Below are 121,680 nucleotides of genomic sequence, written 5' to 3'. Positions count from 1 at the left end.
TCTTCCTGAATCTCTGTTGTGACGGTTGTTGTTGACTGCTCCCTGCATGTTGCTTCTGCCTCTTGGCAAGAAGAATGGACTTCTTCTTGCCTGAGAGATACTTCCTACGATGCTTATCGATTTTCGCAGGTTATTGTTGTTACTTCTTGGACAATTTCTTTTTTTCTTTTCTCCCACTCCGATGACAAAGTTATGGTAGCCTTTATCGCATTAGCGAAAGTCATGGGCATGTTGGCTATGACCCAGTACCTAAGACCATCCTTCAATCCTCTAACGAACTTAGTCGCCCTAGCCTCATCATTCGTAAAAATAAAGTGTGAGGCAGTACCTCTCCAAACTCCTGGATTTGGTAGTATAATCTACCAAACTCATGCTTCCCTGCTTGAGCTCCAAAAATTCTTCCTGATTCTTGATCCTAGCATGCTAAGGGAAATAGGTCTCTAAGAACGCTCATCAAAAAGTCTCCCATGGAATGTCAGTCATCTCTACAAAACTCACAATGTGAGTAGTGTCCTACTACTTTCTAGCATCGCCCTTTAAGTGGTAGGTACCAAAATCCACCTATTTGTCATCAGGGACAAGTAGAACTCAAAACGCTCACTCGATCTCCTTGAGCCAATTCTTCGCAGCTTTGGGATCGGCTTTTCTGACAAATATAGGTGGTTTCAACTTAAGAAACTTCTTATAGGTCACCATTCTTGGGTTCAGATTTTGATGAACTACCTGCATAAGAAGAACATGACGGTATTGATTCTGCATTAGTGTTGAATGGCTTGACCGGTATTCTAAAGGGTGTCCATGATGAAGCCCCTCTGTGTCTGTCACACATCACTGGAGTTGGTCACATTGAAAACATTTCCACTGGAAGAGTTCCCATGATGAGCCATCTATAATAAATTAACTACAACTTAGCTACAGTGCAAAACATTGAATTTAAACATTATTCATTTTTATATTATTTTCATAATATCCTTAAATGCAACTATTTTCTTATGCAAACACATAGTCTTAATGAAATATACTTACAATGAGATGCAGGATTGTTAAGCGGTTGTGAACCAATGATTTTTGATCCCAAGCTCTGATACCAATTGTAACAGCCTGATAGATTTTAACCCAAAAATACCAAAAAAATTTTTATTATTATCTTGTTGATTCTCTTTTTTTCCAAAATGTAATAATGCAACAAACTCATTCTAACGATACCAAGTACTAGATGACCCACCTAAACGCAAATACGAGCATGTCTTAGCCTTCTAGTACCAGATCTAGTATGGAACCACCATCAACAAATCTGATTGAACCATTACATAGAAAAAAATATTAATCTAAATCTTTCATTATTGATATTACTTTAACCGAAATAAGCTCTAAGGAGTAAGTCTGTGCATGCACCAACATTTAATAGCTTCTTATAACAAAGTTCGAGAATAAAACGTTCAAATGACAAAATCCTTAACTTATTACTTATGTGAGCAAACATAACAGAAATTATTGATTTTGGAAATCAATTTAATAAACTGAATTTTTGGTTTAATCTCTTGGACACATTACATTTTAGAAATATTATCAACACATGTCACTAAGCGAAACTAATTGAACATGAAATAGCCCCATTTAAATATCAACCCACTAAAGCAATTGTTCAAATATAAACAATTAAATAGTTAATGATTATGGAATTTAAAAGGAATAAAGTAGCCCTTGGGATCATCAGCCCTCACAACCCTCTCCAACATCCTGCTCTCGCTCCACATATCATATATTACCTAAAAAATATTTTATTTTGAAAGTATGAGACTTTTACAAGTCTCAGTAAAATTCACACAGCTAATGTAAAATACAATACATAAAGCTTGCATAATATGCATCCATAACTAAAGAACTGCATCAACCATCTAATAGGCAAAATAAATGACTTCACAAGATATTCATGCATTCATGATTCAGGAAAAACATATACAAGTATGATATAACAATTTTAAGCATCTATAACTTTATTCTAAATAAAATCAAGACATTCATTATTATGCATGAATCCACATAATCACATGAACATAAACAAAAGTGTAGTAAAGTAACGTGATCAAGTATTTTATGAACACTCATGCAATTATTTACATGCAACAATATATTAATTTCACGTGTGCTCATGCATAAGAGAACAACCTTATACCAACACTTTAACTCAGCTTGGAATATCAAATTTAAGCATGTTAACATTTATGCGAATATGCATATACAAAATAATCAAAATTCAGGATTTGCACATGCCCACAAGATGCACATGTAGGTAGGTAACATTGTATTTGAATATTGATCATGCATAGTTATTCAATCATAAGCATGCAAAATCAAATCCTAACATGCACATAGCCGAAGCATTCATAACGGGTGAAATCTGGAAATTTCATGCACTAGGCTGAACTTTCATCAACTTATGACACCATATATAATGTATACAAATCTTAATATCAAATCCACATAATCCGATACACTATTCTGTGGGCAATTTATATGCCCCGAATTATATTTAATGCCGAGATGAGTGTATTATTCGTTTGCATGTATGGTTCAACCATTCAATAAAAGATTATGTCTTCTAACTAACAACCATCGTGCCATCTAAGGGACAACATAGTGCTATGATATGCTTGTTGGGTTTCTTCTATTGTATATTGAATCTATATGTTGCCCTTCAAAATTTCTTTTTTTATTTGTAGCAATGAGGCAATCAGTTACTGGATACATGTTTTGATTGTCAGTCTTACAGGGTTCCAACTATTTGTCTTGTAAGTTCATTTGTTGTATTAAGTGCATGTTTTTTCTTAATTGGACATGTCACCATGTTATTTTGTCCAAACCGAGCCCAAGCGACAAGGTTGGCTGAGATCCGACCCTAGCCCAGCCAGGCCCAGTCGGCTGATCTCAGACTCTACCCATCCAACCAGCTGGCTGAGCTCGATCAGAGCCAACTGCCCAGCCGACAGTGAGTCGGCTGGGAGCCCAAGTGGTTTAGAATTTTTTTATTTTATTTTGTTAGGTATCTCTTTTTAAAAAAAAAAGAACCAACTATACCCAGTCGACTGAGGTTCGGTTCAGGCTCAACTGAACCCTATCAGCTAGGTCTGATCTAGACAGACTTGGCATGGCCTGATAGGGAGTTGGTCCAGCCGCAGGCTGGATTGGGCCCAACACGGCCTGGCATGCCCAGCCGAGTCTGGTTCAGCCCGACCAAACCCCCAACCATGCCTGGCAGGGCCTGGCATGTCAGGCCAGGCTTGTCTGGCCTAACACCCAACCCACTTGGAATCCAAAAGTAACTATATATACTTTTTTGAAAACATAGGAATCCTTTTTTTTAAAAGTGTAGCAACATAATACCAAAGCGTTGATACGAGTGAAAACTTGGATGTGCAAGAAATAACCTAACTATGCATACACAACAGACTCATGTGGCCAAAATCATGCACTTAGGGTTTTATGCTCAACAATGCTCAAGAAATGCCAAAACCTCAAATCAGGTATTAGCAGACCCATAAGCAAGAACATGCTTATTCAAATTTTGCATTCAAGATTGCACATGATCACAAGAAGTAACCTAAACGTGTATCTTAATGCACTATTTTTATAAATCCAAAAACATGATTTCTAATTTAATCATGGAACTAAACTTGATCATAAATCATTTTAAAGTGCTAACGCACTAGATCAGTAGCTCGCTATATATATATATATATATATATATATATATATATATATGTGTGTGTGTGTGTGTGTGTGTGTGTGTGTGTGTGTGTGTGTGTGTGTGTGTAAATATACATATACATGTATCCTAAAAAAATACTAGTTTAACCATGGAGCTTAGAGTAAATATTCAAGTTTACTCTTTCTCATAGACTTTTATCAAAAATATTGCATGGAATGCAAATTCATGCTCTTTTTCTCATTTAAAACAAGAAAAAACCTCGTACTCTTACCACAGATCGAAAAAGAAACAAGATCAATAGTGAAAAATGATGGATGATCGAAGAAGGTGACCTTTTTCTTCTTCCTCTTCTGTTCTTTTCCTCTCATTTTCTTTCTTTTTCTCTCTTTCTCTCTTTTTTCTTCTCTTTCTCTTTCTTTCCTTTTTTTTGATCTATTTATAGAGCTCTAGATGAGCTGGAGAAGAGAGTGCAGCCCCAGCTGGAACTCTCTTCTCTCTTAGAGTTTCAAAAATTTGAAACTCTCCAAGTGTTGACTTTTTCAAAGTTTCATTTTAATAGGCTTTCTAAAACCTTCTTAGATGCTTCTAGGCGTGTTTAAGGGCTCTACTAAGAGTCCTAAACACTCTAAAAAAATAAATCTTGGAATTAATTATAATTAATTAATTAATTAATATTTATAAATAAATAAATACCTAGAAGCTTCCAAAAATATATTATTGAACGAAAACACTTCTAAAGTGATTTTATATGGGTTTAAGGGTTCTACTTAGAGTCTTAAACAATAGTCAAATTAAAATTTTGAAATTACATTAAATTAATTATTTAATTATTTAATATTAAATAATAAATAAATTTCCAGAAGCTTCCAAAAAGTACCAAATTACCTTGGAAGGATTCTTACATTAATTAACTTTGATTTAAAGGTTTTTAATGAATTTAAAGTTGAAAAAACCTTTAGGTATGGATTTGGACCTGGATATGGATCTAAGATCCAAATCCATCTCAAAAATCCAAATGGGTCTTGAGTTGGATCCAATCTAGATTAATATAGGTCTTGGATAGAGTCCAAATACATATTAATTTGGATCAAATCCATCAGATCCGGTCTAATCCAAATCCAAATCTGAACCGACAAGCTATTCAATTTTTGAAAAAATGTGATTTTCAGGCCAAACGTATCCCAAATCCAAAAAAGTAAAATATCGTTACGCTCAGAATTTCAAGACGTATCCAACGATATATTACTTGAATTTTGTTTTTAAAATTTGTTTGAAAATAACTCAAATTTTGCTTGAATTTAAAAGTAAAAAATAAAACTTTTTCTGACGTATTGAGTGTCTTGTTTAGGCCTTGACAATGAGACATGGGCCCTAAAATCAAGAATCTACCATTTTTTATTCTATACTTAGCCAAATTTTTGAAAATCTCAAATTTAACTAAGTGTGAAAACATGCAATATTATACCTATTGATCATGGATCTTGGCTAGCAAGTCCAAGATCCAAATTGCATCAACTCTTGTAATACATATATTATATATTATATTAATCTAAACAACTAAAAATATAATTATTTAATAAAAACTATATTTATTAAATTAAAAATAGGTTCAAATTTGTGAGTTATTACATCTCTATACCCTTAAAAGAATTTCATCCACGAAATTATAACGAATCAAATAAATATGGATAATGCTCATGCATATTGATCTCAGGCTCTGAGGTGCACTCGTCCAATCCATGATGTTGCCACTGTACTTTCACCAATAGAAACGTCTTGCTCTGAAGCACCCTCTCTTGGTGATCCTCAATCTGCATCGGTCTCTCTTTTGTTGTCAAGTCTGGTTGTACTTTGACTGCCTCATACTAAATAATATGTGAATGGTCATGTATGTACTTTCTCAACATCGATACATGAAAGACATTGTGAATCTAAAAAAACTGAGGCAGAAGTGTCCCTCGATACGCTGACTCACCAATCTGCTCAAGGATCTCAAAAGGTCCCATGTACCAAGGACTAAGCTTTCCTTCTTTTTTTTTTAACCTAAAATGCTCTTTGTCGATGATATTCGAACAAGAACATGCACACCCTCTGCAAAATTGAGCTTCTGACGCTGTTGATCGGCGTAACTCTTCTGTTGACTCTGTGCAGTAATCAATCGTTGGCGAATAAATCGCACCTGATTAGAATAGTGGTGTATCGCCTCTAGAGATTCAATTTCTCTAACACCAACCTCATCCCAACACACTAGTAATCTGCAAGGTCTACCATACAAAGCTTTATATGGGGTCATATTGATACTAGCGTGAAAGCTATTGTTGTATGAAAATTCTATAAGTTTTACATGTTTATCCCAATCTCCTGCCCAATCCAATGTGCATGTTCTCAGCATGTCCTCGAGAGTCTGAATCGTATACTTGCTCTGTCCATTAGTCTGCAGATGAAAAGTTGTGTTGAACTTCAATCTGGTACCCAAAGCCTTCTACAACTGGCACTAGAAATGTGACGTAAAATGAGGATCTCGATCTAACATAATCGAAAGTGGTACCCCATATAACCTGATGATCTCATCGATATACAAGTCTGTCAAGCTCTCCAAGGTCTGGCTCACCTTAATTGGCAAAAAGTGTGCGTTCTTCGTCAATCAATCTACTATCATCCAGATAGCATCATGCGGATGACGGCCCCTCGGTAATCCCACTATGAAATCCATCAATATTGTAAAACCTAAGATTTTTTCTTAATAATTAAAATGAATAAATGATGAATTAGTAGTGCATTCATGACTATAATCGTGAACTCTTGATATTCTTGATTTTCTTGATAGAGGATCACCATGGAAGAACAATTATTACAATGTTTGGTTTCTTTTACCATTCTTAATCAAATGAAGATTTTTTACACAATAACAGTTATGCAAATCAACATAAATCAACATTTTTTGGTATTTTTATGTCATTTTTAACAGTGTAATTAATTCTAAAACAATATAAAATAGTTTTACAATACATTTAAAACTTATTATTTTATGAGCAACATATGCACCTGGCTTCCAAAGGCACATCAGTGGTTCATACATAACCACTACATAATTTAATAAAATTTAAATAGCATTACAAATTTCGGTGAACATTAATCACACACACACACATATGCCAACTAGTGTTTACATTACACAACATCGATGCATATTCATGGCCAATGAAATTGTAACAAGCAAATCAGTTTTACCATGCCAATTGAAAATTCAAACTTTTATAATCAATCTAATTCAACATCTATTAGATTCCGGCCAAATATTCAAGACAGATCAAATTTACTAATTTCTAAAGAAAAATCAAACTTTATCTGGTTAAATAAAAATTCAAAATATAGGATTTTCAAGAAAAAAACAGATTTTTCAAATTGATTTCCAATCAGTTTTTTAATACACTATTTAATTAACATGTCAGGTTTGTTGAATGGGTATGAAATCCAATTTATACTAATAGGGTTAGGTTCGCCTGAACTGATTCAGACTTATCATAATGACACACAATCATATTTATCAAAATTCCTAAAAGGATCAGATTTGCTTAACTAAGAAAACTCAGGTTCCTAAACTTTTGGTTTTGAAAACACTATTTTACTTAACCAAAACACAGCTTTACAAGCCTTAATCAAGTTCCACTTTGAATGCCCTTAAATCCGATATTTACTAAGGTAAGTCTCGAAGTCCCATATTAAAATTTAACTATGCTATTCCAACTATTTAAGATGCACTAGCATCCAACAATCAAACAAGGAACTAAATCACCCGAACCCAACATTACTATATATATATATATATATAAAACTGATATGCTGACAAGCCTGAGTGAGCGTCAACCCTCATGTGGTTTCTAGTACCAGAAACTGATTCTATTTAGTACAGAAATTAATACAAAGATAAATATTTATCAAAATTTCAGTCAGTCACGCTAGGTATTTTCAGGACTAAGAAGCCACGTAGATTTCCCCTTTCACACTGGAAAATCGCGGCATCAATCTTAGACAGTTAACAAGTTCAGTTTGTATAAATTCCAAACTTTAATGCAAACATCGATGGGTTACCAAGTCGAGAATAAAAAAACTGTGCACTATCGTAACCATAACAAATGACAAACTTATATGAATTAATCTGAACATGTGGATCAACGCTAATAGAAATTTAATCAACTAGAAACAACTGTTAATTCAAACTTTCTCGATCGTGAACCCAATTCAAAGAGGAAACGCAAATCAGAATTTATAAGCCCCACGTGAAACCAATCTTAGAAACACGCTGATCCATTATTATTAAGCCAATAAATCTAATTAAGATGGAGTTTAAAAATCTCAACAAGAATTTCTAACAGGATTTAGATTTGTTTTTACGTTCACAAAAATCCAAATAAGAAACTAATACCTGAATCAGTAAAAATAGGCAAGATTTAGAAAAAAGTAAATTTGTATATGGCTTCCCAAATTCAGCCCTTCTCTTAAACCCATGCTGATTCAATCAAAACTAAATCCCTTATTATCGAATTCTAAGAGGAAAAGTGTTGTAACTTGATGATTCATAAAGAAAAGAAAGGAGTCATTGAAGAAGAGGGAGGTCAGCCTCCTCGCTCCCACTTATTGCTCTCTCTCTCTCTCTCTCTCTCTCTCTCTCTCTCTCTCTCTCTCTCTCTTCACTTATTCTGGTCCTGCCCTATTTTTGTGGATCTCTTTAATAGGATCTGGAGGCATCCGAAAGTGTTGGTTAAGGAGGAATCCTTTGCCCTTGATCTGATCTTGGGACCGGTTTGTATTAGACTCAGCAAGAGGTGGAGGTGATCTGGCGAACTTGGTTGCTTACCTCTTGGTGGTTTGTTTGGATGACGCACAACGATGCTATTTTCCGTCAAATTCTGGTTCTCATTCAGAATCTGGCGCATAATATCTTGGTAGATGTATATGTGATTCTTCGTATGCATCTTAGTGCTCTTCCGTTCTTTCGGGCTGACACTCTCCCTTTTTTGGCGCCCTCCAAGCCAACGACTCCTGCATGAGCCTGCTATTTTGTCTGTTTTTGTGTTTTTTCTCTTTTGCCTTCCTCTTTTTGTTTTGTCTTTCGCTCTTGTTCTGAGTCATGGGTTCAACATTTTGTTGATCTTCATGAGTGGTAATGTTGATTTTTCCTTTGGCTCTCACGATTCAGCCCTCTCTCTCTCTCTCTCTCTCTCTCTCTCTCTCTCTCTCTCAAAGTCGATCTTGAGAGAGAGGGTGTTCACGCCCTTTTATAAATCTAATTGGACTCCTTATGGAGGACCTCCTTTATGAAAATAGAAGGTATTCTATTCCCTTAAGGAAAAAGAATCCCCTTCTAACCAAACTCTAAATATAAATATCCAATATATATATACATATATATATATATATATATTATTTTACTATTATTAAAATTTATTTATCCAAACACCTATGGACCATGGATCTCGGCCAGTAAGTCCAAGATCCATATCGGGATCCAAATTGCATAAACTCTTGTAATACATATATTATATATTATATTAATCTAAACAACGAAAATTATAATTATTTAATAAAAAATATATTTATTAAATTGAAATTAGGCTCAAATTTGCGAGATATTACAATATTAGTTCTCTTCCTCAAAAGTTTGCATTTCATTTTATCATATCAACCTCAAAGAAGTGGTTCTAGGCTTAGATCGATGAGGACTTCATCCTTATTGCTCATCTTTTGGTGCATTCATCTGCATCTGTTCTGGTATCATCAGGCCAAGATCAACAGCTAACATCAGCAACTTGAATATTATAAAAATAAAAATTCCTTAAAATCTCATAAATGAGTTGCATTTCATCCCAGATCATTTTTTACTTGACACATTTGTTTTCCCAAGTCTGACCACTTCTAGGAATGATTTCCTTTTTGGAATTTTTGCCTTTTGGTTGTTTTGGGACTCTTTGCGTGTTTTCCTGTAGGGTTTAACAGCATGTGCTCTGTTTTAATGTTATCTCAAGACTGAGCTTGTTCTATCAAGGCCGGGTTTTCTTCTCCTGCCCTTATATTATTTTTCATTCAGGGTGCTGCTTTTTCAACTTATTTCTTCTTTAGTTTTGCATCATATGCCTGTTATTAAAGTCTCATGTCCAACCTGCATTTTTGGTGTTAGATTTTTTTTTTGTCTCATCTAATGTAGTATCACCATTCACTAAAGCAATTATGATGTTGCTTGTGTTTACTGTATCAGCACCTGTATGCTATTGCTTTCCTTTCTGTTATCGTTTGTACTGTGCACTCTGTTTATGAGGTTCTACACTAAATATTTCAAGTTTGTAGATGAATACAGTAGATTGAGTTTCAGATAATAATGTAATTTGGGTTTTTTTGCTATTTTTTTATGATTTTAGATTTCATTGAAGGATCTGTCTTGACTGGCTATGTGGTGAATCCTATCTTTGAGCATGACGGTGCTTATGTGTGGATTTGTCTAGCTGTTTTCAATCACATGGCCTGATCTCCCGTATCCATAGTTGACATGATACCTGAATTTGCTGGACCTACTACTATATTGATACTGCCACTATGATTGCGTGGCCTCTTCCTACTAAACTTGTGTGGAATCTGTTTTTTTTTATTGAATTGTATGGGATCTTTTCATCTCAAAGTTTTTGAAATTTTCATGGAAGAAATCAAATTATTTTTATTTTGAATCATCACATGCCTAAATTAGCCTTCGACTTGCTTTTTGTTTCTCAAGTTACTAAGATGAGTTGCGTCATTTAATCATCTAGAGGCTGTTGTGCATAGGATCACACTCAGGTAGATTTGAATTTTGAACTATATTGATAAGCTGAAGCTTATTGTATCTCTATCTTTGCCTCTGATTTCTGTTCTCCTGTCCACGGAATTGGTTAAAATTGAAAATTGCAAATATAACAAGGCATCACTCTGCCTCTCTTCATTTCTTTCATATTTTCTTGTTAGGTATTTACTTTTGTCACAGCCAGGGATGCCTTCCAATTTTGTCAATCCAAATGTCTTGTTAAATTGAATATAATTGTGTCTGGAAAAGAAGAACCACTGACTCTATGTTCAAGAAAACCATGTCCACATGCCCTTTCTGCATGGGAGTAATCAGTTTATTTTATTCTGAGTGAGTGAGCAACTAGTAGGAGTATGGGAGTCATTTGCAATACTTTGTCTTTCAAAGTATTGAGCTTATAGTCATCAAAAGCTCAGGCATTTGGCTACTGGATCAAACAGTCCTGGTTTGCAGTAATTCATTCACCTGTTTGAACCTTTACTGTTGTCTTTCCTTTCACATTGACATGTTTTGGTGCACTTAGGAAAACTATGCTTGGTTTCTTCTCTCACTTGACCGATGTGGTCATCACTTGTTAAAACCAAAGTACATCAGAAAAAACTGATCTAACCCAAGTCAATACTTGGTTTGATTAAAAGGTGCTTGTTTTTTGGAAATCATTTGCTTGTCCTAGATTTCGGAGCTTCCTGGTTTTTCCCATTTTTAGAATGCTTATTGTATGAGACTGTCCGTATCAAGTCATTCAAATTTTCTTTCATTATTGTTTTTGTTACGCGCCGTGGTTAACTTTTTTGGACCTGTGCCTTAAATGTTTGCTCATTAAATTCTGAAATCGTTTGTGTTGCCATGACAGGTTGCACATGCCCACTCAGACCAGGCGAGCAATATGAGGCAAAGGCTTTGCAATGGCACCTCAGCAGGACAACCAACGGGAGCAGTTGATGCAGAGGCTAGCCCCTCTCTAAATATGCCTGCTTTACATCAGAATGGTCGACCAGCTTCAACGGAGGTTAAGTTGCCAATGAAAGAAACCAAGAAGACGACAGCAGAGGTAGCGGCCGAGGTGGCAGCTAAGCTTGATGCCTCTACCTCATCTGCCCAAATGCTGACTTCAGTCCTTTCTTCGCTTGCTGCTGAGGAAGCAATGAATGCAGGTCTAAAAAACAGTAGCAGCCAACTTGGGGGTACCTTCCCAAATCTCTCACCTGCTAAACGAATGAAACTTCAAGAGCCTATGGTAAATTCTGATGGTGCTACTGCATTCCTCCCTTCACCACAACTAGTTATGCCAAATCTTCAGCAACACCCTATGACTATTCAGCAACCATCAACCTCTAATATTCAAGGGCAGGTATTGGCTCAGCAACCTGCATACACATTGCTTCCACATCAGCAGTATTTTCAAGCTCACGGTACCAGGATGATGAGCCTGCCATATATCTACCCAAGCAGCACACAAACACCACCACCACCATTGCGTCACCACACAGTCTTGGCAAGACCTGCACCATTGGCACATCAGCCTAGTCCCCCAAGTTTCCAGCCTTTGCAGCCCCCTGCTATGGGTTTCTACAGCCAATCCAACCAACCAACAGGTAACTTAGGCCCTCGTTAGAGAATTTCCAGGTTGATACAATTTCAGAGCTGAGGGAGAACCCTTGTAACATATCTTCGGAGAAAAATCCATACTTTTTTAATTTATAACATGTAACGTGCATGCGACACAGTTCATCGTAGAATTGTAGAGAACAGTTTGAAATGGCATCATTTCATCTTCAATCAGAGTCTGAATCGTTTGTTGATGATCTAACTGATCTGCCTTTAGAGTTCTGTTCATCGTCTTCATCATCATTGTCTTTCTTTTCAATTATTCCTGAAAACAGGTTCGTTTAGTATGCACTACCTCTACATGCGCCTTAATCAAATAAAAATTATCTGTACCTTTCTTCAGAAGAAGACGCTCAAGCATTGAAGTTATAAAATCGTCCTTTCCACCGAGATCTTGAAACCCAACGATTCTGTCCACGGCAATTCCATTTCTACAATATAAAAATTATAATATTTATTTCCATTTTCTCTATGATATTGTAAAATCTGTCACAAAGATACAGATACTGCCCAACCCCTGAGTTCCAATTTTTTTTTGAACAATAGGATACAAGGTGATGGGCTTTTAATTTTTAATCAATAAAAATAACTTTTTGATATTTTTAATATATAAAACTATTTGTATAGAAATATTATTAAAAGCTATTAATATTTATTAAAATAATGCCCTTGTGTGTCAAAGTCGTGTTAACATGTCATAGCATGTCTGACTCATGTCATGGGTGACACTAAATGGTTAGTCACTATGACATACGGCTGGACAACGGGCAGGCTGGACTGGACCAACCCAGTTAGTGGATGAGATTGACTGGGTTTTTCATGGGTCAGGCTTGGTCAAGCCAGATCCATTGACCAACCGGGTCGGGCCTAATACAAAGCCCATGGACCTAATTTGGGTTGGGACGGGCTGGGTTACAAGTTATTCACATATTTGTGTGTGTGGGGGTATATATATATATATATATATATATATATATATATATATATATATATATATATATATACAAGAAGCCTGCAGGCTGGGCTGGCCCGACCCGCCATCTTGTCGGGTCAGGTTTAAGACTGGTTCGGGTTGGGCTTTCTTTCAAAAACTAGGCCCAATCCCAACCCGTGTTGTCCAGCCCTACTATGACAAGTGCAAAACCAAGAACAAATCTTTGAACCAATTACTCGAGCAACCCAAATCAATCCTTTCTGAATTGTGATCAGCTAAAACAGATCTAAGCAAGCATGTCCAGCTCTCACCTGAACAATATGATGCAAGGCAATGTCTTCACTGTAAGTTTGGCTACAAAGAAGGGCGCATTCTGCAAATAAGCATGTTCATAATGTAAAGTTTCTCTCAGAAGTGATAGAAGTCATTGTTTGCTAACCTCAGCATCAAGCTTAATGAACTTTGTATCAAAATGTCTCGGTGCAAGACATTTCAAATGCTTATCAACTATCCTGCAACGCATCAGACGAAGCTCTAAGTTTGAACAACTCGTCAACTTTAAAAAATGGCTACTTGAACCTGGAAACTTACTTGCAGCGATAAAACTCTCTGTGGTAAAAGTGACATATTACTCTTTCAGTTTTAGTGACCTCACCCAAAAACTCCCCTTCAGATATCTCCCTGTATTCCCCATGGCCCTGTCTTTGCAAAACTTGTCGTCTCTCAGCTTCACTCTGGGGGAAATGTACCAGATGTAAAATGTTCAGAAATGAATTATATTATACGAACAAATAATGCATCCGGTGTTTCTTGTTGGAAAAGAAAGCTTTACCTTGAGAGCTGCAATCCTGTCTGCATGTAATTTTTCTAGCTCAGGATCCTGTGATTACAAATCAAGTCATTGATGATTCTTGGTTCATCAAAGATGGTACTAATGAAGGTTCTCTTTACTTACATCCATTAACTCATCCAAATCAACTTCTTGATCAGCTGCAGCAGCAGCCGGTGCCTTCTCTTGAGCTAGCAATTCCTGTCAGAAGAGCACAATTCAAATAAAATGCAGCATTAAGGTCTTGAAATTTAGTAAAAGATCATACAATTGTAGATGCAGTAAATAGTGAATTCTTGGTCCTTTTATTTATTCCCTTATGATAGTCAAAATCAGGTATAACCTTTGATAAGGTGTTGATCCTGTGGCCCTTAGGATGGTGTGACACCCTTAGTTAGGGCAGGGAAACGTAACAATCCAGCCATCACATTCAAGTCAAAGGCCATAAAAACAATATAGCATAAACGTCTACGAATATGCTGAATTTTATCTTTGTTGGATGATATCATCCCAAATGAGGCATGCCATGAAGGAAAAGCTGAAAGTAATCAAACGTGTTGTGTCAGAATACAACCAAATACGTCATCTGTTTTCAATGGTAACAGTTATATGTATCCTTGCCTATGATAGTTATTCTTGATTTTACAATTAGCTTAACAATGCATGTCACCCCCGTTCAACTCCACCATTTGAACTTGAAATTGTCATGTTGAACACTGAGTCGTATAATTCAACATTTAAATCCAGCACTGACAAAAGAAACCTTGTCATCAATAGGTGCAGATGAAGGTGCCAGCAGCTTGATCATTAGAGATTATGTTTTGTGTTGATCATAACATTGTCATCAAGATTTGTAATGATTAAACCAATTTCTTGAAGAGTACACCATGTGAAAAAAAAAACTTTTATGTTGATCCCCATTTCATAGCCTGCATGTTATATCTATAGTTAATCATCTGTTTTTAATCCTCTTCCAAACAGACAATCTGGTTTGGTTAATCCCTTCTAATGTCCTTTATCTGATTCAAAATTTGACTTCTAACAGAATACTTCCTCCTACCAACTGCAGCCCATCATGCATTTTGATTAGTTGCCACCACTGAGCCACCTTGAGCTTAACAGTTTGATAACTATGGCCACCAACACTTGTATTTGAATTCTTCTTTCACCAACCTGTGCACACACCCCATTCCACGGCAATGAGGCCATGATCTAAAATTTCCTGGCCTCAGTAACCCCAACCAAACCCTAGAACCTCTGAAAGAATCATGTGACACCAAGAAACACTTTACTTCTTTAAAACAAGGTATGCTCCTTTCATTAGACTGGGTATATCATTCCCCATCTGATGGGATGTTAACTAAATTCTCGTTTATTTACAAATTCTCCGTACTTCCCCATGCTGGAATGGAACCCCTTTTCAAGCATTCTGCTTCCGTCCTCAACACATAGCATGACATCAGTCACCCCTCAACACATAAGACCAGGGTAATGGGTATGAAACTCCAAACCGAGCACTTTCGAAACATTTTCTGCAAACTCAACTCTAGTCCATAGACTAGCCGTCATTGAAATTGGCTATCTCCAAATCCATAAGTGAAAGAAACCATAACCAAATGGTCCCTGATATGCATGCAACATGCCTTTGATGATTGATGCCATAAAATCAAGACAACTCTAGAGAGCCCCCTGGCATGTTTATCACAAAATCCCAGCATTTATCAATCAATCCCACTTTAGTCTCAACTACTTCAAATATGTTGAGTTTGCCTTCATGCAATAGGTTCACAGAAAAGAGTCATCAATGTTCATCATTGAGGCTGCAGATGTTCCACAAGCCAACTCCCATGAGGAACTAACAGTGTGATTCCCCTAAACCTACTTCTATGCTCTAGCCAATCCTTGAAAGAAAATCCCCAATTACCTCCTGTGTTCCTACATTTGATGCACCCCTATTAATGTTAGCCACCATCTCTATCAACTTTAGTTCCAAGTTTTTAATAAACTCAAAGTAAATTCCCACCCCGAGAAGATGAAGAAAATGATAAATGGGCATATCACAACCCTTCCTCCCTCCCCTAGGCATCCAAGACTGTTGGTGCATCCTCAAGAGAGTACAATTTCTTCATACAAAACATGCTTTTCCTAAACACAAGCACTTTTCAATTATCCAAGGCTTCCCATTTTCATCAACCCTCTTAATGAAAACTTCGACAAAACAGTACACTTCTATGGACATATGCCATACTCCAAAACCATCCACTTGATATGCTGAATTTTTGGAGTTTGTTCTGCCATCCCATGTTCCTCTCTCATGAGTACCATTATAGAGGTTAATGTCCAATCTCCATAATGAAATGAAGTGGTTAATGAGATCAATGAATATCTATAGGAGGATGACAAAGAAGCCTTCAACTTAAAACATGCCTCTCCAAAAAGTATATTGCGTCTTGGGCCCATCATCACATTAGTTCTTGATATCAATTTAATAATCAGGTCAGATGTTGTTCCAGATCTGGAACTAGTCTCTAGTCCTAATCTAGATCCAGACTCAACATCCACCGTATTGGGCCAATTCAGTTTTTAAGTCCAAACATTGTTTTGTTCCCTAAAAAAAGGTCAAAAACACATGTTTAGCAAAAAAAGAAAAAGATCAAAGAACCTTCCTTTTTTGACATGCCCATTCTTCAAAATAATCTAAGTGTGATCTATAGTGTCTCCTCTCTGCAATCTTGGAAGGGACTATAGAAACCATTAGACAAACAAAGCCCAACCATCAAGCATAGATCCATTCACTATTGAGAAAACATCAGCTGGGGTCTGCGCCACCAACCAAGCTCCTTGTATCAACCTAAGTCACAGGGATTCGGCCAACCAAGTGCCGCACCCGCATCGATGCGGGTGCGTGTACGGGTGCAGCACCCGGTGCGATCAACCCAACCCTGGGTGCGGTCAACGCACCCAGGGTCATTTCTGTCCAATTTTTGGACCTTAAAAAAAATACGCCTGATAAAATGGCTGCGGAGAGGAGGATTAGCTGAAGCCGAAGCCGGCGACGACTGAAAAGAAGTGTGTATTCACGACTGGGTTTGGATCTTATCCAAACCTAATTTGAGTTCATCCAATTAGCACTCTAATTAGCACATGTTCATTAAAGGCACTAATGGCATATTGTAATTTACATTTTTTGTATGATGAGTATTTTCGTACCCTAGTAATTGTAACAGCATGTATTTAATGGGAAGCCCAATACAACAGTCGATCATTGGGAAAAATTCTGCAGCTTTCTTTTCTCTCTCTCCCATTCGGTGGTGTCTACTCTTGTGTATGAAACAGGGAACCACAATTTCTATCATGGTATCAGAGCAACAGATCCAAGCTTAAGGATCTTCTTCCTTCATCCGGTAAAGCCTCTTCCCACTCTCTTGCCTTCAAATCATCTCTCCTGCCTTCAAAACGAATCAATCAAATCCTTCAAAATAAAGTATTCTTCCTTTTCTAGTTAGCCTACCTGTTTCTCTACATATTTATGTTTCACTGTTTGCTGAACAACCTACTTATTTCTCTACATATTTTTGTTTCACTGTTTCCTTTCTATTTTCTTCATGTTTCCCTTTTGACTTGTCGTTGCACGTGATCTTATATGTTAACAGCACAAATACTCATGCAAGATCAGATTCACATCATTTGATCTTTGTGTGATTCCAAGGCTTGAATAGGGTCACGTCAAATATTTTTTACAAGTTGACTGCATATCAGATTCAGATCTTGGAGTGATCCCAGGTCTGTCCTGATTAACTAATATTACACTAGTTGATCTTTCTCTATCTTCTTCTTTGTTTCACACTGTCTGTTTATATCCCAGAGTCATAAATCCATATTCCCTCATATTCTGAAATTACACACGTTAATTTTAAAGTAACGTGTCTCTTTGATCAAATTCTAATTCAGAACAGGTTCTTGGTGCATAGTTTTGGTTTTCTACCTCAGTTTTATCATTCAAATAGTAAAAGAAAAAAAGAAAAAGGAAGGCTTGCAGCAGAATTTCTGATATTAAGTTTATGTTCTTATTTTCATTGGATTTCAACTGCAATTAGGTCTTTGTCGTAAAGTCATTTTCTTAATTCTTATCTCTTCTTATATTTTTGGTTTCGATAGAATATGGACTCATTTCCCCACTCTCAGTCTAGTCTTTCCTCAAACTTTCTTAGTCAACTCGTGTATGAGAAACTGAACAATTCCAATTTTCTAACTTGGAAGCGACAAATCATTCCATTCATAAGAAGTCAGGACCTTTCTGGACATCTGGATGGCTCTGTTCCTGTTCCTCCAGAGTTCATATCACAAGAAGCAAAGAATGGTGAGGGAGATCTTTTTATTACCTATTTCAGAAATCCAGAATATGTATCCTAGATAAAGCGAGATCAGGCGTTGGTTGCCTATATCACTTCTACATTATCACAAGAAGTGCTTGTGGTAATTCCAGATGACTGCTCTGCAATGCAATTATGGCATCGATTGGTTCAAACATATTCTCAAGTTTCTCACGCCAGAATATTATTTTTGAAGAAAGAGTTTCAAATGTTAAGAAAGGACTCCATGACCATCATGGAGTACTTGAAAAAAATGAAGACCATTACAGATCAGCCGGCCATCGTGGGATGGGAAGTTAGTGACAAAGATATGGTGCAGCCTATGTCACATGGGTGCGGGTGCGGGTGCGACACGGGTGCGGCGCGATTTTAAAATTTTTGGACACGGGGACTCGGCTATATATGTAAAGCCCGTTAAAAAAAAATTTGTGTCGGACACGTGTCAGACACGTGCCCTGCACGCGTCGAACACGTGTCAAGGTCGGTCCTGTAATGAAAAGAGGCGGAAGCACCAATAGAGCAAATGTCACTCTTAAAGAGTGACCACTAAAGCCAAGAACACAAACACCAAATGTGCACACACAAAAACTCTCAAATATGGAAATGACTTAAAGTCATAAGTTGGATATTATTGAAGAAGAGAAGAGAGAGGGGTATAAACCCATACATTTAAGAGGGGAAGACCTCCTCTATTTATAGAGGAGGGAAGCACTAAAGGAACCACAAGGCGGGGGGTCCCTTGTAGTCGTTGGGAGCCCCAACGGTCAGAAATCTGACCGTTGGAGCCCCAACGACTACAAGTGTGGGGCCCCCTTGTGGTCTTTACAAAAAAGGAAAAATAAAGAAAAAAAAGAAAAGGAAAAAGGGAAAAAGAGAAAAAATAAAAAGGAGAAAAATACATAAGTGGTTTTACAAGAATACCCCTATCGGGTATTTATCTAAATGAGAAATAATATATATATACATATATGTATATACATATACTTATATATATACGGATGTATATATATATAAGTATATATCTATATATATATATATATTTTAACACGCCCCCTCAAACTTTACGGGGAGAAGACCGAAAGTTTGCTAAGGAGGAACATAAATCGTGGAGTTGGAAGCGCTTTGGTGAAGAAGTCAGCCAGCTGATATTCTGAAGTAACATATGGTAACGAAATAGTCCCTCTGAGAAATTCGTCTCGAACATAATGGCAATCCATCTCGATATGCTTTGTCCGTTCATGAAAGGTGTGATTGCTGGCAATGTATATCGCACTTTTGTTATCACAGCAGAGCTTGGTAGGAGTGGAAATGAGAACACCCATGTCGGCAAGGAGACTTCTGAGCCATACGATTTCCATAGTTGTCATCGCCATAGCCCGATACTCAGCTTCAGTAGATGATAAGGAGACTTTCTGCTGCTTCTTACATCTCCACGAGATGAGAGATTCTCCTAAAAAGATACAAAGACCCGTAATTGAGATACGATCATTGGGATTGCCTCCCCAGTCAGCATCAGTAAAAGCAGTCAATTCAAGAGATGAGGAAGAGGATAAGAAGAGTCCCTTTGAGATGGTATTTTTGATATATCGCACAATTCTCATTACGGCCGCCATATGAACTGTGGTAGGTGCGTGCTGGAACTGGCTTGCTGCATGAACCGCATGAGCTATGTCAGGACGGGTGATGGATAGATAAGTGAGGGATCCAATTAATTGACGGTAGGGAGTTGGATCTTCAAGAAGAACACCATCTTCAAGTCTAAGTTTTGCATTGATAACTTCGGGAGTCTCAACTTTCTTTTCGTCAGATATTCCTGATTTGGTACAAATTTCAGCAGCTAACTTCATCTGAGATAAGATGTATCCACGTTCGGAATAAGCCACTTCAATACCTAAGAAATATCGTAAATAACCAAGGTCAGACATATCAAAGGTATCTTTTAGCATAGACTTAACATCATTTACTCCCTTTTTGTCATTCCCAGTGATGATCATATCATCAACATACAACAGAAGCATAATAATGGAGTCACCTGTTCTCTTCACAAAAAGAGCAGTGTCAGTATAACAAGAAGAAAAGCCTAAATTTATTAATACGTTACTAAACCTATCATACCAAGCTTTAGGTGCTTGCTTAAGACCATATAAAGCCTTTTTTAATTTCAAAAATTTTCCATTTAAATTCATACCTGGAGGTGGTTCCATATACACTTCTTCATTTAAATTACCATTCAAAAAGGCATTTTTAACATCAAGTTGAAAAATTGGCCATTTTTTAACTGCGGCTATAGCAATAAGAGCTCGAACACTAGTCATTCGAGCAACGGGGGCAAAGGTTTCATCATAATCTACCCCATACTCTTGGGCATATCCTTTGGCTACCAACCTAGCCTTATATCTTTCCAATGAACCATCACTCTTAGTTTTCACTTTAAAAACCCATCTACATCCAATGGGTTTCTTGCCATTGGGAGGATCAATGATTTCCCAAGTTTGTGCCTTTTTAAGGGCATTAAGTTCAAGTTGCATAGCATCATTCCAATGAGCATATTGCTTAGCATCATTGTAATGAGATGGTTCATGAAAAGAGTGAAGAGCAAGAAGACATGCTCGAAAATTAGGTGAAAAAGAATCATAAGAAACAAACCTATTTGGTATTTTAGAAATTCGATTTGACCTTCTTTGAGAAGTCTCTTCGATGGACTCATTTTGGGAAAATCTTTCAAGGGCACAAGGAGGATTCCTTTCATTCCTTCTAGAGTAGACTTGTATTTGTCTTGAACCATTTTCTTCTAAGTTTTGATCATCGCTTGGATGTTCAACAAGATCTTCATTAAGGAATTTATTAGGATCAATATGATCATCTTTAGGCAATAAGTCAAATAAGAATGAATAATCAATATTTTCATTTGGTTGGGGCGAAAAACCACTTTCCTCTTCAAGGAATGTGACATCTTTAGAAATATAAAGCTTGTTTTTAAGTATGTCAAAACATCGATATCCTTTTTGTTTTTCGCCATATCCCCAAAAAATGCATTCAATAGCCCTAGGGGAGAGTTTATCATTCTTGTGGGTTAAAACAAAGCATTTGCATCCAAAAATTCTTAGTCTTTTATAATCGGGAGACATATTGTAAAGTTTTTCAAAAGGAGAAAGATTTTTCAAGGAGGACGAAGGAGTTCTATTGATAAGATACGAAGAGGTTAGAACCGCCTCGGCCCAGAAAGATTTTGGAATGTTTCTTGAGATTAATAACGTTCTTGTAGTCTCTATTATGTGCCTATGCTTTCTTTCCGCAAGGCCATTTTGTTGTGGAGTGTTGGGGCAAGAACGTTGGTGAAGAATTCCATTTTCTTTCAAATAGGTTTGAAAATCATTGGACATACATTCGCCTCCCGAATCGGATCTAAGAATAGATAGATTTCCCAAAAATTGGTTTTTGACCATTGCATGAAATTCTTTAAAGAAGGAAAAAACTTCGGATTTACGACTTAGGAAGTAAATCCATGTGAATCGAGTAAAATCATCAATAAATACCACGTAATACGAAAAACCACCTTTAGACAAAACAGGGGAAGGTCCCCACACATCGGAATGAATAAGTTCAAATGGCCGAGTGGTAAAGTAACTTCTTTGTGGAAATGGAATAGCTTTAGATTTCCCAAAAATGCAATCTTTACAAGTCATGTGATTGTCTTTACAAGTATTGTTCAAAAATGGAAAAAGAGACATTTTTACAAAATTTGGATGGCCAAGTCTCTCATGCCATATTCCAATACTTTTGTCCTTTACAAGATTACATGATGGCTTAGATGGAAGAGTCAAAAAATCTATAAAATAGAGGTCACCCCTTCTATGGCCTTGCCCAATCAGCTTCCCTGACTGGAGATCCTGCACGGTGCAATCCTTGGGTGAGAAAGAGACTTGGCATCCATGATCGGTAATTTGAGATACGGAAAAAAGGTTTAAATTTATTTTAGGAACAATTCTTACTTTAGGAACAAAAAAGTTTTTAAAATTAAGAGATCCAATACTTTCAATTTTTAATGATGTACCATCGGCCGTTGAAACACAAGAAGATATAGGTTCGGAAAAAATGTTTGAAAGAGAATTTTTATGAGATGTCATATGAAAAGAAGCACCGGAATCTAGTATCCACATACCTGGAGGAGATGAAGAGTAGGCAATGGCGGCCCCGGATGTTGAAGGAGAAGCCTTGAGTAGATGTTGGAGAGCTTCGGAGATGTGATTTAGAGTTTCTTTGATATCTCCTTCTTTTGTGCAATCTTCCTTCTTTGGAGAATCTTCTCCAGCGGCGGCAACTTTTCCTTTAAGCTTTGGGCAAACCGGTCTTATGTGCCCCGGTTCATTACAATAATGGCATATAATCCCCTTTCTAGGTCCATAGTTATTTTTGTTAAAGTGGGGAGGTCTATATGCTTTAACATTAGATCCGGGCCTAGTAACGGCCAAAACATCATCACTCTTAATGCTCAAACCAAGCCGAGTTTCTTCTTGACATATCTCGGCAAGGGCGTCTTCAATAGGTAGGGCTTTGCTTCTATGGAGAAGAGATGCCCTTACTTGTTCAAATTCCGGGCGAAGACCATGAAGGAATTGAAAAAAGTGCTCCTTTTCAATTTGTTCTCTTCTTAGCTCAATATCTTGAGGAGCAACCCACTTAGGCTCAAGAAGAGCAAGCTCATCCCAAAGGGGGGTTAGAGAGCTAAAATAGTCCCGGACACTCATGTCCATTTGTTTGGTAGAACGGATTTTCTCTTGACAAAAAAATTGTCGAGCAAGATCCTTTTGGGTATACATACCCTTAAGGAAAAACCAAGCCTCATTGGCCCTTCTAAATTTGGCAATATTAGCACAATTTTTAAGATCAACATTGTTCATGAACCATGCCAAAATTTTGGCATGGTTACTTTCCCAATCCTCAATTTTGGATTGATGTTCATTAATGGCTTTGATGCGCTCATCGCCATCTAAAGCCTTCTCAATCTCGTTTTCAATTTTGGTGAGAACAAGAGAGGGTTCGGGAGTAGTTCCCATAACAAAACCCCAAAGTTTCTTACCTCTTAGGTGATTTTCCATCGCGGAGGCCCACATGAGGTAGTTGGACCCATTTAGCTTAAAAGAGAGCTCCACTTTAGAGTCACGTTCCATCGGCACCAACTATTCTTCTCTTCTTCAAAAAACTTTGAGAGGCACGCGTTCCAAGATGACAAAAGAGAAGCCCAATCACCAACCGAGCTCTGATACCATGTAATGAAAAGAGGCGGAAGCACCAATAGAGCAAATGTCACTCTTAAAGAGTGACCACTAAAGCCAAGAACACAAACACCAAATGTGCACACACAAAAACTCTCAAATATGGAAATGACTTAAAGTCATAAGTTGGATATTATTGAAGAAGAGAAGAGAGAGGGGTATAAACCCATACATTTAAGAGGGGAAGACCTCCTCTATTTATAGAGGAGGGAAGCACTAAAGGAACCACAAGGGGGGGCTCCCTTGTAGTCGTTGGGAGCCCCAACGGTCAGAAATCTGACCGTTGGAGCCCCAACGACTACAAGTGTGGGGCCCCCTTGTGGTCTTTACAAAAAAGGAAAAATAAAGAAAAAAAAGAAAAGGAAAAAGGGAAAAAGAGAAAAAATAAAAAGGAGAAAAATACATAAGTGGTTTTACAAGAATACCCCTATCGGGTATTTATCTAAATGAGAAATAATATATATGCATATATGTATATACATATACTTATATATATACGGATGTATATATATATAAGTATATATATATATATATATTTTAACAGGTCCATCGTGTCAGACCCAGACCCGAGCTCGAGCCCGACCCGCGACCCGGCTTCTCGAATTCTCGAGAAGCCGGTGTCCTTAAAAAGGGCACAGCATCTCGGGCGAGGGTCCAAAAACCCCTCACCCCTTCTCTCTCCTCGCTCGTCTCTGTCCCTCCATGCGGCCACCGACGCCGGCGACTCGCCGCGGGCCACCACCTTTGTCCCGGCTGATACAGACATCGACGGCAGCCGTCGGCGACCTTCGACAGCCGGCGACCGACGCAGATGGCAACCTCCGAGCCCCGACAATGCATCGCTCCTCCTGTCTGGCTATCGGCTGCGCCAGGGACCCCGACGCCGGCGACTCGTCGTCAGCCACTGCCTTCGTCCTAGGTGTTGCAGCCACCGACGATCGTGCCACCGACCACCACCTCTCTGCCTCCAAGCTTCGGTGACCCCCCCCCCACCGCTTCCTCCTCTTCCTCTGCAACCACCGACGGTCGTGTCGATGATCGCCCTTCCCTTCCTTTTTTCGTTTGTTGGCAGTGGACCAGAGCCACCATCGTGGGTGGCTCTGGGTCTCCCAGGAGGGTGGTGCCGAGCACCCCTCGTCGTCTCCTCTCTTCTCTTACATCGGTTGCCTCAGCAGACAACCCGAACACCCTGGCCGCCTGAGTTCCTTGTAGCTGCCGACCTTCGACTATCGGCGACCGTCACCACCACCTTCTCCCCCTCCGAGCTAACATCGGTGACTCGCCGCCGGCCACCGCCTCGCCTTCATCTCGGGTGCTGCAGTCGCCGACCTCTGAGCTCCGACGACCCACTGTCTCCTCTCGTTTCCCCTGCGACATCATCGACGACCTTCGACTTCCGGCGATGCCCTGTTCTCGGTTCCCCTTCCTTGGAGGTTGACACTGGTGACCCCGAAGGCATCCTCTCCTTCTCGTCGTTCTTCCCTGTTGTCGCGATCTTCTAAGGTAAAACCCTCTCCTTCTCCTTTGTGTAGGGTTGATCGACAGGGGGGTTGAGCCCCCTGTCGTCGCCTCTTGTCGGCAAGGGGTTAACCCCCCTGCCGTCCTTTTGGAGTCGATCGACAGAGGGGCTGAGCCCCCTGTCGCCGCCTCTTGTCGGCAGGGGGTTCAATTCCCCCTGTCCTTGCTAGGTCAGTAGGGGGGCTCCGCTTTCCCCTTGCCCTCCTTGTCGTGCTGGCAGGGAGCTCTGTCCCCCTGCCATTCGCTTTGGCAGCAGGGGGCTCCGTCCCCCTGCCATTTGCTTTGGCAGCAGGGGGCTCCGTCCCCCTGCCATTTGTCTTGTCGACAAGGGGTTCCTCTCCCCCTGTCCCTTTTGTGTTTTCTGGCAGGGGGCGAGGCTTCCCTGCTTTTGTGTTTCCCGGCAGGGGGCGAAGCTCCCCCTGCTCTCCTGCGCTTTGTCAGCAGGGGGCGAGGCCCCCCTGCCTCCTTTGGTTTCCCAGCGGAAGGGGGGTGAAGCCCCCCTGTCCTCTTCGTGTTTTCGAGCAGGGGCTTGCCCCCTGCACCTCGGTTGTTCTCCGGCAAGGGGCTTTGCCCCCTTGCCTTGTTGTTGTTGCTTATCTCGTGTTCCAACAGGGGTTGCGCCCCCTGCCTTGTTGTGGCAGGGAGCCTCTGCTCCCTCCCCGCCTTTCTCTGTTCTGACAGACAGGGAGCTCCTGCTCCCTGCCTCTGTTGTTGTTGCCAAGCAGGGCTGAGGCCCCTGCCTCTGGCACCCTTGTCTGCAGGATGCAGAATTCCTGCATTTGCCTCCTGCAGACAGGAGGTCTTGCTGCCTCTGTCCTTCTCCTGCAGGGAGCTGAGCTTCCTACCTGCTCTCGTGTTTGGGGTCTGATACCACTGCAGGTCTTACCGAACCCGCTTCTCGTTTATATTACGACATATACTAACATTCTAAGCTTTCCAGGTTAAACGGTGGATCTAGCTCGCCCTCTGTGGCTCGAGCTCTTGTTTGCTTACGCCGCCGGCGTACGAGGACTCGCAACCCCTTAAGGTAGGGGATTCTTGCGTGAAAGGACAATGAACAGATAAATGCTAAAATAAGGAAAGATAACTAAAAGAGGATGATATATGTATACGTATAATATATATACGTATGTCTTTACCCTCAAGGACGTGGTTTCACGAACCTTGTTCTCTTTACTTTCTTGCACTTTCCTTTCTGTTGTCGCCGCGCTATATGTGATCAGGCTTTTCATTCATGTCTTTACATTTCATGTCTTTTAACTCAAGGACGCGGTTTCGCGATCCTTGTCCTCTCTACTTTTCTGTACTTTACTTTCTTGTTGCCCCGCGCTTTGCGCCATGGCATTTACTTGTATATGTTTGCCTTTTTACTCCAGGACATCCTGGTCCTCTTTTACGTTCTCGCACTTTACTTCCTGCGTTTACCTTTATTGCCTCGCGCTTTATGCGCCATGGCCTTACTACTTACTTTTGCTCTTCGTACTTTACTTTTCTATTGCTGTGATGCTAGTTGTTGCACTTTTGTTTGTGTTCGTCTTTACCTTGTTGTCGCACTTCGTGCATATGCTTTGCTCGTGCATGTATTCTTATCTCTGTCGTATGCTCCCTTACTTGCTTACGCTTATCGTTTAATCGAGGTGCAACCCCATGCCTTGTGAGTCGTCATTTACACTTGCTTAGTCAGTATAGGATCTCATACTTCGTGAGTTGCTTGTGTAGTTGCCTACTTGTGTGTTTCGATGATCGATGTATGATTTCATACCTCGTGTGTAGCTCTACCGTTCTACCCTCGCGGTGTAGCTTCGCCCATCGAGTCTTGCCCCTTGATTTGTCGTTGTATTAGTATGTGCACGGGTTTGCCCTTTGTCAGCTTGCACTCTCTGAGTGTAGCTTCGAGTGTATAGTGTATATCGTTTTACTTGTCTTAAGAATCATGACACACACTTATGCACTTCGGTTCTCCAAAGATGATGGTCTTAGGTGCAAACCTATTTTCAAAGATGTATAGCTTTGTAAAGCAAAGATAGCGGATGGATCTCCCAAGTCGATGTATTTGAGAGAAGTGTGTTGCAACCTCAGTTCGCCTATCCGATACGACTCAGATAACCTTATTTAGGAGCTTGTGCACGAGTAGGGCGGGAATCCTATTGAGGTACTTGCATCATCGCTAGATCGGCGTTACATCACTTCTGATGTCAGACCTAGTTCTAGGCTTTCTGGTCCAACCAAGATAGTAGCACCTTCCTTCCTTCATGAAGGTATTGTTGTTGGATTTCTTACGAGAAATCCATGTACCTCCTCTTGTAGTTGTACTCTTAGTCACGTACGATATGTTTGGGCTACGAAGAGCAGAACGAGAGGTCTGTAGTAACCTCTAAAATGTGTATTGACACATTAAGTTAAATCCTGTTATGTTGATATTCGCCTAATAGATAGAATGCTTGCGATTGTCTAAAAGACCCGAGCACGATAAGTTGGAACTTGAATGAGTTCACTGTGGACTTCTGTAAAGCAGATGTGTTGGGGGATTTCCTGCGAGAGATCCTTACCCCTCTCATCGTGGTTGTACTTTTGAACAGGTACGTTGCGTACTACGATGAGTAGGATAAGAGGTCTATGTCTACCTCGAACGTGCAATGGTCCGTGTTTGAGATCACAAGAGATGTTTCTACCCTCGCTATGAGTTGACCCCTCTCATCGCGGTTGTACTTTTGAACAGGTGCGTTGCGTACTGCGGTGAGTAGGATGAGAGGTGTGTGGTTGCCTCGAACGCGCAATGGCGCGTATAATTTACCTAAATAATAATCATGCGCCTTCACAGGCAAGATGCTCGAATGGGTCGAAAGACCAGAGCATGTAGAATGGGACAGCGGTTAAAAAACCCTCCGTCGTGCTCATTCGGGACGGTTCATCAAGAGAGATGATGGATGGTACAAAACTCCGAAGGACAGTCATTAATGGCAATCTCGGGCAAAGATCTGACTTCCCCAGTCATCGAAGGTTAGGAGAAATCTTTCAGGCCACTTCTGCAGAAGTTCGGATGTGCATCCATTGGGCCTTTGTTTTCCTTTGGAGATTTACTCTCTTGGTCACTGGTCGTCCCCTTAGGAGCGGACTCAGTCAGTTATTCGAGGTATAATAAAATACATAGCATAATGAACCCCCGAATCGATTCTGACTGTTTCTACGTTTTGCCTTGTGCGTACCCACAACGACGGACTCATAATGAGACAAGATATAACTTATACACATGATCATAAGATATGTGTGTTGTGACGTGAATTGATTGCTTGCTTGCTAGCTCGGTAGTTTGGTACGCTACTCGTTGAGCTATGTACGTCTGTCAAGGCGTTACTCTAGTTGGTTAAACTGCTTACGCAGTTCCTTGCTTAGTAAGAACTAGCTTCTTATGCTAGTTAAATGCTTATTCATTGGCTTGCGTCTCTTATGTTTTGATGTGATTGCAACTAGGACTGATGTAGCTACTTGTCGATGGACTGAGCCATCTAATGGTAATTGTATGTATGGCGAGCATTGTTATGAATGTTTGTCTTATTCAGTTGCTTTGTTTGACTAGTGGATAGAGTTAGTTACTCTTCACCTATCGTATCTGTTGAGTTGCTATAGTTGCTTGTTTAGTACTATGGTTTTCACTATTCTTGTATGTAGATGTTAGCTTTACTAGAGTTTTGCTTACTCCACAGTACTTTTGTTAGATCTGCTAGTCTTGCTTTTCTTGCTTGATCTAGCGATTATCTTACTTATTGTAGCCTTTGTTTTTTCTTGTCTTTTGCACCCCTACTAGTCTGTTATGAGACTGACCCATTCCATGGGCAGGTGGTGAATAGGTTATACAGCTTGCGATGGCACGATGACGTGATGCATTCAAGGCGAGACCCCTTTCCTGACGTTGCGCTCCTGGGACACTTTTGGTCAATGTGGTATAAAGTTTCTTTGAAAGTATTTATTCTGATTAGAACTCTGGATTACTAAAACTGTATTACTAAAACGTGGTTCTTTGTATTTCAATAAAATATATATTTGAGTTGCAAATCGGTTTATAAGGGAAAGGTTGCATCTGTATTGTAATGCGCCCGAAGTCTAGGGACTTACTATTTTAAACATGATTTTCCGTTGAACTCCAGTTTCGAACTCTGATAAATAATCGATTTCAAAGCTTTCAACCTTTTTCATAAAAGGTTTCAAGTTCATGATTTTGGGGCGTTACAATATATATATAAAACAACAACTACGCCTTCATCCCAAAACAATTGGGGTCAGCGATATGAACCAAAAAAGAAATTCATTTTGGGTCTTCCACATGAATCCTTTTCCTCCAATCATTTTTATCCAATGCCATGTCCTCGGTGAGGTTCAAAGCATTCATATCCTTTCCTATCATCTCCATCCAAGTCTTCCTAGGCCTACCCCGACCTCTTTTAACTAATATATTTTCTCATTTCTCCAACCTTCTAACTGGAGCATCATTAGGCCTTCGCCGAATATGTCCAAACCACCGTAAATATATATAAATAAATATATATATATATTTAAAAAAAAAGTGCAAAGACACAGCACAGTCACAGTCTGTGACTGTGCACAGCACAGTCCACTGTGCAACCCCCCCCCCCCCCCCCAAGATTTTTTTTTTAATTTTGTAGCCTAGAAAATTTAAAAAAAAAATCCAAAAAATGGACCAAAATGATCCTGGTGCGTTGACCATGTCCAGGGTCGGGTTGACCAAGACTGAGCCGCACCCGTGTTTGTGCATGTCGACGCGGATGCGTCGACCTTGGAGTCGAGTCCGTGTGACATAGGGTGTAACAAACTTTGAGTGGGCTGGGATCGGATTATCATATGATGGTTACTTCCTTATTGTGTTTGTCAGAGTTACCAGCCTTTGAAGATCTTCGTGCCAAGCTTTTGCAGTATGAGATGACCCTAAAGGGATTTTCTGAAGATACTCATTCTCAAGGTGGAGCACACGCTGTTCTTGCCACAGGAGTTGCATATGGGCGAGGTCGTGGTACATATGATTTTCGAGATAGAGGGAGTCAAGAAAGAAATGGACAAGTCAGTCGTGGAATATTACCTACACCTAATATTCCTCCCAGTGGGCAAAGGCAAAGATCAATACCGACCTGTTTTCTATGCAATAAAACGGGGCATATAAAAGCAAATTGTTGGTTCAATCCTCAAAATAAAGGTAAACGGCCAGAGACAAGCAAGGGGTCAGATAAATTGAAGAACAGTGACGAAGTCAAGGAGTTGTTACTCTCTGCTTTAGCTGAATTGAACTTAAAGCAAAATGATCAGGGCACGTGGTATATCGATTCTGGTGCAGCCACTTATGTCACTGGTGATGTTGGTAAGCTCCTAACTTGTGTTCCCTATGCTGGTAAAAATAGTATAGTCATTGGAGATGGGTCTCACCATCGTATTTCCAACATTGGAAACTCTGTCATACCTATGTCTACTTCTTCCCTTGCTCTTTCAAATGTCATTTATGCTCCGAATATCAAGAAAAATATTGTTTATGTCTCTAAGCTTGTTGATGACATCAATGCCTTAGTTGAGTTTACTCTTTTTTCTGTTCGTGTCAAGGATTTCCACACGAGGGAAACGTTCGCTGAAGGAAAGCGACAAGAGAATATGTACGTGTTTCAAGAGAATCCTTCCACTTTGAAGCTCGCATCATCATCTTCTTCAGTTTCTTCTAAAAATGTTTTTAGCCTTTCTGAGTGTAATAAGCCAAATCTTTGGCATGGTCGTTTGGGTCATTGTAGTAGTCGTTTATTGAAAAGCTTGCTTCTGACAGTCTTATTCCCAAGTCAAGTCTAAATTTAAATGTCGATAATAAGAAATGTTCTAGTTGTCTTCAATGTAAGAGTCATGTCCTTCCATTTCATTCTATTAATAAAAGCCTTTTGAAATTATTTGTTCTGATGTTTGGGGTCCGGCTCCAGTTCCCTCCATGTCTCGCATCAGGTATTATCTCATTTTTGTTGATAGCTATTCTCGGTATACATGGATCTTCTTTATGAAATGTAAGTCTGAAACGTTCAAGTTATTTCAGAATTTTCATTCCTTTGTTCAAAATCAATTCTCTGATAATATCCTTTGTTTCCAATGTGATGGAGGGGTGAATTCTCCTCAAATGACTTTATTAAATTTCTCTAGACAAATGGACTACGTAGGCAAGTGTCTTGTCCTCATACACCTCAACAGAATGGGATTGTTGAACGTAAGCATCGCCATATTGTCGAGAGTACCATGAGCATGATGCATGATAGTAACCTTCCAGTTACCTTCTGGGCAGAGGCCTTTCATTCAGCCATTCATATCATAAATCGATTGCCCATGAATATCTTGGAAAACAAATCACTCTACCTTTCCTTACATGGTGTTCATCCAAATTATCATGATTTGCGAGTATTCGGGTGTGTATGTTATGTTCATGTTGACAGTTCAATGCGATATAAGTTTCAGGATAAGGCCTTGAAGTGCAGATTTGTGGGGTATGTTGATGATTATAAAGGGTACAGATGCTATGATCCCGTGGGCAAGCGTATCAAAATATCCAGGAATGTTGTATTTGATGAATTGAATTTTGATCACAAGGTTGACACCCTTCCTGAAATTGAAGTTTATCACCCTTGGTTGAACTCTGACCTCTTCTCTAGTGTTAATGATGTTTGTCCTTCAGAATGTAATAAAAGAGATGAGAGAAACATGTCTGATGATGCACAGACGACTCAGGAAAGTGTCATTTTCGATCCACTCTTGCCTCCTGAAAGGTATAAAAGCATTGTTTACTCTCGACGTGAGAAGGGGATTCTACATAATTCTAATCAAGAGATGAATTCTTCTTCAGTTCCCAGAAGATCCACTCGACCCCGATATCCTATTGATAGATGGGTAAGTTATGAGAATTTCAATATGGATTTCCAACTCTTCTTAACCTCTCTAGGTAAGGAAGATCAGCCCACGACTTTCTATCAAGCAGCAAATTCTAAGCGATGGATTGAAGCTATGAATGAAGAAATGGAGGCTCTTCATGAATGTGGCACTTGGAAGATTGTTTCCAGACCACATGATCGAAATATAGTTGGGTCCAAGTGGGTGTACAAAATAAAGTATAAGTCGGATGGTATTATTGAGCGATATAAGGCTAGGCTAGTTGCCAAGGGATTCACCCAGGAGCAAAGACAAGATTACGATGAGACCTTCAGTCCGGTTATGAAAATGGGTACTATTCGAATCATACTATCATTGACTATTGAACATCAGTGGATTATCAGTCAACTGGATGTAAAAAATGCATTTTTACATGGAACTCTAAAGGAAGAAGTGTACATGGAACAACCCACTGGGTATGCAGAAGGGAACTCCAGAGAATATGTGTGTCGATTAAAGAGAGCTATATATGGTTTGAAGCACGCCTCTCGATCTTGGTTTGACAGTTTTTCTCTTGAAATAGAGAAATATGGTTTTAGTCGTTCGCTTCTTAATCATTCACTTTTCATATTCAAATATAACGACACAATTACCTTATTATTGATATATGTAGATGACATAATCATTACAGGTAACTCTGCTGAACACATTGAGCAGGTCAAAGAACTCCTGAACCACAGGTTCAAGATGAAAGACCTTGGTAAACTGTGATATTTTCTTGGAGTAGAAGTTGACAGAACTATTGAAGGCATGACACTTACCCAACATAAGTATACCATTGATGTTCTAAGCAAAGCAGGTATGAAAGATTGCAAGCCTCTAAGCACACCCAGTGTACTTCATCAGAAACTGAGTTCCAGAGATGGCGATTTGTATAAAGATCCTACAGGATATCGCAGGATAGTGGAGATGCTTCAATATCTCACTTTTACTCACTCTGATATTGTCTATTCAGTCAATCAAGTATCTCAGTTCATGTATGAACCGCGTATTGGACATATGGAAGTTGTTAAACGTATTCTTCGATATTTTAAGGGAACTATTGGGGATGGTCTTTTGTACAGAAAGAGTATGAATGAACATAACATGCATGAACTTCTTGTTTACACAGATGCAGACTGAGCAGGAGATCCAAATGAGCGTAGGTCAGTGTCAGGATACTGTATTTTCGTTGGCCTAAATCTTGTCTCTTTGAGCAGTAGAAAACAAAGGGCTATTGTCAGATCAAGCATAAAAGTTGAATACAGATCAATGGCAGTTGCTACAGCTTAAGTAATATGGATTAGACATTTGTTGACAGAAGTAGGAGAATCAATATCTAAATGTATTCTCCTATGTGACAATCAAAGTGCCATCAACATGTCATTCAATCCTATCTACCACAGTCGTGCCAAGCATATTGAAATTGATCAACATTTTGTAAGACAGAAAGTCGAAGAGAAGGAAATTGAACCAAAATTTGTTCGGACTACTGATCAAGTTGTTGACTTGTTTACCAAAGGGCTTATCAAGGACCGATTCTGGATGTTGAAAGGCAAGTTGTTCATGGTTCAAAACCATGTACAACTTGAGGGAGGATGAAAAGAAGTGTGTATTCACGACTGGGTTTGGATCTTATCCAAACCCAATTTGAGTTCATCCAATTAGCACTCTAATTAGCACATGTTCATTAAAGGCACTAATGGCATATTGTAATTTACATTTATTGTATGATGGGTATTTTCGTACCCTAGTAATTGTAACAACATGTATTTAATGGGAAGCCCAATACCACAGTCGATCATTGGGGAAAATTCTGCAGCTTTCTTTTCTCTCTCTCCCATTCGGTGGTGTCTACTCTAGTGTATGAAACAGGGAACCACGATTTCTATCAACGACCTCTCCGTCGGACCTCTCCTCCTCAGGTACTCTCTCTCACTCGCTCTGTCTCTCTTCTCTCCATCTCTCACTCTCAATCTCTCTGTCTTTCTCACTATCGCTCTCTCTTCTCTCGCTCTCACTTACTCTCACTCGCTCTCTCTATCTCTCCATCTCTCCATCTCTCTTCTCCCCCTATCTCTGTCTCTCGCTCTATCTCTTCTCTCACTCTCAATCTCTCTATCTCTCGCAGCCGGCCTGGGAACAAGGTGTTGACCCCTTCGTTCCAGCCTGGGTCTCACCTTGATTGAAATATTATTATATTTATTTTCCTTTTCATACTGTTTTTGTTGGAAAAAAGTGTTGGATAGCAGAAAAGAGTGCTTAGAATGCAATATTACGAGGATGTTAAACTCTAAATGAATAAGGTGCAGGGTCTATCTCTATCCTACCATGAGGCATGCCTCTGGAAAGGTTTGGAGCAAATTTGAACCCTTGACATGGCAATAAATCCTAGGCCAGCTGCCCTATTTGTATTATGCATTTTGAGCAGTTCTGCAGAACCGAATATCTCTAGTTGTTATAAGTTAATTTTTAGATGCTAGGTAAGATACACTTACTACAGCTTGGTTTACCAATATGAAGATGGTGAGCATCTTTGTGCAAATGAATGTTCTTACAATGTAAGTGTAGAAGAGTAAGAAGCTGGGATTCTAATAGTGGTACTTTGTCGCATATTTGTATCACCTTGAATACAAAGAAAAATGTATTTTTTGAAAAAAAAATCAGAAAAATAAAAGAAAAAGGAAACGTCACTTAGGTTCAAATGTTGTTGAAGCATCCCTAGCTTGACTGTTTTAAAAATCATATATTAATAGAACTGGATCTCTTTAGAAAAAAGATTTCTTCTCATGGAAGCCTGTTTCAGTCCCCTTACAAAACTTTCATCATTGGATTAGCCATATACTTAACATGTTTCAGCAATTCACATGCCATCATCATCAACCAATACAAGTCTTGGATAAGTATCTCCAGCTCCAAAGGTTTTTTACTCCGACAACATCTAGGGTTCCTCAGAAAATGTGGTATCTCACAATGTAAATCCTGAATCCTTCCTCTTGCTAATACTACAGAATGTTCTTGGTAATTATGGCCAATAGTATATCATAGGGATTCGGCCAACCAGGTGCATGTATTATAGATGCATTTATCATGGCTTGTTGCCAATACTTATTTGATTGTTTCTATAATATATTTAGGTTGATTTAATTATGGTGTTAGTTTTTATGATGTAGAATAGAATTATAGATTGTTAATTTGATTTATTGCATGCATGATGATGAATTGATTTGATGATATTATGATAATTGTTTTTTATTTCATTAGTGTTACTAATGTTAACTGTTAAAACTAAAAATTATATATATAGAATTTTTTATATTTTTGCCACACCCCCGCACCCAAGTTTTTTGAAAGTTCCGCACCCGCACCCATGTGACATAGGTATATGTGAAAATCTCTACAAAAAGAGATTGTGTGTAACACCACAATACAAGAAATACAAAGAGTGCACAAAGGCACAAAGGAGAACTCTCACAAGTGCACGGATACACATGCACAAAAGCATGAAACAAAATTAACTTCAATTCATAAGTTCCCAAGAGGGGCTTTACAAAAGCATTGTTATTGCATATGCTCTCACAAAAAAGGATATGTTTACAAGGGCCACTAAGGCCTATTTATAATGCAAAAAGAAGCCACAGGGTGCAGCTCAATATGACTGTTGGAGCTGCACCCAAGGTCACATTTGTGACTGTTGGGGCAGCTCCAACAGCTATATGGAGCTGTCCCTTTCACAACAGTCAAAAAGAAAAAAAGTGTAAAAAGAAAAAGGTGTAAAAGGCAAAAGTAAATAAAAAAAGAAAAAGTAAAAAATGTGCCCATTAGGGTGGCTGACACCTATTGAGTAAAAAGACTGAAATACCCCTGATGGGTATTTCAGTTTACAGTTAAAAGAGACATAATATTTTAACAGGGCAGCTTGTTTTGCTATCCTCCCCAGAGCTAGATGCACAACCAAAATGGGTTTAGGAAAGATAATACCTCGCGACCGATCACCCACCCAAGCTAGGATGTCCCAAACTCTATCTAGTATCAAATTTTAGTATTTGAATATTTTAGAAATCACTTTCGTCCATTCTACAGACATTGGATGATCTCCCTTATCCTTCACACAATCTACCGATTGAACAAGAGATGGAGGGAGAAGCGAAAGAAAACAAGACATACTGATCAATTGACTCCGTCCAACATATGTTTGATTGCATCCATGAAGTGGCATGGGGTGTCCAGTATAATGCACAAGACAATCATGATAGGCACATTGTCTGTGTGGCATAGCTGATCAACAACCATTAAAATTCAGGCAGGGAGCGGCAACGAATTTTTGATGATTTGATTTGTTCTATGGTACCGAGACATGTCATTTTAACCTCTGTACCCGCGTTGACACTGGGACACACCATTTTACCCTCCTTGCATACCAGTTTGTATTCAATTTATAATTTATAATTATAATTTCAGTTTATAACTTTATATTTTCAGTATATAATATATATTTTAGATATAGCATATATATTTAGATTATATTCAGTTTATTTTGAATTTATTTTGTATTTATGTGATATTTAATATATATATATATATATATTAAATATCACATTAATACAAAATAAATTCAAAATAAACTGAATATAATCTAAATATATTCAGTACCCGCACCAGGTGACATAGAATCTGTTATTAGGCCTCTCATGTCTCATTATCAGCCGAACAATATCTTCTCCATCCATTATAGAAGACACATTCAATATCTCATGTTGATTTATACTTCCTCTTCATTGTAAATGATAAGAACACTCTCTTAATGGAAAGCATAGTACTATCATCAAGGTTGGGTGTGGCATGTAACCACGGCCATGATTATGAACAACCGATACTCGATTCCTAGGCCTTGCAGCATCTACATCTAACCTGTCATCACAGCAACAATCCTTTCTAACAATGGCAAAAAACAATAACAACAATGACATCATCACCATCACCATCATCATCATCACCATTAATCATGATGGTTGGAATGGTATCCTGACCTTTTAGTTCTTTTATAAAGAAAACTATTGAAAATAAAAAAAAAAAAGGTTCACTGCATGCAAACATGATCGATGGGAAAGTAGTAACATTATTCAACTTGTTCGAGTTAAAATCCAACCATTAAATATGCCACAAGTCGTGTATGAAAAGGTAAAAAAAGAGAGGAAACAATTAAGCAGATGTTGACCAAAAACAAGCAATGTAAAAGATGATGTTTACTCTACATTAAGAATTAGAGAATATCGATAATAGGAATTGTATGCTTCCACGACTTCTCATCTATGAATCGGCATCTCATCAAGATCTCATTTTGGCATTTTATTAAGGTAAAAATAAACAAAAAATTAGAGGGACAACAGCATCAAGAAAATTGGATGGGGGTGGGGAGGGTAATATTGCAAAGCTTTTGGTTTTAAAGAGAGAAAAACGGTGAAGAGAAAGAAAACCTTTTGGTAGTCGCGAGCTGCTGCAGCCATTACATTTCCGAAAGCCAAACCAGACAACGTTGATCGAACCGAATCGGGATCCATCTCTTCTTCTTCTTCTTCTTCTTCTTCTTCTTCTTCTTCTTCTTCTTCTTCGTTTCTTGCCCTTTCAGATCCGCCTGTTCAAGCTTTTCTACAGTATTACGGACCAAAAGAAATAGCCCCAAACGATGCACTCAACGGGTCGCACCCTGGACCCGCTGGGTCCAGACCCGGATCTGACTCTCAGGAGCTGCTGTGCTGCCTCTGCCCTTGTGAGTTGTGATATCGTTCAACTGAGTTGCCCACGTGTGAAACAGATCGGGTCTAGTCGGACCTTCAATACGGACCCGGCTATGATTTCCAAATATAGGCCATGATTTGTATGTTTAAATCCATCCGATCTCATATCTTAGGTTCTTTAGATATGAGGATCTCAAATTCACGGGTTGATCCTAAATGGACCCGAACACGGATTGACTTTAAGGTGCTAGTACTGAGTCCAGACTCGGGTCCAATTGGACACACCATAAGAAAAACTATACTCATCTCCTATACCAGATTCTGCCCATACTTGATAAAATAGTATCTTTTTCACATTGAAAGATCATTGAATTTAATCATAAGTCAGGTCAGACCTTTGAATCCAAATGCTGATTGGTTCCAGTGCAGCGTGTTGGAATCAAATTAAGTACTAATTCAGATAATGTTTTATCAGATCTTTGTTTCGAATCTGGCACTTTGTTTTATATGAACTGAAAACAGCATCCATTTTGATATTTAAATTGAGTTAATGTTTGTACTTAGATTCAGACTGGGTAATGTCTAGCAAATTTCTTGATTAATGTATTTGATATTTCCAAGTTTCATATGAAAATCTAGTTTCTATTTGAATTTAATTTGGATTACTATTTTAGAACTGAAATCTAGTTCAACGCATAGTTAGAAAAACTCCTTTTAAAACATGTCTTTTTCAATAAAACTTTGAAAACGAAAAAAAAAAACAACTCCCTTTTTTTCAAAAAGACCAAAGAAAAAAACACGTTCGTTTGAGAGAAACAACTGAATTCAAACTCGTATGTATTGTTTGCTGATGTTTTTGCAACTCGTTTTTTATGTTGCTTTCTTAAACCACCCTTTTGAATGCAAAACCTCTCAAATAATGTATTTAGTATTTAACTAATTGTTGAAGTTTCATGTATCTAACAATATTATTAGCAAGTGAATTTGGCGTGAGATGCATTTTTGTCAGGTTAGTGGTGTTAAAGGTTGAGGTTGATATATGTAGTGATTTTATTATGACAGACACTTCTCGTTGTGAGACCCGTCGAGGGGTTTAGTGTGGGGGTGATATGTCTCATGGTTCAGTTTTGACAGTCAGTTTATGTTGTAAAACTTCTTTTGCATGGGTGATGATGGTGATATATACATGTAAGATGGGATGTGTGGTTTCTTTTGTGTGGATGGTGATGAATGCATATAGGACGAGTTGCATGTATAGTAATGCATACATGAGTGTTTATGTGATATGTGATGAGAGTGATCGCAATAGATGTTACGATGGTATGTCATGTAATTGAGATGTCTTTGCTTCAATATTTTTTAATTGTTATTTATTGTATGAAAAATCATTCAATGAGAACTTGTTCAACCACATTTCATTAGTGAAAAAGTATAAAATAATTCTACTATCTAATAAATGCTTATATAACATATTAAGGGTTCAATTTCTCAATTGTCATTTATGCAATGTTTTCAACTACCATTATTTGTCTTGTATCATTAGTGTCTTAGTCATCTCATATCATTTCTAAGACTAACTCAGCAAACATGGTATACTCATCACCATCGATATCATCTGATTCTCTATTGTCTACATAATCACTGCTACCATTAATTAATTGTTCGGTTGCACAAACTAAATCAAAATTTATTGTATCTATCGCTTACTTTGCTTTCATCCATGCAACATTCTTACATTTTCAACTTTCAAGATTAACTATAAATTTATAACATCTATCATCATACATATATCTCAAACATAAACTATAAAGTTCAACAACTTGTACATTACTGCGATCAAGATCACCAGTATTGGTTTGCCCACATGGTTCAACATCATCTGCAGTAATCCTTTGATCATGTACAACATCAATTGTTCGTGAAAGTTATCCATTCCCCGTACATTGAAAATCTATATCCCAAATAGGTTTGGGCCCTTCGCATGTCTGAGCTCAACATTTGGTACATCATCTACTTTACTGTGAACAAGATCACTAGTATTGGTTTGCCCATATAATTCAACATCTTCTATAGTGATCCTTTGATCATATACAACATCAATTATTTGTGGAAGTTCTTTATTGTTTGCATGTTGAAAATCTATTATCTCAAATCGGTTTGGGCAATTGCATGCCCTTCGCGTGTCTGAGCTCAATGTTTGGGACATCGGCATTGTTCATTGTATGGAACAGTTGGATGTTCACCAAAGGGCTGAGCTCGATAAATGGTGTCAGAGTTAGATGCACATTCTTCATAAGATTCTGATTATTTCATTTATCAACCACTTCTTGTATATCACTTTCAACTACTTGTTTAACTTCACAACCAATGGCTTCTTGTTCAACTTTGCAAGCAACTAAGTAAACATCTCCACTAAATAACATTGGTTTTACACTATCATCATTCAAAACATCTATCATATTTGTTAGCTTTTTTTGTTTGAAGAATAACTATACAAGAGAGTCAATAACTCTTTTGCATTACCAGTTTTATATGACATCAAAGTCACAAATTTGTTAAAGCTATTATTTTTAGAGAACAATATAGATCTTTTATTAGTGTAATCAGTGTTATGGTAGTGTACTTTAACTCTTTCAAAGGTCATCATTAACTATCTACATCAACCATACAACATATCATTCATCGAAAATATCAGGTGAGAAAAGGTAATTCATATACATTTTATACATTTAATTAACACAACTACCTACAACAACCACTTTGAAAACCAACTACTCACAATAACCCCCTAACCCTTATTCAATATTTGTGCACAGTCAACCCTATACCCATTACATCAACACAAAAACAATGAATATCAACTAAAGAACAAGCAAACAAAGATATATCTTTAAAAAAAAATTCTAAACATAATAAACCCTAAACATTAATTTTGTGGCAAATATTAAATGAATTACAAAGAAACATATGAAAAACATTTACATCAACAACCACACACAAATACAAATGGGGCTATTAAATGCTCATATATACAAAAAATAAAAATAAAAAATAGAATAGAATAAAATAATATTGTTTATATAAAACTCACCTTTCAACATAACTAGGGAAGTCAATGCGAAGGATACCACAACCTGGTTGGAATATAGCAAGAAATTTTCATGAGAATCGCCGGAAGGAGAGGTAAAATCCTAAGTGTTTTAGAGGAAAAAGAGTTAAGGTTCTTTCAAAAAACAAACGAAAAAAAAGAAACAAAAAAAAAACTTTATATATTATTTAGCAAAAATACGAATATATAAAATTTTGCATGCCATAAATTGGCGCAGTTCGCCATATATTTGCAGATCTCCTTGAGGATTAGTTACTAAAAAAAGTTTGCATGGTATCCCACAAATTTTATACTATATAAACAAATTTAGTATGATATTTGTGAAGTTACGAGGTTTCAATAACATGAGGTTTGCACAATTTCTCACAAATTTTGTACTATATAAGCGATTTTAGTATAGTATTTACGAAGTTACGAGGTTTCAATAATAGGAGGTTCACACTGTATCTCACGAATTTTGTATTATATATATATGAATTTAGTCTGGTATTTATGAAGGTATGAGGTAATTTATTACGTTATTTATGAAATTATGAGGTTTCAGTAATAGAAGGTTTGCACTGTATCGCAAAAATTTTGTATTATATATACGAATTTAGTATGATATTTGCGAAGTTACAAGGTTTCAATTAAATATGAGGTTCGCAAATTTGGTTATACAAATTTTGCCAGGTCTATAAAAAATGTGAATCTACTTTTTAGTGAGAGTTTGCGATACCAAGAGAGTGTATAGATTTATCATATGAACCTCCAAAAGTTCGCTTGTGCAAAAGGTAAAAGGTCCTAAAGAATTTGGACATGAGACATTTTGGGAAACATGTCATTTTTTGTTATGCATACAATCATTTTTTATAATATCTTATAAAATTTCTTAATATTTTTAAGTTTAAAATTATATTTTTTAATTAAATAATTATGTTTAATATGTCAAAAATTGAAAATAATAAATATGGGTTGACATCGATATGTTGGACATGGTCTAGGGCCCATTGAAGAGATTCATACATGATATGTAACAACTACGAATTTTATTCATAAACTTTTAAATTTGAGTGAAATTCAAGTTAAAATTAGGTTAAATGCAGGCAAAATTCAAGAGTTAAAGCAGAACTAGAACTTTTGTTAGATCCGTTATGAGTCGTAGATTCGATTTGGCAATTTTGGATATGGATTGGTTTAGAAAATGCATTTTTTAAATTATACTGACCTCTATTTTGAGTCCTTTTCAATTGGATCGGAGTCGACCAGTCTATATATATAGAGGCTGACATCAATATGATCTAGAACTAATCCAAGATCCATATTGACTAATGCCCATGAATGAGCTGATTTGGATTTGGATCATGGTTCCACAATAGACCCATAATCCATTCATAACTTTTTAAAACAAAAGAAATTTAAAACTTGAAGAAAAATATACATAGATACATATATAGATATATATTAAAAGTAGTCATGATAGGGTAGAGTTCTACCTTTAGTAAAACTCTACCTTAAATGATCTAGAAGGCGGCATCACTCCCAAAAGGGCTTTCACACTATAAAGAGAGTGGTCAAGCCTCTTTTTCTCTAAAAAAAGTCAAGTAGTGCGAAAAAGAGAGGGAGGAAAAGAGGAAAAATGAGAGAAAAAAAAGAAAAAAGAAGAAAGAGAAAGCGAGAGAGGGACAGAAAAAAAGAAAGAAAAAGAAAAAGAAGGGCATCACTTTCTCCACCTTCTTCTTCTTCTTCTTTTTCTGTTTTTTTTTTTTGCATATTTTTAGCAAAGTAAGGTACAGGTTTCTCTTTTTTTTATAGAACGAGCGTTTAGCATGTCTTAAATCAAATGAGTTTAAGGGCTAAACATATCAGAAAATTTTTTCATGTATATACTATGTATTTTTTATGTTCTTGATGCTTAAAATTGATTTTCTGCATTCTTGAACATGTATGCAGATTTCTGCATGTATATAATATGTATTTTTTATGTTTTTGATGCTTAAAATTGATTTTCTCCATCCCTAAACATGTCTGTTAATTTTTGCATGTATATACTATGTATTTTTTATGTTCTTGATGCTTAAATTTGATTTTTTGCATCCTTTAACATGTATGCAAATTTTTGCATGTATATATTATGTATTTTTTATGTTATTGATGCTTATAATTCATTGTATGCATCCCTGAATATGTCTACAAATATATATATATATATATATATATATATATATATATATATATATACTATGTATTTTTTTATATTCTTAATGCTTAAAATTTATTTTCTGCATCCCTGAACATATTTGTAAATTTCTACATATTTATATTGTGTATTTTTTATGTTCTTAATACTTAAATCTAAGTGTTTGCATTTCTAATCATGTTTAGAAATTTTTTGATGCACATAATGAATATTTTTATCGTTCTTGATGCTTAAATTCAAGTTTTTGCATCCCTAATCATGTCTGGAAATTTTTTCATGCATATCATATATATTTGTATCGTTCTTGATGCTTAAATTCAATTTTTTGCATCCTTGAACATGTCTGCAAATTCCTGCATATATATTCCATATTTTTTTGTGTTCTTGATTAGATTTACAACATTTGTAGTGTACACACATGTGTTGGCTGTGTTCTTGATTAGATTTGCAGCCACATATTTATACACATATATGTGTTGTCCGCATTTTGGACAGGTTCGCGACATCATATATATTCACATATATGTGTTGTCCACGTTCTGGACAGGTTCGCAATAACATATATACACATATGTGTTGTGGATAGATTCGTAGCAACACATACACACACACACACACACACACACACACACACACATGTGTGTGTGTGTGTGTGTGTTGCTACGAATCTATCCACAACATAGACAACACATGTGTATATATGTTATTGTGAACCTGTCCAGAACACACACACACACACACATACATATAACACCTGTTGCCCTTGCTGATCAAATATGATGTTCACGCATGTGTTTGCATATGCTATTTGCAATTGTTGATGCATATGTTGTCTACATTACGTTGCTTGCGCTATGTTGTGTGCTTTATGTTGTCTGCGTTCTTGAGTAGATTTACAGCCTAACGTATATATATATATATATATATATATATATATATATATATATATATTGTTGATTGCTTTTGAACAGATTTGCAACATAAACCATAAATTTATGCTGATTGATTTTATAGCTTCACAAACTTATATAAGATATATATTGTTTGCTTTTGTATAGCTTCACAGGCTTATATATGTGGTATGTATTTGAACATGAAATTTTAATTTATTATGTGTGTTAAATGTTCACTGAAAAATCTTACAATGCTAATTTATTGCAGTAATGTCTATTCACTGACAAGCCATTGAGGGTTGTGAGCATGTGTTGCTTGCAAAATATTAAATTGTTATTTTTGCATTGCAAAATAATTTTGTCAAAAAAATTAGCTTTTCTGAATTAATTACACTGCTGAATTTGATAATGCAATTGCCTGAATTTGTTTTTGCATGTGAATTTGTACAATCATTCTTGTGTAAAGAATTATTAATTAATTAAGATGGTAAAAGAGATAATACAATGTAATAAATTTTTTTTATGGTATTCCTCTAAAAGTGTGAGAACCTTGGATGACAGTCATAGGGGACCATGAGGATACTAAACACCATTTACATTTGTTGTCCCCAAGAACCCGATATGTGGTTCATGTTCCCGACCATGATTGTAGAAAATTTTTGGCCACTTTGCCTGAGGGTGGTATTGTTGACTTAGCTATAGTTATTAGTATACCAAGAAAGTGACGTCAATGGTTGTGAATTTTTATTGATATCCCATCATTAGGTGTAGATTCCTGATATTCATCAGAGAAAAAGTGTAAAACTCAGTAATTAAAATATAAATTATGTGTTATGCTACTATGGGGAACTTCCTTAAACCTTGAAAACTTTGCCCGTTTTGACTATCTACGGGTTTGTAAGAAAGTAGAAATTAAATTTGTGTTCATTAAATAGAGACATGCATGTAAAAGCAATTCTGATAATTTAACTTAAAAAGTTGTTCATGCATGTTGCATTGATTCATGCATCTTTAAATATTTAGCGTTGATTTCATGCATCCCTAAATATTTAATTTAGCATGAAATCGTTGAATGTTTGCTTGAACTGCTTAGATGGTAACTTTATTCTGATGATATGTTGTGAATCCTCTTAAATCTATGCTTGATTTACTTTATGATATTTCCTTACTATTGAAAATTTAGAGGGTCTTGTACGAGAATTTTGGTTCTTACCCATTTTCTAAAAATATTTTTCACGCATTGAGGTTGCATGATGATGGGACTAACTAGTTGGAGGACTCAAGGATTATGTTTCTGGTGGCTCAGGTTCTGACAAATATGAATGTTTTGTCTTTTTATTTTGAAAATAGTGTGAAACTTCATTGAGACAATTCAATTAAGTTTAATTCAATTTCAGTCATGGTTTAAATTTATTCTATGTTTGAAATGGTTGGTGGGTTATGAATATTAAATCTATAATGGCCCTTGCTCTTTCGAAGTTTTTCTGGAATTGTTTAAAAAAAAGCTGCATTTTTTTATGGTCAGTTTGGGGTCGTTACATTTTTCAATAAAAGTATACATTCAGATCTTACTTTGAGGATCCAAGTCATAAATAAGTGTAAAAATTATTGATGGTTTTGATATACAAGTTACACATTTAGAGATGAAATTTTATTGCTTTAAATTTTGAAATGATGTTTTTCTTTAAATGGGGCAGCTCAAACTCAACTCAATAGATAACCCACAAAGGCTTCCCACACTTGGTTAGGAGGATTGACTTAGGGTATGCTTGATTTCCTTGAATCTAAGATATGAGGTTTTATAACAAGAGATACTTGGATCCCAAAACTAAGGTTTTCTAATCCAATCCTTCTCCATCGAACTTCAAGACCTTAGTTTTCAGGGGGGTGGCCTAAAATGGGGATATTTGAGATCCATTTATAAGGAGGTTGGATAAAGGTGTGGACTTCATGCCTCAATCCACTAAACCGCAGTCCTCTTTAGATATCCAATGTAATCAAAAGCTCCCTTAAGGTGTTCCAAGTTGAAGAACATCATGAGTTTGATATTTAATGTGTGTGTGTCCCTTATCCTAATTCTAAAGCCAACAATAAACTATCTTTAGTGGGTAGAAGTACTCAGAGTTTACGACATTGAGACAAGAACAACTATGTCAAATGTGTATAGGGTGTAGGTGTAGGTTCAAAGGTATGACATGACAATCTCAAAAAATGTGGGCACAAGAGTACTCATGGAGTGAAGGTATGATGTGACAAACTCAAAAAATGTAGGTAGTATATATATATATATATATATATATATATATAGTGTATCCTAATAGCCTGCACAATTGGTTTTGGGACATTACATGCTCTTCAAAATGGTTTACTTGTAGTTCTTTTGTAGGACTTTCTTGTCATTTGTTTGAAAATATTTTTAAAACCTAAAAACCTAATGACAAGTTTACCCTTCCTTCAAGATGTCTGCCTCTTCCTTGACCTCTTTACAAAACCTTTACCATTTCCCTAACATCTATTCCCTTCATTCAGTGGCTGCCCACCCATGATTCTATACCCACCAGAAAATCACTGGAACATGATCCAACGTGATACCTTTTACTTTCCCACAAAGTTTAGCAGCTCCTCTCTGAAGTAAATGATTTATGGCAAATGATGCGCTTTTGTGAAGAATGTTTTTAAGTTTTCCTTAGAATTTATATCAAAATCACAGTGACTCTCCGTTTCAAAAACCAGCAATAATGTGGCTGGTGTGAGTGCAACGATAGATTAGGTATCTATCCAATGAAGTATAATTGATAAGGACTAAATGGCCTACCAAATTTTAATCTTATGGTAGGTGTGCTAGTTGTATCTGGTAACATGAAGCATGATTGACTACACTAACTTTGGTTTCTCTTCTACTACTAGAAAAATGTTCATGGCCACAACAAAAACTATAGGTTATTGACCTATGTTTTGATGAGAAAGTCACCACAAATGATGAGAATAAAATGAAGGTTAAGATGATGTCTTTTCACATTTTTCTGTGCATGAAAATGGGTCTAAAAGGATGCAACTTGTGCATGATTTGTGGCTTATGCTCCCACACTGCCTTTGCCATTTTTGCTGGATTTAGTTGGCTGTTTGGCAATGATATAAATGAAAAAAAATGTTCATTCTAAAGATGATCTATATCTCAAAAGTATAAAAATAGTAGTAGGAAACTCTTTAAATTTTTGTTGTTTGTCAAACAAATAGATGGTTTAGTTTGAACCTCAAAACATCTGCGATGTAACATGAGCTATCAAACTCTAGATGATAGAGCTTCTTATTTTTTAAGTTTTAACCACCAAGCAAGCTCTTACATGTAGGCCATATATTAGTTTTGAAGCATGACAAAGGGCCACCATGTGCTCCAATCTAGCCTATCTAATCCACCTGTAGGCACTTTTCTTTTAGAGTCCCTAGGAGCAGAAAGAAATGGGATGCTGAACTGATAGGTGCTAGATGATTAATTCAACACAGTAATTTGATACTCAACTACTAATGAATTATGACACAGTGAGACCAAGCCTTTGATTTTATGCTGATTGCAACCTACTAATGAATTATGACACAGTGAGACCAAGCCTTTGATTTTATGCAAGTTCTTGATTGCAACCTATAATTTCCATTCCATACTTTAGAACCTACTGCTCGTGAAATATGGCACACTGAGACAAAGAGCCTTTTGAGTTTCTGCAAGTTCTTGGTTGCAAGTTACAGTTCAATTCAGTACTTTGGAACCTACTGTTCTTGAATTATGACACAATGGAGTAGAAAATCTTGAGTTTATTGAAGTTACTTATCCATCTGATTCTGATAATTGTTCATCAAGCATTAAGGACTAACATCTACGTACATCCAAAGCCAAACAATTGTATCTGCTTTTAATTCACTCATGCATATTCCTGTAATGTAAAACAATGTGGAATTTAAAATCGCCAACTACATCCATTTGTATGCTTATTTAGTCGTCATTTCATGTGCTTCCTTGTATTATTGTCCATCTTCAGAATTAAGAATTTTGAGATCCAATGATAATGTTGAATTCTGAATTTTAAATGAAATTGGATCCAAGATTTGGAATCCAAGATGGAATTTGGATTTGATGTCTGAGACCCTAGGTGGAATTGAATCCGAAATTTGGATCTGAAATTTGAGATCCAAAATGGAATTGGATTCTGGATCCTAAAATGGGTTTTGGATCTGAATCTGAGATCCAAGATGGAATTGGGTTCTGGATTCTAGAATGGATTTTGGATTTGAAATCTGAGATTCAAAAATGGATATTGTACTTGGAAATCTGGATCCAAGTTGGGATTAGGATCTTAACTTTGGTTTTTGGATTTTGAAAGTCCAAATGAGACTTTTGAAGATGGATCTAGGTTTTGAAAACCCAGCTTGAATTTAAAATTTAGGAAGAGCAAAGTTTTTGAGATTCAGAATCAATCTCAAATTTTGATTTTAAGTTTGAAGATAAGAAAAATAAATTTGATTTTCAAAATAGAAGATGACTTCAAAGTTAAATTGAACTTTGAAGTTTGGGTTAAAATTTTAATGTAAACATGGTTTTGGAATTTCAAAGTCAAATTGGACTTTGAAATTGAATTTTTGAAATGAGATAGAATTGAATTTATAGATAAGGTTTGATCTGAGAAAAGAATTACTTGGAATTTTTGAAAAAGGAAATTTTAAAAATATGATGCAATTCTATCCTAAATGATGGATGAATTCAAAGTGATTTAAAAGATTGAAACACACACATATATGTATGTCACACTCACACCAGCCACATTGTTGTTGATTTTTGAAATGGACTCTAATTTTGATCAATGTTAGTGGGGAAACTTTAAAACATTTCTTATAAAAGCACATCCTTTGCAATAAATCATTTGCTGCATAAAGGAGCTGTTGAAACAGGTCGAGCAGTAGAAGGTATCACGTCATATCATGTTTCAATAATTTTTTAGTGGGTATAGGATCACGAGTGGGCAGCCAATGAATGAAAGGGAGAGAAGTTAGGGAAAGGGCAGAGGTTTTGGAGAGTGGTCAAGGAAAGGAAAAATGTCTTGAAAGATAAACTTGTTATTAGGTTTTCAAGTTTTAAAAACATTTTAAAGCAAATGACAAGAAAGTCTAACAAAAAAATTATAAATAAACCATTTTAAGGGGCATATAATGTCGCAAAACCAATTGTGCATATTATTAGGATGCACAAATGGTTGTGCATTATATATATATATATATATATATATATATATATATATATATATATATATATATATATATATATATATGTGAGAGGGGATGGTCCACCCCTTGTCTTCCCCTTTAAAATCTATGTTAAATATGTTTGTTGATAAATCTGACCATATAGATATGATTTTCATGGTTGAAATATTGTAAATGAACTCTTAGATCAAAAGCCTCATAGACCATAGGTCCTCGTCTCATGTTGCTCAACTTGGAAATGCTGGATAATGTCACCATCAAGCCGTTCAATGCAATCTCAAAAGATGCTCGGTGAGAGCTGATTGGTTATGGTGAGGCCACGCCAGAGCCCAAGAGAAGTTACCGCTACTGATCATCATGGTCGTCTCCATTTTTTGTTTCTAGGGAAGGGGATGGGGCTAAAAACTGAAAAGGGAAGGGCCAACTTCTTTTTATCTTTATGTGTTGTTGTTTTTGTTTTTTTTTTTCAATTGGTCCTTGGCGATTTGCAAAATAGTCGCTGCCTCATGTTATTTTGTAAATCGGTTCTCAACTTTTCACTAACCTTTGCAAATTAGTCCTTGAAGTTCTTGTCAGTAACGGACAATTGAATTGACTATTTTACCCTTATAAAAGGATCAATTTGCAAAATGTGAATAAGATCTGGATTAATTTGCAAAAGATTGACCATTGTATTTTTGCATCCAAAATACATCTGTTGTCCCAAATATCGTGAACATGGTCCAAAATATCAATGTTATTTTTTAAAATATCATGAAAAAACATGATAGTTTGATTGACATTTTAAACAAGCTAAAATATTATGACTAACATTTGTTACCATAATATAAACTGTTTAACGAAGAAAACCAACATTCTTCATGTTCTAAATATTTTAAATTTAATGCAATCGTCTATTATTTATTTAGTTTTTTATTCATTTATTCATTTATTTTCACCACTTTTTGTTGATAAGAACATGAGAAAAAGAGAATATTTTTAAGTTTTCATGAAATTTTTTTGGTCTATCCAACAAAAAGAATTCACATCCACTAAGATACTCCCCAAACCCTAAAACCTTCATGCTCAAACAGCGAACCCTAATCTCCGTAGATCTACTTACAATTCTTCCATTCAAGAAAACTTGAATTTGCATCCACCAAGACCATGAGAGCGATCCTAACCCCAAGACCTTCATATTTGCATATACTCTCTACCCCCTTAAAAAAAGATTTGTCTCAAATTTTACCTGAAAACAATTTTGAAAATTGTGTACGGATGTCTAATTTTTGCTCCCATGTGGCCTCATTTTTGTTGTGATGACTTTATCTGACCAATACTAGCGATATATCTTTGTTTTGCAACTTCTGCACTTTCACATCTAAAAATTTTATAGGTTTTTCACTCATGCTCATGTTGTTCTAGATTTTCAATACTAACTCGACTGCATCCAATATGTGAGAGTAATCAGGTACATATTTTTGCAACATAGATATATGAAATATGTTGTAACTTCTAGACAAGGAAGGTGACAAAGTCAATCGGTATGTTGTCTGACCAACTATTTCGAGTATCTCAAAGGGTCCAATATATCTTGGACTCAATTTTGCCCTCCGTCCAAAGCGCATTACTCTCTTAAAGAGAGATATCCTAAAAAACACATGATTACCTTGCTCAAATTCTAACTCGCGACGTCTTTAGTTTGCATAACTTTTCTGTTGACTTTGCATTGCCAAAAGATGCTCCCGAATGAATCTGACTTTATCTATCATACGTTCTACCAATTCAGGCCCTAACAATCTTCTTTCTCTGACATCATCCCAATACAAGGATGTTCGGCACCATCGACCGTACAATGTCTCAAATGGAGTTATGCATATGCTTGACTGAAAGCTATTATTGTAGACAAACTCCATCAGAGGTGGGATGTCAGTCCATGAGTCACTATACTCTAAAGTACATGCTCGCGACATATCTTCCAGGGTCTGAATGGTTTGCTCTAACTGTCCGTCTATCTGAGGGTGAAATGTCATGCTTATTTTTTACTGTGTCCCCATTGTCTCTTGGAAACTCTACCAAAATTATAACGTAAACTTGAAGTCTCTATCTAAACAATTAAATCGGGTACTCCATAAAGCCTAACTATCTCTTTGATGAAGAGTTGGGTCAACTGGTTACAAGTGTGAGTCGTTTTAAAAGCCAAGAAGTGAGTTGACTTGGTTAGCCTATCTATAATCACCCATACTGAATACATCCCATTATTCATATTCGAAAGTCCTGAAACAAAGTTCATAGTAACATTTGCCCATTTTCATTCAAGTATAGAAAGTGGTTACAGTAGTCCTCTAGGTCATTGGTGCCCAATCTTCACTTTCTGGCATACTAGACACTTGCTTACAAACTCTGCAATGTCACTCTTTATTCTGCTCCACCAAAATATATCTTTTAGATCTCGATACATTGTGGTACTGTCAAGGTGTATGGAATATCTAGAGTGGTATGCCTCATCCAATAACTGATTTCTAAGTTGATTATTCTTAGGAATGCACACTCTATGACGAAATCTGAGAAGATGTCGATCATCACCTATGAAGTCCGACTCCTCACCTTTAGAAAGTCTCTTTCTAATTTTTGCTAACTTCGGGTCTAAGGGTTGTTTTTCTTTAATTTGCTCTCATAATTTTGACTTCAATGTGGTTTGCACAAACAATAATCGACGTGGTCAACATTAAGCTTCAGTTTTCTAATACGCAACTGAAGAAAACAACTCCCAATCTGAGAGTCTGGCCAATGCTTCTGACTTTTTGCTAAAAGCGTCAACGACTATATTCAACTTTCTCAAGTGATATTTCAGCTCAAAGTAATAATCTTTTAAGAATTTAAGTCATCTCCTCTGTCTCAAGTTTAAGTCTCTTTGCGAAAAGAGGTACTTGAGGCTTTGATAGTTAGTAAAAACTTCAAATTGTTTGTCGTATAAGTAGTGTCTCCGTATCTTAAGGGCAAATACAATTGTTGCTAGTTTCAAGTCATGCATTGGATAATTATTTTCATGTGCTTTTAGTTGGCAAAATGTATAAGTTATCACCTTACCATACTACATCAGAACGCAACTCAATCCCTTATGAGAAACATCATTATAAATAGTGAAGCCTCTAGATTCAGAAGGTAAGACCAAAACTAGAGTAGTGGTCAAACACTTCTTTATCTCCTAAAAATTCAGCTTATACTTGTCATTACACTCAAACTTTATGTCTTTCTTAGTGAGTTTGGTCATTGGAGCTGCCAACATAAAAAGTTCTTCCATGAATCGTCGGTAGTACCTAACCAATCTTAAGAAACTACAAATCTCGGTAGGATTCTTGGGTCTAGCTCAATTGGTGATTGCTTTAATCTTTACATGGTCTATCATAATTCCTTCTTTAGGTGCAATATGACCTAGGAAGAGCACCTGCTATAACCAAAATACACACTTCAAAAATCTGGCATGGAGTCGATGTTCTCTAAATGTCTGCAAAACTATCCTCAAGTATTTTGTGTGTTGCTCCCTCGTGGTTGAATAAATAAGGATGACATCGACAAATTCTACTATGAACTTATCTAAATATAGTCTGAAAACTCTATTCATCGTATCCATGAAAGTTGTTAGTGCATTAATCAGACCAAAAAGCATGACAAAAAGCTTAGACAAAAAAATCATAATGGTTGTATCTTGATCTGAAAGTCATTTTAGCCACGTCTTCTTGCTTATTTTTCAACTGATAATATCATGATCGTAGATCCAACTTTGAGAAACATGCAACTCCTTAAAGTTGATTGAATAAGTCATCAATCCACGGTAATGGATATTTATTCTTGATGGTGACTGCATTCAATTGTCGATAATCTATACACATTTGTAGTGTTTCGTCTTTCTTCTTGATGAACAAAATTAGAGTATCCCAAGGAGATATTGATGATTGTATAAAACCTTTCTCTAATCATTCTTGCAGTTGCTCCTTGAGTTTCTTAAGTTTTGCAAGTTTTATTCAATAGAGGGCTTTTAAAATAGGCGTTGTTCTTGGGACAAGATTAATCTAGAACTCAATCTCTTGATCAGGCAGAAGACCTAGTAATTCTTCTAAAAAAAACATTCGCATGTTCTCAAACTATGTTTGCATATGATATGTTGAGGTCCTCTCTTTAGTTGGTCTTTATGTAAGCCATAAATCCAATGCATCCTTCTTGAATGTATTTATTGGCCTTCAAGCATGATATGATCATTGACCTGGTTAGTTTCCTAACACCCTGATATGTGAAAGTTGGCATTTGGGGGTTCTAAAAACTAATGCACTTCTTTCTGCAATCAATAGTGGCATGGTGGTCCGACAACCAGTTCATACCTAGGACAACATCTATATCTTTGAAATCGAGTTACAACAAATTCACAGGCAACTCACAATACTTTATTTTTACTACATAATTATTGTACACAATGTTCACTATGGTGGACTCGCCTATGGGTGTTTCTATTAAGTAAGAAATAGCTAATCATGAATGTGCAACTAGTAGCCATTTTTTAAAGGTTGAGGTAGTAAAACTATATATAGCTCAAGAGTCAAACAATACATGTGATAAAATACCAGAAATAGAAAGTGTACCTCCAACCACCTCAAGGCTAGCAAGGGCTTCTTGAAGAGCGACCACATAAGCACGACCTGATACTATGGGCTTTTGCTTCAGGGTTGCACTATTTCTCTAGTCATAATGTGGGCAATCATTGGCATAGTGACTCATCTGCTGGCAGTTGAAACACTTAACATTTCTTAAGTTGCACTAAGTCCTGCATGAATTGTTTGAATGAGCCAACTTCTGAATTTTCTACCTCTTAACTTGTTGGCTTCCCAAATTCTTAATTTGCTTACCTTGGGTATGACCAGAAAAATCATGAAGGATAAGAAGACCATGTACCTATGGTGTCACCGACAATGGTTCCGATATGCCTCCTCTCTTAGCAACCCTCTCGATTTTTTTTTCTTCTCACCCTCTCTCAATCTCTATTCATCAATGGGTGGAGAGATCACTGTGAGGGCCTTCACGGTGGGTGAGGATAAACCTCACCCCACTCCTCGATCATGGGGGTGAAGTTTATCCTCAACCCTCCCCCTCCATGCGATAAGGGGAAAGGCGGTTTCTGAAATTGGGGGAACCATCTTCTCTTGATTTTCTCTTCTTCTTCATTTTAACTTCCTCCTCCCCCCCCCCCCCCTCACCAGATGGCTTTATCGGGTGGTTTTACATAGATTTATTCATGGTAAGAGAAGTAGTTTTCGAAACATGGTTAAGAACATGACTCACCCACAAGAAAGTATTTTCAAAACTTATTCATGGTTAGAGAGTTGATTTATAAAAGACCAATCCATTTTTTGAAACATAATCAGAGAAAGAATATGGCTTATTCAAACTTTCGCATGACTTGACATTCCTTTCAACATTCGTGATATCACCTAACTCCTTAAATATACATATGATATTCAGTGTTAAACAATAGAAAGGAAAGCAATAAAATATATATACATATATGTTGCAAAGACATACGTGAAAACGGTTTTGAAAAAAATATGCGTATATATTTTTACAGCAGAGAGTTTAGCTCTTGTTGGCCAGACCGGCTTGAACTCTGCCCATGGTTTAGACTAGGTCTGGGTCAAACTGAGACCTGACAGGTCTTAATTAGGACAAGGGCGGGTCCGCCAGACCGACCTAAACCGTGGCATTCGATTCAGGCGCAGTCTGTGCCTAGCAGAGTCAGACCGACCGAACCAAGTGACTCAGTTCAGCCCATGTCTGAACCCAAGTCAAGCTAACTGGTATGCCCCATACTAGGTCTACGTTGGTTGGGTAGACCAACTGACAGTCTATGATCTACACAAAAGAAAAAAGAAAAAGAAAAAAACAATTAGAACAAAAATATGATTTTCTTTTGTAAATACCTATAGTGCATAGATGTTAAATTCATTTGCCTATAAACTAATACATGAGTGCATACTTGGTAAGATATGTGTTCAATGATCTGAATATATCATACATGAGTGCATAGATTATATGCTCATATATTTCAATAAAGTTGATTTATGCAAATACTTGTAAGTTGAGCATGTGTTCTATGCATATAAGATCTATTGAGTCTGACCTACGTGAACCACGTAGAAATATGTTTATGCCAAAATGCAAGATTTGCATATGACATAAAATATGTTTATGCTAAAATGCAAGTAGTCATGTGATATAAAGTATATTTATGCCATAATGCAATATGACAAGCTTGCATATGAAATGTCTATGCTTATGCTAAAATACAATAGGACATGATTGCATATGAAATGTCTATATTTATGCTAAAATGCAATATGATAAGCTTGCATATGAAATGTCTATGCTTATGCCAAAATGCAATAGGATATGAATGCATATGAAATGTTTGTATTTATGCTAAAATGCAATATGACATGATTGCATATGAGATTACTATGTTTATGTACAAATGCAATGAGATAAGATACATATAAAATGAAGGGTTATATCCTCTTTCAAAATTTGCATAGCTTACATAAATGGCATATGATGTATAAGAAAAGCATGTGATAATGATGTTCTTTGTTAATGACATAAATTTCTTATGTAATGTGTTTTCTAAATGCCTCACGAATTGGCCATGAAGCCCACATATGAATGAAGCACATAGCACGTTGTAGAAATGTATTGATATGCATATGAAAGTTTATGTTTTATGCTATGACAAAATATTGAGGCATAACTGAACACCATGGACTTGTGTGTGTACATTATCTGATATATGAAATAAATATTAAAATGCATAGTTGGATAAGATTGTCTTATGAGCTTGGGTGTGTTGTGAACCCACAATTGTGAGAGAAAGTTTCACTTTGCATGCATACATCCATACATTAAAGTTCATTGTCATCGCCCTCAAGTGAGGTGTTGGGTTGCGCAAAAACCATGTCATGACATGTATACTACCTTGATGGGAGTGTTGAGGCTATTGAGCCTATTTTTCTCATGCAACAGGGGCATGATGTACTAACTATCCTAATAAAGATGATATTGCCCCTATAACCCATTCACATTGTGGTCCACCTTAAAAAATGTGGAACGATACAACCCTGAGTGATGATGTCATATGTAGGTTTGATTTATATGTCATACTGACTTGAAAGAGCAAAGGCGTCCTTAGACCTCTAGTCACTCGAAGTTAAGAAAAGTTAGAGTTGCCCAAAAGTGGTATATCCCAACTACTATAGTAGTAGAGATTGCAATCCGGTTTGTAGGTATTACAACAAAAATACAAATGGCATAATAAACACTATAGTATATTCTAACATACATGATGACAACTACCTCTGCGTACCCAGTGGTGTAATCAAGAGAAACAAAAGTTACTAACATTGCTAACTGGCTAACTTGATTATTGCATATTCATGATTTTGTGATTCATAATACTTGTTTACTTGATATTTCATGTTATGATGTTCAATACTAAGGCTTACATGTAGTACTATCTGCATTAATATGACTATTAGAAAGCATGTTATGATATCTATGATAGATGCTTGATATTTATCATTATGCATATGAATGTGAATTTGCTTATTTGTTCGTAAGAGTTTTGACCATGTTTCATGGAGTGCCAGTAATGAATGAGAAAATGGTGTGAGTGCGTGATGTGGCAGTGAAGCCAAGAACCATCATTTTTTAATAGTCTTGACGATCTTAGGACAACTCTTGGGTGTCTCAATTCAATTGAAATATTTTAATTTTTATTGCATAAACTTGTATTTTCATTTCTAAACTATGTTATTAAATTGGTTTTTTTCATGATGTGAGTAAGAGATGAAAATGGTTCTAATAGAATTGGGTTCAACCCCATTCAATTATTTCATTTCTATAACCTGTCAAAATTATTTAATTTTTTAAAACCCAAATATATATGATGTGCTACTTTTATTTTAAAAAAAATATTTTTAGTTAAAATTTTATATATTCTAAGTTGAAAATTTTAGGGTGGTACACCCACCCCTGTCCACAGCCATCCATAACTGGCTATTGTGGGTTAAGGGAAGAGAAATAAGTCTAATGAGTTGACCACAACCATCTTTAATAAGCATGAGGTGGGCGGTGGTGAACAGTTGCGTTGCAAAGTGCACTCTGTTACAATAAATGCATATACTCTCTCTCTCTCTCTCTCTCTATATATATATATATATATATATATATATATATATATATATATATAAACCTCCTAAATAGGCATAGTATTTTCTTGATTTTTTTTTAATCTGACCCTCATAGATGCGTTCAAGATTGATTTATTAGAAATGATACTTGGATCATGCATTTTGAATAGAAAAATGATATTTAAAGCCTTAAGATTTTATAAAAATTATAAGCTGTTGATTTTTAAAACCTTATAAAAACCTATGGAAAATGGGAAGTAAAAAAAAAAAGAGGGGTGGGTTTTGGGTGGGCTGAACTGGATCCGGACCCAATCCGGCCGGCCCATGCAACACCTGGTGTGTGGGTGGTACACGCGCCGCACCCGACTCGGAATGGAACACGTTTCAAGAAGTTTTAGCTGGAATCGGTGACTCCTCTTGGTTATCGGACAAAAAAACAAAACCGTTCCTGGTACTTTTATTTTTTTAAAGCAAGCTGGGGTTAGGCAGACCTCACCAATTACTATTCAACTTACCACTGGGGTTTGAACATACAACGTCTCACCATAAAGAGACGTGCACTGACAGCTCTTACCAACCACGCTGCGCCACCATTGGTCTAATCATGATACTTAAGTCAGCTCAAACAGGGTTCAGTTCGCCACAGGAACGGGCCAAGCTTGAACGCATCAACATCGGATCCTTCAGCTCACTCACCAGACGGTCCAACTCTCAAGAAGGCACGTCTCCTGACGGTGGATTGAGATCGGACGGCCACGATTGCAACCCTGATCGGCGGGAGACCAAGGCGAAAGGTAGATGATGATCAATGTCCAAGATTTAGCAACCATTTGATCTCAATTTCGTTTTCTACACCCATTGATGGGTCCAGTACCCAACCCATCAGGGTGTACTCGAAACCATCTAAATAGCACATTATCGGGTTATGGTTGACGTTCGGGTTTTGCCGGGTCACAAAAATAACATTTCAAACCTGAATCTACATAATTAAAATTTATTTTTACTAAAAATAAATATAAAACACTTGGGTCGAGTTGGGTACCTGCCAAAAAAATCCGATTCAGATCTAGTACCCGATAAAAATCATAACCCAAACCGACCCACATAATAGTTCAGGTCGGGTTTGGGTCGATTCCATTAGTATTCGAGATGGCACTTTTTATGCCCATACCCGGAAAATCCGGAGTTCGTGCCGACGCATTGACAGCCCTACATCAAGGGCCATACTTCTCTCTCTCTCTCTCTGACCGTTGTTTCTTCTTCTTCTTCTTCCCTCCTCTAGGGTTTTTCTTCCGACCCTGGAACTCCTTTGTTGATCTCGTAACATCTCGTATTTTCCAGGATATGACGTCGATTTCTGGTTTTGGTTGTGGAGACAGGATCGGAAGCTCGAATATCATTCGATTTCTCCGTGATACCACAGATTCGACTGAATATCTCTTGTATTTTGGTCCCAAATCTCTTGGCAAAGATGCTTGATCCCTATCCATTCAGCAATAGCATTTAGAGTTGATTAGGTCCGTAACTGTGGAGGCATTCCACATTTGTTGCTCAATGTTTTCTCGTTCATCCTTGCTGGGTTCTTCTCAACAATCTTGAAAGTTGCATTTATAACTATACTCTTTTGTCTGTGGTTTCAGTTTTTGTGTTTATGGATGGTTGCAATTGGGAGTTTAAAAATGTATGTTGTGCTTCGGTGATTCTCATTTCCTAAATGTGCAGTATTTCCTTACTCTTATGCAGCTCACAGACCAATAAATTTATAGTAGTCTCTAGGAGCCAGGCATGCTCCCTAATCCTGATCTTGTATCATTTCACAATGTCCTGATTTCAATTTTCTTGTATGATTGTTAAAAATTTATCTAAAAAGCCTCTGGCTTTGTTGTTTTGCTTGTAAATGAGTCCCATAGGCTCTCCTAACACTTGGAATTTAAAAAAAAAGGTCCAAAAAACTTATTTTGCTTTCTGCTCCACTGTAGGTCTGGGAAAAGAGACGCTCCACTCAGCGTGTGAAGAGCTTGTTCAAACTCATGAAATAGTCTCGGCAAGCTGAATACGAATAACAGGTGTTCTGCTTGGCTTGGCTCAGCTCATACATGCTCGTTAGGTTGTAATAAATATATTTTATATCACATTACATAGTGTAGAATATAAATAGTCGAAATGTTTGGCTTGCAAGCAATAGGTTGAGAATCCAGCTTTGGAACAGTGTTTTTTTGTTCTCTAAACGAGTCAGATTGAGCTTAGTTCAATAGGTTTAGAGTTCAAATTCTATTACTTTCAGCTTTGGAACAATGTACTTTTTTGTAAACAAGACAGTGCATGCTTCGCTGGCTTAGCTCGAGCGTCATGAGCTTGAGCTCAGCCTGACTTGTCACAAAAATTAGTGCAGCTTGAACTCCTCAAAGTTCAGTTTATTCAGCTCATTTACCAGCCCTAATCCAGTGACAGGGTTCAATGAAGAGATAGAGGAAAAGATCCTGTAACATTGTTAGTCCTTCCCAAGAGGATACTACATTTGGTTAACCATGATTGACTATGTGACAGGACGTGATTTTATCCTTACTCATCTGAGGACATATACTGAGAATTTTCTTTGACCTTTTTTCGAAGGTTGTTCCTTATGTTTTGTTTCTAGATATAGTCAGAATATGAATTTTGTGTTTCATTGTTCTTTATCAGAAGTATTGGAGTCATTAATACAAGTTATTGCCACCCTTTTCCTTTCTGTGCCTAACAGATTGGATGGTTTTCTTTAATTTTCAATTTTCTTTCCAAATCAAGGTATCTTTTTTCTCAACCTTCTATAATGTTTTGCAGAACTATAAATAACCAATTCTAAGTTTTCTCCTACTCATTTTTTCAAGCTTCACTCATCTTTCCTGAACTTTCTTTTAAGAAATTGCATGAATTGCTCATAGCCATTAAAGTGATGAATTGTGGCAGGTACTTCTGACAGGTTGCATTGACCAGATGATTCTCCTGGTGCAGCTACATTTTGTGGTTGTGCCGAGAATCTTGGTTAATTCTGAATGATTTAGCAACCAACTGCTATCTGATTATGCTTTCTGTTGCTCTGTCTTTTATTTATTGACTACATTTTCAAGTAATGGAATGTGCCAGGATTCGTTTTGGTTTTGCACAATCCACTGGCCATAGATAGTCGCACTACAATAATCTGAGCTTATCGAGTAGTTTCTATTTCTGTTACTGGGATTGTTGTTCATATATGTCTGTATGTTGACCATCATTAATGAGTTGTTTTATCAGTATCATTTAAAGCAGCCATTTTGATTATTTTTTGACTGGCAGAGAAGGTTTGTGGAGGTGGAACATGGTTTATATTCCTTTTGAGAGGAAAATTGTCATTCACATAGTGCTTGTACTGTGGACATTTTGATTACTGAGGAGCACATTTGAAGGTATGCCATTAATAAGATGGACAGCCCTTGGTGTGGATTGGTTTTAGGCGGATTTATTAGGGTTTGAAGTTGATCCACAACTTCCACTGCAGATTCATTGGTGGTAGTGATTTGAGGGTCTTAAACTCATGATTAAATTACAATACCAATCAGACTTAGCAACCAAGTTGTGTATCTTCCAAACCATATGCACTAGAACCAATGTCACGAATCTCAATTTCAGGAAATCTTGTGATAATTTAAAATTTATGTTTTTTGAAAAATATTGTGAAAATATCAGCATATATATAAAAAAATCTAAAACCATATAAAATAATATATTACACAAAAAAAATTTATCATGATAAAATCAAAATTCCAAAAATAAACAATATTATGAGAATATCATAGTTTTGTGGGATAAACTTTACTATTTTCAGAATACCACTGGTATTTGTCACATAGGGTACAACTGTACAAGGCTACAATAGACATGTTTTTGATAATGATGTCTTAGCCCGGGCTCACTACTACACATATGTTAGTCAGCTAATTTTAACCATAAACACTAAATCTGCCTCATAATCTTTCACAGTCACAGTAATATAAAGTGACGCTAGCAAGAACTGAAGAACACAATGGCAAATAGCTAAATAGTGCAGAAATTAGGCACTACATTGGAAACAGTTGCAAGGTTTTAAATAATGCTTCAACAGGCTCAACAACTGCATGCAAGAGAGCAAATAACACTAGTTACCAACTACTGGAAAAGTGCCTAGGGAAACATCTTCACTTTGGTCATTGGCTAATGAATTTATGAGCAGATATGAAATATATATGTGATTGAATGAATTTATAAATAGGATGAGATATATATTTGTTGAATGAATGTATGAGCATGGTATCAAATTAGATGCTTATGTGTTTGAATGAATTTATGAGCAAGGTATGAAATATATATGTGATTGAATGAAATTATAAGCAGGATGAGATCTATATTTGTTGAATGAATGTATGAGCAGGGTATGGAATATATATGTGATTGAATAAAATTATTAGGAAAATGGGATATGCATTGTTGAATGAGTGTTTAAGCAAGGTACGAAATTACATGCCTATGTATTTGAATGAATTTATGAGAAGGGTATGAAATATATATGTGATTGATTATAAGCAGGATGAAATATATATTTGCCGAATGAATGTATGAGTATGAAATTACTTGCCTATGTGTTTGAATGAAATTATAAGCAGAATGAGATATATAATATAGCTGTCCAACCCATAATATATGTGTTCAAGTTGTCTGCAATAATGAATCAAACACGGGACAGAAGGACAGTAGCGTTCTAGAGCTGTCGATGAAAACACTGGGCAAGAACACCACTTTAACTGTCCTGGATAGCACAGGACATAACATGGACAGCCAGCAGTGTACTTGTTGGGTTGTCCATGAATCAAAGGCCCCCAACACTTTCAAAGGCCTGACTTGATTATCTATGTAGAGCATGAGTGTACAGTGGCGAGAGCTCAAATAGAAATGTTGCAGAATCATGTTTAGTGTCATCTTAGCCTCGATTAGAGCAAATGACTGACCAAGGCAGATCGTGGGACACCAACTAGATGTGCAGAAGATGCTTAGGGCATATTTAGATGCAAATCAAGAAATTTCATCTTCTAAATTTCTGTATTTTGGGTTTCTAAAATTTTAGTTTTTTAAGGTTCAGAAATTAGTATTGTTTGAATGCACTTATCTAAAAAAAAAATACCAACGGGGGCTCCACTTGTATGGTAGGTAGGAGCAGCTAGAGCACGTCTCCTTGCGTTGTGACGTTGCAGGTTCAAAACCCAATGGTATAGTTGTATAACTGGTAGGGGTCTGCCTAACCCCAGCTTCCCTTTCAAAAAAATAAGTATCTAACAAAATATCTAAATTTTAAAAATTTCCCCTTTTGTACTATAAAAAAGCCCGTTTTGGTGGTTCATTTGGAGCTGTGTGTGTGTGTGCATATCCTCGTTGGATCTAATGGGTCTAGACCCAGGTCTAACGCTGAGGTGTTCTCATGCTGGTTTTGTGTTTAGTTCAATATCTAATTGGACCTGGTTTAGTTGAACGGAATCTGGGTGGAGAGAGAGAGAGAGAGAGAGAGAGAGAGAGAGAGAGAGAGAGTTTAGTCAGGCATCATATCCTCATTTCAGATGGGTTCAAGCATCAACTCTGAATCTGGCGCATTATTTTTTGATATGGATGCATAATGTAAGATCCAAATAGTTATTTAGAAAATAGGACAGATTTCTGATCCATCAAATCAGTTCATTTCTAGTTTTGAATCCTATCTAAATCAGTGTTTTACCGTAGTTTTATGTTTGAATTTGAACCAAATTCAATCCGTTCACTGTTTTACATGTAACAGAATCCAGTATCGCTACTTATTTTTTGGATTCCTAATCAGCCCAACTTCATCAGATTTGTTTGGATCCACATTAGGATTTGAATTATTGCATGTGTGTGTGGATGGCAGTGGAATGGGGGGTGGGGCTCCACCTCTGCCCCTCTCAAAATTCTGCCCTCCATCCCCACACAGGTCTTTATTTTAACCTTCATCCCGGCTTTCATCCCTGTTTCATGTCGTCCATCCCCGGTCTAAACTGGGCGAAGTGGGGTAGGACCCTGTTTCTCTCCGGTCCATTGCCATTCCTAAAGGCATTTTAGTGCTTGGGAAAGCGCCATCCCCTCCTCCATCCTTGCACAGGTTTTGATTTTAACCTTCATCCCTGCTTCCATCCCCGTTTCATGTCTTCCATCCTCGGTCCAAACAGGGTGACACGGGGTGGGACCCTGTTGAGAGAGAGACTACCTAAGCCTATCCAAGTTGAGTCAGGTTGGTATCCTTGTTCTAGCTTGGATCTCTCTCCAAGTTGAGTCAGGTTGGTGTCCTTGTGCAAGCTTGGCACGTTAAAACATAGATCATTACAAACCAATTTCGAGTTGGACCCAAAGATGTCTCTTCTTGCCTTGCAGGTAAGTCTTGCCTTGCAGATAAGTCATGCCAGGTTTAAGACATGTTATTTATCCTAACGCTGAACAAAGTACTATGTGACCCTAAAAGAACTCCAAAGAAAGGCTGTCAAGTTGTATAATTTACTTAAGGTCTCGTGTGGCATAAGTCAACTATCAGCTTTTTTTTTTCTTGTCCTTTTTTTGTTTATTTAACATGGAGATACCACCGCTATGGTTTAGAGGAGACCGAGTCAAGAAATCATTTCCTTTATCTTTGTCAAGGGAATATATATGGTGAGTTGGTGCAAGTCCGTTGGATGGACCAGCAATTATTCTAAAGGGGAAGTTGGGGGGGGGGGGTGACAAGGGGTTTTTGCCGATTAGCATGAATCATAAGAGACTTTTCAACCTTCTGGAAGCTTCTAAGATGTCTCCGTGAGCAAAAGAGCTAACCCTTATAAAGCCTTCACCACCTGGGCCAAATCCTATGCCTGGTATTGTGAGCACTTGTGCATTCTCCAGGATCTCACTGAACACATCCCACGGCCTCCTCCCTGGGAAATGTACCCAAGCATAGGTTGAGTTCTTGCCCCCATACACGCTCAGACCGAGCGACTTTAACGCATCAACCAGTGTTTCTGCGTTCTCTTTGTAGTAGCTCACCACGCCTTGCACTGACTGGCGCAGCAATAATGCATCCCATTAGCCAAAATGAAAAGTTTTATCGTTTTTCATATATAGGGCAGGGACATTGAGCGGGGCTGGGCCACCTGACCTGTTGCTTGCCGAGGGTGGATCAGGTGAAATCACGCTGCGCATCGATAGTGTGCCTCCACGCCTGACTGCCCTCCATCTCTGGCTGCAGGCTGTCAGCTTTGGTGTGCAATGTGATTGCACCTGATCTTTTCTCGTTGCTTGCCCGCTTTGTTTTTATTCCACTGGATTCTTCTGCGTGCCAATTATTTCCTAACCCTAGGCATGATACCTGAGATGAGCATGTGTTTTAATGCCACGGTTTTCTGATTTGCATCTTGAGCTGTCATAGGACTTGCACCAAATTCATGTTTGTAGCAAACATGGGATCTCAAATCTTTGAGTCTTAGATTGAAAAATATCTCGGTTTCATGAATCGCTGGGGGAGGGGGGTTTGAGCCAAAGATACACGAATCTCTCTCTCTCTCATCAAATTGCTCAACAAAAACTCGATTCTAAGATGCACTTAGAAACCATACTGATCCTTGGATCTCAGACAATGCATCGTAGTGATTCACCAAGGCCATTGCATGATCTGAAGATTCAGGTCTGGGTAAATCTTACAAGACCCGACGTTTGCATGGCAACCACAAAAAGCTCTACCTATCAGCTGGACCCAGTAAGAGTAAAGGCCCATATGGACATGGTGGAGATCAGTGTTGGCAACGGGAAAATTCAATGAAGACTGACTATGACTCAAGGATGGCAAGAAAGCTGCAAATTGTATAGAAGGGTTTGATAGGATTTTAATTTGTAAAGCATCATAGGGAAATGTATTTATGCACGTGATCTTTCCTTGAAAATCCAGTTAGGTTTCCAGAACTATCCCAAGACCCAACATGACTTAAACCTAAAATTGAACATAGTTGGGACCGTTATTAGAGTTCTTTTGAAAAGTATTTTTCTAAATACCATTTTTTTCCAAGTTGTTTCCCTTAAAATAACTAGTTTTTGGCAGCACTCTAAGAAAGACAGAGTTTCATTTTTTTTTTTTAAGTTTACAGAGATTTATTGTAAAAGAAATTCTCGAACAGTGTTTTTGGGCGGTTAGGCTGGCCAGGTTGGGTTTGCCTGACACGATGAGAAACAGGTATGTTAATGTGAAGCTGACCTTGTAACCTTCAGGGGAAAGACAAGCACGCCCACCAGCTTGAGCAATGCTTGATGCACCATTGAAGCAGATACAAATGATTCTATTGAAGTCCTCTGCGATCGGAAAACCGATGCTCCTTGGGGACAGCCGTCCACCCAAGGCGGACTCCGGTAAAGCCGGCATACTTTGAGAAGGAAGAAATGTCAATGGCAACTTCTATTGCACCAGGAATTTCAAATATGGTTCTTGGACTGTCATCTGAGATATACATAGCATATGCTGAGTCATAGATTATAATGCCCTGGCAAATTCCACCAGGCTCTTCAACTGATATCTTGATGCTGCAACTCCAGTTGGATTGTTTGGAGAGCAAAAGAAAATAATGTCTGCTTGCGGGATTGAAGACAAATCATGGAAGAAATTGTTATCAGGAGTGCATTTCATGTATGTGATGTGCCCATATTTCCCAGCTTCCGTTTTGAATTTTCACCAGCCCGGCCCATAATAACGCTAGAATCTACATATGCCTGTTTGTACAAGAAGTGCACGTCAGGATTTTTGAAAAGCAAAAACGAGAGATAACTAGAGCTGAAACATAAGAAGTAGGGGTGTCAATGGGTCGGGCTTGACCCGGACCCAACCTATACCAAACCTTGTAGGGTCAGGGTTTGGTGATAAATAAGGTCCAATTAGAATCTGGGTCTGACCCGAACAGGTTTGATAATACATGGAACCGGATATGATTTGTGAAATTTCATAGCAAACCAGGGCCTCACCCAAGTTCCCACTATGATATGCAATTTTTCTATGTAAAAAAAGCAAACTATTATTTGCAGTTATGGTCAGACTCTCTGGTTCATGTAATCCTTATAGGGTCTGGGTATGGTTTCTCTTATGATGGGTCCGATTGGACTTGAATCCAGACACGCTACTATCATCTCAAATTAGGTTTGGATTGGGTTTCAGTTGGGTCTAAACCAAATCTGACCCATTGACACCCCCAGACAAGAGGACCTGTGAATTCTAATTGTTATCGGAAACCATTCTTAAGCCTTTTCCAAAAGTATTTATGTTTCATACACAAATTTCTATATGATATTGTGTATTTCATTTAAAAATGTTTCTGCATAAACATTACCGGAAACGTTGGATCTTGCACTGCAACGGTGATATCGGATCCCAAAAGAAGCTGAAAACCAAAAAAATGAATCATAGTAGGAGTAAAGGAATCAACCAAGTCTACAACTGAAATGGAACCAAATATTACATAAATTTATAAGTTTGTCAGAGGTAAAGAACAGTAAATTACTGATCTCTTTGGATACCTGAAATAGTGAAATGTCACATTGTGCACCATCTGATATAAAAATATTGGAATAGTTTATGCCTAGATCTTTGTATAAAACTTCTTCAATGGCCTTTCGCAAAGCCTGTTTCAAATGGATATACTAAGATTATTTACCATCAAGAAAGTTGTAAACCCAAAAAAAAGAGAGAATGTAATAAACTTAAGAAGCTGATCAAACAAATCTTAAAGAACAAAATATTTTAAATTGCTGCCAAACATTGGATAGATCAAAGGAGCTGAAGCATGAGACAGTTTCTTTTCTACATCACATTATAAGATATATTGAATGATTAATATGAGTATAAGAAAGACGCCTTGCTATTTTTTTGCAGCATAATCATATTTAAACACTAGGTCTCTGATCCTGAGGGTGGTTTCTCAGTGTAAATATTAAAAAAACAAAAAAAGGCTAATAATCAATCTAACAAATCTTGGGACCATGTCACTGATATAATGAGCTTGAGCCTGACATGACAAACTGTGGCTGAATCCATCCATCAGGCAGAGAACCTACTATAAAGGCCCAGACTGTCCTGATTGGCAGTGTAAAAACATGCTTATAAAGGCCCAGATTGTCCTGATTCGCGGTGTAAAAAAAAGCTTGTTTGAGACTCGCTGAATTTGAAGACCTTAGCTTCTTATGTAAATTATATTCATTAATATGCATCTTCACGTTCTCCAGAAATGCATTCCTTTGTTTGCACTACATAAGCTAAAAGATCTTATTCCAAAGAGATGCGTTCCTTGTGTTTGTATTATAATATGAAAATTTTATATGCTTTTACTGAGAAAAGTGAAACAAATCATATTTCTTCAGCTGTGATTACATGTCAAGCTATGGGAATTGATAAAATAGAAATTCTGTGACTAAGGGTATAGCAATCCTCTGTTCAAGCTGTGAGGATTACAGCTTCATGGGCGAGTGATCTCAAAATTTCTTGATTCATTCCATTTCCCTGCATCAAGTGGGCGCAAGTGGATATAATTGAAGCTTGTTTATGTGAGAACACCTGGTGGTGATGAATATTTAGGCAGCTGGATGAATATCAGGATGTGTAAAAATTGTTCTTTTCCAAAAACCTGATCCAGGTTGATATAAAGATGGACGAATTATTTGAGACTTTGGCTTATATTTCTGCGACAGAAAATTCACTCTTGTTGAACTAACTAGTGATAGCTTCAGATTATTTTACCTGACATATCAATTTCACAGCCATTTTCTGGTTGAATCGGTTAGAAAAGTCTTAAAATTAAAATCTTGGTGATTTTGTTTACTACCAAAAGTACCTTGGAAAAGTTTAGTCCCATATCTAAGAGTGAAAAGTTTTTCAAGAGGTTTAAATAGAGAGTTTATTATTTATTCTTTACTTTGGTAAGCCTTGAGTCTTTAGGTGATTTGCGAACGCTATGCGCGTGTGTGCGCAAGGGCGCTTGAGGCGCAATGTGGTTTGACTTTTCGGTTTTGAGATTTCTGGCCGTTTGAAATGTTTTAATAGCATTTATATTGAGTTTATGACGCTTTGTGGCTGTTGGACGGTTTTGAAGGCCTTTGGTTGACAGTCAAAGGTGGGTGATCGTTCAAGGACCTTTTCGTCCTATTTTCAAACCGCCTGAATTATGGCCATTAATCTCATTTATCTCAAAACGTTTTGACCTGGCTAGTCTATAAATCTCTTCCTTTTTCGTCTTTTGGGTCATCAAAATTTCTGACTTTCCAGTCTTTTTCTTTCTTTCTTCCCGGTTTGGCTTGCAGAGTTCATGTGTGGGAGATGTCATCTGTTCTTGCGAAGCAGTGACTCTCTTGAGGTTCAAGCCTCGTTGTATCTTGAGAACTCAGTCGTAACAAAACCCTTTTTTGCATCTTCGAAATTCTCAAAGTGGGGTGATTGAAGTTCTAAAAATAGCGATCTTAAGAACGTGCCTCTAGGCTTGAGATCTCTTTTCTGAAATCCATTTTATCACAAGGTTGGAATAACAATTTTAGAACTTCATTATGGCCTCTGGTTCAACATCCAACTCCATCAATTTGCTTAGCCATGACCTTTAAAAACTAGATCAATTTGATGGGTCAAACTTTAAGCGGTGACAATAAAAGGTTTCTTTTTTGTTTTCCGAGTTGCATATTGACTATGTCCTCAAAAAGGCCTGTCCCACTGTCGCTGCTGGAGAAGTTGAGATAGAAGAACAAAAGAAAGAGCGAGAGAAGTGGCATACTGACAACTACCGATGCAAAAGGGCATATCCTGAACACTTTAGTCGATTCTCTCTTTGACTTATATTCTTCATTGGAGTTAGCTAGAGAGTTGTGGAATACTCTCGAGATAAAGTATAATGAAGAAGATGCTGGTAACAAAAGGTTTATCGTAGACCAGTATGTTAATTTTTCTATTGTTGATGATAAGCCTATACTTGCTCAAATTTATGAGATGCAAATACTGACCTATAAGATCAAAGGAGAAGATATGCATCTTGAAGATGACTTCAAAGTTGCTGTCATCATTGAGAAACTACCGGATTCCTGGAAAGAATATAGGAATAACCTAAAACATAAAAATGAGAAAATCACTTTAGATGGTCTTCTTAAGGACATCCAAATTGAGGAGGAGACTCGTCTTCGTGACAAAAAGAATTCGAGTACTAAAGAGGGTTATCCTAAAGTGGATTTTGTTAGTAACAAGGGTGGCAAAATCATGAAAACCCAGAAAATAAAAAAGAACTTCGTGAAAGGGAAAAAGACAACTGATAAAAAGAAAATTAGTTGCTATGTTTGTGGCAAGTTTGACCATTTTGCTAGAGAATGCAGAGAAAGGAAGATGACTGGTCCTAAGCCAAATGAGTCAGAGAAGAGGCTTGTTGCTATAATATCTGAGACCTTCATGGTGGCTGCAAATAAGGACTGGTACTTGGATAGTGGAAGCACTGTTCATGTGGTTTTAAATATATTTTTGCAACAAGACGAGCCTTATATATTTTTTCATCACCCTTCGAATCCCTCTTGGTTTTAAATATCCATTTACAACAAATAAGTTTCATACCTTTAGGTAATGGGACAAGATCTCATACGTCATTGTATTTCATGCATTTAAACTCTTCATGCATGGCATCAATCCACTTTTGAGAGTTAGAATTTTATATAACTTGATATAAGTTGATTGAATCATCTTCCTTTAAGCTAATGTCACTCTCATGTTCTTGGAGAAAAACAATATAATCATTTGTAATTGCCCTTCTCATCTCTCTAGTGAATTTCCTCAATGGCACTTGTTCTTGAGTTACTTGAGGTCTTTCTTGAAGTTGTTGAGTTTGTACTCCAAGAGTAAAAACTTGATTTTGTATAAGGAGATATTGAATATTGCCTTGTTCTAGATTTGTTTGAACAATGTCAGAAATTGAAATATGATAATTACCAATAATAATTATAGGAAGAGAATCAGATTCTTCTTCAACAATAATGTCTTTTACCTTATCACCTTCTCCAAACTCAGCATCCTCAAAGAAACAAGTATTTTTTGTCTCAAAAAAGAAATTATTCACAGGGTCATAAAATTTATAACCCCTAGATCTTTCAGAATATCCAACAAAATACCAGCTAACCGTTTTTTAGTCCAGTTTCTTTTCATGTGGCCTATATGTCCTTGCCTCAACTGGACATTTTCAAATATGAAAATATTTCATATTAGGCTTTTTGTCTGTCCACATTTCATATAGGGTTTTGGTTACTACTTTAGTTGGTACCATAGTGAAACATTTTTATTGGCAATTTCTTATTTTTTAAAAACTTACAAAAAAATCATAAATCTTGCATTTTTTATAAAATCTCAAAAATAAAAAAAATTAATTAAAAATACAATTTTTTTATAAGAAAATATTAATAAAAATTATTTAAAAATAAAATGCATGATTTTTTCGTGATAAATAGTCGTTTGAAATATAAATATCACATTTAAATCAAGGTATTTATGTTTTTTTCATAATTCTTTGTTTAGAAATGTGACCTAAGCTTTTGTGCCATAATAAATCAGAATTCTCATTGACTAATTTTTATTTTGTACCACGTGAACTTAAATGCAAGGTTTCATGATATGAGGCAACAATATTAAGTAAATATAGGTTATCAATCATAGATAAAGAACCAGTTCCAATAAGATTTGAATTAAGAAACAACTTAAACTGACTATTTTCAAATAAACAAGAATAGCCAAATTTGTCTAATGAGAAAATAGAAACCAAATTTTGTCTAAATGATGATACCGTATATGTTTCTTTCAAACCCAAATAACAACTAGTCTTTAATAATAACCTAAAAGTCCATATTGCCTCAACTTGAACTGATTTGCCATCGCCCACATAGATAAATCTTTTAGCAGTTTAGGCAACCCTGCATAAACACACTTATGTGAGTGATAGCACCAGAATCCATCCACCAAGTGTGTTTGGGTATAGAAGTTAAATTAACCTCAAAACAAACCAAAATAAGGATGATACTTTTCTTTTCACGTCAAACAAGATATTTGGTACAATCCTTTTTCATGTTACCCTTGCTCTTGCAAAAGAAACAATTGAACATTGCATCCTGATGTTTCTTTTGTTTCTTCTGCGTTGGAGTGTCCACTGCAGCTTCTTTATCATTTTTTCTTTTTTTAAATTTGTCTTTAGAGGTAACTGCCAAGTGAGCACTTTCTGTCTTTTCTTGTTTCATCTTTTCTTCTTCTTGTACACAATGTGAAATAAACTCATTTAGAGTCTGTTTATCCTTTTAGCAGTTATAATTGACCTTAAATTGACTATATTGTGCAAAAAGAGATATCATAACTAAATGCACGAGTAAGTCCTCAGACAACTCTAACTTTAGTGCCTTTAGTTTTGAAGTACAATGAAGCATTTTCATAATATACTCCCTTATGTTCCTTTTACCTTTATATCTTATTAAAACAAGAGTCGAAAAGAGAGTTCTTGTCTGAGCCTTTTCATTTTTAGCAAAACATTTTTCAATTTCCTCAAAGAACTTCTTGGCATTAACCTCTTAAGACATAGCACCCCTGAAGGTTTTCAGAATTATACATTTCATGATCATAAAACTTATGTGATTAGATTGATCCCACTTCTCATAGTTCCTTTTATCCTCAGTATAACTTCTATCTGTGAGAGCAGTGGGTTGATAATCTCGAAGTGTAAGATCCAAATCCATACACTCGAGAACAATCATAACGTTCTTTTTTTAGTTTTGTAGTTTGAGACAATGAAAATATAGATTGAATTGATATTTGCATATATTGTAGAAGCAGAAAAATTTACTGAATCAAGAATAAAATAAACTACAACAAGCTCAGAATTAATATACATATTCACATGCATTTACATTAATTAACATATTTAAACAATGGTGAACCCCATCATAAGATACCCAACACAACATTGATATTTAGTCTTTGAACAGAAATGTCAACTTGTAAGTGGTATTCTTATTATAGTAATCAAACATGAACAATTAATCCTGTCAAACAACAAGTCTTTATTTAGACCGACTCATTGTTCACGTGGAAAACTTGATAATCATCTCATATTTATTACTGAAAGTATATTTGAGCTCGACAAAATAGTAATCTTCCTTTGGGTCGATCACTATTCGCATAAATCTCAAATATACAAACATCTTAATATACCAAACAAGTCGATATTCACAAGAGAGATTACTTTCATAACATGTTGTTTTAATCAACTCATTTTAGAATATTAGACTCTTATTTTAAAAAAATACTATAGTTTAAATATAATATGTGTTTACATGCATATGAATAAAAAGAAAATAAAAAAATAAAGTCATAATCCAAATAGGGTTGAAAATATATCTGAAGTCAACCCTCTAAAGGGACCCAAAATGCATACTTAATGGCCTTTACCCAAAAAAAAATCTTAAAAAAAATGTCTCTTTTTTTTATAAGTCCATAGCACATGCAAAGGGGTCTGGTCCATCGGGTCAGGTCGAATCAGACCTGACCCGACGCAGGCCAGACCTGATCTGTGGGTCAAGTTAGACCTAACCCGGCGTGGGTCAAACCACACTTGACTCAGATCGGTCCTCGCAAACCAAATGAGGACTAAACCAGGATGGTCGCTAGACCTTGGTCACCCGGTGGTGGCTGGCGCAAATCGAAATCCCCATCCCATCGTCGTCGGACGTCGATCGACGTCCAATGAGGGTGATCAGTCGAGGGCCACCCGACACCTCCCATGGTCGAGTGAATCCAGAAGGGAAGGGCTGACTGGCCCCTCCTCCGTCCGGCAAGCCTCCGGTTGACCGAAAGCACAAAGAGAGGGCCAGATCGACCCTACCTTTGTCTGGGCGCATCCAAATGGCGCAAGGAGGGCCAACCCTTCTCCGCCTACGCCCTAATGCCAAATGGAAAAGGGGGGGAATCCGACCCTTATCGAACCCGATGAGAGATCGGGGAGGATCATATGGTCCTCCCCTTCTCCTTGTTTCCTGTGCAAGCACTCGACGGTGCCTGCGCAAAAGATTGGACATCATCTAACAAGCTACCCGATGTCGTCCAATGGCCTGCGGTCATCGAAGGGGTGCGCCAACCCCGCTGTTGGTCATCAGCCCCAACAAACCCCAAACTACACAATCGGTTGTGGCAGAAAATAATAATTTTTTTGTTTATTAACGACTTCTAATGCCGACAGTCAAAGGAAAAAATTGAATCTGATGAAATTTGATGACCCAATAAAAATACAATGGCAAAATTAAATATTTCAACGATTTAACAAGAACAAGAGGCTCTGATATTAATTATTGGAATCCGAATTAGGGAAATCATATTTCTTGATTCCTAAGTTTATTCATGCTAAATCATTAAAAAGATTAAAAATAAATAAATAAAACATAATGTGAAAGCGTATCCGAATTCATTGTTGTACTGGTAGATCTTGATGAGTTAAATCATCCAAAACCTCTATATGTGGCCTTTCCTTTTTCTCTAAACCTAATGAGAGAGGGATAATTTTTTTTCTTGATAAAGAGGCAAAAGAGAACAACCACTATATGTGGTTTTGGGGACCATAACCTAATTGTGATCACCCTATAGTCTTCTGTCTAATTTAGCCCATCATAAAATAAAAAATTTACATATGAAAGCACATGAGGTATCTACACATTATTAGAACCATACTTTATAAGATGTCATATGGTTCAACCATATAAGATCACTTTATATGAGCCTTCACTTTAAACAATTTATAATGGGTGATTAATTAAGTATATAAGCCCACATGAAATATCTAACACTTAAAAGTTTAATCATCATCATGGTTGTGTGTACCTTCTTTTATGACTATCATTATCATTTCATCTTTTTTTATGGCGGTGCCATAGATTAAGAACTCAAAACAGAGAAGGGGAGGAGGAGTGCGTGATTACTCAATGTTAGTGTCCAATTTAGTAATGAGTAGTGATAGACCAAGAAAACTAACGGCTAACCAAAGAGAGAGAGAGAGAGAGAGAGAGAGAGAGAGAGAGAGAGAGCAATTTAGTAATAAGTAATGATAGACCAAGAAAAACCAACAACCAACTGAAGAGAGAGAGAGAGAGATTCTGGTCCGAGACTGTTCATGAGGAGTGGTAATAATGATATAGAATAACCACATAATGACATTTAGGTCACACTTGATGGTTCGCAGGACGAAAAAGACATTGGATGCAGTGGATGCACGGAACATCGTCCACCGTGTTAATATATTTATGCTATTTTCATTTCACGCACCTCTATTACTAAAAGAAGAGGGACAGGGGAACAAGTTGCCTCTACGGGCGCATTGCTCTCTTGCCCGACACTCTCTATCTCTCGTGCAACTGCCAGAAGGGTGGAGGCGGAAGTGACGATGAACACCTCACCCCGACCACCACCTAAGCCCGATGACCCTCTCCACTTCATCATCATTTTCTCTCGGCGACCCTCGCTTGAAAATTGATCTGCTCTGAAAACCGCTCTGGGATGACCCAAAACCAGGCGCGGGTTAGTGGAGAGTCTGGAATTCCCGATCCCATGTTCAAGCCCTCCAAGAAGTAGACGACCGTCGTCTCGACCATATTTTCCAGCAATGATTCTGGCAGCTCCGACTCATAGTTCTTCTCTGGCTTGCTCTTCAGTGCCATGGCCTCCACGATGAACTCTCCGATGTTGGTGTTTCCTGCAATATCATACACAAAATGCATACTTGAAGACGCCATAGAGTGTGTGTGTGTGGGTGCTTTGTGTTCGGCGTTCTCCTCAGTCGGTCGACTCCCACGATGAGCCCAGGCCTTAGGTCGACGGTGAGCAGAACCCTTTACCACGTAAGCCTTATGTGGTATTTGGGCAGGCTAATTAATTGCTATGAATCTCTAATCATTTTCATGGTAGCCTACCCTTTATATAATGGGAGAAATAGGCAGTTACGTGAATGCAGTCTCTCCACATTCACGCAACTCCCACCCACTAACCCCACTACGTGGCCTACTAATGTGACCCACTAATGGTATCAAATCGGGCCACCCTGTGGGTTGGACCCAAACCCATTATGTCCAACATTCTCCCACTTGACCCATTGACACCAAAAAATGCACTAAATCGAGGTTTATACAGTTATCTCGATTTAATTCTTCATGTGGGTTCACATGCGACCCTTTATCACAAGGATGAATCATACGAGTCATGGAGATGAATGCTCCATTATGAAATGTCATATTCCCATGTATTACACTATAATTCACCTTCAATGCTTAAGCATGATGAAATTACCTTTATGAATAGGTTGGTCTCTTACCTATTTGATTGGTCTTTTAATATTGTTATTCTGCTATTCTCTCTAACTTATATGAGAGATCCTTTATGCAAAATCAATAATACACAAAGCCATAGAGAATCAAATTCATATACACAAATGTGATCACATAATGTATTATCATACATCAAAAGGAATAAAAAAACTCATCCCCTTTACATATTGGGAATACAATTCTGGTGCTAGCCCTTTAGTAAGGGGATCTATAGTCATTTCCTTCGTCTCAATTGTACTAATACATACCAGATGATTCTCAATCTTTTTTTTAACAATAAAATATTTTAACTCCATGTATCGATACGAGGTTGAGCTCTTGTTGTTATTTTGAAAAGGACATGGCTGCTTCATTATCACAAAAAAATTTTAGTGGTCTCTCAATAGAGTCCACAATACCAAGACCTATAATGAAGTTTCTTATCCAAATGGCCTAAGATAAAATCTCGTATAAAATCAATAAATTCTGTCCCAATGAATTTCAGAAATTCTTTTACTGTCCTGCAGTGAGAGATGACACTTCAATATTCTAAGTCACTCACGATTGCAAAAAGCAACATGCTAAGAATATTCAAATACTCCCACTTCTCATGGACATCATTTTAAGCGCTCCCACTTCTCATAGACAGCCTTTAGAATGACTGTTCTATTCTTTGTATGAGTGAAAAATAAATTGCTCTATACAAGATTTATATTGAAAAGGTAAATATGAGACCCTTATTATTTACCTTTTCTAAGACAAGCATAGTTGAGTCATTATCGTTTCACTTTGATGGAAATGACAATACTCGTAGTTGCTTCGTCTCTTCAATTATCAAGAAATTGACTTCAATTGGTGAAACTAACTGATCATGTAACCAGAGGCAATTCAGCACTATACCTTTGGGTATGAACATGCTTTATGGACTGAAATACACATCTACTACAATACCCTGTGTGAATTGGGAACACAACGACCTACCTTTAGATAGAAGCGATGTTTCATAAATTCACACACAATCATAATAATGAATCTTAATACAGTTTAAAGAATCCTTAATCAATACAATTCAGATCACTTTGGTGATAACATGAATCGGTCAATCAAGATATTTTATTAAAAACATATTCGTATTATGGAGTATGCCCATGCACATATTTTAATGCATGTATATTCAAAACAAAATATACTTTATATCATCAAAATACCAGTTCATACTTTAAGTTATATGTATAAATGAATTTTGATGATAAAATGTCATGAATTTAGTCATAATTCATGCTTAAAACCATTATGCACAACTTAACCAATATAAAACACATGAATTAACATGCATAAGTCATGCAATCTTTAGAATGAACACTTATAAAGCATGAAAAATAGCAAAAGCAAGCTCATATGGGTAAAACTCGGGGTCCTCAAGTTGAAATCGGTCTAAAAATATCCCGAACTGGTCTAAAACTGTCCCAAACCGGTCATTCAAGGGTCCAAACTGGTTTTGAATCTTATGAACCAATAGCAAATATGAACAAAAGTTCATAAACCCTATAACCATATACCAAAATCCCTGTATCTTCATATATTTATGAAAATAGGGTCTTAGCATCCCGAAACCGGTGCTGGAAGGAATCAGTCAAAAATGGCTCTGAACCGGTCCTAGAAAGGGTTGTATCGGTGTTTGATCCGGTTCAGTTTCAAATAGTGTTTAGACCCTGCAGAAGCATGGGTCCGATCCGGTTTGAAATGGACCTAGGTCTGACCCAATACGAACTGGACCCGGGTCTGACCCAGTCCAAATTGGACCTGGGTCTTGCCTGGATAAGATCCACACCCGGAACCATAATGGGTCACGGTCCGATCCAATAAAAAATGCGAGACCCGATCCACCCGAAATGGGATTGGATCGTGCCTGTTATCAGGTCATAAAGCACACCCGATCCGACTTTCAACATTAAAACAGAAAGCCGAGGGTTTCTGATTTACAAAACTGAGAAACCTTTCAGTTTCTCTCTATAGGTTTCATGGTGACCCATGTCGCCTGCCGGCGACACACGTCGCCGGCCTGCTCACGGAGAAACCCACATTGACCCCGATGGCTTCCGACGATGCAGCCCTCGACGATAGGTAAGTGAGCCATATTTACCCTTATTTATTTATCGCTGGAGTAGCCTGCCATTGTCAGTGACCTGCGTTGCCCCACCGACGACCCACATCGCCCCACAGTGACAGACACCAACGATGGCCTCATCGCGGTCAACAGTAGTCGACGATGGCGACCAGTAAGGGCAAAAGCCCCTTCGACATATGAGATGAGACGTCGGCGATGCTGCCAGGTAGCCAGCGGTGCCGGCAAGGCCGTCATCTTTCACGGACCTCTCACCTCTCTCGCGAAATGCCACCGGCCGAAAACCCCAGCTCAACAATTGAAGTAGCAAACATGGTTTTGAAAATGGATTTTTCAAAACTCTGGTTGCCGCACATCGTCAGACGAATGTCGGCTATCTGGCGAAAACAACTCCCCTCCTCCGGCGATGTACTGTGGCAACCCCGACGACGGACGGCCACCCTCCAACCCGACAACGTAGGGGTTCGTTCCTCCGTCATTTTTTTTAACAGGGGGTCGCTAGGACAACCGTCGCCATCGACGACCGGCAGGACAAGGCATCGATGATCAACGACAACCACTGTTTGCCCGCTGCCATTGAATGTGTGACTCCCCGTGAAGGGGTACACACAGATCCACAGGCAAACCTCTTTGAGCGGGAATACATATATGCCGACCCCGTTCAAATGCCTGTCGACACAGAGAAAAATGATAGTAGGCTTGAGTCTACGTTAGCAGGCTCGAGTCTGCGTCAATCACCGAAAGGGCTAACTCACACCCATACACAGCTAAATGCGTGGTACGTGAGCCCATAACCCAATGTTGGTGTTTCTTGCAATATCATACACATATAGCGTACCTGAAGACGCCATAGAGTGTACGTGCGGGTGCTTGGCGTTTGGCGTTCTCCTCAGCCGATCGACGCCCACGATGAGCCCAGGCCTTAGGTCGACGGCGAGCTTTATGTGATATTTGGGGTAGGCTAATTGCTATGAATCTCTCATCATGTTTCATGACAGCCTACCCCTTACGTCACGTAACTCCCACCCACTAACCCCATTATGTGGCCCACTAATGGTGTTAAATCGGGTCATTTTGTAGGTTGGACTCAAACCCATTATATCCAACATCTGACCGTACTCATTGTCGGCCATAACCCCGACTCCAAATCCACTGCGGTCCAGCTGCAACCATTGCTGGTTCCCTGGCCGAAATCCTCCGGTTTCATCCACCATGACCAGGAGGGTTTTCCCTCTACTCCTTGGCTCTTCGCCGAACTCTCTCCCACTCTTTCACTCTCGCTCGCTGGTTCACTGGCTCGCTTGCTCTTGGGGAGATGGGAATTTTACTTTTGTAGTCGTGATGTGTTAGCTTGATTTTGTTTGCCGAAATATTGAGGTTTTAATGGAGTGGTGTGTTGTATCGTAGGGTTTGGCTCTCATTTTTGGGGTTGTGTTGATTGATTCGGGTAATTGGTTGCGTTTCTCTAGGGTTACGGTTTCCAAAATCCCCGTTTTTTAACACCCCACCTTTCTTTTTTTTTTGCTGATGTCTATTCGAGCTCCGAGTTTGAGTTTTGCAGTTCAAATTTTTTTTTTGCATAATTTCCAAAAACTTTGCTAACGAGAATGAACGCATGGTTTATAAACAATAATTTGGATTCAAAGAACTTTGCCGAGAATCATGTTGACTCTGATATTAGCAGCCATGAGATGCCGAAAAAAGCAATGAAGTTAGCGACATGAGGAACAATTCTGTAGTCTTAATAAGAGAAACCATACCCGGACTCGATAATAACTACATGAACTAGACCCCGATCATACATGGTAAAACAATATTTTTTTATCATTTTTACATTGAAAATTTGCTAGTCTTAATGGGAAGTTTGGTCGGGCTTGAATCTGGTATAAAATTTCACAAACTATACCTAGATTCATGTATTAATCGGACCTTTGGATTCAGTATTTATCACCATACCCGAACCCTATAGGGTTTGGTCTGGGTCGGGTCCGGGTAAACTCAACCCATTGACACCTCTAGTCAAAACCATTAATGAGAATTGCTGTTAAAATGTAATTTTTTAAAAGAACCATATCCAAATCAACCAATTTAACTGGAGCTCGTTATGAGTTCAAATCTATGTCAGATGGACATGCCATTTTGGCTGGGTGTCCCTAGTAACAAGCCCGGACACATAGATTTTGACACTAACATGGAGGGTCCTTAATTAAACTTTTTAATAAATTTTATTACTTTTTAATAAATTTCAATAAAACGTATTTTTTAGCCTTTTATTCATTAAAAAGTCCGTGTCCTCGTGTATCATGTTTGATTTTTTTTTTCAAAACTTTCGAATCGAACCCATCCTGTGTCTTGGAGTCTACGAATCATTGTGACACTAGCCGATTTCGGGTCCTTTCACCATAAGAGCGAATACCCGTACGGTAGTGGCGCAAGTCTCTCTCTCTCTCTCTCTCTCTCTCTCTCTCTCTCTCTCTCTCTCTCTCTCTCTCTTTCTCTCTGTGTGTGTGTAAGTCGGCGGTACCATCGACATCAGCAAAGCCCATGAAGGTCGAGGTAGTCATCATCACCCCCTTCTCCCATCGTCATTGGGGTTTTGGGTTTCCCAAATCAAGTCCTGTTTCATCTGAGGAAGCTTGTATTTTTATATTGGTTTCAAGTGTTGAAATCCCATTTTGGGCTGAAACCAGTTTGAGTGAATATACAGAGGGAGGAGACACTCTGTTTCCAATTCTCGGATGATGCAGCAAAACTGCATCACTTTGGGATTACAATTTTATAGATTTCATGAATCGCAAGTACTAAATTTATGAATTTAATAGACCAAACATCCAAAACCAAAACAGGTGTTGTCCTGGCCCTTGTTCTTATCCTTCTCTTGTTTCTTTGTTTAAACCATTCTCTTTTTTCCCTTGAAGGTGCAGTGTCATTGATGATCACCCATGCTCTGAAGAAACTTATTCTGCTTGAATCTACATCCCATTCATTGGTAACTGCAAGGCACTTTCTCAAGCAATCGTCGATTTCGCGGCCGAATTCCCCACGTCGTTGGCCTCTAGGCCTTAATTTCAAGCTTAACTCGATCAACATGTCCGCCGCTCTTGAACCACACACCCACATCGATCGCTTCTCTTCAAGCGTCAAGGCATGCGCCGCGGCTGCCGAACATGGTGACGGCAGCGGAATTTCTTCATCAGGTGCTGATGAACGGACTCAATCTGGAACGTCTTCCAGTATCGAATCCGTTCCCGACATTGAAAAGAAGTATGTTCATCGGGTTTACGACGCCATTGCTCCTCATTTTAGCTCCACAAGGTATGCAAAGTGGCCCAAGGTTGCTGAATTCTTGAACTCGCTGCGTCCGGGTTCCGTCGTCCTGGATACAGGATGCGGAAATGGGAAGTATTTGGGATTCAATCCTCAATGCTTCCTCGTGGGATGCGATATAAGCCCCCCTCTGATCAAGATTTGCTCGGAGAAGGGGCACGAAGTTATAGTTGCAGATGCTGTTAATCTTCCTTACAGAGATGGCTTTGGCGATGCTGCCATATCCATAGCTGTGTTGCATCACCTAAGCACGGAAGGTCGGAGGAGAAAGGCCATTGCCGAATTGGCGCGGACCGTTCGGAAGGGTGGTTTGGTTCTTATCACTGTCTGGGCAGTAGAACAGGAGGACAGATCACTGCTTACTAAATGGACCCCTCTTACTCATAAGTATGATGAGGAGTGGGTAGAACCAAACTGTGACAATGCTCGTAACTCTTCATTAGCAGTCACATTGGAAAGCATCCCGGAAACTGATGAAACCAATAGTAGTGGTCATGACTGTAAGAAAGTTGCGAATTCGGGGGATAACAACTCCTTCATTTCTTCTTCCGAGAATCGAATGAATGTAGCGACCACATTGGCTCCTGAAAATGGTGGTATTGTGGAAAGCCACCAAGAGTATTTCGTGCCGTGGCATTTGCCTTATCATCGGGCCGAGATAGCTGGGGAATCTGCTTCTGCCCTTGCAAGTGGTTTGGCAACCAAAGATGATAAGAAGGGCGCTGTAGTGTACAATCGGTATTATCATGTATTTGTTGAAGGCGAGCTTGAAAGGTAAGACATATTTTACTCACTCTCCTCGTTGCATTGACGTTTCTCTTCATTCCTTTCCATTTTTTTTACTTTACCAGAGTTGATTGTACCAAATCTCTAGTTTTTGGTAATAATTAGATTTTTATGAATCCTAACTAGTAGCTTGGATGAAAAACGTATACAATATGAATAAATTATTGACTTTTACATGCTGAATAAGATTTCATTAGTAGATTAAATGAAAATCACATACATTGATCAATAAAGTGTATGGTACATAACTTGTTCATTTTCTGTTTCCCCTAGTTCACATGCTTTGCTTGTTGGTTCTTGATGACCAGGGTATATATTATGAATAAATTCTTGACTTCTACATGACTAATAAGATTTCATTTTCTGATTCCTATGATTTAGTAAATACTCATTAATATGGCATTTATAGCTGAAAATGGTGTAACCTCCATTTTCTGTCTTGAAAAATCAAAGATCAGCTCATTTACTTAAATAACAGAATCAATAGACAGGTACACTTTCTTATCAAACCATTTTTAAAAATCTGTTCAAGGGAATTAGTTGCTGCCGCCAATATTAGAGGTTTGAAGCAATCAGCCCCACTTTTAACACTTGGGACGATCTGGAATGAATTTTCTCATATATATGATTGAGAAAGAGCTGAATTGATTTTGTGCCTTGGGCACCTGGATGGCTGCAACTCATTGAATGCTTTTCAAGATGAAAAGGATGCAAATGAAATCATCTCTACAACCATTGTAATTTGGAAACCTGCATATATAACTTGGATAAAGAGAGGCCATACTCTTGTAGTGTACAGTTCTATTGTTTTATAAAAGTTTTTTTTATTATTTTTGAGCATTGCAGATGATTTTGTTAATGAACTTGATGTCAGCTGTGCCAAATATATCCCTAGACTTAACAAACTAGAGAAACTTTAATTTAAGATGGAACTTTCGGGTTCGAAGGAAAAACTCCATGCGTGTGATGGACTATCTAAACAAAATGAAAAATTTATGGACTGACTAGCTTTGATGGGCAGGCAGTGTAGAAAGGACCAAAATTTAGTAGGCCTTGGCTAGTTTGGGTTTAGAACATCATGTGTGACCATCTTTTGTTTTCTAACTTAGTTGAATTTTGGAGGATCTATGCTTTTCCAGTTGTTGAAATAAGAAAATTGTCTTGCCGCATATTATGGATCAACTACTAAGTTTGGTAAAATACTCATCTAGATGTGGGAATGGCCATAGAGAAAAGTCAACAAATGCACAATCAAGGTGGATGTGGATATTGGGCATCTAACAAGTAGAATGAAGCATGCCTTGTGGAATTGATCAGCTGCTGCTCATGCAAAAGGACTTCAAGAAATGGATCAACATGATGTACATGTGAGTTTAAATCTAAAACAACATGAATGCAGCAACTGTTTCATGGAATAAGCAAATAAGTTCTTTGAAGTAATTCCATATGATTGTGGAATGAGTATATGGGAGATAGAAACTTCTTTTGTTCATCAAATTCCTTTTCTTTTGGCTCAATTTCTTTTAAATATAGGGACTCAATTTGTGTCCTTTTGTTGTCTGTAAATTCATTGGGGGATCTTCACATAAAGAAAGTATTTGCTAAAGGAAAATCTTCTGTGAGAATAACTGTCTTGATGGAAAAGTTCACGGTCAAAGTTGAAGTGCAAACTCAAGTTAAGAGTTTATGTCATGATTGTTGATGAGTCAAATGAAGATGTCAACATATTGAATCACCACCGTCTGTGGTCCTTGGTTCAATGGGAGCTTTGTCTCTGAAAGGTTACAATAATTTCAATAATAGAAAAGCACTCACTAAAGTGTTATCCCTTAGTCATCATGCATGCAAGGTTAGTGGTGGACTTCATGTGTTTTATTACATGGGCTTCCACTAGAACCCATAGTAGATCTTATGCTTCCTTTATTGACGATTATGGTGATTTAGATACATTTTATTGAATGTGTAATATATCTTTTTGGCTCTGATATATTTTGCAAAAAATGAAATGTGTATCGACTTTTAATTTCCAAAGTGATTGTGGTAATGAATGCAATTCCGATGAATTCGCTAAGCTTTGTGAGCATGAAATTAGTTATTGATCCTGACTTGTGTACCAAATCTAGAGTGCAACAACATTGATTGCTTATACAAAGTATCATTACATTGTGGGGAGTGAATTGTGAAGAGGGTTTTTCAAAAGTTACCCGAGCGGGAATCAAAATCGGGAAGCAGTATGAGAATCGAAATCAGGAAAGTCATTTTATTTTTTTTAAAAATTTGAGAAGTTGGATGTGAGTAGGAAGCTATATGGGGAATCGCTTATGAAGCAATATGTAAACTAGTATGTGCGTAAGAATCGGGGTTCCTAGAAGAATCAAGATTTCTAAGGGAATCATGATTTCTAAATATAGGAATCCAGATTCTCAATCATGAGAATTGGGATTCCCATGTAAAGGAATCGAGATTCCCAATAATGGGAGTCGGGATTTCTATCTCATGGAATCGGGAATCGAGATTCCTGCGCCATTAGAATTGGAATTCCCATCACTAGGAATTGTGTTTTATGATTGAATCCAATTCTACTTCTTGGGAATTGCAATTCCCATGTATCATAAGTGATTCAGATTGCTATGGGTTTTTCTCGCTGTAAAAGATATTCAGATGGCAACTCTAATGAGATGCATTATCCTTAGAATGAGGTTTTTCTCAATGTGTTATTTGTTCAGATGGCAAATCTTTCATATTTCATGTTGCATGCTATGATACCACGACACGGCAGTTTGGCTGCCGTTCCCGTGTCGACGCGTGTCGACATGAGTACGGGTACCGGGCGCAGTGCATGTACGCCGCATTGTGCTGGGTCTGGTCTAATGCAGACCCGAACCTCAGAAAAGAAAAAAGAAGCAAAATCACCCCCTCCTGAAACCCTTGACTTTCTCTCTCTCTCTCTCTGGTCTCGCTCTTTTCCCCCATCTCTGGCTTTTGTCTTCCCTTCTCTCTCTCTCTCTCTCGATGATTGCAAGGTCACTTAAGAGAGAGAGAGAGGTAAACCAAAGGGCTTGGGGGAGGGGGGAACAAGAGAGAGAGGGGTAACCCAGAGATATTGGGGGAGGGGGAAACGAGGGAGACAGATAGGGGGGTAAACTAGAGAGAGAGAGAGAGAGAGAGAGAGAGAGAGAGAGAGAGAGAGAGAGAGAGAGAGAGAGAGAGAGAGAGAGAGAGAGAGAGAGAGGAATGGCCCGTACTTGCTGCCTCCTCCTCCATGTCTTCCTTGCGGAGCGAGAGAGATGAGAGAGAGAGAGAGTTGGTGCCGTTCCCACCCCCTTTTTTTCCTTAATGAAATTAAAAATTCCATTGAGGATCCTACCAATCTTCATATTCTTAAATTTTTTTTTACTCCTTTTTGTATTCATAATATCAGCTTCTTGATCTCTTATTTAAAAATAACCAAAAAGTTCATTTTTATATTTTTTCAAACACATATTTTTAAAACACCCTCTTATTTAAAAAAAATCATTTTACCCCTTCTTCCTCTTTTACATTTAAAATGTTATTATTTTTTTCTTTTATTGAAAAATATTATATATAGCCATGTCCCCGTACCCACATTTTTCGAACTTGCTGTGTTGTACCCTCTGTACCTATTCCTGCACCCGTACCCAAGTGACATAGGTTGTATGGGATACAACCTTTTTATGTTGATAAGACCTCAGATAATTTCTGTATTGCTAAAATTTTGTGTTTTTTCCTTCTGGAGTGTGATAAGAATTTAAACACTACCGGTGCTTTAATCCAAGAAGTTGGTGCATCCATCTCATGTAATAGTTTTATAGCGAACACTAAAAGGGCTTATTTTGCTTAATGACACAATAATGAGATCAAGGTTCAATTATTTCATTCATTAGTCAAATTTAATTTGAAGAAAACGTGATTACTTGAAGAAGCCATTTAACAATAAAATATGCAACTAAGAAGCTTAGATTACCTGCTGGCTTTGGTAGATTTTTCTTTTCTTTTTTGGTAGGTATGGAATAATGATAGTTTGCATGCTAAAATCAAGATGCACTAGAAAGACAATAATGTTTATCAATAAGATATAATTGATTAGCAAATAAAGTAAGTCGCACTGAAAAGGTTTGGGTCAATCAATCATCTGGTTGATAGCTGGGCAAATGTGAATACTTAGAAGAGGAACTAAAACTACCTAGGCCAACAGAGTTGATCAACTAGAAGATTAGAGCTTTGTATAAATGCTGTGCATGAGATTTGAATTGAAAAATTACATATAAGCATTAAGAAATTAAAAATGAATGGAGGTGATAAAAAAGAGATCAAAGCACATAAATGTAATACCTGAGAACTATGAAAGGGTGAAAGGAGCAGAATTTTTGAGAGCTATACCTCATCGAAAAGGGTTGCCAGATTATAAATATACAAAGAAAGATTCACTCTAGCAACTAAAATGGACATAATGGTAATTGCTGTCACTTAGTGCAAATCATGATTAAGGATTGCTTTATTTAGTTGGAAGAATGCTTCCTTTTCATTGATGTTTGAACAATTTATGTTTGTAGAGTCCATTGAACCACAATATATCAGATTCTTCAATGGAAGACTTCAGGAAATTTTCAGATGTGATTTCAAATGGCAATAGATTCAACATTAACATCTACACTGAACAAATAAAATTGGTCTTTAATCATAAGCACATGTGCATCTAATTTGATTCATAGTTCAATGGTAGTAGATCTGTTCAAACTTCAAAGGCTTTTCAACACTAATGGTCAGATCTATAATGTGGCACTGGATTGGTCTTGTATATTCAAGAATGTTAGATCTGATCAAAGGTCTTCCAACACTATAACCAGATTTATATTTTGGCTCTGGATCAGTCTTGTATATTCAAGAATGGCAGGTCTGATCAAAGGCCTTTCAACACTTGATCGGGCTTATAATATGGTAAGTATCAGATCTGTGTATTCAACAATGATAGATCTGAACAAAGTTTTTTCAACATTATTATTAAACTGTAATATAGCATTATCAATGGAATAAGGTAGATAACATTGAAAATGAGGGAAAGGGATGACTAATATAAGGATTTGAGACTAGATCTCTGTAGCAAATAGGATGCAGCAGGTGCAGGAAACAGATTACTGTCATCAGGGTATCAGATCAACTGATTTCAGCAAATCTCAGCAACTATGACCAGAACATGGGGAAGAAGAAAACAAAATTAAACAAAAAGTAAATGACTAGAAAGAAAAATCAATATGAATAGAGGTACAAAAGAGAGAATGAATGAAAGATGGAAATGAGTAAAAGAGAAAGAAGGAAGAAGAATTAATAAATAATGAAGAGAATATATTTGAAGAAGAGTGCAACACTATAGATGTGAAGAAGAAATGATTGTGTTGGGAGAGAAGGTATGGAAGAATGGAACAAGGAAACTATATGAATAAATAATGAATATTGATAGAAAGGAAGGACCTAAACCTTGAGAATAACTCTGACACTGATAATTTGGTATCAAGTGAATAGAAGAAGAGGGAAGAAGGAAATGCTGGAGAATAGAGGAAGAATCTGTAGCCATCACCTTAATCTTCTTTCTTAGGTGAAGGGGAAGCACATATGGATATCTATTTATAAGAAAGCTAATAGGGTGTGTACAAAGTTACAAACAGTTTTACATTTAATATAGCAGTGATCGTTACAAGTATGCCATTATTAAGAATGTTCTTAAACAGGTAAGGTATGCATTTTTAATCTATTTACTGAGAAATTACAGAAAATAAGGCAGTGTTGATTGAGCGAAGAAGAGGAAGAAGAATGTGTGTGTGTGAGAGAGAGCAGCCACCTTTTTCATCCCCACTACGTGATTTATACATTAGATACATGTGGGCAAAATTACCCTTATAAGTAAAGGAAATGGAAAATACTATACAATGATAATGTAAAAAGACAAAATTGCCCTTAAAGAGAGAAGGGTTGACTATGTACCCATTATACCTTCTTTAACACTCCATGTCAAGTTGCGAAGAAAATATCAATTATCCTCACTTCAACTTGTGGATTGTAAAAAAGGAAAAAGATTGGAATGATATAGAGATATGCAACTAGTCAATATAGATTCTTGCTTCGACTTTTATCGTCTTAAGAGGCATGGGAGTTACACTCATCACTACAAGGTACAAGAGAACAATACATTGGATCAGTTGTTCAATAACTCAAAATGCTAGAACCATGCAACAAATCCAAGTTGTTGGAGTTTGAAGAACATGTGAGTCCCTGGAACTCCGATTGTTGTGTGGTTTTTAGGTAGATCGCAGTATGGATGGGGTTGGCATTAAGTTGGGAAGTCTCTAAGACTTAGTATATCACAAGCTATGTCACATGGGTATGGGTACAGGTACATGTACAGGTATAGAGACGACATGGCAATTACAAAAAATGCAGGTACGGGGATACGACTATATATATATAATTATATATAGTGTGGGTCCAATGTAAGATCCATATAATAGTTTATAAATCCAATGCAGTTTTTAGTACAAAATTAATTTTATTGATGTTTTTAATAAATGTGAGGACCAGACTGGTATTTTTTATAAAGAAAAGGTTTAACTGATATTTTCAATAAAAAAAGGTAAAAAAGGTATAATATTAAAAATAAAAAAACGTGGGTATAAAAAAAGAGGGAGAAGGGGGTATTTGTCCTACTGCCTCTCTCTCTCTGCGGGTCTGAAACTGAAGAAGAAACCACTGTCTCTCTCTCTTTATGAGGGTCTGAAATCGAAGAAGAATGCTCCATTGTTGGAAGTAGATATTACTCTCCTCCTTGTGTGGTTGAAATGTGGTAGACATAGCCACCTTCTTCTTCCACTTTGGACAAAAGGCTTAATATGTCCCGGTTCTTTGCAAAAATGACAAATATTTTTTCCATATTCCCTTCCTTGGTTTCATCTTCCACTTTGGCCACCTTCTTCCCTCACTCATTGATTTTGATTTTGAAATTTGTTGAAGTGAGGAGGCTTGTAAGTCCTCAAATTATTTCCCGGTCTAGAGACGACATAGGCTCCTTCATTCTCATCTTTGGTTGAAGGCATAGCTAAAATGCTTTGATTGAGTTTGTTCATTCCTAATCGAGTTTCTTCCCCACTTAGCTTAGTAAGAACATCTTCCAGAGGTGGAGAAGTGAAAGAAGATAAAAGTGAGGATCTTGTTTGCTCAAATTCGGGTCTAAGCCTATTCAAGAAATTGAAAAAATAATCTTCTTTTAGTTGTTTGTGTCGTAGCTCAATAGCTTCTTTACTCCACTTTGGTTCAAGGAGAGCAAGCTCAAAATTCTCTATTCATTTTATTTCAAAAGATGTCCCATCAATAGTAAATACATTTGACCCACTTGAGTTATGACATTTAGATAAAATATCACCATTTTGGTATCATGTAAAATGAGGTACCTGAGTAAAAAATCCAAAGAGATTTACCGAGATCAGTAATGCCAAAGAAAGAGACCGTGACTCCAGTTGATGAAGCTCCTTTGAGTAAAGGCTGAAAAATCTCTACTAGTTGAGTCAAGGATATGTTCCCAATAGATGAATCTTGTTTAGTTTTGAACTCGCTTTCTTGTGCATTTGAGACTACTTTCTTTTCATAAGGTATTTTCAACTTAGGGCAATAGGTTTTGACGTGTCTCGGTTCATGACAGTAATAGCAAATATTTTTTTTCTTCTTAAACTCATTGCCTTGTTTTTTATAATTATTATTATTTGGCCTTTTCATAGTGTGCTGGTTTATAGGTATGAACATATTTTCCTGACCTAGATACGGCTACAACCGAGCCATCCTCATTCTTAGAGATCTTTTTTACCCTATTTTTTCTCCATACTTGGCTATTCAATTGTGTTTTCAATAGAGGGAACTTTTCCTCTATGGAGTAGAGCCGATTTTGTGTACTCAAATTCCGGTCTTAAGCCATTCACGAATTGATAGAAGTGCTTCACATCTATTTGTTTTTGGCAGAGTTCTATATCTTTGAGACAATGTCATTTAGATTTAAGAAAAGCCAACTCATTCCAAAGATTAAATAATTTACTAAAGTATTTTGAAAGTGGAGAAAGGATTTTAGATTTTTGTTTGTCCTATGATATGATCTTAGCAAACACTTGGTTTAGGAAGAGGGAGTCTCACCTAGTAACATTTAAAAGTGGGGTTAATACGAGTCAGATAGATTTTTTCCTACTTAGAAAGAGAGATAGGGGTGGTTGCATCGATTGTAAGGTTATACTGGGAGAAAGTGTAGCTACACAACATAGAGTCTTAATTTTAGATCTTAGAATTAGACAATGCCGCAAAAGGGATAGACATAGGATAGATCCTAGAATTAAGTGGTGGGCACTGAAAGGAGCTAAACAAGGAATGTTTGTAGAGCAGGTAGTTAAGGAAGCTGATTGGTGTCTCGAGGAGGATTCAGAATCAATGTGGAATAAGATAGCGGGTGGCATGAGAAAAGTGGCTAAGGAGGTATTGGGTGAGTCTAAAGGCGGTGCACCACTAGGTAAGGATACATCATGGTGGAACGAGGATGTCAAATTAGCTATTAAGGTTAAAAGAGAGTGTTATAGAAATCTAAGTAAGAGTCGTGATAATGAGAATTTGGAGAAGTATATGATAGCAAAGAAGGAAGCTAAAAAAATAGTTTGAAACACGAGGGCTAAGGTATATAAGGAGGTTTATGACAAGTTGGATACCAAAGAAGGAGAGAAGGATATTTATAGGCTTGCAAAGATGAGAGATAGGAAATCGAGGGATTTGGGTATGGTTAGATGTATCAAAGATGAAACGCAAAGGGTTTTAGTCAAAGATGAGGAGATTAAGGAGAGATGGAAAGATTATTTTGATAAGCTATTTAATTATAGTCATGCTCAAGATCTTGGAGACTTCTCCATTCCTTTTCATGAGATAAATCGTGACTTCATACGCAAGATTCAAAAGAAAGAAATTGCAGAGGCTTTGAAGAAAATGAAATCAAGAAGGGCAGTTGGCCCAGATGGTATACCTATCGAGGCTTGGAAATGCTTGGGAGAGAAGGGTTTAGAATGGTTGCCAAATCTTTTTAACTTGATTTGGCGAACAAATAAGATGCCTAATGAGTGGAGGAAGAGTACTTTGGTGCCTTTATATAAGAATAAGGGTGATATACAAGATTGCACAAACTATCGTGGTATAAAACTCATGAGTCATACTATGAAACTTTGGGAGAGGGTGATTGAGTCTAGGTTGAGGAAGGTTGTCATGATATCGGAGAATCAATTTGGTTTTATGCCTGGAAGATCAACTATGGAAGCTATACATCTTCTTAGACAACTTATTGAAAGATATAGAGAGAGGAACAAACATTTGCATATGGTTTTTATTGATTTAGAGAAGGCATACGATAGAGTACCTAGGGACGTTCTCTGGTGGACAATGATGAAGAAAGGTGTTTCTCTCAAGTACATTAGTATAATTAAAGATATGTATGAAGGAGTAGTAACCAATGTCCGCACTTGTGGAGGGGTGACAACCAATTTTCCGATAACGGTTGGGTTACATCAAGGATCTGCTTTAAGCCCTTTCCTATTTGCGATAGTGATGGATGAGCTTACGAGATCAATTCAAGAAAATGTACCGTGGTGTATGTTGTTTGCTGATGATATTGTTTTGATTGATGAGTCTAGAGTTGGGGTTAATGCTAAGTTAGAATTATGGAGACAAACATTGGAAGCTAGAGGTTTTAAGTTGAGTAAGAGTAAGACTGAATATATGGAATGTCGGTTTAGTAAGCAACGCAGTAGTGATGGGAGTGTAGTGAAGCTTGGTGAGCAAGAAATACCGGTAAATGATTATTTCAAATATTTGGGATCCATCATTCAAAAGTATGGAGAAATTGATGAAGATGTAAATCATAGGATAAATGTTGGGTGGATGAAATGGAAAAGTGCAATTGGAGTGCTGTGCGATCGTAGAATGCCATTGCGGTTGAAGGAAAAGTTTTATAGGACGACTATTAGACCCGCTTTACTATATGGTACGGAATGTTGGGCTGCCAAGAGACATCATATTCAAAAAATGAGTGTAGCTGAGATGCGGATGCTTAGATGGATGTGTGGAAATACAATAAAAGATAAGATTCAGAACGAGGAGATACGTAAGAAGGTAGGTGTTGCACCCATTGAAAATAAGATGCGAGAGAATCGTTTACGGTGGTTTGGACATATTCGGCGAAGGCCTAATGATGCTCCAGTTAGAAGGTTGGAGAAATGAGAAAATATATTAGTTAAAAGAGGTCGGGGTAGGCCTAGGAAGACTTGGATGGAGATGATAGGAAAGGATATGAATGCTTTGAACCTCACCGAGTACATGGCATTGGATAGAAATGATTGGAGGAATAGGATTCATGTGGAAGACCCAAAATGAATTTCTTTTTTGGTTCATATCGCTGACCCCAATTGTTTTGGGATGAAGGCGTAGTTGTTGTTTGTTTGTTTGTTATTTTCTAATGCTTCTTTTCCCTTGGGTCATAGTATAAATTTTGTCTTGTAAATTGCACACATATGCAATATCTTTAAGAAAATACATTCTCTCAAGATAATCCCATGCCTTATTTGCATGTTTGAACTTAGCAAGACTAGAACATTTCTTAATATCAATGCTACTAATAAGCCAAGACGTAATCTTGGCATACCCCATTCTTCATTCCTTCTATTTCTTCTCATAGGTGGCCATTGCATTGGTTTTTTAACCATGGGAAGAGGTACTTTTTTCTCACCTATTTTATTAAGGATTAGTTTGTGTTTCGGATCGGTCCCATCCACTAATTTCCACAACCTTTTTCTCCATATGATGTGCTTCATAATTGAAACTCATGTTAAATAATTTAAGTCATTGAGTTTGATGGCTTTTATGGTGACATTTTCATTCTCATCCATTTTTACAAGGGTTAAAGAAGATAGAACAAGAAAAAGAAGGAAAACATGGTGAAGATCACGAGCACTTCACTCCACCACCAAGTGAGCACCATCGATAAAGAGCACAAACACCCCACCAAGTAAGCACCACCAATCTTTTACTTGAAACACGATCACGATCTCACAAATACTTGAATGAGAATTGCAAAAGATCTTCAACTCTTTTAAATTTTGAGTAGCATAGTTTCCAATGCACCGAAAACAAATTCAGCTTGATCGTTAGGCTTTGATACCATAAAAGAAAAATGAAAACCTCCAACCATATTCTCTAAATCACCAAAGGATACACAAAAAGGTCACAAGATCTACTGAAAACACCACCAAGAACCACAAAATAGGCTCACACACAAAACTTACTCAATGGGCACACAAGGAACACTCACAAATAAAAATTATTATTTTATTGAACCTCAATTCATGCAAGAAGCATAACAAATAAGAGAGCTTTCACCCCATATATATATATATATATATATATATATATATATATATATATATATATATATATATATATATATACCCAAAGAGCAGTTGGGAAGGCCCAACTGCTTTATTTAGAGTTGTTGGGCCTTCCAAACAGCTCTTTGATTTGACTAGTCAACAAGTGTTGACTAGTTCAAACTCAAACATTAGTTAGAAATAAACTAACTAATCCTAATCCTAATCCTAGGTACACACATATAAATAAATAAATAAATATATATATATATATAGATAAATAATATATGTATTTACATTTTTAACAAAAACTGCATTGTAGGACATGCTTCTAGCATTTTACAAAGCATAAGAAGCCTACAAAAAATAACTTGTGATATCCTATGTCTTAGGGGATTCCCAGCCTAATGACAACCCTACCTAAAAACTACACAGCAATTGAAGTTCAAGGGACTCATGTTCTTTGAATTCTAACAGTGGTTGGATCCACTGCTCATTGTTGGCTTGTTGGGCTCACCGGCCGCCACTGATTCTGAAACTCCAACACAACTATCCTCCAACATGTTGGTAGTAACTGAAAATCACTAATAACATGTGGGAATGAGATACCAGATATTGCTTCAAAACATAATCATTTCTAAAAATTCCAAGTATCCTCCTCAACTGCAACAACCAATTTTGAATTGAAAATGCCCCATAACTAACCAGGTACGAATAGGGGCTCAGACATCCTTGGGAGTAATAAAAATATTTGTCAATGACTTCAATTATCTCCAACTAACGAATCTAGGGCCCCTCAAGAGCTTTATTGGTTTGACTTGGTGATACACAACACAATTTTTTTTAAATTTTTTAGACATAGGGCTGGTAAATAAATGGCGCACCTTGTGACTCGGCTCATCATGAACTCATTCCTGATAGGTTTGTATAGCTGGTGAGCTGAGCCATGATCATCTCATTTAGATTAAACGAGTCAAGCCCGAACATAGGGTGTTCTGCTTGGCTCGAGAGAGCTTGTATAAACAATATATATTTTTATGTATAATATTTAAGTGTAATACATAAAAAGAAGAATGCAAAAAATATATGAACAAAAGAAGGATGCATTGAAAACAATAGAACTATTAAGTGTAATATATAAAATATATATATATATATTTTAAGTGCATAAAAAAATATATTCCATATATAAATAACATGAAATGTTTTTACACGGAGCTTGTGTCCGGCTCATCTCATTCAAGGACGAGCCGAGCTCGACCAAACATGAACATGAGCCAAGTCACGAGCTCAATACCCTCGTAAACAAGCCAAGCCTGAACATGGCCTGTTCGGTTCGTTCAACTTGTTTACCAGCCCTACCTGGACACATGAGTTTGGTCCTTTGACTATGCAATTTCAATGAATGCTAGGACTTTTGAGAAGCTAAGTCAAAAGAGGATTTACTTCATTACATATATATGATACAAAAAATTTATGTGTGCCGTGTGTGTATATCAAAACAAATGAAAGAAAAAATGACACTTATAGCCTTGTATTCAATAATGTAAGACCAAAGCTGTCACATGGATATGGATATGGAATGGGACACATGATGCAGATACCTTTGGTACTACACAACAACTCTAAAAAATTAGGACAGAGGGGTGTTAAAATATGTTATACATATATATCTATATATATAGATTATGACACATACACATATATATTACATATATACGTCTATGTGTCTATCTACATATATAAATATATACTTCTTTTGTAAATACTCACTAGGGGTAAAATAGTCTTTTTACATTTTCACGCATATTGTAATTTTCCTTTTTTCTTTTCCTCCTTTTTCTTTTTTTTCTTTTCTTATTCTTTTTCTTTTTTCACCTTGGAAATGCCCCCTAGAAGGACGTTGGAGCATCCAACGACCATATTTATGACCGTTGGAAGGGCTCCAATGTCCCTCTAGGAGCCCTTCCAAGGCTTCCTCTTTTGTCTATAAATAAAGGGGTTTTCCCCCATTGTAAAGTATGCTGCTTTGAAGCCTTCTTGAGTGAAATATATTTTTTCCCTCTTCGTTTGGATGTTTTGCCACTTTTGTGGTTTTGTTGTACTCTTGCCCATTAGTGGCTATTTGTGTATATGCGTGCTCTCTTGTTTGCTCTTGGAGACATCGCTCCTCTTATTCGGCACTTCATTACATGGTATCAGAGCCTTGGTTGTGAAAGATTCATCGGATCCTCTCTTGTCAAGTAATATCTCTCCTCTTTTGCTTTCAAACTCTTTTTCTCTAAATGGCCAACAAAGGCGCCAAAATCGACCTCTCATTTAAGTTAGATGGGACCAATTATCGTATGTGGGCGGCCGCTATGAAAAATAATCTCAAAGGTAAAAAACTTTGGGGTTATGTGTGTGGAATCATTCCGGAACTACAATTGAAGTTAACCAAGTTTGAAGGCGATGAGGAAAAAACATTGAACGAAGAAGAAAAAAAGAAAGCTATTCTTGACTTCTCCTCGAAAATGGAAGATTGGGAAAATGAGCATACTAAAATTTTAGCATGGTTCATGAATAATGTTGAGTTAAAAATTTGTGCAAATCTTGCAAAGTTTAAGAGGGCCAATGAAGCTTGGTTCTTTATGAAAGACATGTACACTCAAAAAGATCTTGCTAGACATTTTTTCCTAAAAGAAAAAGTAAGAGAAACCAAGCAAGGCAATATGAGTATTAGAGATTATTATACTACCCTATCTTCTTTATAGGATGAACTTGTCCTTCTCGAACCACAATGGGAAGGTAGTGCTATTGCCATGAGGCAAGATCAAATGTAGAAAGAAAGATTTTTCCAATTTATTCATGGGCTTCGTCCCGAGTTTGAGCAATTAAGAGGATCCCTTCTTCATAGGGATTCTATTCCTCTAAGTGACATTTTAGCCGATGAAGTCCATGCCGTGTCTAGACCCGGCAACAATGTAAGGCCATACAAACCACCCCATTTTTGGAAGAATAATGGTGGTGGAGGAAGAAAAATTATTTGCCATAATTGTAATGAACCAAACCATATTCGTCCGGATTGTCCAAGGTTTAAAAAGAAGGTGGCTTCTGTTGGAAAAATTCCTCCGAATGAAGATTCAAAGAAAGATGAAGACATAAAGGAGTCCATTGCTCATCTTACCGAAACTCTTCAACAATTCATGAAGATGAATTCCACTCCATCATCCTCTACACCATTCACTTTCGGTGCCGCCATCTCATCTTTCCCAGGTATGACCTCTTGGATTCTTGACTCGGGTGCCTCATTTCATATGACTCTGAATACATCACTTTTGTCAAACCAAGTCTCAACAAATTCAAATCTTATGTTTCCACTGCCGATGGAACATCCTTGGATGTTGAAGGCATTGGGAATCTTGAGAAAACTTATGACCAAAACAAAGATTTTTTTGTTCCCAAAATCCGAATTATTCCAAAACTTAATTTAAATCTTTTTTTCGTTTCTCAAATTACCGATTTTGAATGTGATGTCACTTTTTCACTTACCCATTGCTATGTGTAAGATCTCCGGTCTGAGAAGCGGATTAGGCAAGGCCATAGAAGAGGGGATCTTTATTATATGTTTTTTTTGTCGTTGCCATCCAAATCTTTTTGTAATCATGTTCAATCCAAAGATATTGAGACTTGACATAAGAGACTTGAACATCCTAGTATTTCCAAGTTGTATCTCTTTCTTTTTTTGAAAAAATTTTGTAATACAAATACATTTACATGTAATGATTGTATTCTTGGAAAGATCCATTCGCTTCCGTATTCACATAGTAACTTTGTGTCAAAAAGACCTTTTGAACTTGTGTATTTCTATGTATGGGGGCTGGCACCCGTTATGTCTAAAGGGGGTTACTCCTACTATGTTACTTTTATTATTACTTTTATTGATGACTTTATTAGATATACATGGGTGAATACATGTATATGCCCTCACTAATTTTAAAAACAAATCCGATGTCTTCACTAATTTTTAAGAATTTCATGTTCTTATTCAAAAATCAATTTCAAAACAATCTAGCTATATTTAAATCCGATTCTTGAGGTGAATACATGTCTAAAGATTTTCAAAATTATTTCAAAACAAATGAAATTTTACACCAACAATCTTGTCCTAAAACTCTGCAACAAAATGGTCTTGCGGAAAGGAAACATAGACATTTAATTGAAACTACAAGAACACTTCTTATCTTAAAAAATGTTCCTAAATTTTTTTGGGCCGAAACTCTTCTTACCGCAACATATCTTATCAATCATATGCCCTCTTCTTCTTTAAAAAATATATCACCTTTTGAAAAATTATTTAAAATTACTCTAGATTTTAATAAACTAAGGATATTTGGATGTAAATGCTTTGTGCTTATTCAAGGACAAGATAAATTATCACCCAAATGTGTATTCATTGGCTATGGTGAAAATAAAAAAAGGCTATAGATGCTATGATATTCGAAATAATAAACTCTATGTATCAAGAAAGTTTATGACATATATTAAAATTTATAAAATTCTAATGAGCACATTACAATTTTGTTATTATATGTTGATGACATGATTATCACAGATAATGATAAGAAGAGTATTGACCTTATTAAAAATATTCTTAAAGAAAATTTTGATATGTCTGACCTTGGTTATTTAAGGTATTTTTTAAGAATTGAAGTTGCATACTCCCCCAAGGGGTATGTTCTCTCTCAGATGAAGCTTGCCTCCGACATTATTGATCGGTCTGGGTTAACAAATGACAAGAAGGTGGAGACGCCAGAAGTGATCAACGCCAGGATGAGAGCCAGTGATGACACTTCTTTAGCAGATCCCACACCTTATCGTCAATTGATTGGGTCACTAACATATTTATCTATCACCAGACCCGATATTTCTCATGCGGTTCATAGTGAAAGCCAATTTCAGACTGCTCCCTCGACCCTTTACATGGCCGCAGTCATGAGAATTATCAGATATTTGAAAAACACTATAACGAAAAGATTATTCTTACCCTCTTCTTCACCTATTACTTTACTTGCTTATACTGACTCTCATTGGGGGTAACTTTGATAATCGTATTTCTATCACAGGTTATTGTGTGTTTCTTGGAGAGTCACTTATTTCATGGAGGTGTAAGAAGCAACATAAAGTTTTTTTCTCTTCTACCAAAGCAGAGTATCGTGCGATGACCACTACCACCACTGAAATTGTATGGTTAAGAAGTTTGCTTAAAGATATGGGAGTCTCATTCTCAATTCCTTCAAAGCTGTGCTGCGATAACAAGAATTCTATCTACATTGCCAGCAATCACACCTTTCATGAAAGAACAAAGCACATTGAGATGAATTGTCATTATGTTCGTGATGAGTTTTTACGAGGCACCATTCAATTGCCATATGTTCCTACCGAGTACCAGTTGGCGGATTTCTTCACCAAAGCTTTGCCATCACCTTATTTCTATTTTCTCCTTAGCAAACTCTCAGTGATCTCACCATGTGTTTGAGGAGGGTGTTAAAATATGTTATACATATATATCTATATATATAGATTATGACACACATATATATGTCTATGTGTCTATCTACGTATATAAATATATACTTATTTTGTAAATACTCACTAGGGGTAAAATAGTCTTTTTACATTTTCACGCATATTGTAATTTTCCTTTTTTCTTTTCCTCCTTTTTCTTTTTTTCTTTTCTTATTCTTTTTCTTTTTTCACCTTCGAAAGCCCCCCCTAGAAGGATGTTGGAGCATCCAACGGTCATATTTATGACCGTTGGAAGGGCTCCAACGTCCCTCTAGGAGCTCTTCCAAGGCCTCCTCTTTTGTCTATAAATAAAGGGGTTTCCCCCCATTGTAAAGCATGCTTCTTTGAAGCCTTCTTGAGTGGAATATATTTTTTTTCTTTTCTTTTGGGTGTTTTGCCACTTTTGTGGTTTTGTTGTACTCTTGCCCATTAGTGGCTATTTGTGTACGTGCGTGCTCTCTTGTTTGCTCTTGGAGACATCACTCCTCTTATTCGGCACTTCATTACAAGGGGCACAACTGTACTCACGCACATATATAACAACAATGTTAAATCACTGTAATTAAGAGCATCAAATAATAAAAACTAAGTTAAAATTGAAATATAATGCAATTAATGGCAAATTTTAAAAGAAAAATAACACAAGTGAGTACAAAAGTAAACATGATCATAAAGAAATAGATAAAGTTAATAGTCCAATGTTGACTGTGCCTGACACTGGTTTGACTATGTCTATGAAGTGTCCGAGTGTTGTGTCATGTCAACACGGTATACGCATGCTAAGTGAAGTGTCCACGTGAGAATGGATGATTAATTTTCCCTCTAAATGGATTGCAAATACATAAATGCAACTGCACTGTAATGCTTTACACATTTTTGAATTTTTACCCCGACCTGATCATACATAATTCTTTAATTTTCATGAATACAAGAAAATTTGTATTTAAAAAGCAGACAGGGTTATTGTTTTGGTAACCATTCCAGGAATTGGAGGCCTTTCACATTTGTATCTCTACTTCCTCGTGTGCTCGGTTTGCAAACAGAGCCTCACAATGTCTGTAACAGTGACTAAATAAAAGCAAAATATGAAGAAGAGGGAAGTGCACGGAACAGTAAAAAATTTACTAAAATTAACTGACAAGAAATCTTCTGGCATCCTTATCTTCCACCCTAAATGCCTGAAAACCACATAAGTTTTGCTTTCCAAAGGAAGGCATTGCCAACAGAAAGAAGATTCGGTAGACAGTGGTGAGGCTGCCAAAAGTCTTTAACAAAGCCAAAGAAACTCTACGTGTTCATGGGGTAGCTGGAGTGAATACAAAAGGAATGACACTAATGACAGTCACCTGAATCCAGTCAGCAAACACTGTTCCTTGAAAATGATGCCTGCCAAGCCTCAATCAGCAAGACAAAATGACAATCTAAATGCAGAAACGAAAATTACACTCAGGAAGGATGAAATCTGAATTGAGTTATAGAAAATAGTTCAGGGACCCAACATCTCCAATTTTGATCATCAGGTTCTAGAATTGAGTTGCATACATCCCTCAAAACTGGCTTCCTTCAATTTTGCTTTGTGGTCAACGGAATGCATCTTAATCTGTTACTCAAAATCCTACTTCATTCTTGTAGGACCAATTCATAATATGCACGCTTCTTTATTTTTGGGGGAGTAGGTGCTTTTTTCTGCCATAAATTATATCTTGTATTTTCTACAATCACATCCAATGATGATTAGGGCTTTGTATGAACTTCACCTAAAAACTTGTTTCTTTTTATCGCCCTTTTTTTGGACATGGGTGCTTGAATGTTTTCCTTGGCTGCTTTAGTGTAATTGCACCTGTAGCCCAACTTGGTTCTTTCCTTTTTAGGCTGTATGTTGCATCAGCTTTTTTCATATTATTGTCTGGGAAAACCTGGTATTGAGTGTTTCACATAATTACCCTATCGAGGCTGCTGCATTTTCATACCAATTTCCTGTACATGACAAGAATGCCTAATATCTGAATTCATATTTTAGTGATTCTATTTGTGGGATATCTAGTTAGGAAACAACCTGAGCATATAAAGAAAATAAAAGATGTCAATGCAATGATTATCTTGACTCTTCTTCACTGTGGTGAAGCAGAATATGTTCTCTAGTTTTTGTTTCAGCTAGCCTGTTATGTACATTTTTTATCAGCCTTTGATCTTTTTGGGGGAAGAGATGTACTGTTTATGAAGATATAATGTTTGAATATCACATTCAGGAATTCTAGGAAACTGAACGCACTATCAAAAAATCTAAACTGCATCTTTCTTTTTGTGCTTCATATTTGATTGACATTTGTGAGGTTTGCACTTGCTTAACAGATTAGCCTCTGGAATTAAGAATGTGATAATCCATGACCGTTTCTATGACAAATCAAATTGGTGCATCATTCTTGAGAAAGTATGATTCTGCTATCATTTCCTCGTCGTTGTTGGAGTTAATTGGGTTATATGTGTGGAAACTGTGATTCTGCCATATTGAAAAACTTGATCCAGGATGAGTGAAAGGGTTAATTGCTGATTGGATATTGTGAGAATAGTGTTAAACATTTCGATATGAAGTGCACCTGGAATTTCTTGCTGTGATGTATAGCTTGTTGAATTGAGAAAAACTGAATGTCACATTTTGAAAAGCAACATACGGTCTTTCTTTTTTCTTTTAGGTTTTTTGCAAGTCTCAAGTTGTGTACGAGTGCACACATTCGCATGTGCAAAATTTGGTGAAAGTACCATATGTAATTGTTTAATGATGAGGGATACTAACTTTTTGTTCTTTAATGTCAGAAGCATGTTTGTTAAATTGAGAGGATTTGATTAATCAACAAAGAGAAAAGATCTGTTTTTGTTGCTCTTCCAAGCTTCAGTTGTATTGTGCATGTGCACTGTGCACAAGCTTGGCAGTACTCTATATAATTGTATGAATGCTGGATTAACCCTCTGTTCTTTAATGACGAGCGATTTTATGTCAACGTGCAAGCCAGTATGATGCACAATAAGCTATGTCATGCCATTTCTTTGTAGCAGTTGTATGCCTACAAAAATGATTCCAGTGTCCTATAAAGATATTGAGAAGTATCATGGTTATCTTGAACATAGCAAAGTTGAAGATAATGGGTTGGTTGGTGGGAATTTATCTGAAGTTTTTCGAAGGAGCATGGCATAAGGACACGTCTGGCAGAGGGCACTCTCAAAATCTAAAGCCCGTTTAAAGGCTGGCCAAAACTGCCTCAAGTCCCAGCAGGTTCATAGACCTGCCTCTGTCTGCCAAAAAATGTCAATTTTTTTCCCTTCAAGTAAATCATGAGCATGCCTTTTTTTTTCTTTTCTCTTTTTTTTCGTACATGGGATAACCTATTATGCTAGGTTACCTTCTGTGGCAAATCAGAATGGAAAGGATGTAGTGATGCCTGTGGCAAAGATGCGTCGACATGAGGACGCGTAATGCCGGTTCAACTCATAAAATTTGAATTTATTTTGAAAAATAGGACACACGGCTGCGGAATTCTTAATTTTTTAATCAATAACAAACAATTTGTTGATATTTTAATATTAAAAATGCATTTTTTATTAAAACAATACTAAAAACATCAAAAGAATATTAAAATATTGACTGTGTGTGTGTCAGTGTCCAAGCATGTGTGCTCGTGTTGCCAGTGAAATGGCGTGTCCCCATGAGATAGAGTGATGTTGCTTTCTTTGTTTTAGGGCCTTGGTGCAAGGGCTTCAGACTTTGGGTCCGGTTGGATAGACGCATCTCCAAGCTTACTGCTTACTCTGCAGGGCCTCAAGTCAGATGTGGACCCATGTGCCAAACATGCAAATTAAGCCCAAGTTTATCAAAGAATGAAGTATATATTAGAAATATCAGCTAAATTAAAGCCCTTAACTTGTTCGCCTAAATGTCGGTCTTGTGCAATTAAATCAAGAACCATGAAATGCATGAAGACCATAAGAATTCTCAGAGAAAAAAAAGAAAAAAGTGTTTAAATTGAAGCATACAAATGTTCAATGCAATATTCAATCTTGTCCCAGAGATAAGAGAGTGAATTCACGCATCACCCAAGCAAATCCATGTGGATAACTACTACTAGCAAGGGTGTCAATGCATTGCTTGAACCTTCAACAGACCTAGATCCAACTCTAAGATGCCGGCACCCAGCCGGATTTGAGTCTGATGGGACCTACCATAGGAAAAACCAAATGCCAGTGCTATAAGGATAACCTAAATGTCATACCCAGTAAATAGGTATGTAAATGGGTCAGACTTGGTTTGGATCTAGTCATTACGTAGCCTGACCTGATCATGACTAGCATAATTGATTACGAGTGGATGAGGATCAGCAAAATCCAAATCCAGATCCAAATGCCTTAAAATGCGATGTCTACATATATTTTCATAAATGACGCCCAATTCCGCATACTAATCGGATCCTGCGGGTCCCACGTTGGGTTGTTTGATTGAATCTCTTTCTTTATTACCAAACCCAGAATCTACTGGATCCTGTATGGGCCGCAGACTGGGTCATCCCACATCCTTTTGGCACCCCTCACCGCCACTACTGCTGCTGCTATTAATACATTCGTTGAGCCTGGCTAACAAGAAAACCCTCAAAATTAAAACTCTCCGACAGGAATGCAGATAGTTTGTCACCACAAAGAAAAAAAAAAAAAAATGACCAAAAAGCTTGAAATTCTTAGGAGGGTCAGTCAAACAAGAATAAGTTGGCGTCATTGAAGAAAGGAATGATGCAAGTGAAGCACTAGCGCATTCATGAGCAGGCACTAGAATCTGGTGGGGAAACAATGCCTTTTTGTGAGAGCAGATCAGGTGATCTGTCAAATCACTTTAAGAAAGTGATTTGACATCTTCACCGTCCATTGCTTCATCCCACAAGGACATCATGGTCCTTGTGTACATTGTGGACGGTGAGGATGCCGAATCATTTTTCTAAAAGTGATTTGGCAGATCACTTGATCTACTCTCCTTTTTATAGCTCTAGCGAAAAGCAAGCGCACAGCATTTTGCACAAAAACTGCACAAGAACAAGGTCCTTTGCTATTCACCTCCATGTTACAAGGATACCGGTACGACCCGACGCATGTCACGGGGTTTTAATTCGCAAGCTTGAATTTTTTTTCAAAAACAGAACATAAGCACATGGAAATCTATTTTTTTTAATCAATAAAAATATTCGTTGATATTTTAATGTTTAAAAATGCATCCTTTTATTGAAATGACATTAAAGAATGTTAAAATTATTAGAGCATATGAAATTAACATCCATACGTGTCAGTGTCCGTGTCAGCGTGTCTGGTCATGTACAATCATGTCACCCTGGACACACGGCTAAAATGGTGTGTTCCATTCACATAAATAGAGATCTCCGCTAGAACCTATCCCCTAGCTCTCGCTATGAACACCTTCTCCCCAAATTTATGTCATAGGGACACACAATTCTGGTGGTGTGTCCCCATGACATGCGCAGACACTGACACTAACATGTGTCCAATATTTTAAAATTTTAATGGTTTTAAGTATTATTTCAATAAAAATTTTTAATATTATAATATCAGAAAATTTTGTTTTTTATAGAATAAAAAATAAAAAGATTTGTATTCTCCTGTCCTATTTAGGGGTGTAACTGGGTCGGGTATACCCAACCCGACCCAATGTCCCGAACCGAATATACCCGACCCAACCAGATATTGGTGTACCCATGAATTTGGGTCAGATCCAAAATATAAACCGATAGTGAAAACGGATCAGACTTGGGTATTGTAAATAAAGACCCGAACCCGAACCTGAACCCGAACCCGAACCCGAACCCGAACCCGAACAGACCAACCCGATTATGTACCAGAACCCAAAAGGTTCTCTATATTATAAAACTGAACCGACCTGATTATGTACCCAAATATGGAAACACAACCCAAACTTCTAGGGGACACTAGCAGGAAATGTTGCACTACAAAAAAAAAGGTCCAATTTCATGTGGCGTTGATATCAATGTTCCTCATTTTGTTAAGAGAGGCGATTAGAAAATAGCCATTGGCTATCTCCATGCCAACATATTGTTACAATAATCCGTTATACAAATCTATATGTTCTCTAGTATAAAACACCCTCATGTGAAACAGAAAAGCATATCGGATTGTATGACATGATACAATATAATGTTGCATCTAGCTTTATTATTTTTGTTTCCTAGACTTGTTTATCCTCCTTGTTATTTTATATTTTTAATGAATTTTTCTTGTCTAAATATATAAAAAATAAACTTTTTTGAGTCATCCGAATTGACTCATCGAGTCATATCGACTCATGAGTTAAAACCCTAAATGGTTTTTTCCTGATGACCTAGTCACCATGGTTGGTTGATTAATTAAGCATGGAATTATTTTATGGTTGTGAGAGTGCTTGTATATTGCTTTTTATTTGTACGTGTGTGCATGTATGCTTTATCTTGTGGTAATTAATTTTATTTTTTTGTTTGGTATTTTCTATTTGTTCTAATTCATTCTTTTTTTTGTTTGATATCCAGTTTTCAGTATTATAATAGATGTCGGTAATGAATAAGGTAGAATTAGTGACAATAATAAGGTTAACTAAGAAGTTGGTCAATTGATCCTAGTGAAAGCTTAAACAAGTATATCGAAGAATAAAAGATGAGCTACCATATGAGAGCAAAAAAAAAAAGAAAAAGAAACTGAGTATGCAAAATATGAAATTTATGGAAAGGAGTTGATGACAACAAGCACATATGGCACCAGTAGTTTGAAAAAACAACACACAAGATGTGAAAAAAAAGAAAAAGAAAAAATGATGGTTCACAAACTAATGAACTTGTAGTTCATAAATTTAATCAAGAGTGCAGCAGAAAATATCTTGCATGATTCATCATTTTACAAGGGTGTTCTTTTAAATCAGTTGATGAGACTGCTTTCAAAACTCTGTTAATGAATTTACAAATTAAGTTTCAAATGCATTCACGGGTGACTGTACAAAAAGAAGGCATTATGAGTTGTTTAAATAATTGGGATTTTTTTAAAAGGTTCTTTGCAGTTACGTTAGATAATAATTCAACAAACAAAATGTTGCTTGATCGATAAAGAGAGTTGTGATTATATGGATGATGTAATAGGGAATATCTGAAATGGAGTTGGAGTTATGTGAAAAGCTCTCAAACAAAACTTTGAAAAAAGTATGCGATTAGCAAATATTGAAAGAAAAATTCGATTGTGTCTTGACGTGCCTACAAGATGAAATTTTACATATAAAATGTTACAAAGAGCATTGCTACTAAAAGATCATTTTGAGCATTTACAAGCCGTTGATAGTGTAGACACCCAAAATTTTAAGAATGCCCAAAACCCTCATTTGTCCTACCATGGGACGACACCTCATGAGTGTAGTCTAGACCCCGGTCTCGACCAGGGATGGCACACTATGTACCGTTCTACCTGCCCAGGCCATTGTCCCTCGAGACAGGTCGTCGGCCTCCCGAGACAAGACATTGTCCCCTGGGATGGGATGTCCTACCCCAAGACTGGACATCCCAACCAGTTATAGGTCTGGGATGACACTGTCCGTGCCATCCCACCCACCCACCCCACCCCCCTTATTTGTCATAGTTGTAGGATGGGACAACACAACTTGTGCCATCGGTGTCCTGGACGACAGAACAATTATGTCATTCCACCTGTCTCAGGTATCTTGTACGACATAACAGTTCTCTCATTTCACCTATCCCAGGTGTCCTGGATGACAGAATAGTTCTACCATCCCACTTGGTCCAGCCATCGCAAGGCTGGACAATAGGTCCAGTCATGTCCCAACCTATCCCAGGTATCTTGGACGACATAACAACTCTGCCATCCCACTTGTCCCTATCATCCCAAGGCTGTAGTCATGTCCCAACCAGTCCCACCTATACCAGGTATCCTGGTCAACAGAACAATTTTGTTGTCCCACCTATCCCAGGTGTCCTGAATGGTAGAACAATTCTTCCATCTTACCTATCCCTGTCGTCCCAAGGCTAGACAATAGGTCCTGCCTACTGTCCAGTCATGTCCCAACCTGTCTCACCTGTCCCAGGTATCCTAAATGGCAGAACAGTTATGCCATCCCACCTGTCCCAGGTGTCTTAAATGAGAGAACAATTTGGTCATCCCACCTGTCTCTGTTGTTCCATAACTTGATTTCAGAGATAAGCCAACTGGCTTATTCCTATTCCTATCCAGTCCCTTCCTATGCAATTTTCAGGAGGGTGGACTCCTCTCGGATGAAACTTCTATAAAGCAAGACTCTTTTAGATTGAGCTCTATCCCCATTTGGGATAAACTTAGATATATTTGGATTGGATCTAAATCCTACTCAAAAACCTATAAATAGGGGCCTACCTCTAGAGCCTAGTCATCTGAATTTTTTTCGTCCGAGCCTTGATCCTAGAGAGAACGAACTCAACCTTCCATACCCTCCTCTCTAGAGTTGTCTTAGTTGCGTAGGGGTGTTGCCAGAGCTGCTACAACTATCTTCGTACCTACGCATGAGTGCTGTCCGAACTAATGAGGAACTTAAAGGCTTAACCGTCCCTCGAGTCCGAAAAAGGTCATCTTTCAGACCATTCACTTAGATTCGTTCCTTCAATTCAACTTTTGTTATTTTAGAGTACACTTTCTATCTTCATTGCATATTCGAGCTTGTTTGGATCCTACCTTTTCATTAAGCGAAAGACAATCAAGACTTGTATACGCCATCCCCCACACTTCTAAAATGAATTTTAGCGAATCTAGGTAAGTCCCATATTTCTCCATTCAAAAACTTTTGGTAAACAGTTTTGGCGATCACGATTGGATGCCATAGTTTTTTTTTTCTTCGATTGCAGTAGTTAGAAAAGCATTTTGGGACCCTAAAAAGTCTATTTTTTAATGGCAAAACCCTTGTGGCCATCTGACTCTCTACCATCCGATCATTGGTTGTCTGGCACTCGGTTGTCTGCAGTCCTTTCTACAAACCCGATCTCTAGCCCAACCATGTAGGCTTGGCCCTCTGACCAAAGCTCCCTTGGAACCCACCGTCTGACCCTGTGGCCGTCCGACCCAAACTTTTTATGCAAACCATTCTCGAGCCCAATTGTCCCAAGCTCCGCCCTCTAACCTAAGTCCTCTTAGGACCTTTCGTCCAACCCTCAGTCATCTGACACCCAGTCGTTTGATGCTCGACTGTCCGCAAACTTTTTTTACAAATCGTTTTCGAGCCGAGTCATCCCATGCTCGGCCCTCTGACCAGAGTCTTCTCAGAACCTGCCGTCTAACCTGAGTCTCTCGGGCTCAGCCATCTGCAAATCAGGCCTAGTCATCCCAGGCTCGGCTCTCTGACCTAAGTCCTCTCATGCCCAGCCCTCTTAGGCTCGACTTTTGACCTCAGTCGTCCCATGCTTTGATCTTTTGACCTAAGTTGTCTCAAGCCTAGCCGTTTCAAGCTTTGGACATTCAAAGTACTGTCGTTGAGAGTCCTGCCATCCGGAATTCTATCGTTCGAAACTCTGATGTCCGAAGTTCTGCTGCCACTTAATTTCACCATTTTATTGGCTTTTCTGAATAGGTTTTTTATTTTGTCTTAGGTCTATTTTTTCCCCTTTTCCTTGGATCTTTTTCCCTCTAGCGTATAGGTTTTCTGTATTAGTTACATTCATTTATAATAGGGCTAGGATTTATAACATTGTTTAGAAGCCTTTGTTAGAGAATATCCTGTCACATAGAATTTAGGAAAATATAACCTCCAACAAGTAAGAATTTTTGGTGTGAGACATTGTTGAGTCTCTCGTTGTTTGTTCTGATTTACATTCCCCTTTTAGGATTAGATGTCCTCTTTTTTGAGAATTTTTGAAAAATTGTGTCCTATCATTTGGATCTCTGAATCCCCTCACTAGTACTCTTAAGCGGTGAGCTTGGGTATATCAGTGGGGGTACCTTAAAGTCGGATAATCCATCTATCAATACCTTTAAGCGGTTAGCTTGGGTATATTAGTGTTAGATCCGAAAGAGAGCCTTGAACTATAGAACCTGAAGAGACCTCGCAAATCCATGGATACATCTTTCGAGGAGAATTAGGGTACCCATCAATTTTAAAAATCTCTCATTACTTGTTTAAGCCAATGTAAACTAATTACTTAGAATATAATAAATACCTGATCCAAAGCCCGAAAACTTCAAATTCAATCTATCCTAGAGGAACCACCTCTAGATAATCTCACATATGAGATGCCATCCCATATGATGCCAAATATCATATTCGATGATGATCTAGAACAAATGATCTATACTAACATTCTTGATGAGTCTATGGATGACCAAAAAAAGAGAAAGGCCCCGATGTTTCCTGAGTTCAGCTTGCATCAATACATTCATTGGTCTCATAAATGTCTCCATGCGGGTTACGAGAGGGGTAGTTCTATCACAGATGAGTCTAGCAAAAGATGAATATCAAGAACCTTGTATTTTAAAGTTTGGTTTGAAGAAAAACACCTTCACCAGTCTCGTTAAAGTCCTCATACGAGTTATGAGATGGATAGCTCTAGCATAGGCGAGTCCACCAAAAGACAAAACCCTAGGACCTCGTATTTCAAAGTCTGATCCAAGGAAGGTAATGTGCTAGCGCATGCCAAACGAAACATAGAGAGGATGAAAGAGAAAATGAGAAATATTCAAGAAAGTTTGGGGAAAAAATAAGCATAAGTTGAAAGAAGAGTTTGAAGAGCCCAAGAATTAAAATATAAAAAAGCATGAGCCAATAGAGAAGCCAAGAGAGCACAAGAAATTTTGAGAAAGGCTACAGCTAATGGGGTGAGTCTCAAGTTTCTAACTGGGAGAGAAAAGTCAGACCCATATGGGCTCGCCTGATTCAGACCACATCTTTGAAATCAGACAAGAAAATCAAGTCTCTAGAGGACATGGTCCGAAACCTCAACGCTAGAATGAAATATGCATATTTGGATCAGAAAAAGTACTCTATAGAGAATTTCTTACTCGAGAGGTATGATGAAGACGAAGAAGAGACTCTCCTAAGTTTCTAAAGTTCAGTAGGAAGGAAGATCCAAGAATAGAAGACTGATCAACTGGTTCCCTAAGAGTCTAAAGGGAGAGGCTCTAGAATGGTTTGCCACCCTTAACCTCCAATACGTTAGGGAGTTTAAACAAATCATGAACCTATTAATGAAATATTTCTGCTTCAACTTGCCTGAGAGGTGTGATGATGATAAAAATGACATTTCTCCCCTAAGTTTCTAAAGTTTAGTAGGAAGGGGGATTTAAGAACACACATGACCTTGTTAATGAGAAGCATAGCCAAATATCAAAACAATGACAGGAAGTTGATCAACTAATTCTCCAAGAGTCTAGAGGGAGAGGCTCTGAAATGGTTCGCCACCCTAAACCTTCAATAGGTTAGGGAGTTAAAGCAAATCCCAACCATCAGTCAATTATATGACTTGAAATAAAAGAAAGAGGAAGGTACTCATGAGTTCATCAACATATGACGATCCATAGCCAAAATAATGAAAGAGCCAATATCAGACTCACATACCTTAATGATAGTCATTGACAACTTCTCTTAACTTTTGAGGAGCCTAATCAACATGACTTAGGTGAAAACATATGCCGAGCTCATAAATAAGGCTACCGCCTTTGAAGTAGGCATAAAAAAGAAAGTATATGACATGTTTATAAAGAATAAAGAGACAACAACATTTATAAGAAATCAAACTCGTCTAAAGGTCAAGTCAATGTCGTCTGAGCCTCAGGACAAGGCCCACAAAAGCAAGGTAACTAAGGTCAGAAAGCGAGTAACCAAAGGAATACTTCCAATAAGCAAAACTTGAATGACAACAGGTACGATAGAAACCCAAAATGGATCAGTGACAAAAAATTCTCAAAGTTAAAACAAGCCTGGTCATAGGTCTTAGATCCTACATGATAGTTTAGTAAAGTTGCCTAAAGTGTCAGACCTACTTTAAATGAAGAGAAAAGATCCATCTAAGTATTGCCGATATCACAGAGAAGTAGGCCATAATACTAAAGAGTGCTTCATTCTCAAACACATAATACAAGACCACATTGACACTAGCAAGTTATTAATTGATGAAGAACTACATAACCATGGAAATAATGACATGTGCGTTTTCCAAGAGTCATTCCCTAATCACAATGTGGAAGACGGGTCCAAACCTGCGAATCAAAAGAGAATTGACTTTCTAGAAAGGATATGGGGAAAAGACCATATGTCAACTCAGTGATTTTTATTTTTCAAGCCCTCACATGCAATGTTAGTCCTCAACAATTGCATGTGACTCCACAAATGTGTTACCAAAGAGGAAGGAGAGTACAAGGAAGACACATTTCATGGGAGAGCCAAAATTTATTGCGGGAAGTCCCTTAGATAAGTATGATTTGTTTGGACTCACCAAACAACAATAATTATATAAAGATTCCTCCTCCAGCATCCTATCATAAAGACACCATCACAAGAAAGGACAATCTCCCTGCACTCTCCCTTAGAAAGAAACTACCAAAATATGGTGTCAGTCAGGCCACACAATCAAGAAAGAATTACCAGCCAGAGGCCCTGAAGAGACCATCGCCTTTAATGCCTCACAAATTATCGCTCCACCAAAGTCTAGTAGAGAAGCTACAGAGAAATCCAAATAAACATAAAAAGGAAAACGCAATATTGAGACTCAACTGACAAAGCCACCTGCAAACTTCTCGATATTGAAATTAATTAGGGGTTTCAAAGAGCACCGAGAGGTAGTAGAAGGGATTTTAAGGAATGACAAAGTTCCTCCCAGCACCCAGCTTGAAAAATGGCAGCCATCATCTCCCAAGTTATGACTCAGATGTTGGTCACCTTCTCAAAGGACAATTTGCTAAAGCCCTTGACATCCCACATGAAGGCCCTGTACATAACTGTGCAAATCAATGGGACAAGGGTTGTTGAATGAATATTTTCCCAACCATCACTGTTAAGAGACTAAATATTTCAAGGGAGGAATTGGGAAAGCATGTGATCCAGATCAGTGGATATGATGGTAATACTACAACTATAATGTGAATCATAATACCAGATGTAGTAATAGGTCCCATTGTCTAGAGAACACTCTTTCATGTGGTGTATGCCACCTTCATACAACTTGCTATTGGAAAGGTCATGAATTCATGACCATAAAGTTGTCCCCTCCACATTCCACCAATGTGTAAGGTTGCCATAGCAAGATCAAATTGTGGTGGTGTATGCTGACGATCTGACAATCAGGACAGTTCAACCCATGTTGTTCAGACTAGGAAAGTACATCGATATGCCGACTGTTTGAATGAAAGAAGAGGCAACCTCATCATCAAGTACAATCATGAATGTGACATCACCCAAATTAAGTCAAGTGTCAGTTATAGACCTTTCTAAAAGGTCCAAGGTCTTCAAGCTCGGAGGGAGGATAGATAACTCATAAATCAAAGATCAACCCCAATATCAACAAGTTTTAAATTATATTAATTGGTGGAGAATGATTCTGCACAAGGAGTATGAGCTATTCAAAGGACTGAAAAAAATCAACAGGGTATAACAGAGTCTCTTACAACAGTACCTAAGGTGAGAACTCAACATCTCGACTTTAAGAACCTCAGAGAAAAAAAGGATAAAAAAGAGTTCACCTGGACCTTGAAAGAACATTTCAGGAAGGCAACAACTATTGTCAGCTCAATGGGGGGGGGGGGGGTAACAATAGATGATACAAGATTAACTCTCCCTTTGAATGAACTCAGCCGTGGGCCTAACTCTCCCTTTGAATGAACTCAGTCATGGGCCTCAAGATTCAAACTGTGATCTGAACTCTATTGTGTCTCCTTTTGCGGAGAACCATTAGGCTCAGGACAAGGCACCAACAGGTTAAAACTGAACTACATCGGTATGGAAGAGAAAAAACCTCTTGTATGGCTCATCATCTCACGACCCTAGGTAATCCCTTAAAACCTGAATTTTATAACATAGTCTTTTGAAAAACCAAAAAGATAAAAAAATTTCAAAGTCCAAAAAAATAGAAGTTTTCAAAATAAAAAAACAAAATATTCTAAAAATCTCAAAAAATGCAAAAAGCCATACTATTCTTGTTGACAAGACTAAAGAAGCATTTATCAAACTCTTTCTTTGTTTTTTGAGACCATGATGTTTTTTTGTCAAAATCATGTGTGTGCATGTCAAAGGAGTCTAACCCTATAAAAAAACTAGGAATCGGGCATTATAAAGCCATCCAAAATCTAAATTTCTTATGCAAGAAGGGACCTTTAGTAACCAAACATACAAACAGTTGCTCTCAAACTGGCCCGACCTCGTTCAATACGACCCAAATGGTCTTGAAAGCTTGATTTACCTCTAGACACTGACCCGACCTTGTTTGACGAGACCTACAATGGTCTCCACATCCCAGTTGTCTTGGACACTGACCCGACCTTGTTCGACGGTCTCCACAATGGTCCCCACATCTCAGTTGTTCTTAAATTGGTTTGACCTCGTTCAGTAAAACCCAAAATGGTCTTGACAATTCAGTTCACCTTGACTCCAACAGTCATAAGAGGAGGATAGAGTTTCATCATGATGCAAGGCATATTATTGAAAGATCATTAAAGGTTAGAGATTTTATTACAAAATAGATGAATTATAGGGGTACATGATTATTATCAATGAATGAATGTAGATCCAGTGAAAACCTACCTAGGCAACCAACTCTCTAAGAAAGGGGTTGAGTGTTAAATACCTCTGATGTTAATTTGTCTCATAGGATGGCCCCATGAAGAGCCTTTTTCTTTTATCTCGATAGAAAAAAATATTGAAAAAGCATAAAAAAATGAAGAAAAGTGCAAAAAGAAAAATGTTAAAAAAAGAAAAGGCACAAGAATCATTTATACATTTAGGCTAACACCTACTCCAAGTTCATGGCGAGATGGCAGGATCCGGTCATGAAACTTCTTTAGGGTAAAGGTTGAAATAGAAAAGCTAATACTTAGCTCTAGACTTATGGCAGTGTCAGAAGGCTCTAGTCATATGGCTTTTAGAGGTAGAGGTTAGGTATATAGTGGCATCTCTCTTAGATTGAAAAGTTATGAAACCCATGGTTGCCATGTCTTGAGTCAAAGGATGACAAAAGTGAGGAATAAGCCCCTTCTGGGCTAAAAACAAAGATTCTATAAAACTTACTTAGGGGCAAGAGGTGTGCTTAAATGCGTTCTCATCAAGTCCTAGTCATTCAGAGTTCAAGTCTTAGTGGAGACCATTAGACCAAACATAAATATCTTGAGACCTAATCTCATGTCCCTATAACTAGTCGCTTGAAACCAAGATAGAATTAGAGGAAAAAAATCTCAGTAAAACCGAGTATCGCTATCTTATACCAATCTAAGAGGAGAAAACTTTAAAGGTTAGGCATCTTAAGTATAGAAAGCAACTTGTCAGAAAGGTTTTAATCTTTAAAAAAAGGAAAAAAAAGAGAAAAAAATCTCTGACCTTATATAATCAATCATTCATAGTTGTCATAAGCTACCCATTCTACTACAAATGCATGAGTCACACCACATATCATAAAAGTTTATTGTGTGCATTATAATGCACCAAAGAGTCTATCCATAGGGATCTTGATTTTGAAGAGTACACAGAAAGATCTTCCATTTCTTCGGTGCCACATGACTGAAATATGTTTGGCTCTCTTTACAAGAGCAAAAAGTCTCATGTCTAAAATTGATTATCTTAGGAAGGACACCTCCACCCTAAGGCCTTATTGAGGCAACTATACCCTATCCATGAACCCACAAGAGGTATAAGACTCTTGGTGCTTGCCTCCATAAATTCTCAAAAGAAAATCACCAAAAGACATCAAAATCAAAATGGGCCTAAAAGATATGAAAGAAAGCTACATTTTTTTTTGTGCTATTCCTACCTGAAGCCCAATATTTTCTCTCTCTACTACAAATAAAGTGGTTCCTGAACTCGCACTGACCTCATTCGACGAGACTACCAAATGGTCATGGCAATCTAGTTGTCCCTACACTGACACTGATCTCACTCGGTAAGACCATCAAATGGACTTGGCAATCCAGTTATCCCTACACTGGCACAAATCCAACCTCACTCAGTGAGACTCATAACGATCTCAAAAGTCCAACTTTCCCCTTTTTGGATGTCGGCAATGACCTCTTTTGATGAGACCGATCACGGTCTCCACAACCTAGTGGTTTTCAAAAAATTGGTCCAATCTCATTCGGTGAGACCAATCACAGTCTCAACAACCCAGTTTTCTTTGCAAAACACTAGCCCAGTCTCATTCGGTGGGACCCAAATGGTCCTCACAACCTAGTAGTTTTCAAACTAGTTTGACCTTGTTCGGTGGGACTAAGCACGGTCCCAACAACCAAGTTGTTTCAAATTTTGAGTGTGCCTAATTCTTTGTCATAAATTGAATATCCTTGATTAATGATAAATAGGGGTATCTATAGACACCTAAATTTTCCAGAATGTCCAAAACCCCAAGAAGTCCATTTGTCCTACCTTGAGACGACACCTCAGGAGTATCGTCCAGACCCCGGGCCTCGTCTAGGGATGGCACACTATGTACCATTCTCCTTGCTCAGTCCATTGTCCCTCGGGTTAGGTTGTTTCTCCCTTGAGACAAGACATTGTCCCCTAGGAAAGGATGTCTTGCTTGCTGTCCAATCATGTTCCAACCTATCTCACTTGTCTCAGGTATCCTGGATGGTAGAACAGTTCTGCTGTCTCACTTGTCTCTGTCGTCCTGTGACCTGATTACATAGATAAGCCAAATGGTTTATCCCTATTCATATCAAGTTCCTTTTTGCGCAATTTTCAAGAGGGAGGACTCTTTTTGGATGAAACTTCCAAAAATAGGTCTCTTCTGAATTGAGCTCTATCTCTATTTGGGATACTCAGATCCATTTGGATTGGATCTAAGTCCAAAAAACTTGGTAACCCATATCCCACTCAAAAACTTATAAATAGGGTCCTACTCCTAGAGCCTAACCATCTGAATTTTTTTTGTTCGAGCCCTGACCCTAGAGAAAACGAACCCAACCTTTCATAGCCTCCTCTTTAGAGCTGTCGTACCTATGCCAGGGCACTAGCAGAGTTGCTACAACTATCTTCGTACCCATTCAGGAGTGTTGTCTGGACTAAAAATGAACTTAAAGGCTTAACGAACCCTCGGGTCCGAAAAAGGTAATCTTTCAAATCATTAACCTAGATTTGTTCTTTCAATTCATTTTTTATTATTTTAGAACAAATACTTATACACTTTTGATCTTTATTGCATATTCAAGTGTCTCGATAGTGCAATTCAGGCTATGCAGATCAGAGAACTTGTTTGAACCTACCTTCCTATCAGGCGAAGAATGATCGAGACTCATATACGATGTTCCCACACTTCTAAAAAGGATTTTAGCGAATCCGAGTATGTCCATCTTCTCCTATTTGAAAAAATTTTGGTAGACAAATAGTGACTTAAAAAATAGTGTGCCTATAAAGGAAGTTGATTGAGAAAATGCAAATGTTGTTTGTGAATTTTTAGAACCATTTTATCATTTAACTTTGATATTTTTAAGATCAAAGTCCATAAATGCAAACTTGCTTCTCAAAGAAGTTTGTGAGATTCGATTGCACTTAAGGAAGAATGTGTCAATACATAAACATTTATAAAAGAATTGGTGAAGAAAATGATACTAAAGTTGGAGAAATAGTGGAGCACTCATTCTGCATTGTTTATGATTACAATTATTCTGGATTTTAGATACAAGATGAGTTATGTGAGATTTTCTATTAACAAAATTTATGGAAAGGCAAAGTTTGATGGACATATTGATATTGTTTATGGGTATTTAGATTTATTTTATGATGAATATTGATGTAATAAAAATCATGAAGAGCCAATTGCAAGTTCTTCTAAGCCTGCATATTACAACACAATGGAAATGGATGATTTTAAAGCTTTTACGATACAAGAAGTAGCTAATTGTACTTCCAAATATAAAGTAGACACATATTTAGATGAAAAGGTACACTAAAAATAAAAAATTTAAAATTATGTTTTCTATTAGTTCTTGTTTTTAAGTAAATATTTCTAATTTAACAATCTCATAAGATTAATGAGGAGATTATTGTCTTAAGTTTTTGGAAAAACAATCAATCGAGGATAAGATGACTCGTGACATACTGGTTGTTCCATTGTCAACCGTTGCTTCTAAATAAGCATTTAGTATTAGTGTTTGCGTTCTTGACAAATCTTGTAGATCAATGAATCTAGAAATCTCAGAAGCATTTATTTACACACAAAATTGGCTTGCATTTGAAGGTAATGAATTAATTTTAATTTATATTGTTATAATTTATTATAGTTGATTGTAACATGAATTAAATTATTAGGTTCAACTATAATGAGGATAGAGAAGAAGGAAAAGATGCTAAAGATGAGTATAAAGCAGGAATATGAGGAAATAACTAGAATAATTGATAAATATTCTGTTATATATTTTTTTAAAATTTAAAAATGTTGATAAATTTAGAATTAATATGCTTTACATTTTAGTAATCAAAACTTTAATTCATTTTTTTTGCAAATAGTTCCCATTGCCCTTTTTTTGATGGAAATTATCGAGTTAAAGTGAATCCCAGAATAATCTGCAAGAACTCATTGAATTTGATACATTTTGAATGTGATATCCTTTTTTTTTCAACTTAAAATGCTTGGCTAGCATGAAAACATTCTTTTTATATTTATATTTTGACATTATTGAGAATAGTTAATAAACTTTTGATTTTTAGCATACAATTTTAATAAATAGTTGATCTTTTATTGGTAAGTAATTAGGTCTAAAATACCAATCATATCAAGACCAGAACTGAAACTTGAACCTCTTAAGGCCTGAACCCATTAACTAATATGGGTCAACTTTTTTTCAATCATACCCAAACCTGAACCCGATCTGAATCAAAATTGGTCTATTAAAGAACTGAACGGATTGTACTCGACCCAATGCATACCGAACCCATTAATCCATATAAGTCCATAGTTTCTAGGTGTACCCAAACCCAAATGAGATTAGGTCAGGTTTGGGTCTTAGTTTTAGACTTGATTCAGAATTGGGACGGACAAGACCCGACCTAAACCCAACCGTCTTACACCCCTAGCCCTATTTTTTTTTTTAAATCTAAATTGCAAGTCGAATCTGCATCAGATGTCCTCATGTCAACGTGTCTTTGTGACAGCCCCAAAGTGTCAAGGAAAACTCACACTGGCTTGTAAGAATCCACAAACTTAAACATATTTTTTATGTGTACACATTATATGCAGCGTCTCTGCATAGTGGGCAAGTATCGATATGGTTGGCAGTTACACACCTTCGCATTTCTGGAGATGGGTGTGGTGTCCATCTCTATAAATGTCGAGATGCATGGTGCCAAGCATGCAGCGTCGCTGCATAAAAAGTTACCTCAAATTTTTATTGGTTTTTTATGTGTGATTTATCTGATAACGGATGTGGGTCCGCTCAACAGTGTTCCTGCCCGCCAGTTATTTCAAGCTTGCGTGCACGCGCGTGCGAGAGAGAGAGAGATTGGATTCGAAAGGGACGGTCGGAAGAGAGAGAACGAGACCTCTATTACATGTAAGAAGGAAGGGAGATATAATTCAAAGGAGAAACATAGGTTGTTTAGAGAAAGTGGTTTTGATGACGTGAAATAGTCCCATATTGATCGTGTTTGAGTTTGTTGTGGGCTTTATAAGCGATATGTAAACTTTTACACTTGTTCCTGAGAACAAGGGGTTGGGATGACTACCACACGTGCGCGCCCGCTCGCTGTGCCAGGTTCGGGTAATTGGCCCTTTATTAGGGCCATATCCAATGAAGACTAAAGTAACTTTTTACCCAAAGTTTCTGTGGATACGGGTTATGAGAAATGATAACGGGTCACGACTCCTGGTTCTTGAAGCTCAGGTGTTTTCTTTTTTCCCTGTTGCTCTCTTTCTCTTCTGAGTTATCCCAAAAGGGGTTGTTATGCATGATTTATATCATGATTATGATTGTGAAACTGCGTGATCCGAAATACGATCCAACAACCTCTTCTTCGCAATTTGCGGTAGTCTCCTTCTCTCCCCTTTCTCCCTCTCCATACATGTAAAGAGGAGAGAGAGAGAGAGAGAGAGAGAGAGAGAGAGAGAGAGAGAGGTTAATTCAAAAGCCAACGAAATTCAAGAATCAAGATAGGTTGCTTCACTTGCCCGGAAACGACTGGCACAGCGACGAGATATGAAGAGCGTGTGCGAAGGGCAAAACAGTCAACCCGATTAACCAACGTCAAGTTTCAAATTTAAGCGGGCAAGATAGGAGGGTGGCTTGCCAAGAAGAGGACAGGAAGCAACGTTCAAGTTTCTTTGACGCTCTTCCTCATCTATAAAACAGCAAGTGTCCGATTCCATTGTGTAGTCTTTTTTCTTCACTGAAGCAACGGAAGGAGAGAAGAGAGAAAGAAAGCACAGAAGTAAACCAATGGTTCCTCCTAAAGGGCATCCCAACTCTTCTGTCGACTCAAATTCGATGACGAAGCCGATCAAGCCCACCGTCTGTGGGAAGAAGGAAAAGAGAAGGATCGAAAAGAGGCTGAGAGGGATCGAGAAGAAGATGCACGAGCTCTCTGTTTTGTGTGGGGTTGAAGCCTGTTTCATCTACCTTCCTCCAAACAATCTTCACAACAACCAATCCGAAGGCGAGCACCACCACCACCAACAGCAGCAGCAGCAGCAATTCCGGACATGGCCTAAGGATGAGGGATCTTTGCTATCCATCATTGATCGGTACCACAATTGCTTCAAAGATGATGTTGCAGAGAAGAAACAGGGGAAGAGAGGTGCCATCTCAAGAAACAAGGATTTATTCCCAAGTTTGTCATGTGAAACGATTTCTGGGATGCTGAAAAAGATCGAGGAATCGAGAGGGAAACAGTGGGAGATCGAGAGAGAGTTGCAGTTGACGAGTGATACCCACTCTTCTATTGCAAGATCTAGTCCCAACTTCCATGAGCTTGGTTTTGAGGGCATGCCTTTGAATCACATCAACGACAAATCTGAGGTGGTTGAGAACAGCAGAGAGTTTCTGAATATGAACGAGATGGTGGTCAGAAGTGAGTGCCAGAATCTGCTGCCCTGCACTCCTTCCTGTGATGATGAAGAGTATGAGAAGATGATGGCAGCTGTATTTGAGGATCTTCCTTCTCTAGAAGATTCAAGAGCTGCTGCGTATAATTCTTGCTCCTACTACTGTGGACGTCATGTGGATGATTTAATTTCGCTTTCTGAATTTTAAATGGGGAGGTATACGGTCGACTTTGCATGAGAAGAAGTTGGCTAGCATCAGGCTTCGATTTTGTGTTTTGCTCTCTGTAAATATCTGTGAAAGGCCTTGAATATTACTTTTTGACTTATATTGTATGCACTCAATGAAGATGTCCTTCCTGTTGGGCAAATGATTTTCAAACACCCTTCAATGTAATCTTATAAACATGTTCATATATTGAAGTGCTTCATATTATGGAGCTTTTGCTTATACTAACTAAGAATTCCCATCTAGAATTAACAATTGATTTTTCAAATAATTCTGATGAAATAAAAATAGCTCAATATTACATGATTCAACAGTTGTTTTTTTCGCTCCATGTATTTTATAAGTCAGCGTAGTAGGTGAAGGATCACCTGTAACAAGAAAATAAGTTCGCATTGCAAAATTGATGAAGGAATTTTCTGGTTTCTTGGGCGAATGGTGTGAAATTCAGCGTTCACAGCCTTCCAATTAGTGTTTTATTCATATATCTTTTCTCTAGTGCTTTATCTGTAGGATAGGCTTGAGGTTGGGATGGGTTTTTGTCAGCTCAAGTGAAGCTGCACTGAAAACCAGGAAATTCCTTTTTTATTTCAACCCTTACTGTAATAATATGGAGATATTTTAGAAAATTGCAAGAAATGTTTTTTTATAGGTAAGCGAGAGATAGTCCCATGGGATTCGGTTTTAGAAAAAAGCAAGAATTGAAATGGATAGTTTTTTCTTTTGGTGACTGGAAAGAATCAGGATTCGAATCTGAGGCCCCTCTGTGAACTAACCATCCATTTTTCTCCAATTACATGGGTACACTTTTTATGTTTTTCCTGATAAAAAGATAAACCAATCCTTTGGTTTATCCTATGAATCTGGTTATATTGTCATAAGACCTTTGATCAGATCTAGCCGTTATTGAATAAACAAGCCTAATTATGGATCTGATCATAATGTTGAAAAGCCTTTGAACAGGTCTACTACCCTTGAATTATGAACCTAACCAGAGTGCACATTTGCTTCTGATTTAAGACCAATTCTATTTGTTCAGTGTGGATGTTGATGTTTAATCTGACATCACATCTGAAAATTTCCTGAAGTCTTCCATTGAAGAATCCGATATATTGTGGTTTAATGGACTCTACAAACATAAATTGTTCAAACATCAATGAAAGGAAGCATTCTTCCAAGTAAAGCAGTCCTTAATCATCAAACAC

General features: G+C 37.4%; 3 protein-coding genes and 1 pseudogene across 3 annotated transcripts; 2 read left to right on the top strand and 2 right to left on the bottom strand.

Annotated features, from left to right (window-relative positions):
* Positions 1 to 12,168: 12,168 nt before the first annotated feature.
* LOC149846963 (thioredoxin domain-containing protein PLP3A-like) lies at positions 12,169 to 37,650 on the bottom strand. Its single transcript, XM_089998233.1, has 8 exons — positions 37,493 to 37,650; positions 14,039 to 14,113; positions 13,916 to 13,963; positions 13,675 to 13,817; positions 13,523 to 13,595; positions 13,395 to 13,456; positions 12,483 to 12,580; positions 12,169 to 12,414 (listed from the first exon to the last, which is right to left on the bottom strand). Exons 1-8 carry the CDS (start codon positions 37,574 to 37,576, stop codon positions 12,317 to 12,319), a joined length of 681 nt encoding a protein of 226 aa, XP_089854359.1. The 5' UTR covers positions 37,577 to 37,650; the 3' UTR covers positions 12,169 to 12,316.
* Positions 37,651 to 64,189: 26,539 nt separating this feature from the next.
* Positions 64,190 to 74,933, bottom strand: LOC149846962 (putative LL-diaminopimelate aminotransferase, chloroplastic; annotated as a pseudogene).
* A 5,503-nt stretch (positions 74,934 to 80,436) lies between these two features.
* LOC149846961 (tRNA (carboxymethyluridine(34)-5-O)-methyltransferase-like) lies at positions 80,437 to 101,899 on the top strand. The gene is made up of 3 exons (XM_089996699.1): positions 80,437 to 80,471; positions 80,834 to 82,016; positions 101,375 to 101,899. The coding sequence occupies exons 2-3, from the start codon at positions 80,848 to 80,850 to the stop codon at positions 101,457 to 101,459; spliced, it is 1,254 nt and encodes a 417-aa protein (XP_089852825.1). The 5' UTR covers positions 80,437 to 80,471; positions 80,834 to 80,847; the 3' UTR covers positions 101,460 to 101,899.
* A 17,724-nt stretch (positions 101,900 to 119,623) lies between these two features.
* LOC149846960 (uncharacterized) lies at positions 119,624 to 120,624 on the top strand. The gene has a single exon (XM_089998232.1). The coding sequence runs from the start codon at positions 119,648 to 119,650 to the stop codon at positions 120,458 to 120,460; it is 813 nt and encodes a 270-aa protein (XP_089854358.1). The 5' UTR covers positions 119,624 to 119,647; the 3' UTR covers positions 120,461 to 120,624.
* The last annotated feature ends 1,056 nt before the right edge of the window (positions 120,625 to 121,680 follow it).

Source organism: Nuphar pumila, chromosome 2, assembly GCF_984573655.1.
Source record: "Nuphar pumila chromosome 2, dmNupPumi1.hap1.1, whole genome shotgun sequence".
NCBI classification, from domain to species: Eukaryota; Viridiplantae; Streptophyta; class Magnoliopsida; order Nymphaeales; family Nymphaeaceae; genus Nuphar; species Nuphar pumila.
Note: the sequence above shows the minus strand (reverse complement) of the source record. Positions and strands in the feature narration are given on the sequence as shown.

What these genes read in the sequence shown, in the direction of transcription:
- LOC149846963 (XM_089998233.1), bottom strand. Translation starts at nt 37,576, where the DNA reads ATGGATCCCGATTCGGTTCGATCAACGTTGTCTGGTTTGGCTTTCGGA. An exon ending in ACAGGATTGCAGCTCTCAAG is followed by an intron (nt 13,818 to 13,915) that starts GTAAAGCTTTCT and finishes CATTTCCCCCAG; the next exon opens with AGTGAAGCTGAGAGACGACA. An exon ending in TCATTAAGCTTGATGCTGAG is followed by an intron (nt 13,457 to 13,522) that starts GTTAGCAAACAA and finishes GCTTATTTGCAG; the next exon opens with AATGCGCCCTTCTTTGTAGC.
- LOC149846961 (XM_089996699.1), top strand. Translation starts at nt 80,848, where the DNA reads ATGATCACCCATGCTCTGAAGAAACTTATTCTGCTTGAATCTACATCC. An exon ending in GTTGAAGGCGAGCTTGAAAG is followed by an intron (nt 82,017 to 101,374) that starts GTAAGACATATT and finishes CTTGCTTAACAG; the next exon opens with ATTAGCCTCTGGAATTAAGA.
- LOC149846960 (XM_089998232.1), top strand. Translation starts at nt 119,648, where the DNA reads ATGGTTCCTCCTAAAGGGCATCCCAACTCTTCTGTCGACTCAAATTCG.